The sequence below is a fragment of the Chelonoidis abingdonii genome, chromosome 26 (genome assembly GCF_003597395.2).
Source record: "Chelonoidis abingdonii isolate Lonesome George chromosome 26, CheloAbing_2.0, whole genome shotgun sequence".
Classification (NCBI taxonomy): Eukaryota; Metazoa; Chordata; order Testudines; family Testudinidae; genus Chelonoidis; species Chelonoidis abingdonii.
In genome coordinates, this window is record NC_133794.1 from 7381704 (window position 1) to 7505272 (window position 123569).

Below are 123569 nucleotides of genomic sequence, written 5' to 3' on the forward strand. Positions count from 1 at the left end.
GGGCGGGCCCAGGTCCCTCCCTCTCCACTCCCCTCCTCCAAGGACACTAGGGGAGTGATTAAGAACTGGTTCAGAGGCAAGCAATATCGCCCTGAACCTACCCCAGAGAAGAGAAAGCGCGAGACCCAGAGAACAATACCGGCAATTTGCCACAGCTACTAGCTGGTGAGTTCTGTATAGGCATTATGGAAGATGATGGTCTAGAGGGGTGATTTGAAGGAGGATGGAGAGCACTGCTCCTGGTTCTCTTTGAAGGATATGGGAATTGAGATCAGCGCTAGAACTAGGAAAGCCCTGTTAAGCCCTCTTTCCTATTCATTATCCCCTTGCATCTGACTGTTCCCTATTCGTGTCATCCTGTTATGACATCCCTGATTCTGGGAAGGAGTGGGAGAGAGGGAGCCAGCTGGGGTTAATCCAAGGTTCCCAGGGTGAAAAGGAATCATCTCCTCTGCCATGCTGGTCTCATTACTACCTGCTAGCCACTGGCCTGTTTGTCCAAGATTCAGGGTGAATCTTTTTTTGTGACTATTTTGCAATGCTCTGCAAACTATAGGAAAATGGGCCCGGGCCAGAGGGCCGGGAAAAAGAGGAATTGCTTGACTGGGAAATGATTGAACTTGTAGAGCTAGGAAGAAAGAGTATTTGGGACTCCATGCCCTTTTCCTTGTAAAGCTGTGAGTGCAATGTGCGTATTTATTCTGATTTGGTAGTGTTTTACACCCACTTTGCACAGGAGTAAATGGTGACACTATGTGCAGGGGATAGAGAATCAGGCCCAAACAGTTTCAGAGGATAGAAATAAATCACTGAGATTCACCAATGTCCTGCCAGCCTCGGGGGGAGAGAGGAACTTAGACAAGTGACTATTCAGCTCCTTCTTATTCTGGCCTCACTGATCCATCACAAAGACTGAACAGAGGCAAAAGCATAGAGACTGCTCTGGTCACAGCAATGCTGCTGTTACAGACCAGGCTCTGCCACTGAATTTGGAATGAATTGGTAACATTGTGATTGAGAATCCTAGGAGGGACGGTATGGCAAAGACCTATTAGATCGGCGGATTCATGCCTCAGCCAGTGCAGGATTGTTCCCTGATCAGGATATGGTGTGATTGTGGCAGGCAGTAGCATCAGCCAAGAAAGGAGCAGAGCATTGATTAAGAGAGCAAGGGGGGATGGGAGAGTGTCTTACACACACATTATCCACATGCACACAGCATCAGCATCAACGGCTTCTGCCAGCCAGTACAGCACAGCCAGACTGCAATCACTGCCTCAGTACCTCCAGAGCTGCTCTCCTCCTCCTCCTCTCCCCTGGTCTGTCTTTCTCTCCCTCGCTCACTCTCACTGAGCGCCCCATCAGCCGCTGCAGGACCCATTCTCTCGCCATTTGGGCCCCACCAGCATGGAGACAATGAATTCATGCGGATTATGCATCTGAAGGAATAAAAAGCTTCTGAATAGCCCCAAGGGGAGGTATCCATGTGTTTGGCAGGGATACAGATGCTTGCTCGCTTGCTCGCTCTTTCTCAATCGCTGTTCTCTCCCTTCAGCTGCCTCCTTTCCAGCTATGATCTCCTTTAATTTCCCTGAGCAGCTGCAGTGAACAGGCTCCTTGGTGCAGCCCAGATTCCACAGGATTACACCTTCCCTCCTAAGATACCTGAGGAGTTAGGATTATTTTTATTTCTCTTCCCCTTTTTCTGGTTTTCCTCCACCTGCCAGTCTCTGTGACTCTCACATCCTTCCGTGCATGCGTCTCCCTCACTCCCTTCTTCTCATCCAGACAGCGAGAGGTGGAGGGAGGTCCACCCTAGTGCAAGGACCTGTTTTCTTTGCTGCTGGGACCAGCCTTACAGGAGCAGTGTGGACCCAGCCCTGGACACTGACCCTGCCTTCAGGTTTGGATTCTTGTTTCTTTGGTCTGTTTCTTGACATGCTAGTGCTGTGTGTGTGTGTGTGTGTGTGTGGTGGGAGGAGGTGGAGGAAAAGGGGAGGATCTGATAAGCCTGTGAAAGAGTTGTATGGGGAAGAATGGTAACTAGGTTTGGTGTATGGACATCACAGTGACAAAGACAGGGTGAGAGGAATGTAGAAATACAAGGGACTGTGTTCAAAAACCCAGTGCATGGGATGGAATGCCTCAGAGGCAGCTGTGAGCATCCTCCCAGGATTCCCGTCATTCGCTCCATTTTCTGGGATGTTGAGTCCACTGGGAATGCACCTTTCATTACTGCCTCTCCCGCTATGGCATCTTTGCTGTCCCTGCTGAGGTCCTTAGCCTGGGAGCAGCAACACCATCTAGGCTGGCCTGTCCATGTGTCCGTGCTGGGAGTAATGGGCTCCTCTGTTCTTCATAGAGTGGCCCGCTCTGTATCTCAGCCCTGACTATGATGGACCTGAAAGTGGACGAGGAGGAGGTGGAGAATGGCCATCCAGTCAGTATTCAGGCCTTTGCCAGTAGCTCCACTCTGCATGGCCTGTCCCACATCATCTCCTATGAGAGGTTCTCCTTCAAGCGCATCATCTGGACTCTCTGCTTCCTGGGTTCTATGGCCCTGTTGGCCTATGTCTGCACGGAGAGAATCCAATACTACTTCCTCTACCCTCATGTCACCAAGCTGGATGAAGTGGCCACAACCAGGTTGACCTTCCCTGCTGTCACTTTCTGCAACCTCAATGAATTCCGCTTCAGCCGTGTAACAAAGAATGACCTGTACCATGCTGGGGAGCTTCTCGCTCTGCTCAATAACAGGTGGGTCCAGGGAAGCCAAGCCCTGAGGGTGCTGCATGAGCTCAGATGGGACAGTACAGCACCATGCGTCTGAATGTGCTGACATCTTTGTGCACACAACCAACAGGGCATTGTGTGCGCATCTGCACCTAGGTGTTTGACAGGCACGATACTCTGGCACTAGAGATACATCCGTGCACCTGCATAAGCTACACATGGCTCCATGTACCATGTGGACCTGCACACACTGCATGTGCACATCCCTGCATACATTCATGGAGATATGACGCTCCAGTATTCAGGCCTAATTTAAATGTTCAGGACTAATTTTTAGTCCCATATGTACATCTAAAGCAGTTCCCTCTGCAGTGCATGTCTATCTGCTCCTGAATGCCCAAGATAACATCCATACCCTGATCCCATTCATGCCCACCCCACCACTGGTAGTTGGGAAAATGGCACTTTCCCATGGGGAAAAAAGAACTGCCACCTGTGTGAGTGGCTGGGGAGGGGACATGGGCACACCAACGTGGGCAGCCTCAGCAGCCCTATGCTATGACTGCTATAATAGGACTTCTTTTGTGTGTATGCAAGTGAAAGATGAGATGATGGGTGAGTACAGCCCTGGCATGGATGGGCACAACTCCAATGAAGTCAACAGCACAGCTGAATTTGGCCTGGGGTCCTCCTGGTATCTGCCAACAAAGGAAAAGACTGAGAGCAGGGGCCCAAAGTGATCCCGTTAACACACTGCTCCTCAAGATGAGGCTCAGATGCTAGAGCTACCCTGGGTGCTTGGCTAGTAGACCTGGTGGGTATGTTAGGGGAGGGTGTGGCATGGATTGCTTTCCTGCACCCCACACCTCACATCAATGGTCAGTTGCAGGAAAGCGAAACAGCTCTGCACGTATTGGCAAGTCTTTGTCCACAGGATGAGTGGCATGTGCAGGCAGATCCAAGGTACCACAAGGAGATGGCAGGAGAGATGGCAATAATGTTTTTATCTATACTTTAGGGAGATGTAAACTCCCTTGGCCAGCTGGGGATGGGACAGTGAGGAACTGGCCATAATATAATGCCCTGACGCCCACACTGTGTAGGAAAGGACTCCCATAGATGCTTCTGCCAGACATTAGTATGGGACCCAAGAGCTTTTATGCACTTTCCCCATATTAAAATTCAGTCCATGTGCCAGTAGATTTTCCCCATGTTGGTACAGAGCCCATGGGTCACTATCAATTCTTCCCATAATGCATTTGCTTTCCACTTACAGGCTTGTCAGTATTATCCAATATCTGTGCCGTGTTGGTGGCAGCTCCCTGCCCAGTCCCCAGCCTTTGTCAGTGACAATTCTTGGCCATTCTAAACTGGCAGCAGCCCCTGCTCTTTGAATGATCTGGCTCCTGTTGTAACTGCTCTCTGTAATATGCCTGAGCGCATGAAAACTAATGATCCTTGTGCACATGTCACTGCAGAATGTGACAGGCACTGGGGTGTGTGTGTGCACACGGGTACAGCATTGCTTTCTGTTGGAGAGAATCAGAACTGCTCAGCTGTGTGTCCTAGGCCCTGTACTGCTAAGAGCTGATATTATGGGCCTTCGCTTTTGGAGTAATACCCTGGCTATTGCTGTGAAGATCCTTGTGGCCAGTGTGTGCAGCATAGGCACAAACATGAAACCCTAAGAGCTTGTCTGCATGGTGTGACAAAGTGCTCTACAGGGATGTGACTTGTAGAGCACTGCAATGTGTTGTCCTCCAACTGCTCTGTGTAGACCCTGCTAGTGCACTCTGAAAGGTTCATGTTAGTGTGCCAGCAGGATCTACATGGGGCAGTTAGAGTACAACGTTAGAGCTCTCTCCAAACAATACCTTTGTAGAGCACTTTGCTGCACTGTGTAAACAAGCCCAAAGTGGCTGCAGATTCGATCCGATCTGTTGTGTGAATCCTCAGTCAGTGTTCAAGCAGATCCTAGTACTTGCAAATAAATGCCTCATCCTCAGAGCCGGCTCCAGCTCTTTTGCCGCCCCAAGTGATGAAGTGGAAAAAAGATAAAGCCAACCTGTGGCACTTCGGCAGCAGCTCAGTCATGCCATTCCATTTGGCAGCAGCAATTTGGTGGCAGTCCTTCACTCCCTCTCTTCTTCTTTGGCGACACTTCAGCAGCAGCTTAAAGAGGAAGAGAGAGACTGAGGGACCCGCCGCTGAATTGCTGCCGAAGACCTGGACGTGCCACCTCTTTCCATTGGCTGCCCCAAGCACCTGCTTCCTTTGCTGGTGCCTGGAGCTGGCCCTGCCCATCCTGCTCCCACTAAAGTCAACAGGGAAACTCACACTGACATAAAAATGCGAGCAGGATCTGGACCCAAGGCAACAGAGGAAAGACATTTTCATCTACTGAATAAAAGAGAGGCTGTGCGAATAGGATGAGTACATGAATGAGTTATAAGAGGGGAAGGAAGGGGGCATGGAGACACACACAGGCTTCACCTTAAAGTAGGTTGGCAAAACCTGTTTTGCCTGCAGCTGTATCAGCACCTCCTTCCAGCCTGTCAGATTGCACAAGCTAAGCCAGGTTGGACTAGCTCACTCCAGAACTGCAAGGAGAGGTGCTGGTGATTCAGTAGAGGGCAGCCTTCCCTCTCAGTTAGTATTGAGCCGGTGCCCCAGTATAGTCTTAGAAGGATGTTGTGCTGTCTTGCTCAGATTACATGAAAAGATCCCATGCTGGTGGTTGTCAGAGCTGTGGTTAAACCTGTACCCTGGGCATTTATGTTTCTGATAGTTACGTTCAGCATCCCTACCTCTTTCTCCACAACCCCCCTTCTCAGTCAGCTGTAGTTTCCTTCCTCATTTCCTGTCCTAGCCTTTTGTTTAGCAAGGCTTTTGTTAGGTAGCTGTCACGCTGCCCCAAAGGTGCAACATAAGAGTGGCCATGCTGGGTCAGATCAGTGGTCCGTCTAGCCCAGTGTCATGGCTTCCTATGACAAAATGCAGATTGGCTGCGTATTAGTTGTGAATGATTGACCCCTGCTTATCCTTGTTGTCACGGAGTCCCCGGGCAATGCTCTGGAACTGCTCCCCACAAAGCCAGTCAGGACTTTGGGGAGCCTCTTCTCCCTTGGAGCAGACTTGTTCAGGGCAAGAAGCTCACACGTCTTCACCTCCTGGGTCTCTCCTTGGAGCATTCAGCATCCTCTGCCCCTCCGTGGGCTTCCCACAGCGAGCCCACCCAGGCGGGGTCCTGGGGAAGCCACAGGGTTCTGCACCCCCACCTCGCAGTCAGACGTGACTCTCAACCAGCCAGTAAAACAGAGGTTTATTCGATGACAGGAACAGGGTCTAAAACAGAGCTTGTAGATACAGCGAACCAGACCCCTCGGCCGGGTCCATTCTGGGGGGCAGTGAGCCAGACCCCTAGGTCTGCACTTCACTCCTTATCCCCAGGTAGCTCCAGACTAACCAACCCCTCCAGCCCCTCCTCTCTGCTCAGCTCCTTTCCCGGGCCAGGAGGTCACCTGATCCCTTTGTCTCCAACACCTTCAGCTGGCACCTTTGCAGAGGAGGGGCCCAGGCCATCAGTTGCTAGGAGACAGAGTGCCCGGCATTTAGGTGCACTGGCCCCTTCCTCTGTAGCAATCACACACCCTTATCCCACCACCAAGATACTTAAGAACTGCCTAGGGGACACTGAGGCACCAACACAGTATTCAGAGCAAACATTAGGAACAGTCCCAGTTCGTCACACTTGTTCATCATCATCATCGTGTTTCTATTCCATCCCAGCACCCATGCTGCCAGCATCCCAGCACCTTCAGCTATCACCAGCACCCACCATCCCCTCCTCGCAGGCACCCACCAGAGCTGGCACGTCTTGTGCAGCTCCATGGCCTGCCAAAAGGGACCACTGTGATCATCTAGTCTCACCTCACCTCTTTTAGAAAACATCCAGACTTGATTTAAACACTGCTAGTGATGGACAATCCACTATGGCACTTGGTAAGCCCTTCCCATGGCTGATCATCCTACTTGGGACAAGGTGTGTTGTCGTTTGCTGAAATTTATGGTTCTATGGAAATTATTTGCAAATATGCAATTTGTGTGGTTAAATAATGTTCTTAAAAGGTCACGCATGGAGCAGCACAAAACTTGGCATTTGTGCCTAGGCCCTGTGCTATATTGTAGCCCAGGGGACAGAGGCATATTTCAGTGCTGAAGGTTCCCAGGTGCTGTGTTGTTCTACAGCAGAGGGGACATAGTCTTGTGTCAGTACTGGAGGTGCCTGGATGCTCTACACTGGAGCTGTACGACAAGGTTACATTCTATCCTTCAATTACAGACATCCCACGTAAATTAGTGGGCCAGCTCTGCTATCAGTGACATTGGTGTCAATGTGGAAATAACTCCTTTTGAAGTAATCGGTGACATTAAGAGCAGAGATTAGCTTGGTGGGAGTTGCACCTGTATATGCGAGGGCAGGACTCTCTCCAACGAGGATTATGAAGTTTCTCTGCCCTGTTTCCCCAGGTATGAGATCCCAGACACCCAGATGGCTGATGAGAAGCAGCTGGAGATCCTACAAGATAAGGCCAACTTCCGAAACTTCAAGCCAAAGCCCTTCAACATGCTGGAGTTTTATGATCGGGCTGGCCATGATATCCGGGAGATGCTGCTGTCCTGCTTCTTCCGTGGAGCAGAATGCAACCCAGAGGACTTCAAAGTGGTAAGTGCTGTGGGCTTCCTCTACTCCTAATCCTTTGGAATAATGCTGTGCCTAGAGCAATCTGGATCATGCCACTGCTTTTCTAATCTAGATTTGTATCCTGAGATGAGGATGTCTTGTGAATTTACACCATGTGTAGGATCTGTGGCTGGCATTGCTGTGAGCACAACAGGAACTGATGTGGGACATTATGGGGGTGGCCCATGGTGGGTGCTGCTTGTGGGCACCCTCTGCAAACATTACTTCGATTCTCTGTGGTGAACCTTTCTGTGGCCACTTTCTAGGATGGGAATTACTGTGGATATGGTATAGTCTTGTGTCCAGGGTGGATATGTCTGTGATGGTGACATGCTGGAGGGGGGACTTGAAACATTCTCTCTGTGTCTTTTTTTCTCTCAGTGGCTATACAGACTCTCTTGTGTCTCTGAATAGCACATCCTTTGCCTTTGACGAGAACTGGCTTGCACCAAATAGCAGGTATTTCAAAAGGAGGGGGAACTTTTCAAGAGAGGATACACTTGGATCTGCATCTATCCATGCTCTTTGTGGACATTGTGTAGCCTTTGCCAGATATTTCTGTGGCATTTGTGTAGATATTTCTGTAATTGAACAGGGAATGTGATTCAGAGGGGTTGAGGTGGGCACACCATAATCATGTACATATATGTCATGGCAAATTTTCCAGCCCTTAGTGGGCAGATCCTGGAGGTGGTAGTCCTGGTAGTAACTAATGGCTCAAGTGATACTGAGCAAAGTGGGTATGCTGTGCTGCAGGAGCCAAAGTGGTTGGTACAGAGACTGCAATGATTCTGGAGTGGTAAGGTGTGCATGTGGTGGGGGGCTCTCATTCAGCAGAATGACATATCAAAGAATCATAGAAATGTAGGGTTGGAAGGGACCACAAGAGGTCATCTGGTTCATCCCCCTGCACTGAGACCAGACCAAGGATACCTAGACCATCCCTGTCAATTGATTGTCTAACCTGTCCTTAAAACCTCCAGTGATGGGGATCATGTCAACTACAGGTGTGGCAGGAACCATTGGTAGTATGAGGAGGGAAATTATGTGAAGCCAACTTGGATCTCCCAGGTTTCTGTGTGTTTGAATTGCCATGCCCAAGAAAGGAGGGAGCTGCCAGCTATATATATGATATTTGCCTGCTTGTAGCCACGTCCCTCTCTCTCTTCCACTCCATCTTCTAAAATGTGAAGCAGTGAAATAGTTAATACTGACATTATTAAAGACCCATCATTAGGGTTTAGTGCTAACAACTCAGTGAAATTAACGGGGAACCAGCACACTGTTTCAGGCCAGACCTAGGTTACACTTGGGTCACATTTGGGATATTTTCTCAGGGCCGCCCGGGGCGGGGGGGCAGGCAAGTAGGGCAATTTGCCCTGGGCCCCGCAAACCCTGGCCTGGCAGTGGTCCAGGTCTTCGGTGGCATTTCGGCGGTGGGGGGCCCTTCAGTACTGCCAAAGACACGGAGCAACTGAAGGCCCCCCCGCCACCAAAATGCAGCCAAAGATCCAGACCAAATGCCAGGAGAGACTGTCTGTTGAAGACTTCCCAAGATAAATGTCACATCTTTTGAATGTACATCCAAACTGAATGGAGGCTCCTAGTGTTTACTTGCTGCTTAACCACTGCCTGGCTGAGGAACTTAGCAGCAGATGGTGAGGAACTGAGAACTTAACACAGCCCCTGGTCTGGGGAAGGTCTTAGAGCCAACAGGTAGCGGAACTGAAAGCCCTCTGCTCAGAAGTCAAGTCAAGTGCTGAGGGCTAGTGCCAGCTCTATGAGACCTGATGGTGCTCCTTGCTCTGAGTGACAAACTTCAGATCATGCCTGGTTCTCTGTACTCTTTATATTTAATCTCTCTCTCAATCTGTGTGTCTCTCTCCTGCTCTATCTTTTTTTATCTCTCTCTCCATTTATCAGTTTTTCTTTAGTCTAGATTTTCTCTCTCTCTCTCTCTCTCTCTCTAGCACTACATTTTAGAATTCTGGTTGCCAGTACATCCATGGCAAGTGAACTATCCAGTATGTCCTCTGCACCATTTCCCCTTTGCAAGAGCAGCCTTTGGGACAGTCTCAGAAAGTGTCTGCCTGAGGAGTGCAGACTCTCATGGAGTAAGAGGAAATCCCTCTCCCCAGATCTCAGGCCCCTGCCCTCTATTTTGACCCTCTTTTCCATGGAGCGGCACAGTAATGAGATGTCACCAGTAGAAAATCTGGGGAGAGTGAGCAAGACAAATGACAAGACTGAGAAACATAAATAGACACACAGACACTCCATGTATCAGTGGAATATAATTTTCAGTCACTCGAGCTTTGTCATCTCCCTCTGTACTGTGCAGTGTTTGTTTCATTCTGACACACAGATCCGATACACAATAGAGTCTCTATGATAGGTGTCTCTCCCTCTCTCTTAGGTGCATCTATAAATTATACAATACTAGAACTTTGAAAGTTGGCTAATAAGTTCCGTGGAGAGAGCTGGCACTTTTTTTGTTTGAGAACAGGCTCAGTTGTGGTGCTGATAATGGAACATTGTCCTACTTCTTTGGCTTTATGGTTTTGGAAGAAACACAAATCCAGGCTAGGTTCCCCCACCCACCTCCAAAGAAGTCAGCCATCCCTCATGCTAGAATTCTCCACAAGCTGAGCAGGGTTGGGCCTGGGTTGGTATTTGGTTGGTAAACCTCTGATGTTGCAGAAGGTGCTGTTTATGACATTGTAGGTGGCATCTTGCTTCTTGAGTCTGTACCAAGTCGGGAGAGGGAATCTTTGGGAGGACTACGTCAAGAGTAATGAGATGAGGTGCTGCTGTCTCAGAAAGCTGAGGTACTGATGGTTATTGTCATTAGAGGTCCCATGACACTTAGCTCAAATGCTGGTGTCCAGGTCACATTGCAGCCCAAGTTATTCCATTGTGCCTCATTAAATTCCCTCTAGGGTTCTAGTGGGATACAAAATTCCTCTTCATTAACTGCCATGTTGTTTCATTTGTTAAACAGTAGCTATGTTCCACCCCAGAGATGGCTGCATTTCAGTGTGGGAGTGAAACCATCTCTATATTCCTCTTTCCTTCCTTGTGGGGATATTGTTAGAATTAATTCATGTTTATAAAGAGCCTCACGTTCTCAGATGACAGGAACAACAGAAGTGGAAAGTGGTGGTTGCTGCAGCATCAGTCTTGCACTGTTGGGTCCTCAGACACTGGCCATGGGTTGCAGTCTATACAGTATGACCTGAGCAGTACTTACACCAGTGAGCAGTTCAGACATTCACTCAGCTGAGTGGTGTTCTTCATGTGTTTCTGGTACACCCACGGTAGTGTCATCTGTAGGTGGAGCAGAAAACTCCAGCCTCTGTCAAACTAACCTTATTTTGACACTGGGCAACTTTCTTCCCTTGCCTGTGCCTCAGTTTCTCCATCTATGAACTGGGGATAATTCACATTTACCCACATCATATGAGGAGGATGGTTATAAAACATAATGCATTCAAGTGTGTTGTTAACACCTAACTCTTATATGTATGTTAAGGGTTTTGAGACCCTCAATGAAAGGTGATTATTTAAGTACAAACTATTCTGTTTTTGCAGTTAATGACAGCAATAAGTACTCCAAGCTGAGCATTTCCAAATGACTTAAGGAACCTCAGCTCCACATCTCCATCAGTTTGGACTTACTGATTGGATTTCCCAGAAGCAGGCAGTACAAGCTGCCTCTGACTGATCGTTTCTCAGCAGGATGAACTGGACTGATGGTAGCATTGAGGTGCCGGCCTTTGAGCCATCCTGCACATTTGTTTTTAGCTGATAGTGGATTTCACAAATATGCAAGGAGGTTTTTGTATCCAATGCTAAATCAATGGTCCCTGTTATGGGGGTTGCAGCAGGAGTGATGATAAACCACGATGAGAGTTGTATGTTTGGGGCTGAATGGAACAGTATCTCAGTGTCACTGCTTGCTGATTAGACAGTGTATATCAAAAGAGGAGATAACTGCAGCTATTGTTTTAATCAGTAATTTTGAACAGTGTGATGAATTATGTAGTTCGCATGGGCAGCACTACCCTCCTGTGGATGGAGTCAGAGCTGTTGCACTGTGTGTCCTAGGCCCTGTATTGCTAACAGCTAATGGAGATTCCGTGTTAGGTTCAGATCCCCCTGTTCCAATCTGTGAAAGGTCTAAGCTGCTCAATGTGGCACTGGATTAGTCCATTCTCTTTGTAAGGGTTCTGCTCTAGAACATAGTCTGTTTTGCGTCTCACACTTGGGACGAAGAACAACCAGAATATACCAGTGGCTGTTTCGTTATTCCCTCCTGGATTATGTCTTGCGAGCAGGTTGATTACAAAAAGCTGGCTCCGTGCTATATTTATGCTGCTCTTTGGATTCCCGTTGCAGCCTTGGACATGCACGTTTTGTGCATAATATGTTAGAAGAAGCCTTTGCTCTGTCACTGCCTTTGCATCACTTGAGTTCCTGCAGCCCCTCTCACTGAAATAGTTATGAAATATTTGGCCATATTTCCCTGCACATGGGCTCCAGGGGCCTTGTCAGGGGTGTTTTGTGTTAACGCAGAATATCATTTCACTTGAGGAAAATGATCTAGCAATCCATTTGTCCCTTCCAATGTCTGTTACGTGCACGCGCTCGCTCTCGCGCTCTCTCTCTTCCCCCCCATCCAATCAGCCCCCTTTCACTCAGCCAGTCTTTTCTACTCTATTCCCTTCTTTCTCAGCCTCTCATGCATCAACTTGTTCCTACCTCTTCTCTTTCATCCCTCCCATCTATCTTTCCCCCCACTTTTCATCTACTTCCTCTTCTCACTGTCTTTCTCTCCACTCAGCCCTCCAAGCTGATTCTCCAGGGAGTTTGCTCAAGTAATGGTAGAGCTATGCTGGGAAAGACCCATCTGCCCAGAAGGGAAAAAACCTTTAAAGGCAGCCATAGATCACTGGAGACGCTTTGGGGGGGATTGTGGTGTCACTGTGTTACTTAGTGCTGTTTATCCAGTTTGTAATTCATATCCGATTATCTTGGAATGAGCCCTGGGGCAGGCTTTTCCCAGAGCATCACATCAGAATCTGGCTTTGTATTAAGCCTTAAAAAGCAGTAAGCCAAGAAAGGAGTGAGATTTTTTTTCAAGACAATGTGAGAAGCAGGAACATTCAGACGGTTTTGTTTTTTAATATGAAAGATGGAAAAACCTGCCAGAGGCTTTTTAAGAGGTTTTCTTAAAGGTTAATTTCTGCTGCCTCTGCCTCCCTCCTCCCAGCTTGGATCACTTCCACCAGCGCTGTACTGAACTAGGTTCAGTGCCACAGGCTTTTTTCTGCATGGACAGTGGCAGCCTCCGCTGCATTAAAAGAACTGGTTAGTTTGTGCTGGGGGCCATCTGAAGGAGCCTTTTCTGTGAGACCATGGCCACAAACACACTGCAGATTCTGGGGATTCCCTCTCATTCACACCACGGTTTGCACCCCCTCCCCCCAAGTCTCTGGGAGCTGAGCGGCAGCTTTCTTCCCTTGCCTGCAGCAATGAGGGGAGCAGGAGCCAGGGCCAGTGCAAGGATGTTTCGCACCCTAGGCGAAACTTCCACCTTGCACCCTGCCCCGAAGCGCCCCCTCCTCCCGCGACAGCTCCTCCCCTCCACCCTGAGGCACCCCCCTTGCAGCAGTTCCCCACCCTCTGCCCTGAGGCACTCCTCTGCCCCAGCTTACCCCTGCTCTGTGCACAAGCGTGAGCGCCCTGAGTTTGCCATCTCTGCTTCACTATTCCCACCTCCCAGGCTTGTGGTGCCTAAGCTGATTGGCGCCGCAAGCCTGGGAGGCAGGAGAAGTGAAGCAGCCACGACATGCTCGGGGAGAAGTCCGGGCAGGGGTGAGCTGGGGCGGGGAGTTCCCCTGCATGCTGCCCCCCCTTTACTTGCTGCAGGCGGCTGTCCCCTCACTCCTCTGCCCCAGCTCCCTCCACCTAAATGCCGGCAGCGACTGGGGTGGCCGAAGATCTGGCCGCCGTGGTCACTGCCGAAGAAAATGGCGCCCTACAAATCCCAGCATTCTAGACGGTCGCCTAAATGGTTGCACCAGCCCTGGCAGGACCTTTTGCAGCCCTGGGCCTAGGCCCAGATCCAGACTTCTGATCTGTTACTGTCAGCACCTCTCAGGCACTCAGCAACTTGCAGATTCAAGCCTGGTGTATGGTGCTCTTATAGTAGCCTCAGTGTCAAGGGCTGTGCATTGTGCTTTGGTTGAAACCAGCGGCAGCTCCAAGTGTGTGCCTGGGGCGGAAAGCCGCAGAGGGCGCCCTGCTGGTCCCTGCGAGGGTGGCAGTCAGGCAGCCTTCGGGGGCGCGCCTACAGGAGGTCTGCCAGTCCCGCGGATTCAGCAGCAGATACACTGAATCTGTGGGACCCGACCGGGGATCTCCCGCAGGTGCACTGCTGAAGGCAGCCTGCCTGCAGTGCTTGGAGCAGCAAAAAAGCTAGAGCTGCCCCTGGTTGAAACAGTTCTTTCTGCTTTGATATTGGGGGTCCTGCCTCTTTAAGAGGAATGGGAAGAGAGGTCTGATTGGAAGAGGAGAGATGATGCTGGTAGCAGAGAACCAAGGATCTTTTTATGAGTGTTCTGCAGGGATGATGTGGGAATGGGGTTGAGTTATTTATTGCCATGGCAGAGCAGTTTGGCGATGTAACACTGTGCATACTAAGATCTGGATATGAATAATTAATTAATTAGTGCCAGTCACCTGTGGCAAACAACCCCCCTCTCCCATCCCATGTACAGCCCTGTACAGTTTTCTTATCATGGGTTGGATGTTAGCACCTTCCTCTTATGCCAGAGACAGCGCTCTGGGCTCTGAATTCCTCCACCACTACTCCTCCCGCTTGTCATGGTCCTGCATAAACCCTCCCCTTTCTGCTCCTTTTTCTTCCTCTTCTCTTGTGTGCTTGGCTCCCTTCTTTCCACCCTTCAGACAGACAGCCTGGATACAGGCTCCTCCTGCAGAGCTCTGCTTCCCCTTGCCTTTGAACTTTGCATTTCTGAGTTGGGGCCGAGGTCATACCTCCCTGGCTCTGCTTGCTCAGAGCTTCTCTGTCACGCCTAGAGTTTGGAGAATCATCAATAACTCCTTTAACAGATGCATTTTGCCTCCTCCTGTAGATGAATTTGTCTCACTTTTCTGGTCTTTATTTTGTCATTCCAAATTGTTTGCCATAGAATTCTTTACTAGTAACTCCTTGGTTACAAGCATTTGATATACAAGCTACTGTTGACTGGCCACACGGATCACATGGTATTGTATGGGGCAGGTGGGTGTGACTCTTACAGTCAGGCTCTCCAGCTAAATGTTTGAGATTCAAGATTTCCTTTCTGAGAATATTGGCCCAGGATTCCTTTAAAACTAGGGGAGGCTGAGATTGTTCATGGAGTTCTCCCTGGGAAAATGAATGTGAAAGGCACATGAACATAGTCACAGCAAATTCATTTAAAAATTCAAGTTTGTACCATCTCTCCAGCTCTACTTATATTGGAGGTGACTATGATCAAAGCACAGAGATTTGATAGTGAGGTCTATATTTGTGAGCTGTATCGATCACCTCTCACTGCCTGAGTATCCACACAGCACTGGCTAAGTTTCCCAACTACTGCCTCAGCCTGCAGTGGACTCAGTCTAGAAACCTCCTGGATTCTCTGCAGTTAATCTCTTTGGCCCCAATTCTGCCGATACTTAACTCTCATGAGTAGCTCTGTTGTCTCCAATAGGGCTACTCATGTGAACAAAGTTACGCAAATGCATTAGTGGCTGTAGGAAATGGGTCTTTGGTTATTCCAAATCCTAGGTCAGGAGTGGGATGGGATTCAACCACGTGTGAATTAATGTCCCCGGGACATTACAACTGTGGCAAATAATGCTCTACATTTAATAGAATGGCTCAAAGTTGGCAAGAAATTCTTGGCAACACTCTTTGCAACTACTTTTATGCCTTTGTTTGGGCTTGTTCCTGGCACCCAGGAAGTTCGTGTCCATGGAATTGTGGAATGGCTCACGTTTTCAAAGACAAATTATATTTTAATGCATCTGAGACATGTAGATGTCCTATTATCACCCCAAAAATTTACCTTTTTCCCCTTGAGCCCCCCGAACATGGCAAGCTTTCCCCCTGTTTAACCTTGAGCCATTTTGTAAACTTCAAATCCCTGATAAATAACAGTTGCAGCAGATGAACCAATGGCCCCATCCAGGACTACAGGGAATGGTACACTAAGCTTGAGTGATCTCATCCAGGACTGCAGGAGATGGGGCCCCAGGCTCAGGTCACCCTGTGGTTTCATCTAGGAGAGAGGACTTGATTGTAATGTCTTATGAACCAGATGAGAGATGTAGCAGAAACTCCACAAGCCTCTTCTTTGTCAACCTGAGCCTCACTGGCTGTTCATGCAAACATCCTGCCATTATCTGATTTTTCCTGATGGCTGAATTTCAAGACAAATGGTCTTTAGACACACACAGCCCTGCCTGGGAATGCACTTCATGAGCAAACAATCCAGCGAAATAAGATTGCTCCATGAGATGTCAAAGCTCCTGCTCTAAGCACAGCATGGACCAGCTGCAAATGCCAGAATGTGAATCTAACAGCATTGCAAGCACGTGCAGGAGGACTCTTTGTCCCTTGCTTGCAACACTGAGCACTTATCTGAGTTGACAGACAGTGCCAGTTAGAAGCAGCTGAAGCAAGAGGACAGAGCTAATGTAATAACAATGCTTAGCACTTACATGGAGCATTATAAACACTTTATCCTTCTGGGAGATATCAACTACCCCCATAAAAGGGATGGAGAAATTGTCTCAGAGAGGGGAAGCGACTTGACCAAGGTCATTCAGCAGGACAGTAGCAGACCCTGGAGTTGTGGCTCCCAATTCCCCCTGCCTTGAACCCACTGGGCCGGCCCACTCTTTCTCATGCTCTTGCTGTCTCTGCACATGCTTGCTCGCTCTGAGCTCTCACCGATTGTTCTGCTCTGAACTCTCGTGCTCTTTGCATGCTCACTCTTGCCACTCTTTTTTTTCTCACTGCTTTTCTGTCTAAATACTTGGATAAGTCTTTCTCCAAGCTTGTTCTGCTGACTCAGCAAACTAGAATTAACAGGTGAGCAACTTCAGCATCAGCAGAAAGGCCTGAGCTTGGGAGAAGGGCGCTATCTCTGCTTCCAGTGGGGAAGGAAGGGGATGCTCCCTTTGTCTGGACCCTGCTTCAGCCAGAGACCACACCATCTTCCTCTTCTGCAGGCTGTGTACCCTCTCCTGCTGGGGTTCACTTTGTCTGGGAAAGAGGAGGCCAAGCTCTTCTTCCCATCACATTCAGCACTACCTGTGCCTTCTTCCCCTGCACCAGAAATGGCCAGCTCCCACTTGCTTGCATGCCAGGTGATAGACCCACCTCTGCTCCCAGCCATTCTAGGGTGCTGTTACACCTGAGGACGAACTCTTCGGACTTCTGCAGTCTCTAATGCTCTGCATGTTTGAGGTACTCTGGTGGTTGCTGGAAACCAGTGGTTCTCTAAGTTTGTGGGTCTCTTCACCACCCACTTCAGAATGGGCCTCCAGCTTCTGCGGATGCAGCCATTGTATTCAAGATCCATCAGGCACCTGCCTAAGCCAGAGAAGATCCTCTCCAGTCTACTTCTCCTCTCATCCCTCTAAGGGAACCCTAGGCTCTACATTGCTGTGGAGAAGGTCTGTGATACCCAGCTGCATTGGCCAGGACCACATAGGTGCTCTGCTTTTTCTTTCCCATGATAGGATCACAAGAGGGAGCAGAAGGGCCCTAAAAGACATAAAACAGAGGACAGTTAAAGGAAATGCTTCTTTCCACGATGTATATGTAACCTGCAGCTCTCACTGCAGCAGGATAATGTGGAGTCACATAGCTTAGCCAATTTTGGTCAAGGGTATGAAATGTCTATGAAGAAGGGTTGCCTCTGCAGTTGAACCTACTGGGATTAATGAAGGGGAAGGGGGCTCAGTTCTCACCCTTCAGCACATAAATGGATCAGCAGCTTGAGATCAGAAAGCATGGGATAGTATTGTAGAGTGAGGCTAATTAGAAGGGTGATATGACTAGAAATAACCCCCCCCACACACACGAGCGCTTAAGGGGTAAGAGGCAGCGGGGAGCACACCTGGAGGAGGTGCCAGGGCCAATGGGGGAGCTTGATGGCTACTGTAAGCAGGGCCGGCTTTAGGACGTGCAGGGCCCGATTAGCAAGAGCTGCCACCGAGATGCTGCCAAAGACAGGAGCAGTGATTGAGCTGCCGCCGAAAATAGAGGCAGTAATTCAGTGGCAGCTCAATCGGTTGCCGCTGTTTCCGGTGACACTTCTGCGGAGAGTGCGGGGCCGCTCTTCTGGACGCTGCAGGGCCCTCTTAGGCACGGGGCCCAATTCCTGGGAATCAGTGGAATCACCCTAAAGCCGGCCCTGACTGTAAGTGAAGGGCTTGAGGCTAGAGAGGTGGCACAGGGTCAGGTGGAAAGGCCTTGGGATCCTATCCTGAGAGGAAGCTCTGTAAAAGCATCAGAAAGCTGGGCTGTAAGTGAAGGGAACATCCCTGGACAGGGACCTTGAGAGAAGGCTTGCCAGAAAAGCTGACCTGCAGAGGAAGGGAGCATCCCTGGGGAACAGGCCCTGAGAGAATGGCAGGATTGGGTGAGGGCTTTGAAAAGGGATTTAAGTCCTGAAAGAGGCGCAAAATTAGGAAAGCAGGACTTTAGAAGGAGGCCTGGAGTAAAGGGAAAAGGACCAGTAGAGGGGCCTGCAGGAGACCTCTGGTACTGAGACGGTCTCTGAAGGGAAAAAGCAGCTGGGGAGAAGGAGACTCCTAAAGCAGGCTTGGGGGAAGAGCCATTCCTGGGAAGAAGCCCTGAAGGTCAGGAACGCAGGAGGAGCTGGACATTCAGGGAGAAGATCCTGGGAGGCAGCACTCTCGACAGAATAAGAGCTCAGCAGAGCCTGGTGAAGAGTGTGCAGAGGGTTGATTCTAGGACAGAAGTGTTTCTGTTCCTTTGAGTTTAGACATTCTTACCACAGAAAAGGGGCAGATTTTAAATTGCAACCTGGCTGGAGGGCCAAGTCATGTGAAGAGGCAGACCCACTGGAGAGCCAGAGCGGCTGTTAGGGGCCCCAAATGGGAAGAGAGCTGCTTGGCCATGAGGATGCACTTTCGTGGTGAGTCCCACCCTCCATAGGTGGGTTATTCTCTTCCCCCAGCACTGGCAGCTACTTGAGACAGGATTCCAGACAAGATGGCCCATTGGTTTCTTCAGTCATGGGGTGGTTCTAGTGCCACTCTCCTGCTTTGTGAGCATTCATTGATTCATTCTCCCTGAGAAGCTGTCGGTGAATATTTTTGTCCCCATTTTACAGACATGCAGGTTGATGTGCAGAGAGAATAAAGGCCTTTCCTAGCATGACAGAGGAGGTGTTAATGTCAGAGGCGGCTCCTATCCCCATTCTTGTCTGCTGTACCACGCTGCCCTGTAGAGCTAGGTTTAGGAATCAGGACCTCGTAGCTACCAGGCCTGTGGTCAAAACAATAACATACCCTGGTTCCCAGAGTAGGGTTGCAGCCCTGGAGTTCTCAGCTCATACTGCCTGTGACGCTAAGCATCCTCATCTCCTTGGCTGGTTGGGTGGGAACCCTGCTCCCGTCACCCATTTGAGGAGCAAGAGATATTTCATCCAGCCACATACTGTAGACAGAGCCAGATTGATCCCCTATGGCTCTGTGCAGGTGGGCAACCCAGGTAATTCCTCAGTTGCACAGACTTCTGCAGAGAGCCTGGAAGCCTGAATGTATCCAGCCAGGGATGCTGGGCTTTGTTGCTGTGGCAACAGGGCTTGTTGCTTTTTCACATTGGTCCTTTTTGCAGCTATTCAACTTTAGTGCCTTTGTTCCCAAGCAGGGAGAGTTGGAGATTTGGTGGGAGGAAGGACGAGGGAAGAGAGACAGCTGAGGACGAATGGGGAAAGGCTGGCTATCTGCTGTCAAGGAGCAGCATGTGGGGGAAGACAGGAAGAGCTGTGACTTCATCGCCAAGCTCAGCAGCTCTCATGCCATGCATCACAGCTGCCGTGTTATCTGTCCCCAGCAGAAGAGAGAGCTTAGGTGAGATACAAAGAATGCAAATGAGGCTCTGTCGTTACTGTAATAACTGTGGAAGCTGATAAGGCAGCAGAGGTTGCCTCCTACCTATTGCCCCCCAGGGGACTGCTTCAGGGATCTTGGCAGATGGAACAGCATCCCTTTTGGGGGATAAAATACTGCAGCACCCTATTCTACATGCATGCTGTGATGCCTGCCTTGCGATGCTCTTTGCCGTCTCTTCAGCACCTGCCCTGTGGTACCAGCAGGGCTCTGCATCTGTGCTGTGATACCCGTGCTGCAGTTTTCTGCATCTGCCCTGTGGCACCTGCAGTGCACTGTGTCTCTACTGCAATCCCTGTCCTGTGATGCTCTGCTTCTGCCCTGAGGTGCTCAGCACCCACCTTACGGCACCTCAGGGATGGTGTCCCTAGCCTCTGTTTGCCAGAAGCTGGGAATAGGCGACAGGGGATGGATCACTTGATTCCCTGTTCTGTTTATTCCCTCTGGGGCACCTGGCACTGGCCGCTGTTGGAAGACACGATACTGGGCTAGATGGACCTTTGGCCTAGTATAGCCCTTCTTACACAATACTATGTGCCCGCCCTGTGGTATCTGTGGCTGGGGTGCTCTGTGACCATACGGTAATACCCATGCTCTGTTCCTGTGCTGCAGTGCCCTCTGTGTGGAGCTCTGTGTCCATGCTCTGTTGCCCATATTGCAGTGCTCTGCATCCGCCTTTCAGTGCCTGGGATGCAGTATTTAGAATACTAGCCCTGAAGACAGCAGTCGCAGTCATGTTATTGTATTGTCATAGACCCTTGTGTTTGTTGCAGAGCATGGGCAGGATGGGGAGGGGGAAACCTTCAGAAGAAGACACCTCCCAGATCGAACATCCCATAATATGAGAATGGGCTTGGGGCATGTAATGTAGAGGGGCACTCAGTCTCTGTGGCACATTCCGTCCCCACCTCCCTGCTGAGGAATCCATGAGCATCGGTTAGGAGGGTAGCACTGGGGACATTTCTGCACTCAAAGCCAGGGAGACCCGTCGGGGGATATGGACCCAATGGTGTTTCTGGTCTTCCCCCACGCACATACACTCTGCACCGAGCAGAGTTAATATCTCTGAATCCCACTCCTTATCTGATCTGGAGTCTCTGCAGGGAGCTGTGTGGGGCCTCGTGCTGCATGTGTGTGGAATCTCTTTCAGAAGCTGGTGCCATCTGTTCATATGGCTGCCGTCTGCTACAAGCAGCACAATTACCACTCCGCATACCCTTCCGCCATGGGAGATGAGGATTCCCCAAACCATGGCAAAGCTACAGGCTGGAAATGCCAGGCTTGCCAGGCTCCCTTGCATGGCTGCACCCTGGGCACTCAGGGTATGTCTGTCCCCACTGAGTTCCATATGGGTCTGCCCTGGGGATGCCTGGGCTTTTCCTTCTCCTACCCCCTACTCCCTGCCATGGCGTTGCCCTGGACCTGCATCATGCATTAGTACCAATCTGGAGTTCTCAGTCCCTTCCATCATTTGCATTCCTCCAAGCTAGCTCCATATGTCCCAGTCCCAGCCTTGGCTCTGCCCTTAGCACCCACCTCCTTGCCCAATTGTCTACCCTTCTCAGTTCTGCCCTCTGCACCCAGCTCTCCCCACTCCCTGCTCTGCCCATTGGGGCTAAACCCTCCAGGGCCCTGCAAGTGCCAGGATTGCCTGTGTCAGCGGCTTGATGCCATGTGCTGCTCTAATTGATTTTTATCTCTCCATTAATGTAACAGAATTGATGATGTAAGTAACCTCCTGCCTCTGGAGGGAGAGTGGCCAGGGTAATGGAGCCAGTTAGGCCTTGGCTCGGTCAGCCTTAAAGGGATGCTGCAGCTATACTTTGATACCATCCTGATGGCTTCACTGGTGAAGAGTGTGCCCAGATGCTCATGGAGATGTTCCTTGTTCCCAGGAACTCATGATTCCGCTCTGGGTATTTAATTTAGTAGGAGAAAAGGAACCTCTAGCCTTTGCAACGCTCAGCTTCATCCTCAACTTCAGCGGAGGTCATGGATCAAAAAGGAGCCCCTGCCTAGTATCACTTCATAGGCCAAAAGTATTGTGGGTCAGAAAAAGCATCTTCTGATGAAGTTTTCTGTATTGGACACTGCTGGAGAAGATGGGCACATCCAGCATGTTAGGAGGCAGAATCTTTTCTGGGATGGCAGGAGGTGAGATATGGACTAAACTGACTGTTAGTCTGATGCAGTACTTCCAGCCATAGCAGCTAGACATGCCCCTTCTGTGATCAGGGGCAGGGTAGTGAGAGGATGAAAATTCTGGGCTCCATTTGTTTCATGACCACATTTCTGAGAGACATAAGGGTTTCAGAAGGTTGCAAGGAATCTCCCACCCTGGCCTTGGCTTTGGGTGCCTTTTTGCTGCTCTTGCTGAGTTGGGAATGCTTTGGAACTTGAAGAGAAATGGGAGACCTGTCAGCCTGGCATTCCTCCTCCACTATTGATCCATCCAGTCCATCATGCTGCCTCCAGCAGTGACCAGGAGAAGAAGGTTGCCATGGCCCAGATGCAGAGGGCTGGCCACAGGAACAACTATGCACGTGAGAAGTGGAGGCTTCTTGCCTTGCTGCTGCTTTTTCACAGATAGTCTGCAGAGAAAGTAATTTTCTAACTGTGCCTGTGGACACCCCACACCTGCCCCCAGGTTCCAGCACTTCCTCCTTTGCCACTGGTGAAGAAGGAGAGCTGTGCCCTAGGCAGCAGGTGCCAGGCGGAGCCAGCTGTGGCTGCTGCAAAGGGGAATGTGTTTATCATCACATAAGGGTAATTGGGGCTCTCTGGGGATGCAGCCTCCCACCTTCCCTTGGCTTGAGGAAATGAAGCTCTTCCCTGATCTTATTGGACTTCTCAGACATTCGAAGTGGGAAATTGATGACTCTCTAAACAGAGCTGGAGAGCGGAAGGAGCCTCAGGGGAATGGATGGAGGAGCTGCTGCCAGCTCCATGCAGCGCAGAGGCTGCCTGGCTTGGGCTGTGGCACTAGGGGCACCCTTCAACCCTTCATTGTCCTAATTGGCAGGCATGTCTGTGGCTGGCTGTGTGTGTGATCTGTGATGGTAACAAGGCAGGTGGGTACCCTTACTGGTTAGTGAGTGTGCACACAGGCCCATGCTGATTTCCAAGAGATTTGGGGCTCTAGGATATGGAGGGGTCTCCAGTGGCACAGAGCAGTCTCTAGCTGTGCCCCATCTATGTGTGGGAGGGAGGAATAAAACTCCCATTGGAGACCTCTGCTGTACAGTGGCAAGCTGAGAACTAACCAGTGCAGTTCCAGCCTCTACCCCACAAGTTCCCAGGACTGCCGTTTGCATCTGTTGCTGATATCTCAGTAGTCTCATTGTCTCTTCTGAGGGCCATTTGTATGTAGCCTGCATGAAGGGCTCTGGGGGCTGCAGATCATGCTGCTTTTGCTGTTTATAGTGCTAGGACGGAGAATGTTGCGCTTGAATGAAAAGGCCAGATGAGATCTGTGGGGCCCTGTGCCTAGGGCAGGGCTGCAGGGTTTGCACTGGCTTTTATTAGCACTATTCTTATTATCTACAATAGAAGAACAAGTCTTTCTGCTGGAGCATCAGGCAGGCTGTGCTGGGGGGAAGACTGGGCCCAGACTCTCACCACAACAGGCAAAGCAGGAGTGATGTCGGCAGCCTGGCAAGCAGGGAGAACCCCTGGCCCCACCCCTTGTGGGCTCTCTCCCTCTGGCTGGTCTCCTGCCCTCATGGGGTGGGGCTGTCCATGCTTGCCAGGCTGACCACATCACACCTGCTTTGGAGTCCTGTTGTGGTGTGAGTCTTGGCCCAGTCTTCCCCCCAGCTCTCAGCCTGCCTGATTCTCCAGCAGAAAGGCTTGTTCTCCTACTGTGGGGAGTAATAATCATAAATCTCCTGCTCACATGAGGCCCAGGCTCTCCAGAGGATCATTGATCTTCTGGGGTTTACCAGAAAAGCTCAGATGAAACAGGGACCCAGCTCCCAAAAGTGCTGGTTCTGCATCTAAGCCCAAGGTCCTATTGTTGCAGCTGTACTTCCTCCTGGGCCTGGGCACTGCCCCTTGCCTGGAGGGGAGGGGAGGAGGCCTGAACCCTTCAATCTCTCTAGGGAACGGATACTGAGGATGGGCACAGGTGGTATTGTAGTGCAAGAGCTGAATACGTGTCTGATGGTGTGGGGTTTGGAGGCAGATGCCTGTACAGGTTTTAGGTAGGGGCAGAGGAGGATGTGAGGGGTGGGGGCTTTAGGGAGGCACAGGGGAAGATGGAGGGAGACCCTAAGTGTTTAAAAATCATGAGTCGGTCCCCAAAAAGTCCAGAGATTGATGTCAAGATAATGAGATTTTAAACATAAAAGACATTGTTGGTTCTTTAGATTTGCCGTCTAGTGCCTGAACCTGGTCGCACTTGGGTCATGTTTTCAGCCTTTTCTGTGCAACCCCAAGGGCTAGAAACTTGAAGTTTTTTCAAATTAAATCAAGATTCTCTAGTAATCCCATGACTCCAGAAGCTGAGGCCTTAAGAAAAACAGCAAATATCACAAAACTTGCCATTAAATCACAAGAGTTGGCAATACTGTTAAGGGCAGGTGTTGTAAGGGGCTGGGGTCCAGTGGGCTAGATACCTCTGCCTCATTTGCCAGGAGCTGCCACTGTGGCCACTCATCTGGCCGTGGGCACATGATACCAAAGTGCGACACCTGTCTGGGAGGCAGCTGCTTGGCTCCTCTCCCCACTGCTCTGCACTTAATTACCAAGAGAAGGCAACAGAGCTGGTGACTCATTCGCTTCCCCCAAACTGGACTTGGCAAACCTTGCCTTTCGCTGCTCACTGGGGACCCTTCCTCACCTTTGGAGGCCTTGGGAGCCGAATGGGGTGTGGACACTCCATTCAGTGGACACTGGCCAGCCCTGGGCATTTTATTGCAGTGTAGACATACCCGTACAGGCCAAATTGGCCCTCCTGGGCCTGTTCTCATTCACACCACCACACTGGGAATGTAAAATGCTTGGCTGTGCTGCAAGGGAGGGCGAGGGGCAGAGACTCTATGCATGCAGTAGTAGGAAGTGGGGGGTGGAGTGGAGAGGGTTCTCCAGGTTCCCCCTGATTTGGGGCTAAGAGAGCAGTGCGCCCCTCCTCAGCCCCTCCTGCACTCAGACACTTATTAGCAGCTCAGATCAATTCTGCTCACTTGCTGCTTCATTATTTATGAACTACAGCCCTGGCTCCCTCTCTGCAGTAACCCAAGACCCCTGCTCTGGAGAGATGGGATGCCTGCTGAAGGGAGGGAGATGAGCAAGAGGGAAGGGTACGCAGAGCACCCTGCATTAAAGGACAGACAGTGCAGGTGTTCTGGTAGGAGAAGGAGCATGCTCCTGAAGGGGTTAACAGTGGTAGGTCTGGCTGGGCTCTTTTCCCTTCTCATGTAGTTGAATCCAGCTTCTTCATGTGGCTTCCACATCTAGATCATTGTTATCGCTGCAAGCACAGAAGGGAGAGGGAGAGACAGTTTTGTCTGCTTTGTTTCTCTTTTAGCATTGGCAGGGGCTGTAACCAGAGCACAATGTGCTGGCTTGGCGCCCTCCTGGTGCTCATGTGCAGGGGGAGGGCAGATAGGCAAGATGGACCATACTGCACAGGGGAGAGGGAGCTGGGCCAGCATTTGCGGATGTAGAGATACTGGCATCTAACCTCACGTGAGCCAGCACAGAGCCATGGATAGGACCCAGGAGTCCTGACTCTCAGCTTCCCCTGTTGTAACCCACTAGACCCTACTCCCTTCCCAGAGCTGGGAATGGGAACCCACGATTCTTAACTCCTAGCTCCCCCTGCTCTAACTCTCTAGTGCACTTCTTTCCAATTCAGGAAAAGATGATAAATCCAGAAAATGGCAAGAATTTTCAGCTTACTATTCACAACCAAGATCCCAGCCCACTGCCCCTCATCTGAATCCCTGACCTGTACCCCAGCTCCCCATCCTGCCTCTAGTCCCTGTACCTGCAACCCCAGCTCCCCCCATGCCGAGGGATGATGGGGAGATGGTCTTATGTCTTCACTCTTGATCCAGATCCCAAAGCAGGAGGTTTAGACGCTGGGACTGAACCATCACTAGATCTTGGACAGGTTTGTGCCTCAAGGCCTGGCCCATCCAGAGGCCCAGTCCCTACTGTTTCTCCCATGGGGCACACCCAACAGGAAGGAAAACGTGGGGATGAGTTAGTCCTCATTGCTGGTTCTTCTGGCTCCGGTGGAGCTTCCCCCTCCTCCCAGAATCCCAGGTAATGGGGGTGGGGGGTGTTGCTGTTCCACTGGGCCTTGCTGTGGCTTGGTCTGTGCTGAGCAGGAGCCGGCCAGCTGCCTGTATGATAGACCCCAATGACATCCCCATGGCATGTGCTGCTGGCCAGCGGCCAAGGCCAGGCTGGAGATCGAGGTCACCACGTCAGCTGGAAGCTCTGATGGAGCCAAAGGGCTCATGCTAGAAACGATTGGTCTGTGCCTAGAGCGGGGGTCAGTAGTGAGATGGGATTCCAGGGGCTGATGGGAGCATGGCCTAGGGTCTGTTCCTGCCTGGAAAGGGGGACAGTAACCAGGGGTTTGAGCCCCATCCCCAGCTGGGATTCCCCGCCCAATGCAGCCCCTGTCTATGGGGTTCCACCCATGCTCAGACCACCTGACTAATAGGTTCCTCCAAGGTGAGAGACAAATTCCAGATTACTGGGTACCATCCCTAGCTGCTCGAGCCTTTAATTGCCACCTCTGGGACTGGGTTAGTGGCAGCCACAAAGAGAACCAGAGATCTTCTGTCAGTATCACTGGCTGTTGGGAGAGCTCTCATTTGCCCCTGTCATTCCCTCTCCCAACAGGAGATGCTGTAGGGGAGCAGGGAGGTCCCTCTCCAATTAGGGGGCTGAATATATCGCCTTAGCTGATGGGAAGCACAGGCCAAAGGTTCAATAATGCTGCCCTGAGAGCAAAAGCCTCTGAGGATTCCCTTGCAGGGCTGCCAGGTTCCTTTTCTCTGGCTCCTTTGGCTTCTGATTTGCTGGTTTGAATCTGGTCCAGGTCATTGGCCACTCAGCGTGTCCCCCACCTGCTGTCCTCCGTGAGCCTTATTTGGTGGGACCAGTCTGATTTCCAGTGGTGCTATCATCAAAAACCACCTACAAAGCTGCTTCTGGGCCCTGTTGGCAGTGTCAGCAGACTGGCCCTCTCCCTCAGCCCCATCATGGCAGAATAAGAATTAATGACTCTCTCCAGGCATCCCTGCAACCCAGGCCAGGCTGAAACATGCTGGTGGAGTGAAGGCTGTACTTGATTCATCAGGGTTGTCAGTCTGCTATCAGGGTCACGTGGGCCTGCCCCAGGCAAGGGCACAGACAAGAGTGTCTTAGGGCCCAGATCATGAATGCAGTGCTGGAGGGGTAGCTGGTGCATGGGAAGTGGGGCAGGCATTTTGCTCACGAATGCTGTGCATGGCTGTTATGCCACATGCATCCTTGCTTTCTGTAAGAGTAGAGTTGGAGCCCCCGGGTACAGGTTGCCAGGTCTTCTCAAGGCCAATGCCCTATTCCTGCTGGGTCCCAAGGCCACGGAGAATGAAACCCAAGAGGGTTGTTGTCAGTTCTTGCGATGTCAATCATCAGGCCTGTTCATGAACCCCTCCCATATCATGGGAAAGGAGCAGAGTTTTACAATGCATTCTATGGAGATATGGCAGCAGCACATTTATTACCCCTATCACTCCCTCAGAAATGACTTGACAGAATGTGTTGCGGTTGGAAGTTCGGAGGCTCAATATTTCATGAGGCCAGAAAGTGCTGATACTCAGATTTGAGACAATCAGAGGCAGAAGGAAAAGTTGTGCTTTCAGGTCTTCTGTTTTGATTTTGCATTTTAATTAGGTGACACAGCCTGCAACCTGGCTGCAGTTCATTAAAAAGTGTGTGTGTGTGTGTTTTCTTTTAATCCCACCTGCAGTTACTCTTCCCCCTCCCCTCTGAAACTGGCACTTTCATTACAATTTATGACCATGAAGGGAACTAGATTTGCAGTAGCCAAATTGTATGAATTAAAGGGACGGTGTCAGGCTAATGTATTCGTAGGACTCTTGTTGTTCTGTTTGTTATCTGTAGTGTGGTAGGGACCAGTTGGCTCAGTTAATGTTGGGCCCCTGTTGTGCTGGGCACTTCACAAACAACGCATCAGGTGTCCATGGTTGTTTATTTTAAATCAACTGTTACCTTTGATTAAAATTGAAGGAATTTAAAAAATCTAATTCAATTGATGCCGGTAATGCTGTTTGTACTTATTTATTTAAAATATACACAACAGCATTGTACTGTGGTCCTTCCCCAACCCCTCTAATAATGCCACAGTGTTGAGGCACTGGACAGGGAGTCAGGAAATCTGGGTTCAGTTCCCAGCTCTGCAACTGAGCCTCCATGTGACATTTGTAAACTGAGAATAGCAACACTCCCTTTCTCCCACCTGTAAACTCTTTGGAGCAGAAACTGTCTCTTCCTGGATATATGTGCAATGCCCTGCTCAGTGCAGCCCCTGGTCCTTGGCTGTAATATGAATAATAATACTCCTCTGGTAAGCTGCTAGGCTTTGGACCATTGCTGAGGACTGGAGTACGCCAGTGCCATGCACCAGTGTCATCAGCGGTCATTAAATGCCAATTCTGGCTCAGTAGAGTTTTACACACTTTTTATGCAGAGGTGAGCAATGACGCATGGCACAGGCAGAGACAGTCAGGCCCCTCCCTTTCTTCATTTATTCTTTAAATAGTGATGTCTACTTTTTTTCCCTCTCTTTGAAAGCTTGGGGCTATGAAAGTAGATAGGCCTATTTCACAGCTAGCTTCTAGTCACTTCCCCTGCCTTGTCTGTGCAGACTGTGGCCCAAGCCTGTGTTGTGTTTGTGTTGCCAAAGCTGCAGAGAGGAAGGTTTCCATTTTTAAAAAGAAGTTGTTTACATTTAGGAACAATCATAACACATTTGTGATTCATGTTGGTCCAGATGTTCTGCATTGGGTAAGCCCAAGAATATGTGTTTGCACACTTGATGTGTGTGGTTAGTGAGAGTGCACCACAGCTGTGATAACTGCACTTATAAATGACTCACGATGTCTGGTCAATTCCACATATTTACTGTGATTGCATGTGTATTCATGATAACTTCATTCTTGAATTTGATCACCAAATGCACATGTATTTTCCAGTGTGAAATATGGGCATGCACATCTGCAAATTTGGGCCGTGCACCTTTTAACGTTTCCAAGCAGATTGAGTTGTAGATGTAACCAAAAATACATGAAGATCTCTGATAAGAATGAGGGGGGCCAGTTGCTGTTGAGGGAATCTCATAAATAAATACAAACAAGGTTTCGTGATCCTAATTTGTTACAAACTAGCATCAGTCAAAGACAGAAGGAGCCCTTTCTTTGTGGCTACTTTAAATCCATTGTTTAAAAACCTAAATATGACCCATTACCTCAGTGTCCCTTTAAATGTATCCCCAGCCTGTAAGTTAAAGCCATGTTCTCTGACCCACTTTCACCATCAGTTCTGTTAGCTATACTTGAGGAGATGGAGACTAATCCTGCTGCCGGCAGGAATGGATTTCGGTGTCATCTTTTGGGACTGGGTATGAGGGGCGTCACAGACACCGAGATAAACTTGAAAGGATTGAAAACTCTGGGCCATTGAAATGTGTTTCAGGAGTTGTTTGTGTACTGCAGAGAATCGAGTATGTTATGATGATCACTCTGCCCATCTTCTGCGTTTGGTCCTCTGGACCCTTTTAGGTTCTGGAAGAAAGACAATGAGTGGGGAGAGTTTTAGTGGTGCTGAGCATTGGCAAGTCTCCGAGTCCTGTCATAGAATCACAGACTGTCAGGGTTGGAATGGACCTCAGGAGGTCATCTAGTCCAACCCCCTTCTCAACACAGGACCAATCACCAACTAAATCATCCCAGCCAGGGCTTTGGCAAGCCTGACCTTAAAAACATCTAAGGAAGGAGATTCCACCATCTCCTAGGTAACCTATTCCAGTACTTCACCCCCCTCTTGAAGAAAAAGTTTTTCCTAATAGGCAACCTAAACCTCCCCCACTGCAACTTGAGACCATTACTCCTTGTTCTGTCATCTGCTACCGCTGAGAACAGTCTAGATCCATCCTCTTTGGAAGCCCACTTCAGGTAGTTGAAGGCTGCTATCAAATCCCCCCCCTCATTCTTCTCTTCTGCAGACTAAACAATCCCAGTTCCCTGAGCCTCTTCTCATAAATCATGTGCTCCAGCCCCCTAATCATTTTTGTTGCCCTCCCCTGGACTCTTTCCAATTTTTCCACATCCTTCTTGTAGTGTGGGGCCCAAAACTGGACACAGTACTCCAGATGAGGCCTCACCAATGCCGCATAGCAGGGCCATCCAAAGGATTCAGGGGGCCTGGGGGCCTCAGCGGTGGGGAGCCCCCTGCCACCAAATTGCTGCCGAAGACCCGGCGCTTCGACGGCGGGTCCTGGAGCAGAAGGACCCCCACCACCGAATTGCTGCCAAAGACCCGGAATGGAAGAAGCTCCAGGGGCCCGGGCCCTGCAAGAGCTTTCTGGGGCCCCCAGAGCAAGTGAAGGACCCCACTCCAGGGGCCCCGAAAAACTTTTGTGGGGGCCTGGGGCAAATTGCCCCACTTGCCCCCCCCCCCCCGGGCAGCCCTGCCACATAGAGGGGAATGATCGCATCCCTCAGTCTGCTGGCAATGCCCCTACTTATACAGCCCAAAATGCTATTAGCCTTCTTGGCAACAAGGACACACTGTTGACTCATGTCCAGCTTCTTGTCCACTGTAACCCCTAGGTCCTTTTCTGCAGAACTGCTGCCTAGCCACTTGGTCCCTTGTCTATAGCAGTGCATGGAATTCTTCCGTCCTAAGTGCAGGACTCTGCACTTGTCCTTGTTGAACCTCATCAGATTTCTGTTGGCCCAATCTTTTGGCCTAATTTGTCTAGGTCCCTCTGTATCCTATCCCTACCTTCTAGCATATCAACCACTCCTCCCAGTTTAGTGTCATCCACAAACTTGCTGAGGGTGCAATCCAGGCCATCCTCCAGATCGTTAATGAAGATATTGAACAAAACCGGCCCCAGGACTGACCCTTGGGGCACTCTGCTTGATACCGGCTGCCAACTAGACATGGAGCCATTGATCCCTATTGTGGCCAGCTCCTGTGAAGGAACCAATGAGACAGTCCCCAGGTTACCACCCAGCGCAATAGGGCTGTATTACACTTTGTGTGTTTGAGGGGGCAGGGTGTGTGCTGCACAATGTGTGCTGGGGAGTTCTTTTCCACCCATGATACATTATGTCAGGGGCTGAGCACCGTGTTCTCTACCATTTGTCACAAGGCAGAGCTTCTCCCCAGCTTGCCAAAGCCTTGCTGCCACGTGCACAGTCTCTTTTAGGCTAGTTTTTAATTGTTCGAACTCCACCAGCCAATTAGCCAAATTCAGTTCCTCAGCTCTCCCTCTGCATCTCCAGCTTTCACTGCCTCCTTTCCCAGTCCTCCTGGGCCTACTTCCTGCAACTCTGCTCCCACTGCCAGCCGCTCCCTGGGGCTCCCGCATACCTTTTGTAGCCCCAGGTCACCCCTGCTCCCTGAATTGGCCAAACCGGGAGCATCTGCTCTGACATCCAGGAACTGGACCGAGTTCATTGAGTGGGGCCAGCCACCCATTAATGTGGGGCTTGTTATTAACAAAGGATTTGGCAAAATCTAAGATTAACTGAAATGCCTGCATGTGTGGGAGACAGATACTGCTCCCACGTACAGCACTGTGAATGTGGAGTCATCCACTGCCTTCACGGGAGAAAGGATTGGAGTATGATCTGCCTCCTCCCAGGCAGGTGTGCCTTGCCCTAGGGGAAGAAAGAGTCATGCTAGGGAGCCACCTTCCCCCCTCAGACAGGTGTGCTTTGCATTGGGTGGTCGTGGAAGTCTCTCCTGACTTCCTACTGCCCATGGCAGAAATGGGTCCTCGGACGCATTATGAGCATGCTCTGCATGCCAGCAGTACTTCAGCACTAGTTTGTGTTTAAAGTCTGCTCTTGCTACAGAGTCATGTCCAGGTGCTAGGTAGCCCCTCTCCTGCATTTAGTGCAGCATGACAGGGTCTTAACCGAGACGTCATGAAAGAACTGGTGCGTAGTGATGTCTTGGGCCAAGGACATGTTTCCAATATTAGCGTGTGCACCCAGAGCAATGGGGCTAACACTGATGGGCTCCAGCTTCTTCTCAGCCGCATGACAGATTCCTCAAGTTAATGGACAAATCTTGCGCTGATACTCACATTCAAGGGCAGAATGGGCCCCATAGCGGCCTTACAGGAAAGGCACTGATACCCTTGGGAAGGTTGGTGGTGTAAGTGCAGAAGAAGCCCTTTGGGGAATGGAAGGGACATGGCCCTGGAGCCCGAGTAGTTTGACACAGCTGTTCAATTGCATAATTGCTTGGCAGGAAGGTATGTGAGTGAGGGAAAGAGTCTGACTTAATGAGACTGTCTCAGTAGTGTCATTAGAACGGTAGGCGTCTCCTTGGATCGTGAGCCTTCTCTGGGTTTAGAACATGTTTAGCTTTCCAGAGCCTGGTGTGCAGGTGTCTCCTGCTGTGTGGCTACTTCCAGTGAACCTAACTTCTTTCTAGAGCACCCGTTTGTGTGTTACCTGGTGCTGATGTAGCCCCGCTCCCACCAGAATGACAGTCAAGGGACAGCTTTACTTAGAAGGCACTTTCTGCTTAGTGTTTGCTGTGCAGCTAAGTGTCATGCATCCCCTTTCCAAAAAGCAGGCAATTTCAGATGTCAATTTCAGATGTTTCAGCACTTTCTCCACTGCTGGTACAGCTCCTCCATGACTAGTCCCAGTGGGAGCGCTGGTGCAGGCAGCACAGGCAGCCCAGGCTGTGGTGCTGCTATGTCATCTAACCCTGCAGGGAGCAGATCTATACAACACAATCATTAAACCACCTATTCCCTCTCTACACTAGTGCTGCACCAACAGCAAGTGAGCCACATCCCAGTCTAGTCTAGTAGCACACACAGCTTCCTGTATTTCCCCCTCCGCAATACACACACACGCACACGCCTCTTATATCCCCCTTCCAATACGCACACTGTCTTTCACTGCACCCTCCTGTCTTCAGGCAGAGCTTTGCTAAGTAGACTCAGGAGTGTGTGTCCCTTTAGTTTGTGAGCAGATATTAGTGGGAGCACACCACTTTCTACACAGGGACTGTCTCTCCCTCTCCCTTTCTGTCCCCAGCTTTCACCCTCTTCTCAGAGACTAATTTTAGAAGCGGAGGGGTTGAATCTCCATCTTCAGGAAATGCCAGAGGAACCCAATTCCTGTCGGTGCCTCCACCAGGCAAGGCTAATGGCACAGCCTGGGCTGCTTCCTCTCTAACCATCCTGGTGGCTGTGCTGCTTGGTCTGGAGAGTCAATACTTGCAGTTACACACTGGGAGCCCAGCAGCGAATGGAGACCCCCTGCAGTGACGCGTTAGTGGATAATCATAGAGCCAGAGTGAGAAGCAGCTCTAACGCAGCTGGAGAGAACAGGTTTCGGAATCACCAATACCCAGATATTTCCTGAATCTACAGAGATAATAAATCACATGGACCTGTCTGACTTGTTCAGTGCAGAAAAGCGGCCCTTGTCTGTGTGTGTGTGTGTGTGTTTATATGTCTGTGCTGCAATATAGCATATGTGTGCACCACTGCCCTTTGCTAGCTGGAATCAGAACTACTCCATTTGTGTCATAGCCCTGACTGCTAACAGAGAAGTCTCCTTTAGCTCGAGTGATGGGGCATGGGCTTTCAGAGCAGGAGGATCTGAACCCTGTCCTTGATGTTTTTGTGGCCATGAAGTACCTAGGTGCCCAGACACTTGTCACGGTATGTGTATGTACAGATTCTCACATGTGCATTTACATACAAATGGGTTACACAAGAAGCTGCTGGAGCCAGTATTCCCACAACTCTTCATGCAACTGATTTATGATAAAGACCTTGTTCAGGGGCAGCCCCAAAAAGGGAGTGAGTCTGGGTTGGTGTGTCTTTTGGGTGCTGGGGAGAATCATGGCCACCGGGCTGGCAAGAGGCTTCAGGAGAAACGCTAATGATCCTGTGTGTGTAGGCCTTGGGCTGCGATCTGGTATTTATTCAGTAGGAGGCAGTGATAAGTTAGCATTGAGGCAGTAGCCCAGTGTAGTGCTGGGGGTTCTGTACTGCAGGGAGCCGTGTTGGTATTGGGAGGAGACACGTTCCCATCTGAGTTAGTTCTGAGTCCCATGTCCCAGTGCAGGGTAGGGTAGTGCTGTGCTGCCAGATGGGGTTCTCTTTCAGATGAGGTGTAAAACTGATATCTTGACTATATGGGATTATTAAAGATTCTGGGTAAAATTTTCAGAACCACATATGTGACTTAGGAGCATAAGCCTCATTTTCAAAAGCAACCTAAACACTTAGTAGCCAAGTACGTAAATCATTTTTGAAACTGACACACAGGCTCCTTACATGCTTTGGAAACAGGGCTGCCCGGGGGTTGGGGAGGAGAGGGGCAAGTGGGGCAATTTGCCCCAGGCCGCAGGTCCCTTGGGGCCCCCACAAGAATATAGTATTCTATAGTATTGCAACTTTTTTTTTATGGAAGGGGCCCCCAAAATTGCTTTGCCCCAGGCCCCCTGAATCCTCTGGGTGGCCCTGTTTGGAAAATGGTACCCTCTATGTCCTTTTTGGCAATAGAGGACTTTTACCTCTAGTGTCCTCTTAAAGTTCTTCTTTAGAAGTTGTATTCTCCCTGATTTTATTACATATAAACTTTTTGGAGGGTATAACAATCTGTGCTTCCTGTCCTGAACCTTGGCTTAGCTTTGCTATTGAGCATCTGCTGCATTCCACCCCAGAGGCAGCTGTATTTCAGTGATGAAGGAAGTGATCCCTATGTATAGCATGTGGTATGTACAATTCAAAGCACTTTGGTATCCTTGTGGATGAAAGGCACTCTAGAAATATAAGAATGTTATTTATTATTAATTAGTCTCAGGTGTGTCTGAGGATGGTGGTCAGGAATTCACTGGCTCCAGAAACTCATTAGAGGCTTACATGTTATGATTGTTTGCTTAAAGCTAACCTTCTAGAAACTAATTTTGATCTGTTCAGCCCTGATTTATATAGCAGATCCACTAGCAAACTCCTCCCCAGTGTTCCCCTGATTAAACTGGCTTAGTCCTCTGTGGAAAGGCCAACCTAGCTGTAAAATGCAAAATAGAAGTTTCAGTGGTGTTCAGACATGAAAGGGTTAAATGCACTAAGATGCATGCGCAGAGCCTGCGTCTCCGTTTCCCAGCACCGTATGCAGCCATTGACACCAGCGCAGAGGGATATACATTGGTGTAAATGACTGTCCAAGATGCAGGGGAGGGAGACCCAGGCCCACAAGCCCCACTACCCCCTGCCCAGAGCAGGGGAGAAGGTGGAGGTAAATGAATGAGCCTGGATGTTACCTGGTTGAGGACAGGCTAAGAATCAGACAAGCCACTCATTTTGAAGGGTACTTTTAAAAGGAGTTTGTCTTTCTTTTCTGTCCTGTTGCTCTTGATACCAGCTGGGGCTGGAGCTGGATTGGAGGCAGCATCTGTTGGTGCCTCTCTCTGCCTGTGTACATGGGAAATGGTAGAGTTTCTGGGTAATTACCTGGATAGAGATAGCTGGATGGGGCTTGTCTGTCGCACCTGGTGTTGAGTTGCGGGGAGGCAGTTGTAGTAATTTGCACTCTGCCTCTGACACTGATGCACACAGGGCATCATCCCAACCCAGCTGGAATGTGCGAGATTTTCCCTTGGGCAATTTGGTTCCCTCTGCATTTAAGGCGCCATGGATCCTCTCCCAGGATCCTCTCCTAGAATCTCCCGACCCCCAGCTCGGCAGTTGGTTCGTTCTTGTTGTCCCATGAACTGCTGACCCAAGGTTCATGGCGGCAAAGCCATGCTGGCCCTATTCCCATGGGATGCCCTCCTCTCATCCATTTGGAGAGGGGATTGGGCAGCAGCAGCAGTGGAGATGGGGGAGCACAGGGGAGTAGGAAGGGCTGGAACACAGACTGTCCATGAACTCTTGTTCCTAATGGAAGGGGTCCGTCCTACTTCTCTGCTGCTGTCAAGGAGCCAGTTCCGTGAGCAGCGCTGGCAGCAAGCTGCTTAGGGCAATTATTGTGACTGCACTGTGCTCCAGCTCTCCAGCAAGATGATTAGGAAGGAAGAGTGGGAGATGTGCAAGGTGCGGGGAGGGAAATTGGCCTGGACTTCTGTGGGATGGGAAGAGGTGGAACAAGGCCCAGATACACACGCAGGTAGGGAGAGGGGCAGTTTGGAAGCATTTGAGGGCCGTTTCTTTGCTGCCATCTTTCCCCTGCCCAAGTGTTTGTTGTGCAGCTTCCTGGGGGCTTTGTAAGAGATTCCCATCTCCCTTTTCTGCCTCCCCCTCCATGCAGACTCTGCTTCTGGATAGGCCTGTGGAGTTCTTGACTGGACCCAGGCAGTGAGAACTGCCCTGCCCTCAGTCTCTCATAGCACCCACGTGTCCTGTCCTACCCACAGCTCCCCAGGTGCCCTCCTCTTTATGTCCATATCCAGTCACATCTAATGACCCCTGTTAAGCCCTCAGCCCCCTTTGGACCCATAAACCATGACTAAGTCTCCACATAATCACACACAGTGTTTAAGGGCTGTGTCTACACTACAGCTCTTACAGTGGCACAGCTGGACCACTGCAGCTGCACTGCTGTAATGTCTCCCATGTAGCCGCTGTATGCTGATAGGAGAGAGCTCTCCCACGGCATAATTAAAGTACCCCCAACGAGCGGTGGTAGCTATGTCAGTGAGAGACATAGTGCTGTCTAACTTGGAGCTTTTGTTGGGGAAACTTATGTTGGTCAAGGTGTGTGTTTTTTGCACCTCTGACCAACAAAATTTTACCAACAAAAGTGCTAGTGTAGACAAAGCCTAAGTGTCTTTGGCATTTTGTCATTCACTCGGTGTGTGGTGGGGCATTTTATACGCCCACCCACATCCCTGCAGTCTTGCACACAGTACTCAAGCAAGGGTATCCCCTAATGAAAGGCCACCGGTATGCAAGAGGCCTAGCCAAGAGCAGGGCTTGCATCCTGTTGTTAGAGCATTTTCTTCCTGCTTGGGCGGGGGGAGGGGGGTGAGACTAGGCTGTCTTTGCCATGCCCAAGGGCTGTGCTGCTTGTGTTGGCACCATGTTGAGGTGAGCTCCAGAGGGACTCTGGCTGCCTGAATGCAGGTTTCCTTCAAAGAGCCAGGTTCATTACTGAGGATGGGTCTGGTTGGATGGGTTGTAGGTTTGAGAGGGTGCAAGGCGCTCCTTTAGTCTGTTAGGAGGTTTGTGCCATCTGTTAGCCTAAGCATGCTGCATATCACTGCCGCCTGTCAGGCAGTGTAACCCTGATCCCTGAGCTCACTCTGCTATCTGAGGTGCTGCTATAACGGATGACATACGGAAGCCAGACACTGGCTTTCTGGGTGACCTTGGGTAAGTCACTCCAGTGCTCTGTGACTCAGTTTCTCCATTTGTAAAATGGGGAACTCCATTGGTAAAGCACTTTGAGATCTGCAAGTTCTGCACCTCTCCATATCCTTTCTCCTAACCTCCTTCAATATGGACTCACCTAACCCTCTCTCCTGGCCCTAAAGTATCTCCTGCCCTTGCTCCAGTTCCTGATGCTGCTGCACTTCCTGCATGGTGGTGCCTCCTGGCCCTTAACCTTACTCTGTCCCTAATTCTTCTCTCTTAACCTTCCTCTGTATCTTACTTCTAACCCGTTCCATCCCCAGGCCCTATCTTGAAGTATCCTAGCTTTAATTGTACTGTATCGCTAGTTTAATGCCCTGGTGCCTGCACTGATATCTATGGAGTGTGGGGGCTCACTAACATGAGAAGGGGAGCTGCTTCTCCAGCCTCTCTCTTCCTTGGGACTAACACCACAAGCAAAGTATCAGAGGGGTCTCTGTGTTAGTCTGGATCTGTAAAAAGCAACAGAGAGTCCTGTGGCACCTTTAAGACTAACAGATGTATTGGAGCATAAGCTTTTGTGGGTAAATACCCACTGGGTCAGCTTATGCTCCTGTTAGTCTTAAAGGTGCCACAGGATTCTCTGTTGCTTTTTACCATAAGCAAAGATGCTGGCCGGGAAGAATCAGCCATATTTGGCCCTCTGAGCACTTTGGCTTACTTTCTTCATCTCCCATGGTTAGCAATGTTTTTGTAGCCATGTTGGTCCCAGAATATGAGAAAGACAAGATGAGTGAGGTCTTAGAGCTCTACACAGACACTCTGATTTCCTTCCCCAGGCTTGAAGAAGAGCTCTGTGTAGCTGAAACTTTGTACCTTCAGCCAACAAAAGTTGGTCCAGTCAAAGATATTACCTCACCTACTTTGTCTCTCTCTTCCTTCACCTCTGTATGTTACCAGTGCTGTCCCAGGCTCCTGGCCTCCAATGAGAGATGAAATTCTGGTGTCCATCTGTTCACACTTCCAAATACCCAACTCCCCTGCTGCAGACTGCCTCCTCCTGACCCTTGGGTTTCACCCCTCCCCTGCTTCTGCTTTCTGGATCTGTTAGCAGGGGAGGCCCCAGCCCTGGAAATGCACGTGGCCAGAGTAATAGGCTGATCCCTTTAGCTTCCCTTTGGCCCCATCATTGTCTCTCTCTTGCTTATTCTGCTTTGCTGGTCTCTCCCTTTCTCTGAATTCACAGGTTTTTTTTTCCTTTCAGATGAATGTCCCCATCCCCACCCCTGCCTTTTGATTGGTTCAGGTACTTTGTTCCTGGGGGAGTGGGGCTCTGTTGGGAGCAGCAAAGGCCAGGAGAGAACTACTGAGCTGACAGGCTGCCACCAGCGAGAGGGCTCATTAGCCTTTGGCCTCTGGGGAAATAGGAGTGAAGCAGATACCAAGGAGGGAAAGGGGAATGTGGGGCAGGCAGGGGCAGAGATAAAGGCAGAGCTGCTCACATGGCCCTCTGTCACAGAGGGGATCCCCATGGAGAGTGTTTTCCATCTGTCCATTTATCGCCTTGCTCTGTCCCCAGAAGAACAAGAATTTCCCATGATCCTCTATGGATTCAGGTCCCTTCCGGGAGTGCTGGGGGCAGAGGGAGCTGGGGCCTTGGGGCACAGACACAGGTGTAGGGACAGCAGCAACTTTATCAGGAAATCCCCCCTTCCTTCCCCAAGCTACTCATTCTCTCAGCTATGCTGGGAGAAGGAAAAAGGAGAGTTTAAGTCTGGGGGCCAGGAGTCGGGACTCTGGGTTCTATTCCCAGAGTGTTGTGTATTAGTTGGGGCAAGGGCTAGATGGTGTCTAGGAGTCCTAGACTTCTATTCCTGACTCCACCACTGACCTTGAACAATTCCTTTCATCTCTCTGTGCCAAATATCCCCATGTGTAAAATGGGCATGATGATACTGACCACCTTTCCATCCGTCCATCCATGTATTTATATGGCCCTCCTCTCTATTAGCTCCCCAAATCCCATGGACTCCTCAGAGCAGGAGGTTATAGCAGTGCAAGGTGTGGCGGCAATCCAAATGTTGAAGCCCATCTTTTCCCCTCACTAACCCTGCTGATCCTGGGGACCTGGGAGAAAACAGGTTGCTGGGGCACAGACCCATGCCCTAGTATATGGCACAAGCCTCAGCTTTGCTGCTTACAAACAAGCCACATTGATTTCTGCTTCCCTGATTTCACTGATGTCACCCAGCTGAAGCCTCCAGGTGCAGCATCAAGCGTACAAGAGCATATGAGAAGCCAAAGGGGCAAGTATTTTCCTTCTGCCAATTCCAGACCACAGGGGGCAAGAGTTTGAACATAGATGTTGGGGTGTCTCCTATCTATTGGCCTTCTGGGATTGCAGATCCAGTGTGCTCCCATTCCTTCCAAATGACAAACCATCAGTTCAGCAAACCTCTCCTGAAATCACCCAGTGCCATGGCGATGAGCACACAGTAGATCAGACATGGTCTCAAAGCCCCGCTGGGTTCTTCCTGCTCCTTATTATGCATCATTACTTGTAATGAATAATTAATCATAAAAGATACAATAATAAGACATGGCACTTCACTAGCACCTTCCACCGGAGAATCTAAAAGCTCTTTGCAAAACCCATCGCTTGCCCTGTGAGACTTGCTATCCCCATTTAAGGCAGAGAGAGAAGTGACTTTCCCAGGGCCACACAGCACAGTGGAATGAGGAATAGAACTCAGAAGTGCTGAGCCCCAGTTTTTTGCTCTAATCCTTAGTCCCACTCCACTTCCATAGCTGAGAATAGAGCCCAGATTCCAGACTCTCAACTGCAACCATGAGACCCTACTACCATTCCAGAGATGGAAATAGAATCCAAGAATCCTGACTGCCAACCTACATCCCTTCTCTAACCCATAGACCCCACTACCCTCCCACAATTGGGAATAGAACCCAGAGTCCTGACTTCCAGTCTCCTCCTTTAGCCATTATAGATGCCACGCAAGGAACTTAGCATGCAGTTAAGCATGCATGAGTGTGAATAGCCTTCAGCTCCCAATCCCACACGTCGCCCCCTGCAGGGATAATAGGAGCAAACACTTGTAGGTATTTTTGAAGATCATAGATATTACTTGGAGGAGAGGTGAGGCAGCAGCAGGGACTAATTAATCTAGTGTCACTTTCCTTCCTGTAACTGCGCATTGAGAGACTAAGCAAAAGCAACCAGCAGTGAACCCTACAGAGTGGGCAGTGTGCAACCCCCGTAGAGCAAGGACACTGAGCCCTTTGTCAGCAAGGAGCGTGCATCCCCCGTGGAACAGCAGCAGAGAGCCATATGGAGTAGGTAACACATACACAAACACAGGCCTGGTGCACGACACATCCACAGAATAGGTCTCATTCCCTCCCTGCCCAGCTCCTTCTATCACCCTGTGAAAGTGAGTGAAAAATGCTCCCCATTCTGGCCTTCCCCAGTGGATGGTGACCCAAGGCAGGGGAAAATTGTTGTCTTACAGAAATGCTTTCCCACAAACTTCCATAGTCCCTCTTTTGCATACACTTAACCTCTGTCTCCAACACAAACCTCCACACTCTCCCCATGCACATTCACCCAAACCTAGGCATGCAACAGCCCATCCGCATAACCCCCCATTCACATACTCACCCAGGCAAGCCCTCCCTCACTCCCGCTCCATTCTGCTCACTTGTCACCCTTCCTTGAGTCAGGCTGCCCCTCCTGGCAGGCACTATAGCAGGTGGTGCCACAGGGCGACTGTGATATACCCCCATACTGTGGGTGGGGAGAGTTCCCTCTGTCACATTGATAAGACACAATATAGGATTTTTCAAATTGTTCCTCCTTAATCTCTCTCTATTCTTTATCTAAATTGAGGTCTAGTGATTCCAGCCAAGGCAGAAGAAATATTCCAAGACTGATTTTCTTTTTAGAACCCATCCAGGAAACACATTTGTGGTGTTTTCCTCGTCTCTCTGCTGCTTTAAAGCTATACAGGAACCCCAGCTCTGAGATGGGTGGGGACAGGTCATTAGGTGGGTTTGGAGAGATGAGGGAGGCAGGTACTTGTTGTTTAGATGGAAACCAGTAAATTAATAGTTACACGGCCTTTTGCTTTGAGTTTAATTTATTGTGCTTTTTATAGACGCCTTCTTTGTTTTATTGCCCATGGAGCATTTGGCCAGAGTCAGGGCCCCTTAAACGCCAAATATCCTCTCAGTTCCTGAAACACTCATGACTCCAGATGCTTCTCGCCATCTTGGGAATTTATTTAATTATATGAGGCCCTCACAATTGGATCTTACAGCCATATTTTGTGTACGGCAGTAGCAGGGCTCCAGGGCTCTTTCCATCCAGCCTTTGCATGGTTGGTTTGGGTCATCTTGTTCTGCCCCTTCAGCAGGGCAGAGGCGCTCCCTGGCGTGGGTCATCTTGTTCTGCCCCTCCAGCAGGGCAGAGGTGCTCCCTGGCGTGAGTCGTCTTGTTCTGCCCCTCCAGCAGGGCAGAGGTGCTCCCTGGCATGGGATATCCTGCTCTGCCCCTCCAGCATGGGTGTAACATGTATAGGTGTAACATGTATGGGTGTAACGTGCATGGATGTGGGCTGGGTAACTGCGGTGTGTATGTGTGATTGTGGAATCTGTTTGTGTTTGTCAGTGGAGTGGGGAGGGGCAGGAGCAATGCCTGGCCTGGCTCACTATCCCTTCCCCTGGTTGTGGTTGGAGGGGGGAGTGGTGCCTGACTTGGCAGGTGGCTTGCTGTCTCAACCTCAGCTCTCACAGAATTGCAGGGGTGATGAGGGCAGGTTGGTCACTGTCCCATCCCACGGCTCTAGTGGGGCTCCAGGGTGGTGCCAGGCTGGGTGCATGGCTCGCTATCCCATCCTCTAGCCAGCTCTGGTGGGGCTCAGGGATGGTGCCAGGCTGGGCTGGTTGGTCACTGTGCCATCTCCCGGCTCTGGCAGGGCGCTGGGGTATTGTCAGCCAAGGTGCATGGCTCCCTCTGCCATGGCCCGACTCTGGTGGGGGGCAGCAGTGGTGGCTGTCCAGGCATCTGCCTTGCTCAGAGCTGACTGATAATTAACGAGATGAATGTCAATGGGAAGCAGTCCTTGCTAAGCCACAGCTGGGCCTCACCACCTGCCAGCCCCGTCCCCGTGATGGATGGCCTGTAATTTCAGCCTCCTGCCAGAGCGTCCAAGTTCCAGGGAGCCCTAAAATGTGAGCAAGAAAATGGCAGCTACATCTGCCATCCACAGTGAATGACATTCTCCATCTGCACAGCTTCCTGCCTGCCAGCCAGGGTTGGGGACCAGAGCGGGAGGCTGGGTTGAGACAGGGGGACCAGTGAAAGTCACTCCCCAAAAAGGAAACTTCTTCATCCTTTGTGGGTCAATAGGCTGGCATTTCAAAGGCATCCTGGCTTTGAGCTGGGAATGGAACCCAAGAGTCCTGACTTCTGAGCCTGGAGATTAGCATGACCAGCCCATTTGGGGCAGTGGGGAATGGGGCAGGTCAAAGGGAGGGAGCAGTGAGGGTTTGAATGTAAAGCAACAGCCCTCTCCACGCAGGCAGGCAGTGCAAGCAATGGCATTAGCATGGGGAGATGAAGGCTTGTGGCTCCCACTGATAATGTCCGTTTGTGAGAGATGCAAAGAGGCAGCGGAGGTGGGGAGATCCAGCCTGCAAGGCACAGATTGCTGAGTGGGGAATGCAATGATGTGTGCAACAAGAAGGGGGCATGCTACTTCCTCAAGGGGGAAGAGCAGGGTGGCTATTTCCCAGGGACCTGCTGCAAGACCACTCCAGGGCAGAGAATTTCTCACTGCAGGAGCATGTCCCTCCCCACACCCCCTGCTTTATCTCTGTGGATTGGGGAATAAAGCCACATCCCTGTCATCTTGGCTGGGGACAGTGAGGACAATAGTGATGACTACAGGAGTCCTGGCTGGCATTGACAGAGCATTGCTGCGAGGAATTTTGAAATGCTTGTATCCCAGCTGGTACTGACCAGGCACTGCTAGAGGGAAGCCCACAGCACTGGATCCCAGCTGGGGCTGGTGTGAGGAAGCATGTGCTTCTGGAGTCCCAGCTGTGAGAGGACCTAGTGTTTATAATGGATTTTTAATTCACAAGCGCAGTTTCCTGGCCTGGGAAATTCAAACATATCGAACACTGGGAAAGGTCAGTTTGACTCTCCTGTAAAATTAAAAGTGAAATTTGAAGAGGGGCGGGGGCAGGAGACGACTAGGTGGTTTGCTGTTGATTACGCTCTAATTAGAAGACAGATTGAGCCAGTGTGTGGCAGTGCAGTACTGGCACCTTTCTCAAGCTGCTGTCTTGTTCTCCAGAATTGCCAGCTTTCCTTTAAAAAAAATAAGTTATGGCTAGCTGATTGTGAAGGGCTTATCTACACTTGGAGATGTACTGGGGTCACTCCCCATCTGGACACTCATAGTCTTATTCCAGAAGAAGTGTGTTCACCCAGGGGCTTTTACTGAAATTGCTCTTCTGGAAGAATGATTTGGTAATTTTTCAAGTGTAGACAAGCCAGAAAAAGGCCTCAAAAATGTGAACTGATTGATTGATTTGATTGATTGACAGTAATTGATGCAGGTATCTGCCTGAGTCTGCAAAATGCCTGGAAATATAGCACTTGGCAGTGTGAAATTCCCTGCTCATTTCAGTGAGGGGTTAACTCCAGTGATAATGTAAATCTCAGTGTTGTTAACTATTACGTTGCTTGTGTCACCAAGGAGGGAGCCAGAGCCTGTTGGCTTGCTCTACCCTCATCAAGAATGAGACAAGTCCAGGGAACTGCACAATCCTGTTGTCATGCTGGGAATTATGTGAAACCTCATGGAAGCTGGTGGGCATAATCACCGCCTTTCTTTCGATATAAATATAAGAAGTAGCTAAGCTTCCTTTGGGGTGAAATAGCTAAAATAATAGGAGCCTCCTCCCAAAAACAGGCTACATGCGGGGCAGGGCAGAGGCTGAGCTTTGTGAGCAGAGGGATTTGACTGAGGTTGAATGCAAACACCAAGGATTGAATTTGTGAGCAAAAAAGTGCCCTGTGTTGTTTGATTCCTCTTGTATTCAGGGAAACAGAACTTTGTACATTCTTTGTAAATAAACAGGATAGATCAAGATACCTGACTATCATCAGTTTCTCCTCCTCATGAAAAAAAACCTCTAAGTCCCCAAATATTGGCTAACCACTTGGGTTAATTGTATTCTGAATGTTTGCACAATATAGTGTGAGTGCTGACTCATCTTGGTGACTCACATGGGTGGAGCTTGTTTTGTGGGAAGAGCTTGGAGGATCCTCCCACAGTTTGACCCCTGGCTATAATATAGTAGGGAGCAGCTGATCTGGAACAAGGGAGATGGTTTGCCATGGGTTGTGCAATAATACAGGAGAGGAGCTGGTCTGAAGCAGGGCATTGATTGGGTGGAGAAGGGTCTGTTTCCTGCAGGTTATACTAGAAGAGGGGATTCAGAACAGGGCAGGAAAAAGGCAGTAGGTCAATTTGCTGTGGGTTACATTTAAGAAACTGTCTGGGACACAGAATTCACAGGGCCCTGGGGACTCAAATTGGGAAAGTCTTTGTTAAAGTTCCAAAACATCCCTGAGAGAAACTCTCCTGACTGGGAAGTCACTGGAAACTCAGTAGGTTTCTGCAAAATCCTGCTAGGTCTGACTCTAGCAGGGCTGCCCTGGTGTGAAGCCCTGGAAGCTGGGGGAGAGGTGCCCTACTGGCTGGGGAACAAAATGGGGAGGCCTGGAATTGTGTGTGCCTGTATGCCTGGACTCCATCTGTGCTTCCTCTTTGAGCAACCAGTGCCCTCTCCCTTGGCTGAGCAACATCTAGAAAACTCCACGTGGGACAAATCTCCACCATGCTCCTGTTTTAGAGCACTCCAGCCACCTCTACTCCAGCTCAGACCTTCATCTGCATTCCAGCAGGGCCCTTGAACTATCCACTTCTGCTTTAGAAGTCCCTGTTTTAGACACAGGTGACCAGACAGCAAGTGTGAAAAATCAGGACAAGGCTGGGGAGTAATAGAAGCCTATATAAGAAAAAGACCCAAAAATTGGGACTGTCCCTATAAAATCGGGACATCTGGTCACCCTATTCTAGACTCAGTATTGAGCCACTAGTGCTGCACTGAAGAAAGAAACAGAGAAGCGATATGTGGCCTGGGGTGTGCACTAAGGTTGTTCTCTGTGCTCTATTGATGGAATGCCTGAGACATACCAGTTTACTTTCATGATCCACCTTCTCGTCACCTGCAATGCATCCTGCTCAAGGTTCTGGGTAGCATGACCCAACTGGCTGTCTCCTGTATGAAGAAGTACTATTGTTGTGGCAGCCCCCAGAGGGTAACCAGCATGCTGCACTTGTATATGTAGGGCTCCAGGGCTCAATGTGTGCCAGAGGGAGAAGGGATTCCAGACTCAGGAACTGAGGAACTGGCAGGCCAGGTCAGACCTGTGGCCCAGCTGCAGGAACAGAGGATGCCATTGGACTGCAGCAGCATCAGTGAGGAGGCCCAGGAGGAACCCATTTCACACTGTCTGTTATCAGTTTAATATCCTGTTCAACCTCTCTCTATTGGGGCCTGGGCCTGCCTGGCCTGGTTAAGACAGAGGGACGAGCTGTAAGACCCAAATGGGGTTGTCTATCTTCTCTGAACTCTGTTATCCCACAAGCCAGCATCATCTTTCATACCCAGGCAAACAATTGCTTTCCCTTGCCCTCTCTCTCACCCCCTACACTTTACACATTGAGATACCATATTGCTCAGCATCACAGTATCATACACACACAACACACAATCAGACTGCACTCTCTCTCTTTCTCTCTCTCTGTCATGGAGTCATTCACCATCACAGAATCACACCGAATCCTTCACAGATCATACACGCATACAATATCCTGTCCCGCTGCTCAGGATCAGTATGTGACAAAATAGATCACATGTTAGCACTCAGATAGTATGCTGCTGTGTGTATTATAGCTACCCACATTGGATTAGATTTGATCTGGAAACCATGAGGCATGTAGAACAGAACTGGGTGAATGTAGCAAGAAAACTAGATCTGAATATTTTTTCCAATAAAACAGTCAGCTTGAATTTGTTTGCACAAACCGTCTGAGTGAGCATGAGTAATGTTGGTAAAAATCATGACCCATTCAGGGATAATTCACAATTGGCAGAAAACAAGAAAAGTCATTTGGATAAATACATTTGCAAGGAATAATCCCACCAGCTCTGGAATTAGCTGCACCTCAGTATTTCTCCAGATACCTGACAGCTCCTGATCAGATCCGAACACTGGATTTTGCAGCTGGGATGTTGTGCCCCAGACAATATTAAAACTCCAATAATTCCCTCCCATCTGTGTATACACACTCTCTATGGAAAGAGACACCACGGCAGGGTAAATCATTGCAGAATCCTCTCAGCATTACAAAGAGTTTCAATTATAGCAGCATAAATAGGTTCATGGCAAGAAGGATAATGTAGTTATAGAAACTGTCACATCAAACACATTGTGTGATTTGGTATAGGACTGGGTTCTTGCCACCTTCCAACCCAATCAGCTGTTAAACTCTCTCCGGCTGCTTCTGGAGACACAAGATGACCACTGGGAGAAGCCATCAGGAATGGCACTTCAGCACCAGACCAGGCTCCCCAAGGGCTGTGGGACCTAGGCTGGGTCTCCCCAAGCCCTGTGAGCTCCTTTTGGACCAGGCCCCTTTCTCCACCCAGCACAGCCAGCGGTTTCTGCCATCATGCCAACCCCCTCCCCAGGGGTGTCAGAAATGGGCTCAATGGAAACCCCAAATCCAAATCTGCTGTAGCGTGGGTTTCATGGTTTAGCCCCATCTTTGGTGACAACATGGCGAAGTGGGAAAGTCACCAGGGCCTCCTGGGGCTATTGTCAGGGCCAATAGCAATGTAAGAATTGCCAGACTGGATCAGACCCATGGTCCATCTAGTCCAGTATCCCAGCTCTGACAGTGGCCAGCATCAGAAGGAGGAGCAAGAGCCCTGCAATAAACTGGTGTGGGTTATTCTGTCCCCCAGGAGGGTCTCATCCTGATCTCTAACAGCTAGGGATTGGCTTCAGCCCAGAAGCATGAGGGTTAATACTCTTTCAAAAATTATTTTTAGCATTAACTGCTCTAACTCTGAGTGTTTATGTTATCAGTTTAAATATCCAGTCCCTTTTTGATTCTTGCTAAATTCTTGGCCTCAGTGGCATCTTGTGGCAGTGAGTTCCACTGGCTAATTGCATGTTATATTAAAAGTATTTCTTTTGTTTGATCCATTCTGAATCTTCTGCCTTTCAGTTTCAGGGAATGTCCCCTTGTTCTTGTGTTATGAGGAAGATCAGGAGCTTCTGTTCTCCATAAGCCCTTTCCTATTAGCAACAGGGCCTCACTCCTGCTTTCCCGAGAGCCTGGCTGGCTGCACTCACATGTTTTGGAAGTGGGTGGAGGGGTCTTTTGTGGTGCAGGTCACACCTGTGAGAGGGTTAATCAATATGAGGCTCCAGCTGCCATGAGGTAAGAGCCTCCTTGCTCTCCTGTTCTCCCACTCTGCCCACCTCTCTGGCTCATTCAGGATCTCCCTGCCCCACCTCTCCCTGCATCATCCTGTTCTCTACTCTCAGTCCCTAGGGCTCACAGGGCTCATGCTGCCCAGACTGCAGCACCTTGGATCTAGCTCTAATTCCACTGAGCCAAGCCCTCACCCCTCTTGCTCCCATTCAGGATGTGGGGGGAGACCCCTTGCCTACTAGGGGAGGCCTGTCATCTCGGGCTGCCCACATGCTCCAGGAAGTGTTCGGCTGCTGCTTGCTCTGATGTCTTGTGAGTGGACCTGTGGGAGATCTTCCCTGCTGAGCCCAGAGGAAGAAAGCGTGGGCTGTGGCAGGCTGGAGCCCAGGCAACAGGGTGGGGAGCCACTGCAAGTGGGATAGGGTTCAGTAGCAGCTGGAGGCTGATGGGGACTCTGTGGGGTTGTGAAGCTCCTGTTTTTGTTTGGGAATCACTCTTAACAGTGCCAGAGACCTGGGTTGGGTTTGTATGTCTCCCCAATATCCTGGGTTTTCCTGGGCTGCCTCCTATCCAGAGATTGAGCAGGCCCCAGCCCAGCTTATCAATAGCTTGTGAGAACTGTTAGCAGGAGACAGTGGCTGCAGAAAGAGAGAATCCAGTGGGGGAGGTGGAAAGGGAGGGAGAGAGAAGCCCCAGTGGCATTATAAATAGAAGTCAGACTGGTTTTCCATGCACACATACCACTCGTGCTTTCCATGGCAGATGCCACCTGCTTGCAGCCTGCAGCTGGGCCATGAAATAGATTCTGGCCGCTCTGCAGAATTGCCTTGGAATTGTTTTCTTTTCAGCTGTGAAGTTTTCCTAGTGTCAGAGCCATGTGTCTGACCCATCGTTTTGTTTTCTGTCAGCTCTCTGGCAGGCAAGGAGGGAATGGTATAGCTAACAGATCACGTTGCAGGGAGCTAATGCTCAGCCATAGCTGAGATGCAGCATCAGGGAAATGCAGAACATATCGTAGTGGGAAGCCCCAGGTGAGCAGGGAGCGACGCTGGAATGCAGACTATGATACTGGGTGCAGGAGAGGGTGACACAGGCTGCAATACTAGGTGCAGACTGACAGACTGCGAATTACAAGGTGGGTGAGTCAATATCTCATATTGGACCAACTTCTTCTGGTGAGAGAGCCAGGCTTTTGAGCTACACAGAGCTCTCTCACCAAGAGGAGATGGTCCAATAAAATGTTTTACCTCACCCACCTTGTCTGTCCAATATCCCGGGACCAACACAGCTACAACAACACTGCATGCACTGGGAGTTAAAGAAAAGTACTTACCTGGAAGCAAGTGACAGTGACTCTACTGTTAGCAATTCAGGAGAATGTTGCGAACACCTAGAAGATTATAAGGTGATAAATTACAGTCAGCATGGATTTGTCAAAAACAAGTGGGCTTAAATTTCAGCAAGGGTGGTTTAGGTTGTTGGACATTAGGAAAAACTTCTTAACTGTCAGGGTGGTTAAACACTGGAATAAATGGCCTAGAGAGGTTGTAGAATCTCCATCACTGGAGATTTTTAAGAGCAGGTTAGACAAACACCTGTCAGGGATTGTTTAGAAAATACTTAATCCTGCCTTGAGTGCAGGGGACTGGACTAGAAGACCTCTTGAGGTCCCTTCCAGTCCTATAATTCTGTGATTCTATGATAAAACGCATCTACAAGGAATAAACATTTTAAGATCAGAAGGCCTAGATATCTTGCACCCAAGATACCCAAAAGAGTTGGCTAAGGAGAACTCTGGGCCACTGATGTTAATTTTTATTAAATTTTGGAATATCAGGGAAATTCCAGAAGAGTGCTAATGTGCTAGTATTCAAAAGGTCAAGTGAGATGACTCAGGTAACTATAGGTCAGCTAATCTGACATCATTCCCAGGCACAATAATGGAATAGCTTATATGGGATTCAGTTGATAAAGAATGGGAATATGAGTAATGCCAATCAACATGGTTTCAAAGAATGTAGGTCTCATCAAACAAACCTGATTTTGTCCTTTGATGAGACAACAAGTTTGGTTGATAAAGGTAACTGTGTAGATGTAATGGACTTTGGTAAGGCATTTGAGTTAGTACCACACAACATTCTGATTTAAAAATTAGCAGTATACAAAATCAATAAAGTATATTAACTGTATTAAGAACTGACTAGGCAACAGATCTCAAAAAGTGGTATCAATAGGGACCCATTATCAAATGGGATGTTTGTAGTAGGATTCCTCAGTGATCAGTACTAGACTTGACATTGTTCAACTTTTTCATCAGTTATCTGAAAATTAATATAAAACCCCGCTACTGATAAAATTTGCAGAATTAAAAAAGATTGGCAGAGTGGTAACTGACTGACTGACATTCTGTATAAGCTGGGCCCATCCAAACAAAATGAGTTTTAATACAAGCAAGTACAAAGGCATACATATAGGAACATGGAACACCTGCAGAATGGGGGACTGTGTCCTGGAAAGCAGACACTCTGTAAATGATTTAGGGGTCATAGTTGACAGGCAGCTCACCATGAGTTCCCAGTGTGATGCTGTGGCAAAAACAGCTAATACAGGGGGAGTCAATAGGCAGCCCGTGGGCCAAATCTGGAGTGCCAGACACTTGTGAATAGACCCCGAAATCTTTTTATTTACTTGTTGTTTGTTGTTGGGTTTTTTATTTTCTCTGGAGTCTGGACTTTGACTATACCTTGACCAAGAAATTTGGACCTTGAAAAAAAATAATTGACTATTCCTGAGCTAATGTCATCCTTGGATGTATAAATAGAGGAATAGTGAGTAGAAGCAGGGAGTTGATTTTACCCGGTATATTGCATTGATCGGACCAACGCTGGGATATTGTATCCAGATCTGGTGTCCATGTTTTAAGAAGGATATTGAAAAATTGGAGAGTATGCAAAAAAGAGCCACAAAAAATTATTCAAATGCTGGAGAAAATGCCTTACAGTGAGTGACTTAAAGAGAGAGAAGATTGAGAGGTGAATTGATAACAGTGTACCTTCACGGGAAGAAAATACTGTATACTAAACTGCTAGACAAATTCAAATTATAAATAAGGCCCGATTTTTAAAGGTGATCAACCATTGGAATAAACTTCCAAAGGAATGAGTAAATTCTCCATTTCTTGAATTCTTCACGTCAAGACTGGATGCCTTTCTGGAACAGATGCCAAACAATTTAAGTGACTCTAAACAGGGCTAACAGTGAAATGTGATGTCCTGTGATATACAGGAAGTTAGACTAGATAATCTAATGTCCCTGTTGGCCTTAACTATATGAATCTGTCAGTCTACTTGGTAACAGGCTGTCTGATTGGCCAGCTTTGATACTGACACTTAAGCCATATCTACATTACCAATTTGTTTCAACAAAAGTGATGTCGACATAATAAAAATCGCAATTTTGTGTTCACACTTGCTCTGTCTATCGGCAGATCACGTCCACAGAGGGAGCACCATAAGAACATTAGAACGGCCGTACCGGGTCAGACCAAAGGTCCATCTAGCCCAGTATCTGTCTACCGACAGTGGCCAATGCCAGGTGACCCAGAGAGAGTGAACCTAACAGGCAATGATCAAGTGATCTCTCTCCTCCATCCATCTCCATCCTCTGATGAACAGAGGAGGGTGCCATCTTGACCATCCTGGCTAATAGTCATTTATGGACTTCACCACCATGAACCTTATCAATTCTCTTTTAAACACTGTTATTCCTATCCTTCACAACCTCCTCAGCAAGGAGTTCCACAATTGACTGTGTGCTGCATGAAGAACACTTCCTTTAGTTGTTTTAACCTGCTGCCTATTAATTCATTGGTGACCCCTAGCTTCGTTGTATTATGGGAATAAGTAAATAACTTCCTTATCACTTTCTCAACATCCCTCTATTTTATATACCTCTGTCAAGCCCCCTTAGTCTCCTCTTTCAGCTGAAGACTAGCCTCTTTAATCTTTCCTCATATGGACCCTCTCCAAACCCTAATCATTTTAGTGCTTTCTAACCTTTCTAGTGCTGAATATCTTTTTAAGGTGGGAGACCACATCTGTTACACATATTCAAGATGTGGCTATACCATGGATTTATATAAGGGCATAATATATTCTCTGTCTTATTCTCTATTCCCTTTTTAATGATTCCAACAATCTTGTTTGCTTTTTTGACCGCCTCTGCATACTGCGTGGACATCTTCAGAGAATTATCCACGATGACTCCAAGATCTTTTTCGTGACTCGTTGTAGCTAAATTAGCCCCCATCATATTGTGTGTATAGCTGGGGTTATTTTTTCCAATGTGCATTATTTTACATTTATCCACGTTAAATTCCATTTTCCATTTTGTTGCCCAATCACTTAGTTTTATGAGATCTTTTTGAAGTTCTTCTCAATCTGCTTTGGTCTTAACTATCTTGAGTAGTTTAGTATCACCATCATCAACAGTGTGAGCAATGTACTATGGGTACCTATCTCACAGTCCTTCTGTTGCTAGGTGTTGTGGGATGATGGAGCGGATTGCAGTGCATCTTGGGACAATGCTAAATGTCCCGTGATGCATTGCTTTCTGACCAAGCACTCCATGGGCTTCCAGCTTCCTTTTGCCACATTTTTTCAAACCCTGGTATTTTTGTGGAAAGGGATGGATCCTGCACTGCTCTCCTATGCTTTGTGAACTGTCATGAAGACAATGTGGATGGCAGTGCAGTTCCTAACTTAGAGAGACTCGCAGGCACTTGACATTCTGCATGATATGGATAGGAGCAACTTTAGATTGCTTTTGGCATTCACAGAGTAGGTGCATAGGGTAGACCATCACTTTTAGGCATGGGAAACAAGCACTGAATGGTGGGATTATATTATCATGCAGGTGTGGGATGATGTGCAGTGGCTACAGAACTTTCAGATGCAGAAAGCCACCTTCCTGGAACTGTGTGCAGAGCTCACCCCAGACCTGCAGCGTCAGGACACTAGAATGAGAGCTGCCCCCTCAGTAGAGAAGCGTGTGGCAATTGCTGTGTGGAAGCTGGTAATTCCAGTCTGCTATCGGTTGGTAGCTAATCAATTTGGAGTGGGGAAATCGACCATTGGGCTGTGTTAATGCAAGTGTGCAGAACAATAACTCTCATCCTATTATGGGGGACCGTGACTCTGGGAAATGTGCATGAAATAGTGGATGGTTTTGCAGAAATGTTTTTCCCTAACTGTGGAGGGGCGATAGATGGCACACATACTCCTATTTTGGCACCATATCACCTTGCGACGGAGTACATTAATAGAAAGGGATACTTCTCCATGGTGTTGCAGGCACTTGTGGATCACCATGGGCATTTCACTGACATCAGTGTGGGGTGGTCTGGGAAGGTGCATGACGCACGCATCTTCACGAACACGGGCCTGTACAGAAAGCTGCAAGCAGGGACCTTCTTTCCTAACCAGAAGATTACTGTGGAGGGTGTTGAAATGCCCATGATGATCCTGGGGGACCTTGCCTCTCCCTTACAGCCGTGCCTCATGAAACCTTACATGGGACACCTGGACAGCAGTAAGAAGCGGTACAAGAACAGGCTCAGTAGGTGCCAGATGACAGTTGAATGTGCCTTTGGCAAATTAAAGGCGCGCTGTTGATGCCTTTATGGCATGTTGGACCTCACTGAGGATAATATTCCTATGGTCATAGCTGTGTGCTGTACGTTGCATCATCTCTGTGAAGCTAAGGGTAAAAGGTTTGCTCAGGGGTGGCATGCTGAGGCAGACCACTTGACCACTGATTTTGAGCAGCTAGATACCAGGGCTGTCAGAGGAGCCCAGAGGGGAGCTATTCAAATCAGGGAGGCTTTGAGGCAGCACTTTGACAATGACCACCAGTAACATATATCTCTGTCAGAGTTGCTTCAATGTTACATGATATGTAGTTTTCCTAGGGGGCAATGGTGACATTTGGGGCCTTAAATTCCTGTAATAAAGAGATTAAAATGCCTGTGCATGTATCGCAGTGCCTGCAATCTCACCTTGTAGAAAAAAAATAAAGATGATTTACCACTATAAAAGTTTGCTTTTATTGCACAAGAAACAGCATACACAGACACACAGATGCTTGGTGGGAAAGGAGGAACCAGAAAAGGGAAGACTTTCTCTACTGTGTTTAAGTCCAGCTATCATTATGAAAGTTGTCCGAGGAGGTGGAGTGAAGGGGAAACCGAGAAGTCCTGGAAGTGGAAAGGAATGTGTGGGCAGAGTTGGGGGGGGAGCATGGAAAAGGGTTCTGAATATCCTGCAGTGGAGGTCGAGTACTGATCTGCTCAGTCTGTAGCATTATTAAGGACTTCAGCATCTGCATTTGCTCCTCCATTACTTTAATCATCTGCCCAGTAGCATCTTTAACAAACGTGTGATTCTCTTTTCTGTCCTGCTGTTCGGCTTCCCAGCACTCCTTTTGTTCCCTTTTTTCTGCATTGGAGCGCTTCAGGACCTCCCAGAACATGTCTCCTTTGCTGTGTCTTGGACACTTTCTTATCTGGCAGAGATGCTCAGCCAGAGTGCGTTCCTGAAGGCCACATCTGGTGAAGCACAGGGGACAATGCACAGAAGTGGGATTGTTAAATTCACACACAGCATTGAAACATTTCTGTTAAATACACCTTTTGCAAAACTGCTGTCACTGTCTCACTGACCCTAGCCAGGCACACATCTCTGCAAACATTCAAAGCATGGTGAGTGTTGGTGGGGGTGGGGGGCTCTGCATGGGGAAAAGAGCACAGACTCTTTGCGAGGATCGTGGTGCATCATTCTAGGGAACAAATTCTAAAATCGTTCCACACTTTTCCACAGGCACGGTAATTCTAGCAGACATCTCACTGCTAAGGGTAAGCAGGGAAATGAAGCTACATCTACTCGATGCTTGTGACTTCCTCCCTGCACCTTCTGCTGCTCACCTGTGTGCTGCTTTGGTCCCTGCACAAGTGTTTGCCGAATGGCACAGGAAAGTTTCCTACAATGGGGGAAGGAACAAAGCTGTTCTGCCACGGAATCTTTGGCAGAGGATTACCAAGTACCTCCAAGAAACTTTTGTGGAGATCTCTCTGGAGGATTCCTGTGAGATCTTGGCGTGCATCGACACCCTGTTCTGCCATACTGATTAGCTACACACGGAAATGTCCAGCTCACAGAAACACAATTAGCCTCCCATATTTCTATGCCGTGAACCCACCTCCGCACTACACAAGCCACAGTCACTTAACAGGAGTCTTATCTCCTGCTTCTTGCTCGCCAGACAGCAATTGCTGAAACCGGCTAGACACCTCTGGAGTGGAGAACAGCTCCTGTCTGCCTGTACCACCAGGCGACCCTGCCAGGAGCTGCATATCCTCACCTAACTCCACCTCTTCATCAAGAACTTCATCTTGTGGGTTAGGTCCTCTCTCCGCCACCTCCATGCCCTCTGAAGTATCCACGGGGCTCTCAGCGATGGAGGTGGGGTCACCACTGAAGATAGCTTCCAGCTCTTTATAGAACCAGCAGGTCTTAGGTGAAGCACCTGAGCGACAGTTTGCCTCCCTCACCTTATGGTACGCCTGCCTCTGCTCCTTTATCTTCGCTCTGCACTGCAGGGTGTCCCGGTCATAACCCTTTTTGCACAAGCCTCAAGAAAACAGCCCATAGGTATCCCAGTTCCTATGGCTCAAGTGCAGCTGGGACTGCACAGCCTCTTCTCCCCATATACTGAGCAGATCCAGCAGCTCTGCAGTGGTCCAAGCAGGAGAGCGTTTGCTGCGATAACCCACCATAGTCACCTGGGAAGATGTGATGAGACCTCTCCACAACTGAGCAAACAGGAAATGGAATTTCAAAAATTCCTGGGGCTTCTAAGGGGGAGGAGCATCTGGCTGCAGGGTAGTGGAGTTCAAACTGCTGACCAGAGCGATCAGGATGGGCATTGTGGGGCACCTCCTGGAAGCCAATTAAAGTGATGAAATGAAGCATGGTCCCTTGCACTTTGTCGACAAAAATGTAGAGGAAAAAGATGTAAATCTGTCATGAGGGTGGATGTTTTTTGTTGCCAAAATCAGACATTTTCCCAGACAAAAGTCGCCTTGCGGTGTGGATGCACTCACTGTTTGGGTCGACAAACAGCAGTTTTGGCGACAAAACCTGATAGTGTAGACAAAGCCCCAGTGCGATCACAGCTTGCTTCACCCTGGTGCCTCCTATGCTCACAGTTGCGCTGCTGATACCAGACTAGGTGCTGCTGATGTGAGGCCTCGCTCGTACCAGGATCAGCTTCTTTTGACTGGTTTGATTCTGTCCATAGTGGTTTTGTTCTGAACACCAGATGAGACTGAAGAAGCTGGTTTCAAACTGGGACAGCATTAGCCATATTAGTTCCAATCTGGATTCAGTGGTAACTCTACTGGTTTTATATGGGAACTAGTTAATGTTTGCACAGGGTTTATATATTCAAATTAACTTCTTATACTGGTTCATACTGGGTCTAGCTGCTGCTCAGACTGGGTTTATACTGGGGATATGTGCTGCTCAACTGGGATCACACTGGGGTTAATTTCTCTCTATTCTGGGATTACAGTGGCACTGGCTTCCCTCCATAATGGCATTGTGCTGGCTCTGCCAGTTCTGGGATCGAAGTGCTCGGGACAGCCCCTCCCAGCCAGTAGGCCAGTGGCTGGAGCTGCTGCTGGTTCGTTCTTCTCTTTATCATCCCCTTATTATTTCCTGATGTGAGTTGATTCTCATTAAACATTACAGGGAATTTGATCCCAGGGTGTTTAACAAAGGCCCAGGGCAGAGAGTGATTTCACTCAGAAAGCTGCAGCTGGCCAATAACACAGGATTAACCTAGCTTGGCAGGTGCAGCCCAGTGTGCAGGATAACCTCTTGCTTTCGGGGGGCTCTTGCTCATCTAAAATTGTTTGCTTGGGGCTTAGAGCTGGCAATGGGTGTCTGAGCCCCAAACCAGGATTCCTGGTGCCACATTTGGCTTCTGTCATTTTGGATGGTAAACAAAAAATCACACAGACTTTTCGTGGCTCTGTTTTTGCCAGTGCTCCTGGCCTCAGTAGGCAGGATGGTGTGGGTCATACGGAGAAGTTCACCTCTAGGTTGCTGGGTGGGAACCAGATGGACAGCCATTGCCACCTGATGGCTTTGACCTTTTTAAAATGAGCGTGACAGGGCTCAGCCCAACTCCAAACCTCTACAGTGTTGCTAATTACCCCTTGTCACCCACCTCCACGCAAAGGCCAAAGACAGCATGAGCCATGAATGTGCCCTGTAGGAGGGTTCGCTTGGGAGACAGATTGACGCTTGCTGGCAGGACAGGTGGGGGCAGGTGCCCTTCTAGTTCACCTCCTGCCCAGAGCCATTGTGCAGCATCGTACGTGCAGCTGGACGGCGCTGTCTGTGCCTTAGCAGTGGATGAAGCAGTCCCTGCGCTTCAGGGTGAATGGGAAATTGAGACTCTGATTGGAAGCCCATGACATGGGAGCATGAAGCCTCCTCCTAGCTTGTTTAATTTGATCCGTGTTGCTCATCTTTAATCATTTGTGACAGACCCAGACCAGTTAGATGCAGGAGTCTGGTCCTGTTGGGATCCTGGAAGGACCTCCCCCAGCCTAAAGGGAGGAACCACAGAGTCTGGGATCTCAATTAATTACGAAGGACAATGAAAGATATAACAGAGACAGGAGTGAGGTCATAGGGCTAAACAAAGGGAACCTGACGGGGACACCAAGCAGAGAACTCCAGACAGCGTCCACTGCTCCTCGAAGGTGTCAAGGGAACCAGCAGACGTCGCCCAGAGGAACTCCACCTGGATTTGTGAAGCATAAACATTTGTGTGCTGGAGGCTTTGCACAGCACAGGGCCAGGGCAAGTAGCCACAGACAGAGGCATGGCAGGATGGGCTGGGGAGGTCTGGGAGAGTGCTCAGCAGAGCAGTGCTGGGAAAAGCAGGGAGGATTTGAAAGATTAATGGGGTTTAAATGGAAGCGTTTGGAGAGGAGATAAGGCTGTTCTGATATAAAATAATATAAAACAATGGGAGCCAAGGAGGCACTGAGTCCATAATGAAGTCCACTTAGCACATTACTCACCATAATGTGCCTTTTATTAAAGTCTATTGCAGCAGATGTCAGGCACCATGGCTGATAACTCAGGCGAGGGCGAAACAGAGCCATGCTGAGGCTCTTTGTTACTTGCTGGAGGCACGAGGGGGAGTTTAGAACATTTCTTCCCTTTCACATGTCTGTGTGAGAGCTTGTGTATTCAAGGGCTGCACCCGCAGGTAGGGTGACCAGATAGCAAGTGTGAAAAATCAGGACAGGGGGTGGGGGGTAATAGAAGCCTATATAGCAAAAAACCCCAAATATTGGGACTGTCCGTGGTCACCCGACCCGCAGGAGAGGGCTGGTGCCACCAAGGCCCACATGGGGAAGGTCTGCTGAGATCCAAAGTGTAAAGAAAAGGCACAGGAACCCTGCTGTGCAGAAACGAGGCTGCATGGGTGGAACAGGAGCTGGGCTGGAGCCAAAAGAGAGATGGGAGCAGAGCACCTCGTTTTCTCTCTGTCTCACTGCCCGAATTTTTGTTCTTCCACCCTCCACCAAATTTTTTAGTTGTATAGTCTGTCAACATTATGCAAAGTCTACACGTCCCGATAAACACCAGAAGCACATTGACTGGTTTGCTCCTTCTTGCCCATGCTGCAATTTCAGATTGTAAATGATCAAGCTCGAATGGCAAAGTACAACTATACCAATTATGACAAATTCAACTATTTTATTGACCACCTTGCTATGAAACCTTGTGAGCAGTTCAAGGCCATTACAGCTCTAGGTCAGCTCTTAGTAAGAGTCTTCTTGCAAGCCTCCCTAGATGCAGCCAACACTCAGCCTGCTCCTTCTTTATTGCTCTCATCATGCACAGCGTATCTTTGCTACATTGTCTAGCTTTCCTAGGAAGGGCTAGAATACTGAGAAGACCTTCCTTTTTATGGACTTAAGCTTTTCTCCAAGTCCACGGATGAATCTCTCCATACTTGGAACTTAGAGGTTTCAAATAAGCCCACAGACATCAACAAGAAATTGCCTTCAACTATTGGGATACGTGGCAGCCTGCCCAATATGCCAGGTTGCACCTTTGCTGCTTTCAGGGATGGCTCAGAACAGTTTAAACTCCAAACAAACACAGTCTAGGCAGGATGGCTTCTGTCTATTGTTGAGTTCTGGATTTACTCAGTTGGTGGAAAGATCCTTCTAAAGTGTGTGCAGGAGTTACTTTCAGCCAACCTCCTCCAACAGTCACCATAACTTTGGTTGTATCCCTCATGGGCTGGGAAGCACATCTAGGGACACTCACCATTCCCAGCAAATGTCTACCCAAGAGTCTCGTCTTTGCATCAGCTTCCTGGAATTAAGAGCTGCCAGGAATCCCTGTATACACTTCCCCCCCCAACATCAGGGGCCAATCCATGAAAATCAAGTCATACAACATAACCTGCATGTTTTACATACATCATCATCGGTGGGGGCGGGGGGGAGGGAAATCCCCATCCCTCTGTGCCAAAGCAGTGAATCTCTGGAACTGGTGTAAATCAATCCTTAACTTCCAGGCATTCAAAACACTATGGCTGACAATCTTAGCAGGCATTTCTCCCAAGATTATGAGTAGCTACTTGACCCTCAGACTCTCAAACATGTGTTTCTAATTTGGAGGTTTCCAAAAGTGGACCTCTTTGCAGCTGCCATCAGCAGAAAGTTCGAGAAATTCTGCTTGAGATCAGATCTGGGTCATCAATTTTTGGAAATGCATTTCTCATCCCTTGGAGAAAAAGTGTTTTCTATGTGTATCTACCCATATCCTCCTGCTGCTGCAGATATTGCTCAGAAGTCACCCGAAGTGGAGCCCCCAGAAGGACACTATTCAAAGAAGAGGTTACTCACCTTGCACGGTAACTGGAATTCTTAGAGATGCCCTCACTTTGGGTGCTCTACTGCCTACCTTCCTTCCCCTCTGCTTTGGAGTCTCAACTTTGGGACTTCACAGTGGAGAAGGAACTGAGGATGGTGTGCCCACACAGCTGTATAGAAGGGAGAGTACATGTATACTCCAGACAGGATCTGCTACTGAAAATCCCCAATCACCATGTCCACCTCAAGTAGAGCACCACAGGGGGACACATCCTAAAGAACTCCAGTTACTGCACAAGGTGAGCAACCTCTCCTTCTACATCGGACTGCCACCTTTGTCCCTCCCTCTCTTCCCCTATCCATCTCTCTTAAGCGTCCACACTGCTGTTCTGGATTCCTTTCCTGCATGGGCTCCTTTGTCAGGGAAGTGAGTTGGAGTTGTGAGCCTGTGCCTCCAGAGTCCAGGTCCCCATTGGGTTCCAGGAACCCCAGGACCTGCAGGGCTTTCAAACAAAGATTCCTGGGTGCCCCCAGGCAGCTCTGCCTGTGGGAGTGGGGCATAGTGGGCTGGAGTGCCAGGTAGTGACATAAATATCCATTGTTGTTTGGTTTTCCTGTCCTGTTAGATGGTTTATTCTCCAGAGGAGACCAGCCTGTGAGTCACATGGATTAAAAGGGACAGAGCTGGGGGACTGGGGTGATTGACAGAGGATCGGAGTGCCCCAAGGGTTGGCCCTGGGGCCAGTTTTGTTCAATATCTTCATTAATGATCTGGAGGATGGCCTGGATTGCACCCTCAGCAATTTTGCAGATGACACTAAACTTGGATGATTGGTAGATATTCTGGATGTTAGGTATAGGATACAGAGGGACCTTGACATATTATAGGATTGGGCCAAAAGAAACCTGATGAGGTTCATCAAGGACAATTGCAGAGTTCTGCGCTTAGGATGGAAGAATCCCATGCACTGCTACAGACTAGGGACCAAGTGACTAGGCAGCAGTTCTGCAGAAAAGGACCTAGGGATTACAGTGGATGAGAAGCTGCATATGAGTCAACAGTGTGCCCTCGTTGCCAAGAATGCTAACAGCATTTTGGGCTGTATAAGTAGGAGCATTGCCAGCAGGTCGAGGGACATGATCATTCCCCTCTATTCACTATTGGTGAGGCCACATCTGGAGTATTGTGTCCAGTTTTGAACCTCACACTACAAGAAGGATGTGGAAAAATTGGAAAGAGTCCAAGGGAGGGCAACAAAAATGATTAAGGGGCTGGAGCACATGGCTTATGAGGAGAGGCTGAGGGAACTGGGATTGTTTAGTCTGCAGAAGAAAAGAATGAGGCGGGATTTGATAGCTGCTTTCAACTACCTGAAAGGGGGTTCCAAAGAGGATGGATTTAGACGGTTCTCAGTGGTAGCAGATGACAGAACAAGGAGTAATGGTCTCAAGTTGCAGTGGGGGAGGTTTAGTTTGGATATTAGGAAAAACTTTTTCACTAATAGAGTGGTGAAGCACTGGAATGGGTTACCTAAGAAGGTGGTGGAATCTCCTTCCCTAGAGGTTTTTAAGGCCCGGCTTGCCAAAGCCCTGGCTGGGATGATTTAGTTGGGATTGGTCCTGCTTTCAGCAGGTCCCTTCCAACACTGATAGTCTATGAATCTATGTAGGGGAGTGGGACAGGGCTAACAGGATGAGGCAAGGGAGTTGGGGTTATATGGGGTGGGATATAGGGGGATGAAGCCACGGAGATTGGAATGAGGTAGGATGGGATGTAGGGGGACAGGATGGGGATGAGGGCAGAGCGATAGGGCTGATGGGGGGGTGAGATGTAGGGGATGGGACAGGCTGAAGGGATTGGGATGATATTGGGGAATATGACAGGGTGGGAGCAGAGCAGAACAGTTTTGAATGGGACAGGACAGATCCAGGCTGGGAAGAATGGGGTGGGACAGAAGAGGACAGGGTCAAAGCGGAATGGGAGACAGGATAGATAGGGAGACAGGATGGGGTTGCCTTGCTCACCCTGTCCCAGAGGCCTCATTGCTCCCATAGCCCCTCCCCTCCAGGGATTTCTGCTGAGCCCACAGCCCTGGGTCTTCTCAATACCCTTCCCTTTAGGCCCCAGTGCTGCCCAGCCCCATCTCCCCTCCTCTCCCTGTGTCTCCCAAAAGCTCCATGGGGTGAGATCTGGGGAACATCTGTCCCAGGGTGGCTATGCCTGCTCCATGCTCACTGCTCCCAGCATCTCTGACCCTGTCTAGTCTCTCTTGATAATCCTGGAATTGCCTTCCTGCTTGGTTCAGGGAGAGGTATCAGGCCAGGACCCATCACTGTTCCCAGGGTCACCCAGAGTGGTTTGGAGAATCTCCAGCTCCCCCCAAGCAGTGAGAATGTCCCTGGGGAGAGAGGGCACATGGTGCTGGTGGCAGAATGGTGAACTTTGTGCAGCATTTGGCATTTCAAGCTCTGGGACTGAAGGATAAAAATGGCTCTTTTGATAGCACATTGGGTCTGTGACTTCTCTAGTGTGAAGCTGGTAAATTCCAGCAACTGAGCTCACTGAGCCACAGGTAAATTCTGCCAGGTAGCAGAGCAGGACAAGAATCCCGTGTCCTGACTTGCGGCTGGCAGCACACTCCCTTCCATAGATGGGGATGGAACCTTGATTTCCAGTTCCTCTATGTCTCTGATCCACAGGCCACACTCTACGACATCTCCAAGGCCTGACTCCCATTCACCTACTCTATCCACTCCCTCTTCTCACAGCTCTCAGCCCCCTGCTCTAACTGCTAGACAGCACTGCTTCCCACAAGGGAATGGGCAAAGCTGTTCCCAGCCCCAAGCGATTCCCACACATAGACCCGACTCAGCATCTCATCCACAGGGCACAGACTCTTTGCATGGGGCCTTGGGGCTGCTGCAGCTCCAATGGTGTGTAATGTCAGGTGCTGTCCTGAGCCATCCTGCTGCACCTATGGCCACAGAATGAGTCAAGGACAGTGGAACTGCCTGGCCCAGCAATTCCTGCTCCACTCCCGTTAAAAGAGAGCCTTAGCTACAACCATATGCTCTTCATCTCTCCCCTTCTACATTCCCCATCTCTCCCGCCACATCCGCTATGTCTCCTCTACCTCTGCAATCCCAGTCTGTGTCCCCACCATGCTCTCCATCTTTTCCCCTGCAGTGCCTCTCTCCCCAAGGTGTGTTTCCTTATCTCATCTGATTAGTCAGGTTGGAAGACGGAAATACAGAGGCTGTGGACATTGGGTGGATTTCTACTTTTCCTAAGGCTGCAGGATCTTTTTTTGTGCTCAGACGCTGAGGGTCTCAGAACTGCAGGGTAGCATCATATGATACGGTTCTCTTAGCTGTTTGTGTAGTCCAGAGCTGTTCCGGGGTCTCAAGGCTTCTGCAGGTACCTTCCCCAGGCCATGAACATGAAGGTTTTACTGACCTTTTTACTTGCCCCTTTACCAGACACTGTGAATAACTGCAAAATTGTGCTAAAAAATTGATTCTTAACACTTCTCAGTGGAATGGTGAGCAGCTCAGAGTGTCTGCAGAGCTAGGGTGCAAGTGCCTGGGACCATGGCTGTGTCCAGGCAACTCCAGCTCACCAGCTAAATCCGTTCATGAAGGAATGAGGGGTGGGGCAGCCCCTAGGGTTTGATTACTATGGAGGTTGGGGCTAGCTGCCCCCAGGATGTTATGGGCTGGAGGCCAGGAAAGACTGCCTAGGTTATTATGGGATGGAGGCTGGAGTTATCCCTGTTGTACAGTTCATTTAGTGTCCCCCCAACACACATATACTTCTTCCACCCCAACCCCATCCACTCTCTTTTCTGGGCTTGCTGACCTCTCCCTTGGGGATTTCCCATCCATCCGCATAGCTCTCCTGCACACTAGGCTTAACCTCCCCAGCCCCAGTTTAGGGTGTCAGGGGTGAGGAAAGCTACTTCTACCCTAACTGTGGTGCACGAACCTTCCTGTTGGATTTCTCTAGGTCCCAGAGCCCATGGGGACAAGGTGTGGAGGGAAAAGGAGGGGGTGAATTATACATGGGCAAAATTTTTCTTTAATCATCAATTTTTCTGCATTAGAATGTGACATGCTAATCTGCTGTGATGCATCTAATCTTGGGGATAAAGAGCCGGATAACACAAGCCACGCTCAGCTCAGCCAGTGAAGCGAACAGATGCAAGGTGGCAGGATCTGATAAGAGGGAGCCTGGAGCTGGGAAGGTGAGGTGTAGGTGGCAAAAGAAGATTAGTCCAGGCATTGATCAGAGTTGCATGGGTGATCCCGCCTTGCCCTCATGTCCCCAAGCTGGCATTAGAGGGCGAGTCAGGGAGCAGCATCCATGCAGCTTTGATGGGAGGGAGGGGTCAGGAATGTGCTCTGGAGCAACTCTACATTTGTGCTAGGACATATCTTTAACTTGAGTTCTGGGCTCACACCATCCTGGGAACAGAAGGGCTTCCATTCCCTGTATGGATTTGGGGCTCCCGCTGCTATGTATTGTTCCAGCTCTGAACCCCAGTTATACCCTAGAGGCGCCAGACTCTAGATTTAAACCTGATCCCTATGGGGAGTTATGGACCACACTCCCAATATATCATGGTGTGACCCCTGGTCTGAACGGGAGATCACTTAACTCACCTGCAGTCCAGTTGTGCGGAGCTGCCCAAGCTGTCAGATGTGGGAAGGAGACCATGTCAATTGGCCTCCCCATACTATATCCCCCCAGCAAGCACCCCAGAGAGGTTTCTGATGTCAGGGAATGTGATGGTTCGACTAGAGTGTGGAACCACTGCTGGGGAGCACGAGCACCATGAGCTGGGCATGCGGATGAGCAAGAGCAACTCTAACCAGGCTCACTGAGGGGATGAGAGATATTTGTGTGTGAGGGTGAGTGAGAAAGAGAACAAGTGCTGGACTCGTTGTTCAGTTTCTCAGACAGCCCCAAGTGAAATGATGAACTGGGCTGAGACATCCACCCACTTTCTAGCTGAGCAGCCCCTGCTGCTCCACTGTGCGTTCCCATCTCTCACCCAGGCACAAGCATCCCTGTGCTGCAGCATTAGCAAAGCAGCTTCCAGGGGTGCAGCTGGGGCCAACTGGCACGCGCTGGTTTTCTTCTCAGAGGTGCTGACGGTGGGCACTGGGATGCAGCGTCTTGGGTCAGGCAGGGGCACCTGGCTGGCTTACAAACTGGCCATCGAACTTTTTCCCTTTGGGGTGCAAGTTTAAATTCAGGTCACTAGTACCCAAAGCCATTCGGTGGTGTGAAATGAGTGAGCCGTTCTCAGCTCAATTCCTAAGACATGGGTTTCCGTGTTAGGAAACCACTGATTGGCTTCTCATTAGCCAAGGACTGAACAGAGACTGAATTCCCCTCCTGTCCCAAGGCAGAGAAGGGGCTCTAGTATAATTTCACTGTACAGTGGAGGAGTGTGTCCTGTCTCTCACTGTGGGCAGATACTTTTACTCTTCAGAGTCACTTGTTTCCTTCCTAATCTCAGTGTGGGGAGCACGAGGTGTGAAGGGTCCAACCTGACGTGGGGCTACTAACCAACCAAAGAGGTCTTGGCAGTAGTAGAGGCACAGTAGATTCCCTCCACCCTTCCCTACACCTTTAACTCCATGGCTGGGATCTGACACAGGGATTCCCACTGGTTTCCTAACTGCAAGGCAGAGCGTCCTGTGTGTGTCGGCCCAGAACTCGGTTCTGCCAGGTGGAGGAGCCCAGCCGAACCCCAGCCGAGCAGACCCTTCTCCTGGCAGACGGAAGTGAGTTGCTGCCATCTTGTGGCCTCCAGAGGAACAAGTACCCAATGGGAGGAAGTCCAGAAGGTTAGTGGGGCAGCCACAGGTCCCTTGATCTGTGCTGAGCTGTGACCTTTAGACCTGGAGCTGAACTCTCCCAGAGGCCAGGCTGGACCTGAGCACGCTGCCCTCAGGGGGATCAGGCAGGACTTGTCTCAGAGGGCTATGAAGAGGATTCTGAATTGAGGCTGTTGGACACAGACAGGCCCCGTGGTTCTCCCTGGCTCTGACTAATCAGCTGATGCTGCCTAGGCAGTCACAGCCTACCAGCATGGAAGGGGCTCCTGGCAGCACTGCACTAGCCCCTCCCTAGTCGGAAGAGAAAATAACAGTGGGCTGGGAGGACCCTAGTGTCTGGAAATCTAGCAGCTCTGGCTCCTCCCCAGTCCGCTGCTCCAGACCTGACCAAGTGGGTCAGATGTGTCAGAGGAAAATGTAAGGAACCCCCTCGTGGAGAATTATAACCTGCCCTAGAGAGTGGAGGGAATTCACCTCCAGCCCCGTGGGGCTGTTGATGGCCCTATACACTGCTGGAGAGAGGTCCCTTGTCCAATCTCCCCATCCTTTCTGCAGTGGGGTGACCAGAACTGAGCACAATATTCTGATGGCTGGGACCACTGCATTCTCCAATGGCAGCTAGATACGCTCCAGATCATCCCCTCTCATTCCTTAAAACAGCCCAATGTTTGGTTTGCTTTCCTGACCGCAAGCGTTGTCTGGGGAAGGAAGGGCTCCCTTCAGGGACAAACTTAGTGGATTTTGAAAGCATCTATAAAATCTGGGGACAGGAACAACTTGTTCCTTTCCCCTCCTTGTCAGGCTGTTTACAGGAAAACAAAATAAGTGTCTCCAGAGTAACTTTCATGTGACGTGTCAGGTACTGAGCTCCACGTGACGTGTTGAATTGGGTACTGATCTCTGTGTGACGTATTGTGTTGTGTCATGTCCGTGTGATGTGTCAGGTACTGGGCTCCGTGTGATGTGTCGAATAGGGTACCGGCCTCCATATAACATCTTGGGTATTGGGTTTCATGTGATGTGTCGTGTTGGATACTCGGCTCCATGTTTCTGTGCAACATGTCATCTCTCATACTGGGCTCCATGCCATGTGTCATGTGTGGTACTGGGCTCTGTGTGACATGGCATGTTGGGTATTGGGCTCTGTGTGACATATCGGGCACCAGGCTCCGAGTTTGGCAGGTCTTAAGCAAATAATAAATCATAACAACAATAAATTACATTGTAGGACCTTTCACCCCAAAGAAGTATCTATCTATCTATCTATCTAATCTTTAACTGTGTGTGTGTGTGTGTGTGTTAAAAATATATACATAAATGCAACTGTATATTTACATACATGCAGTGAGGAACTGTTGCAGCCACCTCTGGTTTGGAGCATATTGACTGTTTCACAGCCTCACGGCAGTTTTAGAATGGGACATGAAAGAGAATTTCAGATCTGCCCGACATTGATGTTGGGGAGTCTACGGAGGGCAAATGTAATTGCCAGTGCTAGAATATAACCAGTGTCTCCCCAGCCCCTGGTTAGGGTCAGATCAGGGGTCTCAGGATGGGGGAGCTGTCTCAGTCTAGGGACAAGTGGAGCCTGGTGTGTTCTGAACTGTGCCTCTTCCCCTTCCTTGCACCCTGGGGCTGTCCTTCTAATGCACACTCCAGGCTGTTCTCTGCTAGAGCCCAGGGTGTGTGGCCCCCTGAGAAGGCAGGACTTCATGGACTCCTGGTGTCATCGTGCTGCCCCATCAGATATTCATTCCCTGGATTCCACTCCTGATTACTCTGGACAGCTGTTCACTTGAATCCTGATCGATTCCAGCTCCTCGGGGAGTTAAGAGAGACCAGCTGCTCCACACAACCGATTACTGGGAGCAAACTCAGAGCATGCAGGGTCCAAAGGCTGAACCTTCATACCCCATTACTGCTTATTTTAGCCAGGAAGCAGCCCTTCTCCCACCAGTCCCCACCTGAGCAGAATCCAGGGAGCCTCTGCTTTCCCCTCCCCTCATCCTTGCTAAAGCTGCAGTGCTAGGAAGAAGGGTGAATATTATTAATCAGCAGCTCTCAAAAGGCCAGGAAGTGCATTAACCACTGGACATTGCTCCCAGTGCCCATCTCCAACCACTAGGCATCTCTTCTTTCCTGAGCTTCAGAGAGAACCCAGGAGTGCTGGCTCCCAGTCCCCTGCTCTAGCCACTGGATCTTGCTGTCTCTTAGCCCATTGGATCTTGGTGATGTTACCAAAGGGAGGAGGAGAGTATTTGATACTGGTTATTAAATGAATTGGTCTGGCTCTGAAAGGTGGTTCGCTGGTGTGTGATTGCTGCTTGAAGGCGTGGGATAAGGTGGTGCTCGACAAGTTGTTTTCTACCCACCTTCTTGAGGATTGGTTTATTACTATGAATATCTCCATCCAGGCTTTGATCTTTCCTGCAATTAAGGCATGAGAGGCTGTGAAATGTGCCATTGCCGCTGTCAGATCTGCCTGCTTTCTCTGCACTTCCCACCAGCCCTACAGAACTCTGTCTCTTGGACTCCAAGGAGGTGGCCGGGATCAGAGTTCCAGGGGAGTGGCAGCAAAGGAAGGCCTCATCCACTAGCCTTTTGTGGCGTCTAGCCAGAACCCTGCACATCTTGATGCGTGAGACCTGGTCACGCCCAGGACTGCAGGACAGAGCAAGGGGAAGAGCATTCCGTTAGTCACTCCTTGTAGTAACAGGGTGAGGGAGATCTGCCCTACAGCTCACTGACCCAGAGTATGTCCCGGCCCTTTTACAGCAGTGGGTGTAAGAGCTCCAGAGGCCCAACCTCAAGAGGCAGAGTGGGGGAAGGCAGATAGCACAGGGGTGGCCAACCTGTTGCTTCGGAGCCGCATGCGGCTTTTCAGAGGTTAATATGTGGGTCCTTGCATAAGTGCTGACTCCAGGGTTGGAGCTACAGGCGCCAAGTTTCCACTGCTCAACCCCAGGCCCTGTCCCCACTCCAACCCTTACCCCAAGGCCCTCGCCCTTTCCCGCCCCCTCCCCTAAGCCTGCTGCACCTGTCATAAGTAGATAGGTAAGGGTTAATTTTCTTTTACCTGTAAAGGGTGAACAAAGGGGGAACCAAACACCTGACCAGAGGACCAATCAGAGACCTGGATTTTTTTAAAAAGTCTGGGAGGGAACTGGAAACTCGGGGTCTTTTTGTTTTCCTCGGCTGTGAGTAAACAAGCTTTTCTCCTAACTCCATCTTCTTTCAAATATTCTACTATCAAGTGTGAGTACAAAGGAACCAAAGTAATCGGCTGTGATGTGCTTTGATTTGTATTTACATGGGTGTTGATTTGCTGGACTGGTTTAATTGGGCTATCTTTTAAATCAGACTGTTTATTCCTATTTTCTTATAAGCCATATTCCTGTATTGAGTTTCTTAATGCAGTATTATTGTTCTGTATTTTCTTTCTTTTTATATAAAGTTTCTTTTTAAAACTTGTGGGAGTTTCTTTTCCTAGTGAGGCAGAGGGGAGAGGAATTTCTGTGCCCGGAGCTCTGTTATATCTGTGACAGGCTAGGCGGGGGGAAGGAAAAGCCCAAGCTCTGTGTCTTACTTTCCTATTGTCCCAGGGCGGGAAAAGGCTACGGGACAAAGGGAGGGGTGAATCTCTTGTGTGAGCTGACTAGGTTTGAATGCATAGCCTCGGGGAAGCAAGATTGCCTCTCTGGTTGTATTCAAAGGGAATAGGACAGCATCGCACCGGCTAACCCAGGAAAGGGGGGGAAGCTGGGGGATGAGATAGGGAGACCCAGGGGGCTCTGGGTCTTGTGGGGTCCCCCAGGGATAAGTTGGGGTGACTTGGGGGCTGATAGGAGCCAGAATCCTATCTGGTGGCAGCGAGATAAGATCCAAGCAGGTACAAGCTTGGGGGGAATCATAGTAAGCACCCAGATTTTGGACGCTAAAGTCCAGATTTGGGACAGACGTTTACTACAGCACCCTTGCTCCTCCCCATCTCCAAGCATGTGCCCGGGGTGGCAAGCCACAGGGGGCGGCAGTCAGGCTGCCTTCGGTGGCATGCCTGCGGGAGGTCCGCCAGTCCCGCGGCTTCAGTGGCAATTCAGCAGTGGGTATGCCGAAGGCGCAGGACCAACTGACCTCCTGCAGGCACGCTACCGAAAACCAACTGACTGCCGTGCTTGGGGCAGCAAAATACATAGAGCCGCCCCTGCCTCCATACCAGAGCCTCCTGTACACTGTGAAATGGCTGATCATGGGGGGCAGGAAGCACAGGGATGGAGGGGGAGGTACTGATCGGCAGGGCTGCCAGTGGGCAGGAGGTGCTGGGGTGGGGGGCTGATGGCGCTGCTGATGTATTACTGTGGCTCTTTGGCAATGTACATTGGTAAATTCTGACTCCTTCTCAGGCTCAGGTTGGCCACCCCTAAGGCAGCACATCCCCTGAGCATGGAAAAGCTCATCACGATCGCAGAGGTAGCTCAGAGCACATCATGGAGTTGGCCTAATGGGGAAAGCAGAAGTCTGGGAGCCAGGACTCCTGTGTTCTCTTCCCAACATTGAGAGGACAGTGGGGTCTAATGATTAAAACAGGGACCCTGGAGCCAGCACGCTTAGGTCCTCATTTCAAACCAGCTGCTGATTCTGTGTAACCTTGAGCAAATCATTGCCTGCCCTTGTGCCTCAGTTTCCCGAAATTAAGTGAGTGGTGGTGTGATCCCTGGGCACATGGGGAAAGGTTGCAGCGCTGCTCAGGTTTGGCTAAGTGGTCCTCCATCACATTAGAAGGGCTACAGGGCCAACCCTAAGTGGGCATACTGGGCAGTGGGGTGGCCAGCACTACTCCTCCTTGCTACTGGCATGGGACCAACTCCTGCACCAGGACCTGGTCTGGCCTCTCGCCCTTCCTCTCAGGAAGGGGGATGACATTGCACCTGGAGGGGGCAGGCTGCAAGGTAGGGGTTGAGTGTACCATGGACTCGCAGATGAGACAGTGGGACCAGCAGCTGCAGCAGGGATTGGAGCTGCGTACTCTGGGGGAAATGTCTGGGGGCGCCCTTGGACAGGTGTGGCAGATCAGGAACTGGTCAAGCACGGTAGCTTTGGGGAGGTTTCCCTAGGCAAACATAGCTGGTGTTGTGCCCCAGTGCCCGGCCTGGTCTACACAGAGCAGTGTGTATTCAGTCTGGGTGGCTCCAGAGCCCTGCTCTCCTCTCAGGCTCTCCCACCACTCACTCCTTGAGGGCTTGTTTCCTGTTCAGTCTCCCAGCAAGGCTGAGCATGAATTGAGCAGCTGCTAGGAGTTACCTCCCCATACTCCCACCCGAAGAGGGGAGAGAAACATCTTATTAACTCATGTTACTGATGATCTCCGCTGCAGGGGGGATTCAGCCCTGCAGCTGGTGACATGCTAGCAACAGGATCATGTCAGAGCTGGGGCCAGGGACAGTTCTCGGTGGCTTTGATCATCATCGTGCTGGCAAAGAAGACAAAGCAGGCCGCATGACCAGAGCTACTCCAAGTCCTGGAGGGAGACATCATGACTGAAATCCCAGCTAGCTTAAGGAGGGGCGCAGCAGAGACATAGGCCTGGCATGGACAAGAGAAGGGACCAAGATTCTCTTTCTAGGTGTGGAGCCTCTATGTCCCCTAATAACAAAAATCTTTGCAATTCTTTACTCATCTCTGTCACATATACAGGGAGAACTGAGGCACAGAGAGACTTAGGGACTTGCCCAGGATCACACAGGGAATCTGTAGCAAAGAAAATAATTGAACCCAGATCTCCTGAGCCCCAGACTAGTGCTGCAACCACTGGACCATCCTCCCTTCTTGGGGCAGATAGTGGCTGGGTTAAGGAGGTGCCATGGAGATTCATGAGCTCGATCCAGTTCCTTGCTGGCTGCTCAGTGACAAGCAATGCAAGTGTGTGCAGGTCATTGGAGCTCTTCACCTGAGGCTACTTCAGCCACAGATCCAGGCTCCCTTCCATCCTGGGGGACCCAGGCCCCCAGGTTCCTCCCACCCACCCAGGGGGACTGCAGGCCCCTTCCATCTGCCACCCACCCTGGGGACTCTTGGTCCCAGGCTTCTCCCATCCACCGTAGGGACTCTAAGAAAGCCTGCAGGCTTCTCATGCCAGGCCCTGAGAACTGGAAGTCTGTTGATAAAGGCAGAGATTCAGCCTTTTCAAGCTGAAGTTGAGGTACAAAAGCCTCCTCTGGTTCCCACACTTTGCTGCTTCTCTCCTGTCCCATCAACTCCTAGAGCCTTTCAGAACCAGCATCCACTCTGCACATTCCTAAGGCAGTAGCTGTCCTTGTACCAAGCTGTCCTGCTTCTTTCCTGGCCCCAAAGGACCCACGGGGTCTGGCTCAGTGATTCCCAGGATATGCCTCCTTCCCCCTCCCCACCTCCCCCAGGGCACTGGCTCAGTGATCTGCACCTCGGAATGGAAGTGGATTCAAAAGTGCAGATGCAGGCACTTGGCTGGCGCAGGCACCAGCTGGAGCAGCACCCGAGCTCTGCACTGGTTCTGTTTCCATGTCTATTTTTAACGCCTCCCTCCTGCCCCCTCCCAATGCCTTACCTGAAAAAGGGTAAAAATAATTATTGATAAGGGAAGAGCTGGAAGGATCCAGAGATCCAGCCTTCTGCAGCTTAAATTAGGAACTCAGATGCACGTGCAGCCCAAGCTCATGGATAACTGGGATTTGCAGCAACACCCTCCCCTGCAGGCCATGCAACTCTTGCTACACAGGCCCTAGTAATTACCTGCTGCACCACATTGTATAGCACATGTGCCGTGCCCAGAAACACAGGCAGAAATAGTGCAACGCAGCACATCGTAGATAATGGTATTGTCAGTGAACTGGTCTTGGGGCTTGTGATTCAAGACAAGGATTCATGGGTCCTTAAATCTGGGCTGTGGCCCAGTGTGTGGATGTGGGCAGCGGCCTGGCATCATTTAGTTCCTGGAGGACACATAGCTGAAAGAGGCCTTGGTAGTGGTTAGTTCAAGACAGAACCCCTCACTGAGGGCCCAATTCTGTGTGGCAGCCAGAGCCCTCCGTTGCCTTCCCATGGGAGTCAAGGGTGCTCAGTACACCATAGAGCCAGGCCTCACAAGGTGTCTACACTTCAATAAAATGTACAGCTGGCCCCTGTCGCCTGATGTGGGCTGCAGGGCTCTACAATTACAATGTGGACGTTCTGGCTTGGGGCCCAGAGCCCAGGCTCCACCCCAGTCCGAATGTCTATATTGCACCTTTTGTAGCCCATGAGCCCAGTCAGCTGGTGCAGGCCAGTCAAGGGCGTTTGAATTCAGTGTAGATACATTCAATGAGGCGCTGCAATGGACACACTCTGGACCTAGCTTTGTCAGGATTCACCCAAGAGACAGATGCCGTTGAAGTGTCATCTCCCAGCTGACAAGTTGTGCCAAGGTTAATGCAGGAGCTGACATTGCTCCCACCTCACCTGGAATGGGGACACTAATTAGGCAAGGGGGCACAGGCCCTGCCCTGCTGCCCTACCTGGCTCGTTAGTGCTAAGAGCTTTTAATTGCTGGAACCTGCCTTCAGAATATTTCTGCCATAATGCCTGGCTAAGGTTTCAAGGGTCACTTTAGTGCTGCAGGCACTCGCCTTCCTACTTGGCTCGGGTGTCAGCGTGCCTCTTGTCCGGGGTAACCTGAGACTAAGTGCTAAGTGAGCAAGGGGAGGGCAAGGGGATGGAGAAGTGTCAAAGAATAAATCAAGGAGTGTCGGGGGAGGGCCGTGAAACCTGCCTCTAGCCCCGGCTGCAGCAAGGCCTGGGCTGAGAGCACCTTTTAGTGGACAGTGGAAGCCCTATGCAGAGTCTGCGGGACATGACTCACTAGGGCAAAGTCATCAGTGAAGTCCCCCTGGGGTGAGCTGGGCCTGTTGGGGCTAGCAGAAGAAGGTCGCTCACCCCCTGCAGCACCTAGTGGAATCAGTGGGGTAGGGCTGGCATTTGCTAGAGGAGAATTTGGCACATTGTGCTGGGATTGTGCCCAGTGCTTGAAAGGCATAGGACTGGGAATTGTGTGGGCTGGGCTCCTGCAGGACCAGGTGACCCCCTTTTCTCTCTCCCTCAGTGTGCACAAGGGGTGCGGGAGCAGTAAATCCAGTGCTGCCCAAGGAAGCAGTAAATCTCTGTGAGTTGTTTAAGCTGAGTAAAAAGTCTGGTTTCTGGCTCCCACTGATGATGGAGTGCTTTCATTATAGCTTTGGCTCTTTCAGTCCTCTTAAGGGAGTCCTCCTTTCAGTTATTTACAAGAAGTATTAAATCCCCACCCCTGCCCTGCTTGCGGGTGTTGGATTGTTCCATCCTCTGCAGCACTCCTCCAACAGGCCTTTAAGGTGCTGTGCTGCTAAGGCATCAGTGTCTCGCTGTAACAAGCCCAGTGCTTTGGGCAAGGCGTGGCTGCTCGATAAAGAACATGTCCCACCCTGAGCAGACACCTACCTTTGGCATGGTAAAGCCCTTATCTCTGGTCTGTACTGAGCACCGATTACTGTAGTGTCCAAGTGCTGCACAGCTGGTAACAGATTTATTCTCATGCTCCCTGGGGAGGCAGGGTCAGGCTATGGTACAGCTAGGGGAGTGGCGCACAGAGTCTATGGCAGAGCTGGGAATTGAACTTGGGTCTTCCTGACTTCCAGGCCAGTCCTGAGCCAGCCTTTCTCCCCGCAACATGTGCACGCCCCCAGGCCGGTAAAGAAAGGGAATAGGTTGCTAGTACCTCCTTTCCCACCTCTGCACCTTGGCAGCTATGCTTTGAGGGGAGGAATCCTGTCCTTGGGAGTGGGGCAACCTGGAACCTAGCTCAAAGCTGCTCAGAGGACCATGCCCAGCCATTCTGGATCCCCCTATCTTCCCCCTGCTGATCCCCTCTAGCACTGGCAGTGCCTGGTTAGGTCATCCCTAGGTAGGGGCTCCCCATGAACAGTGGCTGCTGAATTGGCTCCAGCAATGGTGCAATCTGCTCAGGGTAAACAGGAGACAAGGGGGACTCCCCGCCACATGCATCACTGTGAACAGTGAGGAATCCTCACACCCATCACTGAGAACAGGGGAGCTGCTGAGTGCTGCGCTCTCTTGAGAATCTGGCCCTAGGCTAGTCCATGGCAGAGCTGAGCTAGAGCCCAGCTCTCACCTTCATATTCTAAGTGTCACAGATGGGGAAAGTGAGGCACAGAAGGAGACCTCTTGTTTCACAGACAGTGCCTGAGGGTGCAGCCCTGACACTCCCCTTGGCTGCAGTCCTGTTCGTAGATGAGTCCTCTCTTTGGCCCAGCTCAGAGAACAGCAGCACTGACCAGGTGCGTGTTCAGGTTATACCAGAGCCAAGGTTTTCATCGCCATTCTCCCCCTTGCCACGGGGCTGGAGTTGAAAGCAGGACTGGGTTTCTGGGTGCAGGCCTCCCTGTGGGTGTGCTGAGAACTTGGCTCTCTTACCCAGATGCTAAGGAGGGGAGGCAGCCCACAAGCAGTGAAGCCAGAGGGATGAGCTGTGTTCACTTTATGCTGAGTTGGCATCACCCAAATGGCCAGTTTCCCGGCCTGCTCTCTCAGGCCTGCAAGTGCTGCCTGTTTAAACATTCCCCGTCCCTCTTGGGTTAGGAAGCAGCGACTGTGGTGCAAGAAATGGGCTGGAAATTACTCTGTGGCCCCATCAGACTCCTCTTCTAATGGTCTGAGTGCAGGGAAGGCAAACCACAGGCAAGGCTCTGCATGGGGGGAGGCACTGCCATGAGGGAGGTTGCAGATCAGAATAAAAGGAGCTTCTTTCTCAACTGGGCTATTGCAGCTTCCCTGATGCCGGCTCTCCAGGCCCTGCTGCCACCCCCTTCCAGCACAAGCACCTCAGTCCTAGCAGCTCCAGCACTTTCTTCCCCGTTCATTTTAGGATCCACTTTAAAACTGCCCTTCAAGACTCAGGCCAGCTGCCCCCTCTGCTCACCTAACAGCAGCATCTTCCTGCCCCACACCCTGAGACTGTAGCAGATATGGGAAGCCCCTGTACACAGGGAAGGTCCAGGGCCTGGTTGAGATGGTCTGTGTCCTGCAAGGGCAGCAGAAATCCAGCTTCCCAGCACAAGGCTCCAGCTTGATCAGTTTATGGCCAGAGGAAGAACCTCACACACTGTGGTTTGGGGTCTCTGGGTCCCATATTCTCTGTAGTCTGAACTCCAGACATTGTGGTTTGGGCGTGGTGGGTTCCGTATTCTCTCTGGCTCTGGACACTTTTTGATAAACAGTTGTGAGGTGTTAGAACAGGCTGAGACATGGGTTCAGGAAACAACCTGGCCCTGGGAAGATGAGGCCTGGGTCCATCGGGTCCTCAGGGGCTGCCAGGTTGGACTGTGTCCCTCCCCCCAGCCCTCATCACCTCCGGCTCCAAGGACAGGGAATGCTGATCAATTATTCAGGAGGCCTGGTCTCTGCTGGCCGGGCTGCTTGCAGCACTGGGCTGTAGGCTCCGCGCTCACACACGCGCATACGATCATCCAGAGCGTGCAGACACACAGGAGTGCTGCAACTCGGCTCAGAGCTCAGGGGATCGGGAGCTCCCAACTTGTTAGCAAATTGAGCAGCAAAGCTTTTGGAGCCAGCAACACTTTTCTTCTTTGCCCTGCCAGCCACAATCCAGACCAGGCTCCTCATTGGGCTGGGTGGGAGCCCTGCAGAACTCCTGCTCACTCATCTTCCTGCCATCCCCTCCTTTCTTGCTTCTCCGATAATGCCTCATTTGTCCCTTTCTCTCCTCCAGTCTCTTCTCTCTTCCCTTTTTCTCTCCATGTCTCCACTTCTCCCTTTGCCACCCCCTGTCTCCATCTAGTCACTCTAATTTCCTCTCTCTCCCCCTCTCTTCCCTGCTTTTTTACTCAACTTTCCTCTCCCTCTGTCCTCCCGAGCTCTCTCTCCCACTCTCGTATCTTTCTTCCTTTGTCCCTCAAGAGGGTCAGACCAAAGCCCTTCAGGACCCCCTGGCCAGGAGTGGAACAAGGAGGGGTGAGGAGGGGCAGGACCCCCCCACCTCCTGCAGGATGCCCATCCAGATATTCTGCACCATCTCCTTCTCTTCCAGCGAAGAGGGGCATGGAGACAACGGTACTATGGGCAGAGGAGAAGACAGCGTGGACGAGTTCCTTTATGGTCAGGAGGAGGAGGAGGAGAGGACGGCCACTGACATTGTGGCTTTTGCCAGCAGCTGCACACTGCATGGAGCCAGCCACATCTTCATGGAGGGCGGCTTCAGGGTACGGCAGATGCTCTGGGCACTGGCCTTCCTGCTCTCCCTCTCCATGTTCCTCTACCAGGTGGCTGACCGCATCATCTACTACCTGGAGTACCACCATGTCACGCTGCTGGATGAGCAGAATAGTCCTGAGATGACCTTTCCAGCCATCACCTTCTGCAATATTAACCTCCTGCGGATTTCGCAGCTCAGCCAGGAGGACCTGCTCTACATTGCGCCTCTGATGTCTGAGAACTTGATGGAGCCAGGCTTCCCCCTGGCCCAGCTCAGCCCCGAGGCCTTTGAGCAGCCTCTGAACATGTACAACTTCTACAACCGCACTTGCCACCAGCTGGAGGACATGCTGCTGAACTGCAGCTACCAAGGGGCTGAGTGTGGGCCGGAGGACTTCTCCGTGGTGAGTAAGCCCCATTCCTGCCAGGAGCTTTTGCCCTCTCAGTAATGTGAGGAAGGATAAACCCAGCAGGAAGCCAAGGGGCCCCTCATAGCTGGGCAGTGTGGTCCCACAGGTGGTCTCTGTCCTTGGGCCTGTCCTGGCTAGCCTGTTTGTCTCTCCACTGTGCCAGTATGGCAGGGTCCACGTGGTGATAACAGCACTGGGCCCTGTTACCATGGGCACAGACAATGGCATTCTGGGGCCAGGCAGTGCTATTGGGCTCCAGCAGGAACCTTGCCACCTGGGGAACCTGAACAGACACAAGGATCTGGCTGAGTGGTGTTTGCAGAATGGTGATTGGGACCCACTATGTTTACGGGGCTCAGATATCCCAAGCTTGCTCTTTGCTTAATTTCCACCATTAAGGAGCTCATGCTCCACGCGGAGACCTGGTTATCAGTGCAGTTGTGGCCCCATAAACGGCTCCCTGCAGCATAGAGGACTGTTACAGCTGTTTTGCTCTTTCCCCTGCCTCTACTGGAGCCCATGCGCCTTTGCTGTAGCCCCTCATTGGGGGTTGAGGCCCCATTCCCCCTCCACCACTATCAGTTCCATCAGGTCTGGTGAGGAGGAGGGACTGTCTGCCCCAGAGTGTCGGGTATGCTGATACAGACGTACTAGCTGCTAGGATGAGCATCTAGTTCTCAGCTCTGGCAGCCAAGGGCCCTGGCTCAGGTTGGCCCTTCATATGTCTCATGCCACTCCCTTGGTGCTGTGACTCGTGCCAGCTGGGCCCGCAGGCTCCCTGCATGGCAGGGAAACTGCTTGCTGTAATTAAAATGCTCCATGTGTAACAGACAGAAATCATGACCTGAACTAACAGTAAATGGGTTGGAGAGGTGGGGGAAGGATGCAAGAGAAGTGAAGACAGGGAGCGATTGTCAGCTGCCCACCTGGGGCGAGTTCAATGACTGAAATTTTATTTCTCTTTATCAGCTGCCTGATGTCAGCTGGCAGGGAGGCAGCCCCGTAGAATGCCCCAGTGTTGATGCCCCAGAGGTAGCAGACAGGGAGCGCTGGGTCCAGGGCCTATTGGAGCAGGGCTGTTGAAGTCCCAGGGGTGGCTGGCAGGGAACATCTTGTAGGGGGCCCTGTAGAAGTGGGGAGCCTATGCCCTGAGAATCACAACACTTACCGTTTCCAAAGGCACAAGTTCGGAAGGACCAACTGTTATCGGAAGATACACAGAGCCTTTCCCCAGGGATTCCTGGGCCCCCTCCCCACAGGCTGGCAGGGACTGGAACCCACTCCCTGCCCTTCTGTCTATGGAGGAAGTGCCTACAGGGCTATCGCCTGTCATCTCTCTATAGGAGTGCCATGGAGAAACATCTCTCTCCTCCCACCTTTCTATAGGCCGTCCATGGGAGATATGGCATCTCAGCCCCTCAGGCTCTCACTACAGTCAGGCTTCTTCCCATGGCTGCAGCATAGGGGTCGGGCTCCTTCAGTGTATTCTTGTGCCAGTGCAGGTACAATCAGCAGTAACAGGCTAGGCCATGTCCAAACACAATCAGTGGGGGGGATAAGATGCACTTTCGCACGTGCTCAGTCAGGGACAGTTGGATATTTCAGCGTATGGAAGCTCTGTCTTTGCATCAGCCTCAGGGTCTCATGGGCATCCAGCTCTGGGGTGTGCTAAGATAGCCCCACCCACAGAGGGACTGCGAAACTGCAACTCAGTCCTGGAAAAAATCAGTGTGTGTCTGCATCCCACTGGCCTCTGCTGGCTGGAATCAGAGCAGCTCAGCTGTGTCTCATAGTCCCTATGTTAATAACAGTGACTGGAGAGTCCCATTTAGCTCGGGTGCCCAGATGTGTGCTTTTAAAGAAGAAGATCCTGAGATTCTATCCCTGCAAACAACCACAATCAACTTCTTGGTCGGGCTGTGGGATGCAGTCAGGGCTCCATGTGCTGGGCAGTTCATGGGTCCGAAATCCTACCACAGAGCCCTGGCTTCTCTGGAAAGATGGGAGATTCAGGGTTGCAGAGTCATAAATGTCACACTCAGTGCAGCAGTCCCTACCCTCCCACACCCCAGGCAGCACGCCCCACCCCTGCCCTGGGCAATAGGGTCCTCATAGCCCCTTAGGGATTTATGTGTCTGTTAATATCCATTATTTTTACCCTTCTCCCCAAGCACTGACTGCATGTAACTGCATCACAGATGTTGTTGGGATGGGGAAGCCAGAGGTCTTGGCATCCAAGGAGGGGCAGTTAAGGGCTTTGGCATAGGGAGACTGGAGTGGGGCAGTTTGGAATTGTGGGATTACCACATTAGCTAAATGTTGCTACTAAATCTATCAGCAATTAAATTGTTAACCATGCTGCCATTTCAGCAGACATCATTAAATTTCAGTGTTAACCCGCCTATTGCACTGAATGGGATTGCTCACGCCTCTCAGTTCTGCTGTTTTCTTTGCAGGCTCCGGCACATGTCACTGCATCGATTCCTTTCCAACCAGAAAGGCTAGAAACATTTTTGTTGTTGTTGTTTTTAAACAGTGAAATCTTAGACTTTCAAAGCCAGGCAAATTCCAGGCATGGCAGATCTTGTGGGGATAGTGAGCAGAGACATGGGGTCTCAGCACCCAGAGTCATTGCCACCAAGGCAAGATGCATGACTTTGGTTTGGATTTACTCATCCGTGGAGGTTTCTCTTTTGTTCACAGGGACCTGCATGTCTCTGTCCTGGCTATGAACCTACTCCTTGTCATCTGGAATAGTTTTTTAAATGTCTTTGCCTCCCTGTTCACCTCTCCCAAATTGCTTCCCATTTAGCCACGCTGCACATGCCCAAATGCTCTCCTTCCATGGGCCAAGCAGACACTTGAGATAGCTGGTTGATAGCTGAGCCTCCTGGGCAAGGTCGGATGTAGCCGGGAGAGGCAGACACTGATATGCTCGCTAGGAATTCAGGCAGAGACAAAGAGGATGAGGGAGGGGAGTTCTGAGGGCAGCTTTGCCCAGCAGTCCTCAGTGGGCAAACCTAAGACTTACGCAGTCTGGAAGCTGGAGGGAGAGGGGGTACTCTGCACTTACACATTTTAGGGGGCATCTGTGACTTGATGCAAGTTACAGTGGGAGTTCACTAGATGGCGCTAGAACATCCTATGTGTTCCATCTGTGTTAGTGTGATCCTATGAAGCATGGCCCTTGTGGCCCCTTTTGGAGATGGGGGACCAGGAAAGCAGGGATTTGGAACTGGTGTTATCCCAGGGAATGTGGGGGGAGTTTGGCTGCAAGTGCCAGTTGCAGATATGGTATGTGCTGGGGGTGCTGGAGAGTCTGGTATCTGAAAGCAGGGGTGCTGGATTGGGGTGGGGGAGTTGGAAAAGCAGGGAGCAAGTATTAGAGCAGGGGTGCTGAACTGAAGTGACAGTGTTGGAGCATCTGGGAGCAGGGATTAGAGCAGGGGTGCTGGATTGAGGTGGGGGCGTTGGAGGAGCAGGGATTAGAGCAGGGGCGCTGGATTGAGGTGGGGGTGTTGGAGCATCTGGAAGCAGGGATTAGAGCAGAGGTGCTGGATTGAGGTGGGGGTGTTGGAGCATCTGGAAGCAGGGATTAGAGCAGAGGTGCTGGATTGAGGTGGGGGTGTTGGAGCATCTGGGAGCAGGGATTAGAGCAGAGGTGCTGGATTGAGGTGCAGGTGTTGAAGGAGCAGGGATTAGAGCAAGGGTGCTGGATTGAGGTGGGGATTTGGAAGCAGGGATTAGAGCTTTCCTGGCTCCAACTATGCACTGAGCAGAAATCTCAGCAGAGTTGCCCTCAGCAATACCCAGATCGTTTTTAGAGCCCTGGGTTTTCTGAGGAGTTCAAGTCTCCCCGCCAGTGTGTGTTACTTTGCATATGTGGGACTCACATCTGCAACTGAAGGCTAAACTCCCTATGATGATCCCTCCTTCATGAGACACCCTGGAGCCAGCAGGCTGGAAGTTGCTGCCTAAGGAGGCTGCAGGCAGGGTCCCTCCTTGCTCCCTGGAGTTGCTGGCCCCATGCTGGGCTCCCAGAGACAGCAGGGTTCCCTGGAGAAACAGCTGCCTCCAGACCCCATGCTCCAGGGGCTCCTTCTGCACTTTGCCTTGGACCAAAGCAGTGAGCCGTCTGCAGAGAACAAGTGTGGAAGGAACAAAGAAAAAGGGATGCTGGAAAGGCAAAGCCAGGCAGAGGAGAGGAAAGGAGGCGAGATCCTGCTTCAGGTTTGGACTTTCCCAACCCCAAACATTGCCTCTGATTCCTCTCCACCTTCCTGCCTCTTTCACATTCCCTTCTTTCCCTGAGGGGCTCCCAGGGGGTATGTGAGCCAGGACATAGCATGCATCCAGCTGTCAAGGACAGAGGCTCCCTGCAGGAGTTTTCCACCATCTTCCTGGAGCAGACCAATTTCCCTCATGGGCTGTGGTACATCTTCTTGGGGTAGTTGTCATGCCTGCACGGGTGCTGACTTTCCTAGCCTCACTGGCCCTGCCGCTCACCTAATCGTCTAACCACACCCGCTACCTGCTCTTGTTGCCCGTGAACACCGGGAAATTCAGGAACACGAATGAAGAACAAAGGAAGCCTCACCGCTTCAGAACAATTAGCTCTGAAAGGGCAGGTTGGCATAGTAGTCTAGCATTGATGGAAGGGAGTGGGGAACACCGGTTAGAGCATGAGGTACTGGGAGCCCAGATCCCTGTTTCTATCCCAACCGCTTGGAGGGGTTTGGGGTCTAATGGTTAGAGCATAGGGGGCTGGGGTCCCGTTCTGGATGGGGCTACGGGTTAGGAGACGTGATTCCATTCCTGGCTCTGCCTCCTTTTCTGTGTAACGTTAGAAACGTCCCCTCCCTTCCCTGGGCCTGTTTCCCCTCTGAGCGATGGGGAGAGGTGTGCCCTGCTCTGTGCAGGAAGGGAGGGCAATGAGGCACCTAAATGTTTGCAAACCACTTTTCATTCCTTCCATAAAAGCCACTGAAGAGAGAGCCTCAGTCTCCTTCCTTGTGTTCCTCTTTATATTCATTGTCTGCCCACACATTAAAAAATCAAATGTAACTGAGAGCTGGCTGGGGCCTGGCACCTCTGGACAGGGGTCCTGCCTGCAGTGCCTAGGTTTGAGCAGGTTTCCGTGGATTTGTTATTTCGTCTGTTCCATGCTTGTTCCAGGGCCATTGCTTATGCAACTGGATCCCTGGGGCTTTTCCCATCCTTGAATTCTATGACCGGCAGAGCTGAACCCCCGCCCCCATCCCACCCTGAGACACGGAGGACCTGCCCTAGGGAATTGTGGGGAGGGCAAATGGACACAGGCTGCATAGCAAGATAGAGACTGGCAGAGAGGAGTTGTTGGGTTACTGGGGGAGGGGGACTATCAGGGAGGGCTACTGTAACACATGGCAAGAAAGGGTTAAACATCTTGCAAAATAAACAACCCTCAACAGGCATGTGTAGGGACTGTGTTTGTGTTTGTTTGTATTTACATATGTATGAGTAGGATTGACAATGTAATCAACAGTCACTGTCTATGCTGTATTCTGATAATTCAGAGATCAAAGAAAATCCTAGCACTTAAATGAATTGTAAACATGGGATATCTCTGTATTCATCTCTCTTTGAAATGTATAGCAAATAATCTGTGAATGGTGGAAGAACAAGCAAATTGTCTTATGTTAATTCTACAGCTAAGTACTGGTGATGGACCTCCTTCAAAGTCATCCTAATTACCTTTTGTTCCCAGAGGAACTCCCAACTTGTCAAAGACCACGTGAAATTGTACAAAAGATCCTTGGGTCCTGATTCTGTCCTTGGGTCCTGATTCTGTCGTCTCAGATGTGCCTGAGGCTTCATTCAGGGGAAGCTTAGGCCATAAGGACTGAGATACCAGTCCTAAACTGGAACACCATGCAATACATTGGACTGTAACCTATGAACTATTTCTGAAAGAATTCTTTGCAGGTACAAAGCTCACCATCACTATGAATCTGAATCTTAAGAACTGAACGCATGTCTGTATGTATATTGATCTTTTAACCGTACTCTCTCTCTTTTGTTTTTTAATAAATTTTAGTTTAGTTAATAAGAATTGGCGGTAGCATGTGTTTGGGTAAGATCTGGACTATTCAATAACCTGGGAGATAATGTGTCCAGTCCCTTGGGATTGGTAGAAACTTTTCTTTTATATGATGAAATAAGATTTTCAGGAATCATCATATTCGACGTGGGTACCTGGGTGGAGGCCTGAGTCTGGATCACTTTAAGGGAACTGTGTTGTTTGGACTTTTGAGTAACCAGTAAGGTCATAAAGAAGCTGGCTTGGTGAGCATTGGAATCTCCACCTGCTTTATGGGGATTGTCTGCCCCCATTCTTTGCAGTTCACCCTAACTGAGTGATCGTAGCCGGCCCCCACTGGGACACCCCAGGCACAGCTACAGTCTCCCATGGGGGAGCCCCATCACTTGGCACGTTGGAAATGAAGGCTGGAGAAAGACCTAGCAGGGCCTGTCCTGCGTCATTGTGGGTCTCACAGGGCTTGTCCATGCTTGATTAACTCCCTTCCTTGGTTCCCCTTAGCTTTGAATTGATCTCAACACATTGCCACTCCTCTTGCTCCCTAGCTCGGTTTTGATGGGAGCTCTGTCGCCCCTTCTGGAGGCTCCTGGTGATATTAGCTGCAGAATGGTACTGGCTTCATCTCTGCTTCTTGGGGACAGGGCTGGCAGGGGAGGAAACCCATGAGTCCAAGGAGGGAAAGTGTCTCACCTGAGAGGTGACATGAAGGGAGATGGGGAGTGCCTAGTTGCTGAGGAAGAGATGAATGCAATGGTGGTGGGAGGAGGAGAGGAGCCCTAGGGAGATAAATGGGGGTTATGGCAAATGCATACCAAGGAGGAAGCATAGGGGGCACAGGAGCCCCCCATGAGGGACATGGGGGCAGGGTCCCCAGGGAATGCCCTGGACAGTGATGTGAGCCCGGATGCTATCTGGGGTGGGAGCTGCCTGTGATGCTGAAGTGACTGGGACAAGAGCTGACTCACAAAGGCCTGATACTGCGGAGTACTGAATTCCCACTGAAGTTAATAGGGCTAAGGGGCCAAGCGAGACAGTTCAGTCTGGAGACTGCCCCTTGTCACTGCTTCCAGGATTTTGAGTGTAGAGACTTCAACCTGCTTAGTCCCGTGGCCAAACATACTGGAAAATTCATGCCAACATTTGGAAATGTATTTATCAGAGTTCACAAGAGAAAAGGTATCAGAACAAGATACAAGTATTTTTGGAATCCCAACTGAGTGGTTATGCAGACCAAACATAATCAGAACCTATCCAGTCCCTTTCTCAGAGAGAGATATTGGTTAGAATCTTTTGATTTTGTCGGACAATCCTTGGTGGGAAAGAAAGGGCTAGGGCTACTGTCCAGTTCTGAGTTACGGACTTCCCCTTTTTTGACAAAACAAACAGACACGGGGAAAGGGTGCCAGCAGGAACCAAAGTCTCACAGCCCGGGTGGTGGTGGAGAGTTAGCCAGAGCTGGTGGGAGTGGTGCTGCCATCTGGGTCCCCTTCTCTGGTCAGGACATCATCGGGTCAGGATGGCAAAGGCCCAAGAGTGTCATGGTCGATGCGAGGTCCTAGGAGATGGTGAGGATGGTAGCCATAATGGTAAAGTCCCTCTTGAATCCACCCATCTTGCAGCCAGGCAGCTAGCTTGATAGTCACCACAAAGGTTTTTTAAGGCCCCCCAAAAGGGAATAATGAGTGGAATAGCCCATCCCCTCATTACTGTGCTCACCAGTTAAGCCTAGTTTCTGACACACCAAAAATTTTTGGTCCACTGATTTCCAGTCCAACACATTTCTTGTTTGGCACATGTGCTTTTAACACACTCCTGGGGCAATCTCAGTTGACCTTTTGGATTGCACTAATCCAGTTTGTTGTCTCCTTTTGCCCCATTTCCCATTAATGTTGGATATTGGCGATGGGACTAGTTTATAACTTTCCCACAGCTGAGCTCGCAATTGGGGTAGAATTATAAGCCCCCAGTTATTACAACAGACCCTGAATGGTGCCCCTGCAGTGGGGTTGGGGGAGTCCCCAGTCAGTGACCCCATGATATGGGGCGAGTATCTCGGAGGTATACCCGATTGGTGACCCTGCAATGGGGGGTTTGTGAAGGATGGATTGGTGACTCTGTGGTAGGGTCTGGCATCAGCCCGCCAGCTCTGTGTCTAACTGTCGTCTCCCATCTCTGTCCCCCTCAGGTCTTCACACGCTATGGCAAGTGCTACACATTCAACTCCGGACAGGATGGGAAGCCCCGGCGCATTACCATGAAGGGTGGCACCGGCAATGGCCTGGAGATCATGCTGGACATTCAACAAGACGAGTACCTGCCTGTCTGGGGGGAAACAGGTAACAGGACCAGCAGCAGCACTGGCTGGAGCAGCTGTGTCTGCAAATCCCTCCCTACCCCATGCGGAGATGGGCACCTCTGCTTCCACACCCAGAGCACTTTGCCCTAGCCCAATGGCGGGCCATCTCCACTCCCTTGATACCTGTCCATTCAACCTTACTCTGTCAACACCTCCCCGTCTCTGTCTCCTGCACAAGCTGCATTTCCATGACAGCTCTTCATGGTTTGTTGTTCATAGTGTGTGGTAGGCCTGGCCTGGTTTGGGAGGCCCAGTTTGGCCCAGCAGTGTCCAGCTGAAGCCTCTGAGCACCACCACAGTAGCAATACTCATGCCTGGGGAGGAGCGTCAGACAGGCCTGGAGAAGGGACAGGCACAGTCACTTGGGGGTGCTTGCAGCTGGTTCCCGTGAAGTCCCATGCGAAGTCTGCCTGGAGCAGGGCCCTTACCATGCCCTGTCTCCAGCAGTCCCAACCCCCATGACCCTACCCCTAGGCTCTCATCTTCTCAGGTCCTCCTATTTTTCTTGCTGTCAATCTATTTTTCTCCTCCATTTTCTTACCTCCATTATTTGCCATGGCAACTGCCTGCCAGTTTAAATTAAGTAGCACTTGTCTATAAATAGTTCCACCCACTTGCCTGCTGCTCTCCCAGGGCCATGGAGTGGGAGGGTGGTGGGGAAGACGAGAACGGAACAGAGGGGCTAGGAGGGAGGGAAAGCAGACAGAAGGAAGGAAGGAATGCGGGTGGGAGGGTGGCACATGGAATAAACCTAAGGAGCCCCAGCCCTTACCCCCACTTCCTGTATGGTGCAGTGAGCGGGTGGGGAAGGGAGGGGCATATAGAGCAAGGTTGGGGCTGTGGACTAGTGGAGAGGGAACGGGCACTGAATTCTTCCCCAAGACAGACACTGAAGAGATTGTCATGTAGGTGATAGACACACACACACACTGCAAAGCTGGGTGGAGGAGAGTGTATGTCTGAGAACAGCCCCAAACCTGAGCAGATCTGGCCATACGCATGTGGAGATGGGCATGACCGGCTGCCCCATCAGTGAAACATTCACCCCTTCACTCCTTCTCAGCATCCTTCCAGAACAGTTACATAGGCAGCTGGGCAGGAGGGACTTGCCCAGACAGAAACCTGCCTCTGCCATCAGTTGCTTCCAAACCCCCTGGGGAAGGTAGGATGAGAGTGAAAGTGTTAGACCAGGTGTCACAACTCCTGGGTTGTGTTCCCAGATCTGAGAGGCAGAGTGCTCTGAGTCTAGAGGCTAGAGTAGGAGACTGGGAGTCAGGACTCCTAGGTTCTGTTCTCACCTCTATCATCTTGGTTGAGTCACTCCCCCTCTCTGTGGTGTTTCCCCATCTATAAAATGGGATGAATAATACCTACTTCACAGGGTGGTCTGAGTCTCCGTTCATTAATGTTTCCAAGACAGTTTGAGGTCCCTGTTTGAAAGGCACCAAGAATGGGCCAGTTCTGCTCTCACACTGGTGTAGATCAGGAGTAACCCCACTGAAGCCTGTGGAGCTAGCTCAGAGTATATTCAGTGTTAAAAGGGGAATCCTGACTTTGTTCACCCATGCAGGGAAATGAGAGGGCCTGGCTCACCCTGACCTGGGGGTGCCATTCTCACCCGTGCAAAGCGACTGCGAGATGTGACCAAATGAGATCCCTCCCCTCACTCACACCACTCTGTGTGTCACATGCCTGCATTGCACAGCTGTAGATGGCAACAAGGTGACAGCTGTGCGGAGTTGGACCCCTCATCCTGGGAACTTCTGGTGTCCTCTGAGACTGTCCCATGGCTCTCCACTTGTCTCGACCTGAAAGGGCTCTTCACACTGGCAGGGACAGGGTTAATTCTGCACCAGGCTCCATTACAGACAGGACAACCTCTCTGAAGCTAGGCCCTGAGGGAGAACAGAATAAGTGTATCCTGCGGATACGAAATGGGCTCCAGAGAGTTCTCACCCCAGGATGCCTGGGTTCCCCAGCCCTCTCAGATCCTCAGCTCCCACTTTTCTCTTTGTTGCAGATGAGACTTCGTTTGAAGCTGGGATAAAAGTGCAGATTCACAGCCAGGATGAACCTCCCTTAATTGACCAGCTGGGCTTTGGGGTAGCGCCTGGATTCCAGACCTTTGTGTCCTGCCAGGAGCAGCGGGTGAGAGGCAGGGAGAGCAGTGGGCTGGGCACTCTGTGCTGACAGCCCCTGAGCTGCCTCTGCCTGACACAGACAGAGAAGAAACACTAAGCGGGGGGAAGGGATGGATGCAGCATTCCAGGAGCCTGGAGGCTTAAGGGGGGGGATATGATAGTAGTCTATAAAATCCTGAATGATGTGGAGAAAGTGAATAAGAAAGTGTTATTTATCCTTTCGCATAACCCATGAACCAGGGTCACCCAATGAAATTAATAGGCAGCAGGTTTAAACAAACAAAAGGAAGTATTTCTACCATGACACACAGTCAGCCTGTGGAACTCGCTGCCATGGGATGTTGTGAAGGTCAAAACTATAACTGGGTTCGAAAAAGAATTAGATAAGTTCCTGGGGGATAGGTCCATCAATGACAATTATCCAGGATGGTCATGCTTTGTGTCCCTAAGCCTCTGACTGCCAGATGCTGGGACTGAATGACAGGGGATGGATCACTGGATTATTGCCTTGTTCCCTCTGAAGCTTCTGGCATTGGCCACTGTCAGAAGACACGATTCTGGGCCAGATGGACCATAGGTCTGACCCAGTCTGGCCATTCTTATGTCATTGCACTTCTTGACAATTATAACAAACAATCATGAGCCAAATCAGCTGGGAGGAAGAATTTAATCAGAAAAGCATGAAGGATAATTGGGAATTGTTTAACAGCACTTCCACTAGATACCCCAAAAACCACCATCCCACACTCAAGGAAGAAGGCTGTATTATTAAAAAAAGATCTGGTTTAGCGGAGAAGCAAAGCCGGCTATGAAAAAATTAAAAATAATCTATAACAAAGGGAAAGTTGATATTAATACAAAGCAGATGCTAGAAATTGTAGAAAATTGATAAAGAAAGCAAAGGGTCACAAGGAGAAAACTGTGGCCACCAGAATTAAGGAAAATAAGGAGTTTTTTAAATATATTAGGAACAAAAAGAATCCTAACAATAGTATTGGTCCATTATTAGATGGAAATGGTAGAATTATCAATAATAATGCAGAAAAGGCAGAAGCGTTCAATAAATGTTTCTGTTGTGTATTTGGGAAAAAACATGAAATAATCGTATCAGATGATAACACTCCTTCCATTCCACTGATATCTCAGGAGGATGTTAAACAGCAGCTACTAAAATTAGACATTTTTAAATCTGTAGAATGGGGAAAGTGAGCCTGACACAGGGGCTTGCGGGGCCTAGTTAATCAATGCTCTGAATTCTCAGCTTGCTCCTTTGGTGGCCTGATCGGTTCCTGGTCCACCTTGGTGCTCAACAAGAGCCTTCTGGGAGCATTCCCTGGGGAGTCAAGGGGTGGGGCTCCTGTTCTCATTCCTCCCTGCTCTGCCGCAGCTGATCTACCTTCCCCCGCCCTGGGGTAACTGCCAGTCCATAACCAGAGACTCTGAGTTCTACGACACCTACAGCATCGCGGCCTGTCGCATTGACTGTGAGACCCGCTACCTGGTGGAGAACTGCAACTGCCGCATGGTGCACATGCGAGGTGAGCCTAAATGGGGACAGGGACAGCCCAAACCAGCCCCAGCTAGGACACTCCCTGTGCAGCTCAGAGCATTTCCCTGCCACCCCAGATCAGACCAATGGGCCCATCTAGCCCAGTATCTCCCCAATGCCTCCCTGCCATCCCAGATTAGACCAATGGACCCATCTAGCTCAGTATTCTCCTAGTGCCTCCCTTCCACTCCAGATCAGACCAGTGGGCCCATCTAGCCCAGTATCCCCCCAATGCCTCCCTGCCACCCCAGATCAGACCAATGGGCCCATCTAGCCCAGTATCCCCCCAGTGCCTCCCTGCCACCCCAGATCAGACCAATGGACCCATCTAGCCCGGTATCTCCCCAATGCCTCCCTGCCACCCCAGATCAGACCAATGGGCCCATCTAACCCAGTAACCCTCCACTTCACTGTTGCCGTGGATCAGCCCAAGGGTTCATATCAATAGGTATCCCACTGCTCACACACTGTTAGTAGATCTAGTCCATGATCTTACTTCTTGTAACAGAGACGACCAGTGACCCATCTAGTCCAGTGCCCCCGTCCCCCTCCCTTTGCTTCAGGATTCCTGCCCCAACAGGACACTGCTCTGTCATGTTCCATGCCCTGCTTTGGGGCAAACAGTACCTGAAGGTGAACAACACCTTGCATGAGCTGAGACCCACTGCTCTCAGAGCACAGCGTTTGCAATTAATGAAGCCCTGGCCTGAGTCTGATGCAGCCCTCCTCCCCTAAATCCCAGCTCTTCTGGCACTTCCAGCACAACTCCGTGGCTCCAGGCTGGATTCCAGTTTAATTCCCCAAATTCCTCTCAATTCTCAGCCTATCAAGAAATATATCCAGGCAATGCGGGAGCCAGGATACCGTGGGAGATGGACAGACACGTGGGCTCTAGCAGTGGAGTTGGGGGTTAAACTTACTCCTCTGGGGTGTGCAAGCAGGTAATGCTGGGTCCCCAGAGTGCCCTTGAAGGTACCTCCCTGGTGGGTTTGGAGGTCTCCATGGAGGGTTCTGGCTCTAGAGGATGCTGCTCACCAACCCCTCACCAAGCCCATCTCTGAAGATCAGACCAGACAGTGCATCTGAATGGCAGCTACTGCACTACCAAGATTGGGGAAGCTCAGTATTTGTCTAAGATCCAAGGCCGGCTTGGAGGAAATAAATCCTGAGGCAGGCATGTGCTGCTGCGGACAGGTGGGGGGACCAGGCAGCAGTCTCCCTGGGGGCTGCGGATTGAACCTTCTACTCTGTTCCCCCACCCCTGGGAGTCACTTCCCCTCTCATGGAACTAGCCCTTTATCCCGAGGGCTTTAGCACTGGTCTTACACTGATGGGACTAGTCACTTGCAAACAGGGCGTAGCAAGTAAAGTGTGGAAATTAACATACAGAATCACAGACCCTACATCATTCTGGCTGATTGCTTTCTCTGGCAGGGATTTTGTACACAGTCAGGTGAGGGGTTAAAGTCAAGACTGTCTGTTTGCTCAGGATCCTGATGGGACGGTATGGGGAGGGTTTTGAGATCACTGAGAGGTTTCCTGGTCCAGGGCGGGCGGGCGATAGGTGCAGGCTAAGAAACAACACAGAGATTCAAGGAGCAGCAAAATAAATACTCAGGATAAGATTGCTGGTCTAGCTGGACCAGGGCAATGGCTCATCTAGCTCACTATCCTCCCTCCACACATACCCATCCATACCAAACCAGACCAATGACCTGTGTAGTCCAGTATCCCCCCCTCCTTGGTTGGCTCAGACGAATGGCCTGTGTAGTCTGGTGTCATTCACCCACTCCCACTCCCACTGGATCAGCCTCTTCACCTTAAATCCAGCCCCAGCACAGAGGTTCGACTGAAATTTTGCTCTTCTGTCTCCCTGCAGGCGACGCCCCCTATTGCACCCCCGAGCAGTACAAGGAGTGCGCTGACCCGGCCTTAGGTGAGACTGTCTTACCCCTCTCTCCCTTTGCAGGTTTGGCCACTGGCCCAGAGTGGGGCATTGGGGCCCACTCCATTCCAAGAGGACAGGGCTCTCGCTGTGCCATGCATATCAAGGGGCGAGGAGAGCACCCAGCAGCAGTGGGGTGTGTGAAGGAAGGTCTCCATCCGTACTGTAACTCATACCTCATTCCAGTTTCTAAGGGGAAGGCCAGCAACCTGCTACTACAGAAGCTCAGAGCTATGGTCCTGTCAGGCTCTCTGTGCATGGATGGAGCAATCTCTCTGAGGTGCAACTAGTTTTTTAGGCCCTAAAGGACAAAGACAACTCTGGCTATATTTGAGACTTCTCCTGGGTCTTCATCTTGATGGTATCTGTGCTCCTGTGACCAGGGGCGGCTCTAGGTATTTTGCTGCCCCAAGCACGGCAGGCAGGCTGCCTTCGGCGGCTTGCCTGCAGAGAGTCCACTGATCCCGCGGCTTCAGCGGACCCTCCGCAGGTGTGCCTGCGGGAGGTCCGCCAAAGCCGCAGGACCACCAGACCCTCCCCAGGTGTGCCTGCAGGAGGTCCGCCAAAGCCGCAGGACCACCGGACCCTCCCCAGGTGTGCCTGCAGGAGGTCCGCCAAAGCCGCAGGACCACCGGACCCTCCCCAGGTGTGCCTGCAGGAGGTCCGCCAAAGCCGCAGGACCACCGGACCCTCCCCAGGTGTGCCTGCAGGAGGTCCGCCAAAGCCGCAGGACCAGCGGACCCGCCACAGGTGTGCCTGCGGGAGGTCCGCCAAAGCCGCAGGACCAGCGGACCCTCCACAGGCAAGCTGCCGAAGGCAGCCTGCCTGCCGCCCTCATGGTGACCAGCACAGCGCCTCCCACGGCTTGCCACCCCAAGCACGCGCTTGGCATGCTGGGGCCTGGAGCCACCCCTGCCTATGACCATCACCAGCAGCTGTCTTCAGGGTTGAACCCTGGCCATTCACTGCTAAAAGCACAAGCTTTTACTGCTTGAACTTAGAGAGTAGCTCCATTTGCTGGCAGATGCAGGTAGACCCTTATTCTCATATATAGACCACACACTAGAGAAGAAAGACCCACACTCTGCTATTGTGGTTTACACTCCTATTGCACACCTGTCAAGGACCCTACTGCCACATCAGACTTGGCCATGGGACCTTGCCAATGGCTGGTGATGATGGAGGCTCAGCCATGGCAGGCAGCAATGGAGACATGGCCACGGGGCTGTGCCAATGGCTGGCAGTGATGGTGGCTTGGCTGCAGCAGACCCTGTCCCCCCTTGACATTCATCCTTCAGACTCCTGAGACTCTTCTGTAACGTGATTGCGTGTGCCATATTTCTCACCTCTCTCTTCCCCTGTCCCTCCCTCTGATCCCTGTGCTGATTGTCCCACCCCCTTTATTTGTTTCTATTTGCATCATTTTCAGACGGTGATTTTCTTTCTCCTACTTTGATTTGGCTCTGTTAGCGCTTTGTGTTTGTTTTATTGCTACTAACCTCCAAGAGCCCTAGCTAGGGCAGGGGAATGGCTTACAAGTGGGAACTGGGAGGAGAGGGTCCTAGAAATTTTCCAGAAATTGTCCCTCTTTCTTCTCCTGTTAAGCGACTTGAGTGGCACTTTCCAGGGGTGGCTTTGAAGTCTGGGGAATGTTGAGAGACCCCTTTAGAGTATGAGCTGCTATTGTTTTATTTTGTTCTCTCTCTCCGTTCCCCTCCTTTCCGCCCATCTCCCTTCATCTCTCTCACCCCCCAGATTTCCTGCTGGAGAAGGACAACGATTACTGTGTCTGTGAGATGCCCTGCAACGTCACCCGCTTTGGCAAGGAGCTGTCCATGGTGAAAATCCCCAGCAAGGCCTCAGCCAAATACCTGGCCAAGAAATACAACAAGTCGGAGCAGTACATTGGGTAATTGGGAAGGAGGCTTGCGCCACAGCCCTGGGGGCAGAGCCAATGGAACCAAGACACTGCATGTATTGCCAGTGCCACAAGAGTTTCATTCCCCATTGGCCCGCTGGGCACCTGCCCAGTCTCCAGATCTATGGGACGCCAGGTGCCAGTTCTTAATGCTTGGCCTCCTTTCCCTGGTCTCATGGCTTTCTACTGATTTTGTCCATGCTGAATTTGTTTCAACAACTCCAGGCTGTCACACAGAGTCAGTCTCATCCAGTGACACTCCCTTCCTCTCTTGCAGGGAGAACTTTCTGGTGCTGGATATCTTCTTTGAAGCCCTGAACTATGAGACAATTGAGCAGAAGAAGGCCTATGAGGTGGCTGGCTTGCTGGGTGAGCCATGTTTCCCCCCCATACTCAGGGGCAGGCAGGGAGCCAGGCCATGTGGTCACTGCTGAGCAACGCTAGTTGAGTGCTTGGGGTCCATTCAGCTCCAGTGACTCCCCCAGCACTAAGCCCCAGATGCCTGTCACCTCCAGTGGGCTGTGGCTCTCCCTCCCATCTGTTGGTGATCCCTGAAGGTAAGCTGAAGCAGGGAGGGCAGTCAGAGACCCTGGTTCTGCAGCAGCCCAGTGGCCATGAGCTGTGGAGTCCTCTGTGAGAGCAGGGTCTTTGGTGCTGAGTGCAGGGGAGACGTGGAGCAGAGGGTAATTCCATGGCTCTAGGGCCAGGCACACAGTGATGTGTGCTGCGGGAGGCATTGCACACTAAGGAGCCGAGAGACACTGCACATTTTAGTGTGGTAGCTGAGTCTGGATCCTGCTGCTGTGAATTGGAAAACTCTCACTGGCTTCAGTGGGACCAGGATGAGGCTCAGTGTGGGGGTTAGTGGGAGCAGTTTGTACACAGGGCTGTTGCTTCTCCTGCTGCCCCGTTGGGGACAGACTCTGCTGTGAGCCGCACTGGGATAAATCTGGTGCACCAGTCCCAGAACATCACATGGGATGACTGGGAGCATGATCGCCCCCAGCTCACATGGCTGTGTGCCCACCTTCAGCATGGAACTCATGCCCCCTCGCACACCTCATCTCTGAACCTAGCCTGTGGCAGCTGGCTCAGCTCAGTGATTTACCTTCCACCCCACCCTAGGCAGATGGGGAGACCATGTCGTCTATGTCTGGCAGATAAACCAGATTTCAGTCAGCAAGAAGTAGCATTATCCATACCAGCCCTTCCCCAAAGCTCCTGTCCTGATCTGTTTTCTCTGCAGCAGACTCCTTCCTGCAGACCCAAGTGCAGATTTCTAAGGGCTTTTTGAATAAACTAATTGGAAAATAGTAATGGAGCCATTTAATGAGCAGATTTCATCTCAGTGCAGAGCCATTGGCGTTTGGTCTCTAGCCGGCTGAGGGAGTAGGGCTCATGGAGTGCAGAAATTATATAGGATCCCCTGGGTGCATGTGCACTGAGTCATCCAATTTGTCACTAGTAGAAGATGGTGTGAGGTCCTGATTGACAGGCCCTTGTAGGGCAGGTGGGTGAGCCAATGAGAGAAGCTTACTCACACACCTTATCCCTCTTGACTTGGCTCTTCCAAGGCTTTTTCCTCCAGAACCTCCCTGCTCCAGCTCTCCCTTGTGTTGGTTAGAGAAACTCTTGGGCCTTGGTACTCCAGAGATGAGGCAGATCCCACTTGGTCTAGCTGCTGGTATGAGTCAATGGGGCAGGTCTGCATAAGACCTACGCAGAGCCTGACAGCCAGTCCCAGGCCCTTCTCGAGAGGCCAAGGGAGAGTCAGGGCTTGATTCCTAGAGCGGCTGAGGGTCAATGGGAGCTGTGAGTATTTGGCCTCTCGGTATAGCCATCCCCAAGGGCCGGGGGCTTTGCTGGCTCCATACTGAGGGGTGTTTATTGGGGACACAGAGCCAAAACCTGCAGCGCAGGACCCTGGTGCTTTGGGAAAATCCTGGCATGGCTGCAGGCTCCCTGGCTTCTTGGCCTCATCTCTGGGGTTTCCTAGTGAATCTCACATTGGAAGACAGAGCTCTGGCCACTGGTGAGTCCATTCATCACAGGGCGGCAGCACAGGGTGCAGAACCCAGGCCCTGAGCCCATGTGGAGGGTCGCTGAGCTCATAGGTTCACCAGCCCAGCAGATCAGAGCTCACCAAGCTGCAGCCTGGGGTCAGGATCAAGGATTCCCAGAGGCCTCCAGCTTTGGCTGGCCGAGAGGTAGGAGGTGTCCGTGTCACAGGCTCATCAGAGACCACTAGAGTGACCTCAGCGGGGAGAGATCCAGCCTCTCACTATAAGTGGATGAGCTGCTATGGCAGGTGGAGCTGCTGCCTTCTCCTCTCCCTCCCTCCCTCAGTCTGGTGTCCTTTCCTCAGCTGTCCTGTCCTCCACTATATAACTGAGCCCTTGTGTAGCTGACGACTCACCCACTCCCAGCCAGCCCGCCCTAACTGCTCTCATCCCTCTCGTCTCCAGGTGACATTGGTGGGCAGATGGGGCTGTTCATTGGGGCCAGCATCCTGACCGTGCTGGAGCTGTTCGATTATGCCTATGAGGTGAGTGAAGGAGGGATCACCAGGAACCCCACTCTGCTGTGGGGGTTGAGAACCATCCCCCATGATGCACCAAGATGCTTCCCTAAGGTCAACCCCTGTCACACTGCTTCCCCCACAGCTCCTTCCTCCCCTTCACTTCTGCATGTCACTTCACTGCCTGCTCCCTGCCTGGTCTCACCCGCCAGACCCCCTCTGCCCTCCCAGTCCCTTCCCACTCAGCATGAAATCTCCCCCCAGGCTGCTGCCAGCCTCGTGCGCCTCCTGCCAATCCCCTGGGACCCAAATCCCTCCTGCCCATGAGAGCTGTGAGCCCCTTCATATGTTGTGGGTGAGTTTCTGATCTCAGCTACCCTGCATCCAGTGCAGAACGTGGAGTCACTCTGGATTTATCTGTGCTGTGGCTGGGAGCAGGATCTGGCCTGTGCAGTTTCCACCAGTCCCTCATCATGTGACTTACCTCAGCACTGCCCCCCTGTAACTGGTGCTTCTGATGTCCCCCGGCTCCTCAGCGCGCAGGATGCTTTGGGTCACTGAGGGGGCCATCCCACCCAGGAGCTGCTTTCACTTTCAGGTCATAAAGTACAAGCTGTGTCGCCGGACCAAGTGCCAAAAGAATCACAAAAGGAACAACACAGACAAGGGCGTCGCCCTGAGCATGGACGATGTGAAACGCCATGTAAGTGCCTGAACCTGCCCTTCTCCTTGTGGCCTAGGCCATGCCTCAGTTAGACTCCTTAACATCCCCACTGACCCCTACACTGCTGGGAAGGCAGCACACTGCCCTGCAGTGCCCCCCATACCGCTCAGCGAGCCCTCTGGGGCTGGGGGTTCTATTGGAGGCTGCTGAATCCTTGTGAGAGAGGCAGACCCATATCACTGGCCAAAGTCTGCTGTAGGGTAACCAGAGACTGTGTGAGGTCCCAAAGCAGAGGGCATGCATCTCAATCCTTCCCTTTAGCATCCTTGCTGTCCTGGTCTCTTCCTGCTCCTTCACCTCTGAGCTAGCATGGAGGGCTAAGAGAGGACTGGCTGCCTTGACAACCAAAGTTAGGAACCCCCGAAGCCGTAGGCTGCTGAGAAAGTGGCTTGTGGGAATGACCTTTGTGCTGTGGGGATTGCTGGGGAGCAACCAGCAGTGAAAAGACATGGCTGGGATACACAGCAGGGAATTGAGCATGCCAGCTTGGGGCCCCATGCTCCAGTACCCAGTACCCCTGTCCTCTGGGACTGCCTGGAGTGGTAGCTGGCAGCCTTTGGAGAGGGAGAGGATAGAAAACCACCCAGGTCTTGCTAGCGTTCCAGTCACAATGGTATTTAGGCACTAGAGTTCAGTGCCGACTGGCTTGCTGAAGATAGCTGACAACTGTGGTTCTCTTGAGGCCATGACCCCAAGTCAGAAAGTTCTGACCCAGGTGCACAGGTCTGCCAAGCTCCAGGGCATTGGACCTAGGGAGCTGGTTCACTCATTACAGAAGAGCCACAAACCTTGCAGCCCATCTCTAAACAGGGTCTTTGTTCACGGGAGGTGGTGTCACTCAGCCAGATATATGGAGATTTTCTGTGCTCTGGGGCTCCCTGGGCAAGGGCACTAAGTGTTTTGGGGGCATCCCCTGAGCTGCCGGGCTCCTCAAATGCTGCCAGAGCCTCTGATCTCTGTGATTACCAGAGGGCTGGACTCTTGCCTCCATCAAGGCATTGCATGATGCTGTTGCTGTATCATCTGCTCTTCTCCCTGCGCTCGGGACCTGCCGTGTTTAACTCTCCTTCCCTTATCTCCCTTGCCCCCAGAATCCCTGCGAGAGCCTAAGGGGTCACCCAGCCGGGATGACGTATGCAGCCAACATCCTACCTCACCATGCAGCCCGGGGCACGTTTGAGGACTTCACCTGCTAACTGATGTCCGGATGTACAACATACACTACCAAAGCCCTCCAGAGAGCAGCCCCTGTCCCTGGGGGGTGTCCATGGAGGGGACACACCTAGGGGCCCTTGCTCCTTGCGACAGTGGGACATTAACAAGAGTGATGGCCTCAGGTTTAGGGCCAGGTGGCAGGCAGTTGGGTTGGTTTCTGACCCTGGATACAGACTCAGCGCCAGCTGCTCCCCCACCTCCCCATAGTTTAGAAACTTTTAGACATTCTGGTCGCACCCCCCACAGCTCTGACTCTGCAGCCTGTGCTGGAGCTACACACGAGCCAGGCTGCACCACAGGACCTGGCCTGCTCCTCCTTGGCGCCTCAGTTTGTTTTTGACTAAAAAGAGAAAGGAGCCCAGAAGAATCAGCTCTTTGGCTGCAGTCACACTGGGGGAAGTAACCCCTCTCCCATGTTCCCCATTCCCGTCCATTTACCTGGTTTCCATGTCTATCCCGCATCCACACATCGCACTGGAGAGATACTTGGTGGGGGGGAGGGTTATGAGCGAGCACGGGGAGGCTTGGTCCCTGTGCTCAGCTTGAGCCAGCTCTCCACAGAGCAGGGGAATCTATTCGTACTGGAGCATCACCTCCACAAAAGTGGGAGCCCCCAGGGTCTGTCCTCTGAGCTAGGGGCCCCACTGCTATGGCAGCATGTTCGCCTGGGCCCCTCTTTCAGCATTTCACCCCCAGTGTGGATGGGAGAGGCTGATGGTGAGAGCTGGATCCCAGAAGCTTCTGCTGCGTGTCCCATGTGCACTGCAGCCGATTCAGCAGCCACAGTCTTGCTCTGAACTTAGTCCCCTGCCCCTGGCACTGAGTGTCTGAGCATGATGGTCCCTGGGAACCTTCCCTGGCTGTGGGTTCAGCTCAAGGGCAGATGCCCCCAGGTCTCCCCTGGCTCCTGTCCCCTCCAACATGACCACGATTGTTGTTCTGTGGACTGAGCTGGGGTAATGATAGTCCCACCTGTGAACAAGCCCAGCCATCTTCCTCCCTTCACCATCACCCTCCTTCACATGCCCCACCCCCAAAGAAGTCTCCTGCCCAAACTCTCACATCTGGAACCTACACAATCCAGAGGCGTCCAGAGAGGCTGCTGTGTGTGGACAGTGCCAAAGACTGTAACTTCGGGTGGGGGAGGGGAATGAGGCCCGTACAGTAGCCATGCTGCAGGGTCAAGGAGGACTTTCCAAAAACCCTAAGAGGCCTCAGCCTCTTTTCCCCCTAAGGTAGAAGCCTCATAGCTAATAGGGCACATAAAGGGAAGAATCCGCCTCAGGCCCATAAGCCCTTGCTGTTGCACAGTCCTTTCCAGATAAGCCTGCCAAGCCAGGCAGCTGGGGCTAGATGTGCTATGGGAGCACTAGGGTCAGCATGACAGGCAGAGAAAATGCTGATGGATGAAGCTTCACACTGATCGTGCTGCCACTTCCCATGCAAGTGGGATCACCCAGGAAGAGGAGCCTGCCCGAGACAGCCCACACTCCAGAGCTGCACTATGGATAGTCAGACCCAGGAGTTTTCTGGGGGGAGCCATGCGTCTCTAAAAGGCACCTGTCCAGCTTTCCCAGGCTAGTCACATGTCCTCCAGGCAGGTGCTGTCCCAGGAAATGTAGGGCTTTGCATTCCCATCTGCCATGGAGTCACCTGGAAGCCAGGCATCCTCTGGAACAGCCTGATGCCAGGGAAGCCCGTGGCTCAGAGCTGGCTGGGGAAGCTGGTGCCCATGGGCTGAGCTAACTTCCCACGGAAGGAGGCTTCCAGCAGGACAGATCCTGTCCACACGACCCTCCTTGTGCCCTCAGCTCTGCCAATATCAGCTGAGCCAAGCCCTCCACCAGACAGAACCCTCTGGGACTCACAGACACCCACCCTTTGGAAATGACCCACAGACCCTCCCCCTGGACTTCTCCAGATGAAATTCCCAAATCACCGGCAGCTTCTGAAAATGGCAGGCCCTGAGCTTGGTTTTTCAGCGGTGCCTGTTGTTTACGCACCCTTGGCCCTTTGTGTCCCAGAGTCTCTGCTACTAGTGCCCATAGGCTGGGCTGTGTGGGCAGAGCCAGCCCAGTCATAGCCTCTCCATGGGATGCTGGTACATAGAGGAGAGGAGCTGTGAGGTCAGTTCGACTTGTGTGTAACAAACCCAAACCCCTCTGCAGCCAGGCCAGGGACTCCAGAGCCAGACCTTGCCTGGGTTGCCTCCATCCTTTTGTTCCACTGTCAGGGTCAGCCCCAGAATTCTCATGCCCAACCTGCACCCCTTCACCACGTGACAGCTCTGCAGGGCTGACGTGCTACTTAGCTTAAAGAGTTTTTGCAGTGTCATTTTTCTAATCTTTATTTACTTTATGATTATTATTATTTTACTTCCTGACCAAAATTAGGAACCGGGGTCAGGCCTTTGTATCTAGCACTCGCCCAAAGACGAACGGGTCAGCCATGTCCATAGATTGTCTTATGCCTCCTTAATGCAGTTTCATTCCTTTTATTTTTTTTCCTTTCTTATTTTCACTCTCGCGCTCTAAAGCTTTTAAAGATGGGGCTTGGATTTGGATTTGACCTTGACGCTCACCCATTTATCATTTTTTATTGGTCTGTTTTTACTATATCATCCTCATTTTATATATCTTATATATAATATATATTACTATATATATGTATGTGTGTGTGTGTACATATATATATATATATATATATATATCTGTATGCGGCATATCAGTGTAGATACCCATCCAGTAGCATTTAGGCCTTGATATTGTGCCATTTTTCTGTTACCGATCTCTGAATGCCTTCAAGTGTATAAAGTGTTGAATTATCTCTGGTATCTGTACTATGTACACACATTTTCACAGGAAGCACAATGAGATGACAAATGCATTGTATACCAATACCTGCTACTCTTAACAATGATATAAAGGATACTATAAATGGATGAGATAAAGGATAGATACTGAGCCTTTTTCTCCCTAGCTGGGCTGCAGGACTCTATCCTTGTGGCTAGGAAGTCAGAAGCATCCCAGGCAGCATCTCCTTTCCCACAGGACTCATGTTGTGCATCTCAACCTGAGGACCAAAGAGGGGACTTGCTGCAGAATGAAGTGTTGGCCTTAAATTGGAATGACTTACGTACATACTTACCTTCAGCCGTGTGTAAGAGTCCCATTGACTGCAATGCTTAGCGTTAAGCATGTGCTTAAGAGCTTTCCTGAGCCGAAGTTTCTAGGAGGGAGGCTTTAAATGGTGTGAGATTAAAGCAGCAAGGAGGCCCAATCTTGCACTGTCCTGGGGCCAGTCTCCATTGATTACTAGTGTTCTCTGTGGGGCACATAGCACCATCAGGCAGGAAGGCCACCTGAGCAGTCCCATTCCAGAGGGCTCCTCTGTGTGCTGCCTGAGGGGAAGCTGGCGTGGAAAGTTTGAGTCTGGTGAGAACCTGTTCAATTGGGCTGCGTTAGCAACAACTGGCCGTCTAGCACCCTAATGCAGGGCAGGAGCCAGTCTCTGAGGGAGACGAGCAACGCATGGCCAGTGATGTGCTGGCGACAGTGCAGAACGGCCAGACGCTCACCGTTCACGCAGATTGGGCTGCAGAGGAACAGCAGGGGCTGTTGGTAGAATGAACGTCAGCTGCAGTCATGACTCCCTCCTAGCCTGCTCTTTTTGGGCCAGATCTGGCACTGCACTGCCAGTGGGTGGGGGTGGAGAGCGATGTCTTTGAATAGGATAGTAGTGTAAGCCACATGCCCCACGGGGAATTAATGAACCTAAATTAACTAGCCATTGAGCAAAGCCTGGCTGGGGCTCAAAGACTTCTGCAGCACTGTGGGGACTGCACTGGAATGGCCACTGCACACTGGCATTGTCCATGTGTCAGTGTGGTTTGCTAAAGGCCATAGTGCATACTGTGTGACACCATTCACTGACCTGAATGTGGCTTCAGGCCTATGAAGGGATGTGCAACCCTGATAGGCCAGCGAGGGCCCCAGAAGCCAGACAGGTTACCTGGCATCACCAGCGAGAAGGCCGACCCGGGTTAATTACAAGTGAAGCCCAGGTATGGATAGGCTAGGGCAGTGCTATAAAACCAGAAGGGGATGGCAGGGGAAGAAATCTGCCATTGCTCTCTAATGAAGGAGCTTGTTAGGGACAAGCAGGAAGTCCAGGGAGTGAGTAAGCCCTAAAAATCCTGCCCTGGAGTAAGAGTCTAGCTAGCAAGGGGCTAGAAGGAGGTGAAATAGCCAGGGAGTAGCATATCTCCTGTGGTAAACCCACAAACAGGCAAGGGAAGAGAGAGAGGGGCTAGGTAGGAATGAGCTAAGGGACAAGGACTGAGTAGTCCTGGATTGCTGGTTATAGGGCCCCTAGGCTACAATCCGGTGTAGCAGACAGGCCCGGGTTCTACTGCTAGCCACTAGTCCTGGTGGACTTTGCACCCTGGGAGGGGCCTGGCCAGAGGGACATGTTACCAGGATAGGCTATTGTGGATTGAGCAGAGAGCAGAAGCGGGCACCCACTGCCACAAGAACTACTTTCCCATATGTAGCCATGAGCGGGCACACTAGTGGTGAGTGGGAATCCTGTTACAAGGCCTCAGACACATTTCTGCATTTCAGCATGGAGCAGCCAAGGATTGATGCTGGGACCGAACTTTGAGCGGGGTAAGTGCAGGGGCCCTGCATTCCAGCAATGGGCAGGCATGGGGCTGGGACACTGAGATTTAGGGCAGGAGCTGGAGCCCAGTGCAGTGAAATCCTAGGCCCCTCCCTTCCTATACTAGCCACGCATTGAGCCTCCTGCCTTCCAGCACAGGGCATCATAGGGAGGGCTCCAGCCTGGGTTTGCTCCGGTGATGTGTACCCTCAGAGTGGGCACTGCTGCCTCCTAGCAGATGGTGACAAAACAAACCCTGTGTCATTGTCCAGAACTAAATGGCTGGAAAACAAGGCCTCTACAATTACAGGACCTCGTTAACAGCAAAGGAATTAATATGCCTTGAGCAATGTGCTGCTGGCATTCACGGCTTCTGCATGACACTTGAAGCCAGCCTGCTCCCCCAGCACTTGGTGCCCAACGGCTGAACTACCACCATGGGGCTGTGGCTGGGGCAGGGCACGTCCAGGTGGCAGTGGGATACTGATGCAGTGAGAATCGGGGCCAGCTATGTGTTTTGCTATCCCAAGCACAGCAGTCAGGCAGCCTCAGCGGCATTTCTGCGGGCGGTCTGCTGGTCACGGGGATTCAGGGGCATTTCTGCGGGCGGTCTGCTGGTCACGCGGATTCAGCGGCATTTCTGCGGGTGGTCTGCTGGTCACGCGGATTCAGCGGCATTTCTGCGGGCGGTCTGCTGGTCACGCGGATTCAGCGGCATTTCTGCGGGCGGTCTGCTGGCCACGCGGATTCAGGGGCATTTCTGCGGGCGGTCTGCTGGCCACGCGGATTCAGCGGCATTTCTGTGGGCGGTCTGCTGGCCACGCGGATTCAGGGGCATTTCTGCGGGCGGTCTGCTGGTCACGCGGATTCAGCGGCATTTCTGCGGGCGGTCTGCTGGTCACGCGGATTCAGGAGCATTTCTGCGGGTGGTCTGCTGGCCACGCGGATTCAGCGGCATTTCTGCGGGCGGTCTGCTGGTCACGGGGATTCAGGGGCATTTCGGTGAGCAGTCTGCTGGTCACGTGGATTCAGTGGCATTTCTGCAGGTGATCTGCTGGTCCCACGCCTTCGGCATACCCGCCACCAAAGCTGTGGGACCGGCAAACCTCCCACAGGTATGCTGCCAAAGGCTGCCTGACTGCTGCTCTCACAGCTAGGGCAGGCCGCCCCCCCGCGGCTTGCTGCCCCAGGCATGTACTTGCTGCACTGGTGCCTGGAGCCGCCTCTGGTGAGAATGCACCCTTTGCACCGCATCCTGTTCTCAGGCCTCAACATAGCCAGGGCTCAGGAGGGCTGGGAGTAGGAGTCTGGCCAGCTGCAAAGGCCACTTCTGGAGCTAAATATCCCCAGACTTCAAGGAATCTGGGGTTTGGTCCTAGCCCATCTGTGACATGTAATGGTGCACAGGTCACAAATGGCTGACTTGGGCAGGTGAGCCCTCCGTCTCAGCCTGCTTGCCTATCGCTACCCAATGCCCTGGAATGAGTTTACTGGGTTGCAGCCTAGTTCTGACATCACAAAAACCACCAAGATGGGCCCTCCTTAGCCCTCTTGTTGGTAGCTCCATGAGAGACCAAGGGCTGAATGGACCACAGGAATTTCCCTCTCCTCTGACTCCTAGGCCAGTCCCTCCAGGGTAGGGCTGTGGCAGGTTGGTGGCGTCAGGTGTGTGGGAAGCTCAGGCTCCTGCTGACAGACATGAGGTTCTGTGAAATGGCCTTGAGGCCAACACCGCTCTGATGTGCTGACATAAAGGCTCCAGGCCTGATAAAAGGGCACTTTTCACCACAAGGCCCCAGATACTCAGTCTCTATGCAGGGATGGGCTTCCCACTGCTAAGACCTGGCCTCCTCTGGGTTAGAACATAGCTGCCACACAGCAGCTTAGGACAGGAAGTGAAGAGGAAGTCAATGGTCAGTGGATGGATACTGCAGTGGGCTGTTAGGGAGACAGCAGGGAATTTGTCCAGGTGCTCATAACTTGTCTCTCATGTATGGCATCATAGGGCCTTTCAAAACCACAAGGATTAGAACCTCGGTTTTATGGCACCTCCCATGGTGTGGCTCTGCAGTCCCACACCAGGGCACTGAGTTGAGTATGGAAACAGGCCCACCAAGCCCAGAACACCTCATCCACAGAGGAATTCCTGCTCCTACAGAACAGCATTGCATTAGCCTCCTATCTAATTAAATGGCACTTGGCAAACTTGCCACCGGATATTCCAGGCTCAGAGCCAATCAGATTAGAGGGTCCCAAGTGTCCCTTTGAGAGGATCTCTGGCACTAATGCAGTTTGGCTTCCTGGGGCCCATCTCATTCAGTTAAGACTCCACTATGGACACGTCCAGCTGCTCGTCTCAGGAGAGAAACAGGCTACAGCTCCATTACTGCAGCAGCCTGAGCGGCAGAGTGGATTAGAAGGCATTAGCTGATTTATCCCTGTTGGGGACTGTGGGACCCGCAGGTAGCCAACTTTGGCTGGAGCACAGGGGGCACAAGCCATGCCACCCCTGCTAGCACTCTGGTGCCTTCACCCTGTGGATTGTGTGGCCTCTGTGAACCTTCAGGGTGAGGATTAATCATGCTGTGTGTATAAATACAGGCAGAGATAGCATCACCTCTGCCCCCCTCCCCTCGCAGTAATTCATGGTTACCACTCGCTCACTGCTGGTGCTGCCAGCAGACACAGGAGCTGTGATATAATGATACAGCCCTGAAGTGAGCGCCATAAAGGTAGGAGAGAGCTGTGCTGTGCAGCCAGGTGCCATGACAGGGGTTGGGGCCCATGTGGCAATGACGGTCCTTTGGGAAAATCACCCTGCCCTCTGTGAGATGCACATCCCAACCATACTGAGGGGCCAGGACCTGAGCCTGGCAGACTGACCCATGGTGGATTTCTCTGATGTAATTACAAGGCTGGGGCTGGGGCTGAGCCAGTCAGGAAGGACAGTATAGTCCATACACTGCTGTGTATTTGTGGCCACATGTGTTTGGTGTAGCCTGGGTTCCTTTGTGGGTCTCCCTACCACCACCCCATCCCACCAGACACTTGGAAATGAAACCTCATCCCTGGCAGTGTTTGGTCTCTCCTGGTTTGACAAGCATTGCTTTGTTTTAAGGCTTATGAAAATTGCTGCTGCTTTCTGTGCTGTGCTGTTCTGTGGGCCAGGCCTATCAATCACATCAGCACTGTGCAAGGAGCAGGGCTGGAACTTGCCAGCATAGCACTAAATAGTGCAGGTCCTACAAAAACAAGTTGCTAGGTTTTGGGGGTGGATGGGTTACTGAATTTCCTGGCAACCAATGTTCAGCTCTTCAGCCAGCCTCTATTCCCCTACCCCCACACCGGCTGCTGCAGCAGTGGGGCCTGCACTCTCCACGCCTGGCTCTCCAGCCCCTGCCATGAGCAGGATGCTGCTGCCTATCTCTTTCCTCACATGCAGAGAAGCCCCACCTCCAAAGAGCTCCCCCACCAATCCGTTCCCTTCAGCAGCTAGTTCAGTGACCCTCCTCATAGTTTAAAAACTCAGATTTTGGTTTTCTGCCCTCCCGCTAATGTGCTTCTGCCATGATGCCCACAAACACGTGGGCCTGGTACTAGCTGGGCTGCAGTGACTTGGGATTACAGAGGCCATGGATGGAGACAACAAAGCACCCCATGTGACCTGATCTTTCTCCCTCCTGTCCATGTTCGACAGAGAGCTCTGCAGCTAGCTGGTAACTGCATCTCTGTCTCTCAAAGTCTGAGCTTGGCTCTCACACGTACGCTGCACTTCCAACTGGGGCTTGGTCTGAAATCCTGTCAGTGGAGTTCGATCATTGTACAACAGATCAGATTTAGGCCCAGCAGCTCTAATTCTGACCCTTGCACCCTGCACACACCTGGAAAGAACTGAACAGCCAACATCATAACAAACCAGCACAGGAGAAAGAGTTTTGTTCCAAGCTGAAGAGAATCTTACAAGTGACTTTGCACTGACATTACTAGAGCCCCCTAGTGTCCACTGTGCCCTTTCACCTGACGTGCTGCAGCTACCTCGTTAAACAAAGCACAATACATTAGCCAACCACAATATTTTGCAGTAAATCTTGTGCCAGTCAGAGGAAAATGGAGCTAAAGCTTAGTCGCCAGGCAGAAGGTGTCTTCTGTCTGGCAAGGAATTTACCGTGCAGCTTTGCAAGCAGGATCAGATATTTAAAAAAAAAATCAATTTTACCTATGGGTGGTCACACCCCAATGTTCATACACCAGACACCAAGGGGCTGATCCTCCTAACAAGTCTACCTCCACAGATTTCAATGGGGCTACTCCTGATTTCCACTCGTGTGAGCAAGCAGAAAATCGATACCCTCAGATGATCAATCCAGCCAGACACAGCAGGTGGACTGTTAACTAACTGGCTTGGAAACAGCCCCTGAAGCTTCAGCAGAGCAGCGCTTTCCAGCAGTGCTAAGCCATGCTGCTTGGGAGGTTTGGTTCAATAGCCAGACATGTTACCCAAACTCTTTGGAGCAAGTGTTTGCATCAAAGCTATTTGGAGACAAAAAGTATTTTGAATCATTCACCAAAATTCCACCCTAGCCAGAAATGCCTGAAGCAGGGCTGGAGTTGGGTTCTGAAGGAATCGCTTTATTTTCATTCAACATTTATTAGGATATTTTTTAAAGCAGCAGTTGGGGCTCCCTGTGTTGCAGCCAGGGGGTTCTGCACATCACGGCACAACTGCGCAGCGCAGGGAGATGCTTTAAGCCAGGCAGTTCTCTAATTTTGGGCAGCCTCCTGAAGGCTGCCTGTGCGCTTGTGTGTCCCTGCCCCTTCCTCACGGGCATTAGCCCCCGTCTGCACTGCCCACACTTGTGGGCTGTTCCCCTTGACACTGCCCCAGTCCCTCTGCAGGGGCTCTCGGCTGCCCGCAGCGCCTTGCAATGCCGGCCTCCATCAGGCGGGGGAGGCAGCCTGCGTCCCCAGCATCTCTCTGCTCCCTCCCCGCGCACTCTATGGTACCCCTGGCGCCGCTCTGCCCCACGTGCTCTATGATCGGTTCCGCTTCCGCTTCCGGTTCCTCTCCCCCTCCCCCGCTTTGTGCTGGGAGAAGATGGCGGCGCGGGCGGGTTTTCAGTCGGTGGCTCCGAGCGGCGGCGGGGGGGCCGGAGCACTGGGGCCGGGCACCCCGGGGCCCCCCGTCCGCATGGGCCCGGCTCCCGGCCAAGGCCTCTACCGCTCCCCCCTGCCGGGCGCCGCCTACCCGGTAAGCCGGGGAGGGGGAGGGGGCGGTTCCGGGCCGAGCGCCGCCTTGCGGACGATGCAAGAGGGGGAGGCGTTTCTGAAGTGGGGAGTCGCGTAGAGGAAGGTGGCCGGGATCTGGCTTTGTCTGCGTTGGGGCGCGGCGAGGGGAGCCCCGGGGTGCAGGCTCCGGGTGAGCGCGGCGAGGGGACGATGTGGCAGCAAGCTGGGGCTCGGGCGAGGGAGGCGTGGGGAGGACATGGGGCCGAGGTGCTTGGGGAGCGGGTGTATCTGAGGATAAGGATGACATGTTTGGGGGAAAGTGGGGGTGCCGCGGGGTGGGAGTGAAAGAGGTCACCCTGCAGTGAAAGCAGGGTGTGCTGAGTAAGGGTTCCTCTCGGTTCAAAAGGTGGCCCCAAAGAGAAGATTGAACTGGAAGGGAGAGGAGAGGCAGCCTAGAGGAGAAGAGTGGGGATTAAGGGTAGGAAGGGGGAGAGTGGGAGTATCTTGTGGGGATGGCGGTTAGAGTGGTGATTCAATGCATGGAGGAAAATTGTAGGCAGCAGTTAGGGCACAAGGCCTGCAGTGGGGAGAGGTGTTTGAAATTAAGAACTCTCTCTCATAGCCAGCTTTGCAGGTTATGGTTTCTGTGTTAGTCCCATTCATTCTTGGTTGGAAGCATCCACTTCTGGAGCTGTTAGCCCTGTAGTGATCCATCTGAGTCTATCCCAAGGAAACCCATGAGTCATGTGGCCCTTTGCTAGCAGGGGTCATGTTTAGCTTAGCAGATGTGGCTTGGTAGCCCACTTGTGCTTAGGACTTAACTGCCCTTTATTGGGGAGTCTCCATCTTTTCGGAGTTTGGGTCGGATGGAGACCAGATCCCTGTGTTTCTCTCCTCAGCGCCCTGGTATGTTGCCAGGCAGCCGCATGACACCTCAGGGACCCTCCATGGGTCCCCCAGGATATGGTGGGAGTCCCTCAGTCCGACCTGGAATAGCCCAATCTGGTATGGATCAGTCCCGCAAGAGGCCAGCTCCTCAGCAAATCCAGCAGGTCCAGCAGCAAGCGGTCCAGAATCGTAATCACAAGTAAGAGGCCAGATTTCTCACCTCGTTCTGAGGTTGATTATCTTTTCTATGACCACTTAGTGCCTCTTCATGAAGGATGCCAAAGTCCTTCACAAGTTGTAGAACTATAATACCACTAAAATTCAGCCACCTCTGAGGTGGAAGGCTGGAGCGAACCAGTGCACAGCACATTGCTAAATAGACACAGATTTTCTCCAGAACAGCAGTGCATCCACCCCACCCACCCTTACAAAAGTGCCAGGAAGATTCTAATGTCGACATCAAGCAGACATGATCTGAGATGGTTAAGGAAGAAAAATGTTCATAGAGAAAGCACTATCTAAACTGAAATATGCCATTTATGACCCTCCAGAAAATAGAGACTAGATCATAAATTCTTATCCATTGTATCAAAATAAACTCCTTTGGATGCTTGTTGGCTACGTTGCAAAAATGTATTAGCCAATATTCAGTAATTCGGACACTTGCTGCTGATGTCAGAGATCAGCACAACGCTTTGTTGTTTGGGTCGCTACTGTCACGGAGTCACTGGGCGATGCTCTGGAACTGCTCTCCACAAAGCCAGTCAGGACTTTGGGGAGCCTCTCTCCCTTGGAGCAGACTTGTTCAGGACAAGAAGCTCACATCTTCACCTCCTGGGTCTCTTCTTGGAGCATTCAGCATCCTCTGCCCCTCCGTGCGCTTCCCACAGCGAGCCCGCCCTAGCGGGATGCTGGGGGGCCACAGGGTCCTGCACCCCCACTGCGCAGTCAGACGTGACTCTCAGCCAGCCAGTAAAACAGAGGTTTATTCAATGACAGGATCATGGTCTAAAACAGAGCTTGTAGGTACTGCGAACTGGACCCCTCGGCCAGGTACATTCTGAGGGGCAGTGAGCCAGACCCCCACATCTGCACTTCACTCCTCCTTCCCAGCCAGCTCCAGACTAACAACCCCCTCCAGCCCCTCCTCTCTGCTCAGCTCCTTTCCCGGGCCAGGAGGTCACCTGATCTCTTCGTCTCCAACACCTTCAGCTGACACCTTTGCAGAGGAGGGGCCCAGGCCATCAGTTGCTAGAAGACAGAGTGTCAGGCATTTAGGTGCACTGGCCCCTTGCTCTGCAGGAATCACACACCTTTATTTCACCACCTAGATACTTAAGAACTGCATAGGAGATACTGAGGCACTAACACAGTATTCAGAGCAAACATTAAGAACATTCCCGGTTCGTCACAGCTACATCTAATTCTGTCTCTCTCTTGCTGCCAGCACGCTCTTGGACTTTCTTCTTCAATTGTTTTGCGTGGGTGGTTCAAACTGCCTTAAACTTTTTGTGCAGCTACTTCACTGGGTAATGGGAGCTTCAGATAATAATACTCAGCTCCTATACAACAGCAAGTTTTTTTTATTTCTTAACACAATGTCATTGTCACTTGATACTACTCAACAGTATCTCCTGGCTTAAAAAAACATATGTTAGAAAATCCAACTTAATATTCAATCAAGCCTGGGAGTCACTTTATATCAAAATAGTATTTAACCAAACACCTCTCCAAACTCAAGGCAACCCCAGCTATCGTTATCTCTTGGGAGACATGAAATGTTCAAATAATCAGGTGGTCTCGGTCTTGCAGGTGCTTTTGAGCTCTGCAGTATTGGAGTTTCAATCCTGCTATGGCCATGGGGAGGAAGGGTGGGTAAGGAAAGTGTCTGTACAGAGACTGACAGTCACAATAAACAGCCTTTGAAAGAGAGGAGGACTGGACTGAGACAGATGTCGAGAAGCAAGTGCCCCTCATAGCAGAGTCCCAAATCTGAGAATAAACCCACATCCTTGCTCCTTTTTCTTGTGTTCTGACTGTTTGAAGGACAAACTGGTTGCCATCTTAATGTGTGTATCCTTCTTTAAACAGCGCTAAGAAAAAGAAAATGGCTGACAAAATTCTACCTCAGAGGGTGAGTGAGGTTTTTTACTTTTCCTGCCTCCGCTGCTGTAGTTTTGAGTTCTAAGTGGTTTCAGAGGGAGAGAAGCAGCGTTCTTGATTGGCTTGTGCTTTGCCATAGATTCGTGAACTGGTACCAGAGTCTCAGGCCTACATGGATCTGTTGGCATTTGAAAGGAAACTGGATCAGACGATCATGAGGAAACGTCTGGATATCCAGGAGGCCTTGAAACGGCCCATTAAGGTAAGGGAGGATAGTGCTCAGGTTTCTTGCTGGGGTGCCTAGAGACTGAACTGAGAAAACAGGACTGACTTATATGTTATTTGGGTGGGTCTGTAAAGGCTCTTGAGAGTGTGATGTATTGAGGGTCAATGTCCTATCCTGGACTTTAGCCTCAGAGTGCAGTCAGGGGTGCTTGCTGACCCTCTTTTCTTGGCTTGCTCTCTGGTCTGGCACTCTGTTTCTCAGCTGCAGGAGATGAAACTGAGTCCAGATCCTGTGGTTTTTTAATTTTAGCTGTGGCCTTAGCATGTTTTTTGGCTTCTGCATTTTGCTATCAACATTTAGCTGATACTTTTCCTCTTAGCAAAAGCGAAAGCTGCGCATTTTTATCTCCAACACCTTCAATCCAGCCAAGTCGGACGCAGAAGATGGTGAAGGGACTGTTGCCTCGTGGGAGCTCCGGGTGGAAGGGCGGCTGCTTGAGGACGTGAGTGTGAGGCACCCAGCCCCTCTGGGAAGGGCGAGGGAGCAGCATTAATTCTCCAGATAAGAGGAGCTAACTGAATGGGTGTGGGAGTTAAACCTTGTTGGGTTGTGACCAAAGAAGATGCTTTCAAAAATCTAGAGTTGGAGATGAAGACCAACTACTTAATGTCTAGCATCAGAGGGGTAGCTGTGTTAGTCTGGATCTGTAAAAGCAGCAGAGAGTCATGTGGCACCTTATAGACTAACAGACGTTTTGGAGCATGAGCATTCGTGGATGCATCCGACGAAGTGGGTATTCACCCACGAAAGCTCGTGCTCCAAAATGTGTGTTAGTCTGTAAGGTGCCACAGGACTCTTTGCTGCTTTTACTTAATGTCTGAGAATGGAACTAGGGGCCCTCTATCCTAGATGATCACAATGGTCCTTTCTGGCCTTGGACTCTGTGAATGTATCCTCTCTCGCTCGTCCCTGCCCAAGGAGTCTGACGAGATGGGGGAGAGGATAAGAGGGCCAAATCGGTTGGCCACCCCATGAGATAGGACACTACAATAATAATACTTAGCTCTTCATAGCTAAGAGGATTGATGGTGTGAGCAGACTTGTGGCACTTGCCTTCCCTACCGCTGAAAGCAGACACAAAGGTTGCACATAACAGGTTTGAGAGTTCGTTCCCCTCCCAAAAAAGTCTCTGGTTTGCCATGAGGAATTGTCCTCGAGACTGGATTTGCATACACAAGGGAAGGATCAGGGTTTATTATGGGTAGTTTGGTTCCTTCTTAGCTCTTGAGCCAGTAACTGTAGTGCAATTTTGGAATAGGGCTTCCTGGACTTTAATCTTCCTGCATTAATGTGACTGCCCTGGGCCTTGAATCCGCCTCACAGGAAGCTAATCAAACATGGCATTGTGCTATGGTTATTGGCAAGGGATTACCATGGAACATCCGCATTGGTTGTAAAATCTGTCCCAGCACTTCAGAATTTAATCCCATTACTTTTCATTTCTGGACTGACCCGTGCTGTTGGGCTTCTTCCTCTTTGTGCTGGACAGCTGATCTGGTGTATATCCTTGAGGGACCTATTTACTCTAGCGTATGGGGGATAGCCTGCCTCTCTGATTGGCAGGCATACTGTGTTGAGGAGAACAGCTTCTGGTAACCCTGGATTCCCTAGAAAGACACAGTCCCTGCCCCTAGTGGAAAGGCAAATGGATGAATGACAGAGGATGGGGGTGGGGAAGGGATAGAACAAACAGCAAAGAGAACAAGGCAACCAGCAAGCATGCCATTGTCTCCATATTGGGGTTTTTCAGGGAGGCGTGGATTTAGTATCAGTAAATGGGAGTTGGAAGGTTCAGTTCCCATCAGTGCTGTTGTATGTTCTGGGTGTGCTCCACTGCCGGCCTTGACTGCCTCCTTTCTGTGCTGCTGCAGGCTGCTCTGTCCAAATATGATGCCACTAAACAGAAAAGGAAATTCTCATCCTTCTTCAAGTCTCTGGTGATCGAGCTGGACAAGGACCTGTATGGCCCAGACAATCACCTGGTGGAGGTGAGCTATACTTTGTTATATCATCTCCAAATGGAGTTCAGAATCTTAGCAACCATGTCATTTTGGGAGCTAGGAACTCTTGAGTGCTGAGCCCAGCTCTGCTACTGACTTGCTAGGAGCCCTGGGGCAAATTGCTTGACCTCTCTGTCTGTGAAATGATGATAATGCTTACCTCCCTCAGAGGGGTTGAAGCTTGTTGGGTAAGAAGATAACTGTTGTTTGTGCCCTTTCTGCGCCATTCTGATGAATAAGAACAGTATCAGAGTCCCTTAGCTTTGCACAATTAGTGTATGTGAAACTCTAGGCAAAAGAAGCTCCTGTGAAGTGCAAAGACACAGACCACAAATACCTGTCTCCTCTGTTACCTGTACTTGGAGCAAGTCTGGTGGTAATAAAATAAAAATAATATATTGAGATATACCTATCTCATAGAACTGGAAGGGACCTTGAAGGTCATTGAGTCCAGTCCCCTGCTTTCACAAGCAGGACCAAGTACTGATTTTGCCCCAGATCCCTAAATGGCCCCCTCAAGGATTGAGCTCACAACCCTGGGTTTAGCAGGCCAGTGCTCACACTGCTGGGAATGTAGCAGAGGTGGATGCATAACCTGGCCATGCTGGTGGGAATCATTCATGATAAAGCCCAACAATTCTATGTTCTACCTGTTTGCAGCACAGCTGGAATTTCGAGGATGTGAATACACTTACATACTTATTTGAAAGGAGAGTTTAAGACAGCCTCTCTGTTAAGGCAGGTGTAAGGCAGAGGCATTAACTATGAGCTGTTTCTAGGTGTATTGAACAATTGTTGCATCCAAGCCCATTGTGTTAGGGATAGCAACGTGATTCATGCCAAATAAATTAAGCCCCATTGCAGCCACTTGACTCTTGTGAGTTCACATTTCATCCGTGTCCTTCTCCCTGGATGCTCCATGATAGTAATCTTGACCTTTAAAACTGGTGAGCTGTGTGCTCCTCTGATGAACCCTCCTCACACTATTCACTGCAAGAGTTCCAGTCTCCTTTCAGAGGTGTTGTCAGAACCACCACAACTGTCTGTAGAGTCCGGGGCACATGGCAGAGATCATATGCTGTCAAATGGGCAGGATCTTTCTGGGGAGGAGTTTGTGTCATCAGTAAAGGGCAATTACAGGTAAATGTTGTGCCTGGCAAGGAGCAGGAGCAGAGGGAATGACTAGCAGTCTGTGTCCCTAAACCACCTCCCCTGCTGTGTTGTTTTTTTTTCCAGTGGCACAGAACTGCTACTACCCAGGAGACAGATGGCTTCCAGGTGAAGAGGCCTGGGGATGTGAATGTGCGCTGTACCGTCCTCCTGATGCTGGACTATCAGGTAGGCAGGCTGGTACGATGCAGGTGGGAAGTGAGCAGTGCCTTAGCATCTGAGTTGTGACTTGGATGAACCCTATCTGTAGTTGCTGCATCATCTTTACCCCCACCTTTGTCATGCTCTTGTCTCCTCAGCCACCACAGTTCAAACTGGACCCTCGCCTGGCTCGTCTCTTGGGGATTCATACCCAGACCCGCCCAGTGATCATCCAGGCACTGTGGCAGTACATCAAGACCCACAAGCTACAAGATCCCCATGAGCGGGAGTATGTCATCTGTGACAAATATCTCCAGCAGGTAAAGGTATATCCAACTTAGGGTGGGGCAGTGTATCTGGGGCAGGAGACAGCTTTGGCTTCTGTTGCCAGGAACCAGAGATTCTCCAGGCTGCCCCTTTCCCAGTACTGTGCTGCTTTCCACCCCACTCCATCTTTCTCTTACAGATATTTGAGTCTCAGCGGATGAAGTTCTCTGAGATTCCTCAAAGGCTGCACGCTTTGCTCATGCCCCCAGAACCAATCATCATTAACCATGTGATCAGGTGAGATTGGCCCCTGGGGCACTGTTTGTTGGGAAGGGCAGATAAGTGAGCTAGAGAGACTTGTATGGGGAGATGTTCCTTGTTACAGTCAGTTTCAGTAGCTGCTGAACTTTCTCACCTCTCCATCTTTCCATGTCTTTATTCACTGTGCCTTGCGTTGATTCAACAGCCTCTTTTTCCCATTCACTAAGCCACCCCTATGTAAACCCCTGCTTTTTCTCCTGCCAATACTGACCACCACACTGTGTGCCCGCACTCTTATGTTTGAACTCTGACCCTTTGCACTGCGCTTGTCTAGACTGTAAGCTCCTGGTCCCCTGTGCTGCATGCATGATGTGCGACTAAGGAGTTGAAGAGTTTTCCTCCTCCTCGGGGTTGCTGACCCCTTTCTTCTGTTACAGAAAACCAAATGTAATGCATACATTAATATTGTCTTCCCTACCCCCACCCTTCCTCCTATGGAGCTTAGAGGTGCTAGTAAGGATGCACTCATACACTGACTCAGGCTTCTCACTTTTTCTGGGTGTTCTCCTACTGACGTCCACAGTGTTGACCCAAACGACCAGAAAAAAACTGCCTGCTATGACATCGATGTGGAAGTGGATGATACTCTTAAAACTCAGATGAATTCTTTCTTGCTGTCCACAGCCAGCCAGCAGGAAATCGCTGCCCTGGATAACAAGGTAGGAGCTGGATCCTGCCCTTCCAGCTAGAGTTTATGTGCTGGGATGAGGTTGGCTGGCACAGTGTTGCAGGAGAGAGCTGTTGTCAGATGCTACTGGTGTGGTGCTCTGCTCTGTTCAATGTTGGTATCACTCGGCTGCGTGCGTGTGTTCCCTCTGTGTGCTGTCCCAGCTCTTCGAAGATAGCTGACATAGCAGACCCGAAGAGAACCCCCAATGACCACAGTCTAGTAAGGTACGAAGGCATGTCGGCCAGGTTTATTGCCATATGGACACAATGGCAGTTCCTGTAGATTTCTTAGTCTACTTCAGGGCATGCTATGAGAGAGTGCCTCTTGGCAATGGACTCGGCTCAGTCAGTGGCGGGACTTTCCACTGCCCCCTCGGCTGGACAAAGACACCGCCCCAGGGATGCATTCTTATACACAGGTACAACCAAGCTACACATCACTCCTGAGGTGCAACCCCTCTGTGTAGCAAGGTACAAACCCTCTACGTAGTAAGGTGCTGCCTCTCACCTTGTACATGTTGGTTCCAACAAAACAACTCTATCCATCATATTAGCCTTTTGCACCTGTCATTGGGATGGGTTAGCCTGTTCCTTGTTATCTGTATGGAGTGTACAAGTATGCGAATATTCTGATATTTAGTGTCCAGTACCTTTAGGTACGTCTCTTTCTGCAGCATCAGCCCTTTCCTTGCCAGCTTCTGTGAGCAGGGCCTGCCTCTGGCTCACAGCTTAACTTTGCTTTATGCTAGCAAAGTCTTGACCATTACTTTAGTTCAGGCCTCAGGCCGGGCCTTTGATACCAAGGTTTATATCTCAGGACCTCCTCTTACTTCAAGAGCTTTTTTGCAGCTTTCAATATGGATTCATCTAGTGGCTTTATATTTGGGATCTGGAACAGTGAGGGCAAAATTTCTGCCAGGGTGGCACCATTTCTGCGATACCAAATCAGATAGTGACAGTCTTTTTACTTACCAAGAAAATAGATTTGAAAGTAAGTGATTAGAGGGAAACTGGCTTACTGGTTAGATCAGGGGACTGGGAGTCAGGACTGCTGGATCCTCTTCCCAGCTCATCTACCTGAGATATTAAGGCACAGAATGAAGTGACTTGCCTATCTCGTTACAATGGAGCAATGTGAAGCTATATCTTGAGGGGGGCGGGGGGGGCGGTTTGCCAGTAGTTCCTGTAATTGAGCCCAGTATGATCTTTGGATGAAAGGTGCTGAATGTCCTGAGTCTGCATGTCAGTGCATTGGCTGAACCTACCACTCTGTCTCTACAGGAAGAGGGATTTAGAGTGGGGTGTATGTTACACATCTGGGTCAACCAGGAAATATGAGAATTTTCATCTGAGCATACTGGACCTTTGATTTGTCTTGCCTCTCTGTTGGGTTGGCCTCATAACTTGGTTCAGCAATACGCCATTACTACGTTTTTCTCTCTCAGATCCATGAGACAATAGAAACCATTAATCAGCTGAAGACACAACGTGAGTTCATGCTGAGTTTTGCCCGTGACCCCCAAGGCTTCATCAATGACTGGCTCCAGTCACAGTGCCGAGATCTAAAGGTAAAAAGATTTTTTCACTTTTGTGTGGAAGGCAAACAGAGGCTCTGTCTATCCAATCAGACTCTTGTTCAGTTAGCAGCTGAGATACATGCAGGGGCACAATTTGCAGGTCTGTAGCCACACCGAAAATTGGAATTGAGTGCCAGGATTTCAATCTGACAGCACTGGCTGGACCAGAACTTGGTGGAGTCTGCTTGGGGACAGTGCTTGTGGGTAACCCAGGACATGGGGAGGGTTGAGAGAGTAATTTGAGCAGCTGCATGACTCTGGGTTGTAAGTGCTCTCTTTGGTGCCTCCAGACCATGACTGATGTTGTTGGGAATCCAGAAGAGGAGCGTAGAGCTGAATTCTATTTCCAGCCCTGGGCTCAGGAAGCTGTGTGCAGATACTTCTACTCCAAGGTGAGCATTCCCATTTGAGGGAATCTATTCACACCTGGCAGCTGCTTGTAGGGAGATGTTGTTCGCTAAAGCTGGGCATAGTGCAGCCAGGCATACGGAGTTTCAACCACCTAGTTGTGCTGACGCATGTCAGTCCTGATCTCCAGCACCCTTCTATTCCAATCCTGGATACTTACACACAACTTGACCAGTGCACCTTGGACCTGGATTTGCCACAGCCCATCTGTTCCAGGTCCTATTGCTTCAGATACAGTTCTGCAACTTTGTGGCATGGTCTTGTACTGCCTACTCCTGAGGGCATTCTGTGCCTAAAAATTCTGAGCACAATACTTTAAAATTCTGCACGTTTTATTTGTCAATAAATAAATGCAGAGGTACAGTGGCACAGAATTCCCCCCAGGAGTAACTGCCTGTAAACAGTCATCAGGGCTGGAAAGACCCCGTCAAACTATTTGCTGGTTTAGATCCAATTAGGATCAAAACCAGGTCATGCAGGAGTGATACTAGTGTTAGCCCTCACCACCACCTAGCCAACCTCTTCCCATTTAAATCCATGGTTATTACACAGACATCCCTTTTAAATCGCAGACAGAACCATGGTCCCTGGGCTTGGTGGGGTGGAGTTGCTTTCTAGGAGTTCCTTGTGCAATGTAGCTGTGAGGAGAGGCCATCCCCCCCTCACGGGATGCATGCTGGCTTGGCCTTTGCTTTCAGATCTCTGCACGGGAGCAACCCACAGGGTAGTGCAGAGCTGAAGTGGGCCCTGGCAGAGAGCTGGAGCCGTGCCCCAAAATCCCCTGCATGAAATTGAAACTGCCCCATCACAGGCTTCTTGTTAAGCAAACTGTGTTTAAAAAAAAAAAAAAAAAAAAAAGATTCTTTGCCCTTTATTAGCCTTTTGTGTCAGAGGCTGAAGTGCTTTGCACATGCGCTAATTCCCTCATAGCCCTAGAGGAGAGAGGTATTGGCTGCACTTCAAAATGGGGACATCGGAGCACAGACTTGCCCCAGCTCATACAGTGAATGATTGGTAGAGCTGGCATTAGAACCCTGGAGTCCTGACGTCCATTCCCTTCATCTAACCACTAGACAGTGCAGCCTCCCGATTGTGCAATTTGTGCATCCTTCACTGGCCTGTGGAACATATTGTAACCCGGGGGCTGTACTGCGGACAGGATTTAGGAGGCGGGGACATGGAGCCAACAGGAAGGACATAGCCAGGCTGAGGAAGGAGTCCTGTTCTTTTCTAGGGGCTGTGAATGGGTTTGGGCTCATCATTCTTTCACTCCCTCCAGGCTTGGAGCATTTGTTATTCAGACTCTCATACCATTCACTGTAAGTGTATTAAAGCAGGGGTCTGGCTTCTCCTCGCACAGGTGCAGCAGAGACGGCAGGAGCTGGAGCAGGCACTGGGAATCCGCAACACATAAGCTGCCCTACTCCTCCCCTGATCAGAAGGCATCACAGCTGCTTGTGGAGACTGAGTGCTGCAGAGTTCACTGTTTAGGCCCACACAACCCCCACTCCGGCGTAGAGGCCTGCAGCCATCACTCACCTCTGGCAGTGTCTGTATCAGTGTGACTCCAGAGCCCCACGGGGCTTTGGGGGTGTAGCAAGCAGACAGGCTGAAAGGATCACACACTTCTACCTGGTTTCCTCCCTCACTGAGACCCTGTCAGTCTCAGAGATCTTGCGAGCTGACCTTGTCTCTGCTTTGTCTGTAATGCCCCCAATATCCAGTGTTTCTGCAGGTTCAGAACTTTGAATTCAGAAACTTACCACAGCCCCTTCTCCAAAACTGGACTCTAGTTCTTGCACCCCAGAGAATGTGGGGCTGGAAAGCCTCTCAGCATGGGCCCTTCTGGATCTGTCATGCAGACAGAGGCCCATGGCCGTTCACTTCCCAAGGTTCCATGAGACACAGCGGGCAGAGCTCCTGCATGTTGGCACACTCTCTCCCCCTATGGGGGTGCTCTTACATCATCCCTCCTTGTAGGACTCTCCTCTCCTAAGGGCGGATTTCTGTGCTATGTAGAGAATTGCTTTTCCCATCGTCTCTGTCTCCTTAGTTAAAGCTCCCTTCGTGTTCCCTAGGAGGCTGTTCCAGCCCTGGAGCATGAGGGAAACACTGGTTCAGCACAGAGATGAAGGAGCTGTGAAGAGGTGACTCTACTGCATGCCAAGGGAGCTGCAAGTGTAACTCTGACATGCAGGATTGAGCAGCAATGCAGTCTTGCCAAAGGCTGCTTGTTCTTCCTGCTGCAGAGAGCAGGGAATGCATCAACTGCAGCTCCTCCTTGCCATGGGATTATGCAGAGCATAAAGCCTTAAGGTCATTTCTTGGACCAGGCTGATGATGATCCTGTGTCTCTGCCTTTGGTGAAGTGAATGCTCCCTTGCGTATATCTGAGGATGTGGGGATGCAGCCTGGGCCTTTACCAAACAGCCCCAAGCAAATGAGCAAATTAGTAGAAGTCAGGGCTCCTCTGCTTTGTTGTCTTCCATGTTTGGGCACAGAGCAGGCTCTGGGGCTGTCACAGGGCAGGTGATCAAGTATGTGCAGATGGGTTTTCTCCAGCTGGGAAAGTAGCAGCCTAGACATGGAATGAATGGCTAATGAATTAATTTAGTGGCACTCTTGTGCTCTTTGCCCTCAGAACCATGTGTGTGCGGCAGAGCCTGTTGGGAGATGGGGGCTCTCTTCACCTGGAGCTAAATATTTCTGCTCAGATTCCTTTTTGGGACTGTAAAGTGAGCGGACTCAGAACCCAGTTGGTTGTGCGCTCCTGACGTTAGCTGTAAAATCATGTTACTGACAAACAGTGTCAACTACCCTGGAGTGTGGTTGAGGGGCTGCTATGAAATCGGGAGCCCCTGTAAGCATGTGTGTGTGAGAGAGAGAGAGAGCGCGAGAGAGAGAGACTACTTGTCTGCGAGTAATCGACTTTCCAACCTTCCCTCCCTTCTGTCTTTGGACCCTTAAAGAATTGCCCGTTTATAGCACCAGGGGCTGAAGTCCTGGTGCAGGTTAATGCAGACTACCGGCTCCTTGGAGCAAGTAATAGTGAAGGATACTTGGATATTGCCTAGGCAAGTGTAGCTGTTGCAGAAATACTGTTTTTATTAACTGATTATGGTTTTTCATGGACCAAAATTTTTTTTGTACTGTATCCTTGTAGATGTCACACAATTTTAATAAAAGCCTCCTGTGAAGGAAGCCGCTTGCCCTCCTGTGCTGGTGAATGGCAGTTTGCAGTTGTGTAACAGACAGCTCCTGTCACATAACTACTGTGGAAGGGATGAAATGACTTCCTGCTTGCACCTGCAAAACCCCTGTGTAGTGGGAGCTCTGCTCATTGAGAGAGGGCAAGCAGGAACACTAGACTCCACTCCCGTTTAAAAGGAAGACAGCTTGTTTATATGGTCCAAATTTGACTCACCTTAAAATTGTGTGGAATTTGGAGGGTGCTACTTTATTTATAGGGCCCTACCAAATTTATGGCCATGAAAAACATGTCATGGACTGTGAACTCTGGTCTCCCCGCCCCACCCCCGCACGCAAAATCTGGTCTTCTGTGTGCTTTTACCCTGTGATAATCATCACTCCCATAACCACTTTGGTCATTGGAGCTCCGTCACTGATGAACAATCAACCAATTGTCTCCATCCCCTGATAATTGTGTCAGTGCTTGAGTCTCCGTGAAATCCATTCCTATCCACTCTTCTATGTTGTCAATCCATCTCTTCTGTCTACCTCTTCTTCTCTTCCCCTGAACTGTCCCTTGGAGGATGATCTTGGATAGGCCAGATCTTGTTACGTGGCTGTACCACTTCAGCTTGTGCTTCTGTACGGTCACCAGGAGGTCTTCGTATGACCCAGCGCATTGGGCAGTGATGTTGCAGATCTCTTCATTAGTGATGTGGTTGAGGTAGGAGATGCCCAGGATTTTACGGAAGTATTTCATCCCTGCTACATGTATTTTCTGTTCAAGTTCTGCCATAAGGGTCCATGTGTCGGACGCATACAGAAAAATGGAGATGACCAGTATGTACAGCAGTTTCCGTTTGGATTCCAGGGAGATGTTCTTATTCTTCCAAACTGGCTTTAGCTTTGCCGCCGCTGCTGCTGTTTGCGCCATTCTTGCCCGAATTTCTGCCTTGGATCCTTCATCAGTGACGATTGCCTCCAAATACTTGAACTGTTTCTCGGTCTCCAGCTCTTGTCCACTGACAGGGATATATGAGCTGATACCATCATGTTTGTTTGTCATCAGCTTGATTTTCTCTGCACTGATTTCCATGTCGTATTTTGCAGAGGTGTCATCCAATCATTTCACAGGGTTGGCAAGTTCATCTTTGCTGCCTGCCAGGCCATCAATGTCATCAGCGAACCGAAGATTTGAGATTGTTTGCCTTGTAATGGTGACTGTGCATATGTGATCTTCTAGGGAATCAGTCATTACGCACTCCAAGTAGATGTTGAATAGTGTGGGCGAAAGAAGGCAGCCTTGCTGGACTCCAACAGTGGTGCAAAACCGCTCTCCTATTGTGCCATTGATGAGAACTGCACTGTTGGCCTTTGCATACAGTTGTTTAATGGTAAGAATAAGCTTACAACCAACATTGTACTTCTTCATGGCCGCCCAGAGAGCTTCGTGCCATACTCTGTCAAATGCCTTTTTGAAGTCAACAAAGATATGGTAGATGTCCTGTTGGTATTGTAAGTACTTCTCATATAGAACACGAAGGTTGAAAATCTGTTCTTCCAGCACAAAAGCCAGCCTGTTCTTCAGCAATGATATTCTCTGCTTGTGGCTTCAGTCTGTTTAATATGACTTTCAACATCGCTTTGCTGGGATGGCTAATTAAGCTTATGGTCCAGTAATTTTGACACAATTGCAGGTTGCCTTTCTTTGGCAGAGGATGATTAGTGACTGTGTCCACATGGAGGGCCACTCACCAGTCTGCCAGATCTTGTTGCAGATCTTGGTAACTACATCTATTACTGTTTCTCCTCCAAATGTCATCAGTTTGGTTGAGATGTTGTCAATACTTGTAGCCTTTCCGTTCTTGAGTGATTTCACAGCTGTATCCATTTCTTCACATAGTATTGGGAAGTCCTCCTCCTCTGTTGAATCGGGGGTGTCTAAGACACTAGGATGTCCAGTTGGCTGGAGGTTGTATAGATCAGAGCAGTAGTTTTTCCACCTATTGATGATGTCCCTTTCTTCCCATCTTTGTCTTGAATTGCATTAGCTTTGGTCCATCTCTCCTTCGTCAGATCTTTTACAACCTGGAAGTCTTGTTTGCTATTTTATTACTGATACACTCTTCAGTTTTAGAGCTTTGTTTTTCATCCGTATCTCCTTGGCCACCTTCATTCTTTTCTTGATCTTTTTGCCAGTCGCTCTGTATCAGCTTCCTCAGTGCTGTTCTTGTCTCTCTCAAGTTCTCTTCTGATGTTACACATTTGCAGTATTTCATTTGTGACGCATGGTTTTGGTCTGGTCTGTCCCTGGACCATATGGCTTTCAACCAGCATTTCTCAGACTGGGAGTCCTGACCCAAAAGGGAGTTGTGGGGGGGAGGGGGTTGCTATACTGCTACCCTTCTGCGCTGCTGCTGGTGGCAGTTTCATTCAGAGCTGGGTGGCCAGAGAGTGGCAGCTGCTAACTGAGGGCCCAGCTCTGCAGGCAACAGCGCAGAAGTAAAGATGGCAATACCATACCTGTCATCCTTACTTCTGCACTGCTGCTGGCAGTGGCTCTGCCGTCAGAGCTGGGCTCCCAGCCAGCAATTGCCACTCTCCAGCTGCCCAGCTCCAAAGGCAGCACTGCCACCGGCAGCAGCGCAGAAGTAAGGGTAGCAGTACTGCAAACCCCTCACCCTTTTGGGTCAGGACGCCTACAGTTACAACACTGTGAAACTTCAGATTTAAATAGCTGAAATCACAAACATTGCAATTTTTAAAATTCTATGTGAAATTGACAAAAATGGAACATGAATTTGGTAGGGCCCTAATTATTTATATTGAGTATTATAAAACTACCTAAAAAGCCATGG

At 50.6% G+C, this 123569-nt stretch overlaps 2 protein-coding genes across 4 annotated transcripts; both read left to right on the top strand.

The window, feature by feature from the left end:
• The first annotated feature begins 1111 nt into the window (after positions 1 to 1111).
• Positions 1112 to 100424, top strand: ASIC1 (acid sensing ion channel subunit 1). 2 transcript variants are annotated; one of them, XM_075061000.1, is made up of 12 exons: positions 1112 to 1903; positions 2363 to 2757; positions 7264 to 7459; positions 85627 to 85777; positions 87818 to 87945; positions 89326 to 89476; positions 91367 to 91423; positions 93188 to 93341; positions 93628 to 93719; positions 95816 to 95895; positions 96467 to 96571; positions 97684 to 100424. In XM_075061000.1, exons 2-12 carry the CDS (start codon positions 2393 to 2395, stop codon positions 97786 to 97788), a joined length of 1584 nt encoding a protein of 527 aa, XP_074917101.1. In that variant the 5' UTR covers positions 1112 to 1903; positions 2363 to 2392; the 3' UTR covers positions 97789 to 100424. The 2 variants fall into 2 exon arrangements, with proteins under 2 accessions (XP_074917101.1, XP_032638202.1); XM_032782311.1 differs by lacking the exons at positions 1112 to 1903; positions 2363 to 2757; positions 7264 to 7459 and adding an exon at positions 76748 to 77356.
• A 7098-nt stretch (positions 100425 to 107522) lies between these two features.
• SMARCD1 (SWI/SNF related BAF chromatin remodeling complex subunit D1) lies at positions 107523 to 120736 on the top strand. 2 transcript variants are annotated; one of them, XM_032782309.2, is made up of 13 exons: positions 107523 to 107714; positions 108592 to 108779; positions 110672 to 110714; positions 110823 to 110945; positions 111289 to 111411; positions 112841 to 112957; positions 114206 to 114307; positions 114439 to 114600; positions 114747 to 114844; positions 115392 to 115527; positions 116983 to 117105; positions 117405 to 117506; positions 118883 to 120736. In XM_032782309.2, the coding sequence occupies exons 1-13, from the start codon at positions 107562 to 107564 to the stop codon at positions 118934 to 118936; spliced, it is 1524 nt and encodes a 507-aa protein (XP_032638200.1). In that variant the 5' UTR covers positions 107523 to 107561; the 3' UTR covers positions 118937 to 120736. The 2 variants fall into 2 exon arrangements, with proteins under 2 accessions (XP_032638200.1, XP_032638201.2); XM_032782310.2 differs by lacking the exon at positions 111289 to 111411 and having other exon boundaries at positions 107537 to 107714.
• The last annotated feature ends 2833 nt before the right edge of the window (positions 120737 to 123569 follow it).

Coding starts and splice junctions, on each gene's coding strand:
- ASIC1 (XM_032782311.1), top strand. CDS start 76,748: ATGCCCATCCAGATATTCTGCACCATCTCCTTCTCTTCCAGCGAAGAG. Junction 89,477..91,366: donor CCGCATGGTGCACATGCGAG/GTGAGCCTAAAT, acceptor GTCTCCCTGCAG/GCGACGCCCCCTATTGCACC. Junction 93,342..93,627: donor AAGTCGGAGCAGTACATTGG/GTAATTGGGAAG, acceptor CCTCTCTTGCAG/GGAGAACTTTCTGGTGCTGG.
- SMARCD1 (XM_032782309.2), top strand. CDS start 107,562: ATGGCGGCGCGGGCGGGTTTTCAGTCGGTGGCTCCGAGCGGCGGCGGG. Junction 114,601..114,746: donor GTGACAAATATCTCCAGCAG/GTAAAGGTATAT, acceptor TTTCTCTTACAG/ATATTTGAGTCTCAGCGGAT. Junction 114,845..115,391: donor ATCATTAACCATGTGATCAG/GTGAGATTGGCC, acceptor TGACGTCCACAG/TGTTGACCCAAACGACCAGA.